Below are 105,069 nucleotides of genomic sequence, written 5' to 3' on the forward strand. Positions count from 1 at the left end.
TCTTATCATCTATCATGTTTTGCTGTGTTGTAGGGTTGATGTGTAGGGGTGCTGTGGGTTGTGATGGGTGTCTGGCCCGAGGGGTTGTGATGGGTGGCTGGCCCGAGGGGTTGTGATGGGTGCTTGTTTCATGTTGTCGCGGGTGTGTGTGTGTGTGTGGTGGGGGGGAGGGGGGGGGGGGGTCGTTGGGAGGGAGTGTGTGTATGCGGCGGTAGATTGTTACTTTGTTGGTGTCTTTGTGCGTGGTTGGTGCTTCTTTTTTGTGGAGACGGGGAGGGATGTGGATGCGAGTGATGACGTGGTTGATGGGTGCGGATGAGGGAGTTGGTGTGGATGCGGGAACGGATACAGGTGAGGGTGTGTTTAAGAAATAGGGTGTGTGTGAGAGTGATGTGTGACGGTGAGGGTTCGAGCGAGGGTTCGGATGTGATTGAAGTGATGTCAATGAGGGTTTGGGTGTGTCTGAATGTGCAGGTGTGTTTGCGTGGTTTGCGTAAGCTGCTGTGAGTGAAGACCTGGATGTGGGAATGAATGTGGTTGTGTGTATATAGGATGTTTGTATGGGGGATAATATTATGAATGTTATTTTCATAACTGCTATTAAATGTGGTGTGTACATATATAAAATAGTGTTTTTATGAGTCTTTTAGTGTCTCGTAGGCCATTTTGGCCGGCCGCTGAATTTTTACATTCTTGCCTTGTCATTTTATATGTACAGCGGGTGACACTATAATAAAATATTCTTCTTCTTCTTCTTCCTAATCGGTTCCGTCTATCGAGCAGATAAGAGTGCGGCATACTGGGATCTGATTGAGGAATCTATCGGTAATGCAGTCGATCTGAACATGTACACTGTCGTTGTCGGTGACTTTAATATTGACGTCATTCGGGAAAATCGAACAAAAATAGATTACCTTCAATTAATGTATGATCTTAAACAGATAATATCAGAACCAACTAGAATTACACCACATTCAAGTACCTTGATAGATTTGATTTTTGTTTCTAATGTTAACGTAGTAAACGAATCTGGAGTTCTTGACCCTATCTGCAGTGACCACTGTCCGATATATGTGACCATCAAAGAACCGATTTCTCTCCCTACAAACTATAAGAGGAAGGTTTATAACTATCCCTTAGCTGATACAGAAAGTATGAACAGGTGTGTCAATGATATCGACGTTGAAGGTTTATTTTCTTCTAAAAATATAGAGAAAATTGTAACCAATTTAACATCCGCAATTACGAGGATCTGTGATGAACACATACCAAATAAGACTGTCACCATCAGACCTACAGATCCACTTTGGATGACGAATCATATACGATCCTTGATTCGGAAACGTAATCGTTTACATAAAATTGCCAAAAAAAGTAACCATCCAACTAAGTGGGCTAATTTCAGATCAGCAAGAAATAAAGTTACTTCCGCTATCCGAACTGCTAAACAAATATTCGTCTCTAAAATTGAAGATACTGTTAATAACTCGCCTTGTACCAAAACGCGGTGGCGCCTGATTAAAGCGTTTATAAAATCACGCAACGATAACAGCCAATTCCCAACAATTATTTTCAATGATGCAGTCTACAATGGCCCCGAAGAAATCGCAAATGTCTTAAATAACTACTTTACCGCTCAGTCGACAATTGAAGATCAAAATCGAGATGTGCCCGGCCCCCCGGTTCCCAGTAACTCAACATTATCTAACATCACTCTAACCCGCGATGACGTCAGAGATATTCTATTGTCATTGGATACATCAAAGGCGACCGGTCCGGACGGAATAGGAAATAAAGTACTTAGATATACCGCAAATAGTCTAACATCCATACTTACGAAATTGTTTAATTTAACACTTAGCCAGTCAATTTTTCCCTGTTTATGGAAAGAAGCATCAGTAATACCTATCCACAAAAAAGACAGCGTACATGAATGTTCAAACTACCGTCCTGTCGCACTCACATCTTGTTTATCGAAAGTCTTTGAGAAATGTGTATTTAAATATGTATTCAACTTCCTAAGAGATAACGACCTACTAACAAATTTACAATCAGGATTTATGCCAGGAGATTCCACATCAAATCAATTAACCTATTTGTATAATTTCATAGCTAAAGCTCTTGACGAAGGAAAAGAAGTTAGAGCAGTCTTCTGCGATATAAGTAAAGCCTTTGATAAGGTATGGCAAAGAGGAATTATTAATAAACTGAAAACTCATGGTATCCAAGGCGAACTATTAAAATGGTTTGAAATTTATTTAGAAAATAGAGTACAACGGGTAGCAATTAACGGGTACAAATCTGACAAGAAAGCTGTACTAGCTGGAGTACCTCAGGGCTCAGTTCTTGGACCACTTCTTTTTCTGATATACATTAACGATATTGTATGTGATATTGACAGTAACATTCGTCTCTTTGCATAACTTCATTATATGTTATCATAGAAGATCCATCAGTTGCTGCTACCTGTCTTAACAATGATCTAGATACAATTTCACAATGGGCCCGTAAGTGGCAGGTTACATTTAACCCAAATAAGACCGAAACCATCCAATTCTCACGTAAAGCTAAACCGTCTCTAAAGCCGAACCTACTTATGGACGGAACAATCATAAAAGAAGTCAAAAGTCATAAACAATTAGGAGTGACACTCCAAAGCGACTGTACATGGACTGATTACATTAATGATATTGTACAAAAAGTTCGCCCTATGATCAGTTGTCTGAGGAGTTTTAAATACCGGTTATCACGTAAAACGTTGGATACTATGTATAAGTCCTATATCTTGCCAACATTTGACTATTGTTCGCATATTTGGGATAACTGTACGTTCGAGCAATCACGTATATTAGAAAGCCTACATCTTGATGCCCTGAGAACTATATGTGGTGCCGTTCGTGGCACAAGTCATAAGAAACTTTATAACGAAACTAAATCTCAATCCTTGCAAGAAAGAAGATACTGCCAAAAATTATTTTTTTTCTTTAAAATGTATAAGAACCAATTCCCAAACTATCTTTGTGATTTGATCCCAAACTTTGTCTCCGAAACTACAAAGTATAATTTAAGAAACAGTTCTGAAATACAAGGAATTTATAGCCGTACTTCCTCTTACGCAAAATCCTTTTTACCAGACACAATACACTTATGGAATGCTCTACCAAAGTCCAAAGAGTCAAGTAGTCTGTCAGAATTTAAAAACCTAATTACGAAAACCGAAAAGAAGACTTATTTTGACCTTAGCTATGGCACTCGATTCTGTCAAATCGTTCACTGCCGCCTCAGACTCGGTTGTAGCGACCTAAACGCCGATAAGTATGATAACAGACATTTAGTTGACAGTCCGTGTTGCTCCTGTGGATATCAGAGTGAAAACGCCCTACATTATTTTTTTATTTGCTGTAACTTTACTCAGAGAAGACTTAATATGCACTTTTACACTACCGGCTATAACCTGGATACTATTATGAACGGAAACAATGAACTTGCTCACTCTGAAAACCAGAAATTAGTTGAATCCGTCCACGATTTCATCATCAAGACAAAACGTTTCAGCTCCTCACAATTTAATAATTAAATAAACCGGACAATAACCTCATGATTGACTATTACCTTGTTACAAACGACTTGTTAGACACACACAAGCTGTAACTTTCTATTTATGTTTTTGTATCTGATGTAATATGTACAGACATATTATTTAAATAATGTCTATATCGATGACGTCACATCCTTCATTTCAATATGTAATATATGTTGTATGGGAGCGGTGTTAACATAAGCTGTAAAGCTTGTTCACCAATCTCAACTCATTTCAATGAATAAAAATATGTTTAAACCATATAAAAAAATGGCAGATTTTCAATTAAATGAATTGTGTGACATAAACTGCAGATATATCTATTATATATACACATCTGCGCTATTGCATAATCTTGGATTCAGGAGATCTATGACAGATAGCGGATCTAACTGCAGTTCTTGTTTTAAGGCATGTACAATTCATTTGTTACATCTAACCTTCATTGATGTATTTTTTGTAATATGTCCTATGTGTAATGGAGCGGTATTAACATAAGCGCTTCGCTTGTTTACCAATCCATTTTCACATTTTTGTGAAAATAATATGTTTAGACAAAATTAAGGGTGGAATTTGAGAACAAGGTGTCAGTACGTAAGAGTAAATCAATTGCCTTCAATTGGTTATTGCCTCTTTGAACAGCCGCGCTTGGCCACGGATGTTTTGATAGGCAGATTGGTGACACAGATTGGTGACACATTGAGGAGCTCAGCTCAGGGACTAGCAGTTTGTTATACACTTAAACATTGTGGTTGACAGAGTACACATGGGGCCACAAGGTGAATTCGCTATATCCGTTAGTGTGTTCGCTATATCCATCTACCACACAACCAACTAAATCCACACAATCCTTCCGACTCCCAAACAACCAATCAATATTCACAGCAGAACTAATGGGCATGGCCTCAGCCCTCCATAATCAAGAATCCAAAAAACAAAACAAAAATCCTAATACTTACCGACTCCCTAAGTGGACTGCAAGCCCTCCAAAACAAAAATACCAAAAACCGACCTAAATTAATAAATCAAATACTTAAAAGCTCCAACGACCTAACTAAGTGAATAACTGTCGAAGACAAGACAATACCAATGTAAATAAATCACTCTACAACATCTCAAAGTGAAGCATGTAAATAAAGTATATATACTACTACATAAATCGTTCTTATCGTCATAAAAATAGAGGTGCCGTTTTCGCCCAACAAATAGTAGCAGTTTTCGCCAAATGAGAAATCGGTGGCGTTTTAGCCTGCACCCCAGTAAACAGCGTTTCTAACGAACACGCTTATAACGAACTGTTCGTAGGTCGCGACCATTTGCTGTATATTTTATCACATAAAATTGATGGATATACTTACTTACTTACTTACTTTGGAGATTTGACGTGCGCTTTCCGACTGATGCGTATTTCGCACACGGGCCCGGCCAGGCCATTGAATGTGTTTCCGAAAGGGGCGAAAGTTGTGTGTGCAACCCAAGAGGGGGCTTTAGGGGTTGCTTACAGTCGTGCCTCGTTTATACGGACACTTGCGTCATTTCACAATTCGTCCGTATAAACGAATTTCCGTATAACTGAAACCAGCTTCTTACTGGAAGAGTTACTTCCCTTCAATTATGCAACTCATGACAGATGACAGAACAAACAGATATGTACATCCACTCAATCTTTATTCATACACGTTTCAAAAAAGTCTGTCATGGACGTTTGAACTTGTATAGAATTTGGGAATTTTGAGATTTGGAATAGATGCCGATGGGTTTGGGGTTGGGGAGTAGAACTAAGGGAGCTGTGTATGGTGGATGTTTGTTTGTTTATGTGATTTTGATTTGGTAGATTATAGTGTTTTTAGATGCGTTTTATTAGTTCCGTTTTGATTAAGAATACGCCTAAGACCTTGAAGTTTTCTAGTTTATTTTGTGGGTTTAGTATTGCTTCTAGAGTGAGAGCCTTGTTTAGATTGAGGATGGTTTGTAATGCGGCTCGATGTGTTAGGTAGTGTGTGCAGTGGATGAGTGCGTGTTCTGGGGTTTCTAGTCGTTTGCAGTGCGGGCAGTTACCTGTAGTGTGTTTTTTAATTTTTTTTTAGGTGGTTATTTAGGTTGGTGTGTCCTGTTTGGAGTTTAGTGATTACTCTGTCGATTCTTTTTGATGGATGGAAAATTTTTGGTTTGGTTAGTGGTTTGCTGAGTACTTTTTTGATTTGGCTATTTGAGTTTAGATATAGGTTGTGCCATTTTTTTGTGATTTTTTGTTTGTTTACACTTTTAATTTCTGATTTTGAGATGAGTAAGTTTAAGCTTATTTCTGGGATTTTGAGGGATAGTTTAGCTGCTTTATCGGCGTTTTCATTACCGTATATTCCTACGTGGGCGGGTATCCACAAGAAGGTTATTTGTTTGCCTGCCTTAGTTAGGTCGTTGGAGCTTTTAAGTATTTGATTTATTAATTTAGGTCGGTTTTTGATATTTTTGTTTTGGAGGGCTTGCAGTCCACTTAGGGAGTCGGTAAGTATTAGGATTTTTGTTTTGTTTTTTGGATTCTTGATTATGGAGGGCTGAGGCCATGTCCATTAGTTCTGCCGTGAATATTGATTGGTTGATTGGGAGTCGGAAGGATTGTGTGGTTTTAGTTGGTTGTGTGGTATGGACTCCGAAACCTGTGTGTTTGGAGGTCGGATCTGAAGATTTTAGCTATGTTTGGGTCGGTTTGTTTATTTATTTTGCTAGCTAGTGTTGTGTCTATTTTTGGTATTTTAAGTTTAGGGGTGAAGATATTTGATTGTTTGCAGTTTTGTTTAAGATTTTTAATTTGGTGTCCATTTAGGTAGTTTGTTATTCTTTGGGATATTGGGGTAAGTAAGGGGTGTTTACGAGCTAGAGCGTGGTTTTTGGGGCTGATATTTTGGTTTATTAAGTTTTGGATGAGAGGGTTTGATTGGGACGCGGCCCAGAAATTTCGTTATTCACTTACTTACTTACTTACTTTGGAGATTTAACGTGCGCTTTCCGACTGACGCGTATTTCGCACACGGGCCCGGCCAGGCCATTTAATGTGTTTCCGAAAGGGGCGAGGGTGGTCTGTGCAACCCAAGAGGGGGCTTTAGGGGTTGCTTATATAGAATTTGGGAATTTTGAGATTTGGAATAGATGCCGATGTGGTTGGGGAGGAGAACTAAGGGAGCTGGGTATGGTGGATGATTGTTTGTTTTTGTGATTTTGATTTGGTAGGTTATTATGGTTTTAGATGCGTTTTATTAGTTCCGTTTTGATTAAGAATACGCCTAAGGCCTTGAAGTTTTCTAGTTTATTTTGTGGGTTTAGTATTGCTTCTAGAGTGAGAGCCTTGTTTAGATTGAGGGTGGTTTGTAATGCGGTTCGATGTGTTAGGTAGTGTGTGCAGTGGATGAGTGCGTGTTCTGGGGTTTCTGGTTGTTTGCAATGTGGGCAGTTACCTGTAGTGTGTTTTTTAATTTTTTTTAGGTGGTTATTTAGGTTGGTGTGTCCTGTTTGGAGTTTAGTGATTACTCTGTCGATTTTTTTGGATGGATGGAGAATTTTTGGTTTGGTTAGTGGTTTGCTGAGCACTCTTTTGATTTGGCTGTTTGAGTTTAGATATAGGTTATGCCATTTTTTTGTGATTTTTTGTTTGTTTACACTTTTAATTTCTGATTTTGAGATGGGTAAGTTTAAGCTTATTTCTGGGATTTTGAGGGATAGTTTAGCTGCTTTATCGGCGTTTTCATTACCGTATATTCCTACGTGGGCGGGTATCCACAAGAAGGTTATTTGTTTGCCTGCTTTTGTTAGGTCGTTGGAGCTTTTAAGTATTTGATTTATTAATTTAGGTCGGTTTTTGGTATTTTTGTTTTGGAGGGCTTGTAGTCCACTTAGGGAGTCAGTAAGTATTAGGATTTTTTGGTTGTTTTTGGATTCTTGATTGTGGAGGGCTGAGGCCATGCCCATTAGTTCGGCCGTGAATATTGATTGGTTATTTGGGAGTCGGAAGGATTGTGTGGTTTTAGTTGGTTGTGTGGTATGGACTCCGAAACCCGTGTGTTTGGAGGTCGGATCTGAGGATCCGTCCGTGTAAATGTGACACCAATTTGGCCAATTTTTGTGTATGTATGCTAGTGTGGTAGTTTTAGCTATGTTTGGGTCGGTTTGTTTATTTATTTGGCTAGCTAGTGTTGTGTCTATTTTGGGTATTTTAAGTTTAGGGGTGAAGATATTTGATTGTTTGCAGTTTTGTTTAAGATTTTTAATTTGGTGTTCATTTAGGTAGTTTGTTATTCTTTGGGATATTGGGGTAAGTAAGGGGTGTTTACGAGCTAGAGCTTGGTTTTTAGGGCTGATGTTTTGGTTTATTAAGTTTTGGATGAGAGGGTTTGATTGGGACGCGGCCCAGAAATTTAAGCTTAGCTGTTCCCTGCGTAGACTTAGTGGCATTTCTCCTGTTAAGGCCTGAAGTGAGGTGTAGGAGGTGCCATGTTGGGTGCGTGTAATGAGTTTGAGAGCCTGATATTGTATTGAGTCAAGTTTTTTAGATAGAGAGTTGTTTAGGGTGTTGTATATGGCGCAGCCGTAGTCTAGTTTTGATCTAATTAGGGATATGTAGAGAGAGAGGAGAGTATCTTTGGAGGCTCCCCAGTTAGAGCCAGTTAGGCATCTTAGGGTGTTTAGGTCTTTACTGCATTTAGTTGTTAGGTTTTGGATGTGAGCATCCCAGGTGAGATGTTCATCGAAAATAAGTCCTAAGAATTTGGTTTGTTTTTGAAATTTGATTGTTTGATTGTTTAGCTGGAGGATTGGGGAGGCGGGTTTCATGTTTTTATGTTTGAATACTATTCCTGTTGTTTTTTCTGAGTTAAGGGAGAAGCTGAATATTGTCTTAAATAAAGTTTCAGCTTGACATTGAATTAATTTGAGTAAAGGTACTTAAAACTTCAAAGTATGTGATGTTTTCATAAACAGTTTTGTTGTCCCTCCCAACCAAGAGTTGGTGAGTAAATTGGAGTAGAGGCTAATTTGTAATGTAAATTTGTTTTAATTGGATTCACATTTCACAATCATTTGTGTTTGTAAGTGACCATGTGAGTTTAATTTCATTATTTTTACTTTAAAGCATGTGATGATTTCACAATAAGTTTAGTTGCGTCTCCCAATCAGAGTCGGCATGTGAATTAGAGTAGAGATTTACTTCGAATATAAACTTATGAAAAATAAGGTGCCGTTTTCGTTTTAGGCAAGGTGACGTTTTCGCTCGTTACGTTTTGCTGAGGTGCCGTTTTAGCTATGTCTTACTTTAGCCAGTACATATAACGATTATAACACGAGACCCAATTTCAAACTATTCAAATAGAATGCCATTATGGAACTGAAAGTACCACCTGAAATCAATAGAGAGTTGCGCACAAATTATAACGCAAACAAATCAATATTTTGTGCATTGGTAATTATTGCGCGCATCTCAAAGTACATGGTATGATGTGATTGCAGGTAGGATTAGGACTACACGTGGTTCTCTGTTTGCTGAACGCCTTCCATACCCACTGGAAGGTAGGGTTAGGTTACTGTTTTACGATATTCTAACTACAACCAATACCGTTACCGTACAGTTGAACATACAGCCTATGGACGCCTACATGTCTAGGCGAATGTGATCGCCCGAGCCCTCCGGCAACTGACACATCACATCTTTCATAGTCTACAGTTACTTGTGTAGACGAGCGTTGTATCTGACATTGCCTGTTTAATAATAATGTTGACAACTGGACGAATGGTCTTTAGAATATACTTTTAAGCTTTTGTTTTGGGAAATTTTGATTAAGCACAATTCCACAAACATCTCTTGCCTGTTTTTAAGTAGTGTATATTGGATCAAGCAGTTTAACAAGATCCCGGATATTATCGTCAGCAAAATATTCTTTTGTGTAAATACCCCTTTCACTCTCATGTTTTGCAATTTTATTTACGAAAAGCACTTTTCTCAGAGCATACTCATAAAGAAACGGGTGGATACAAGGGTTGCCATGTTTGCTCAGACGTTGACGATCAGTTTCATTTCACACTAAAGATTTCCTTTATAACTTGAATTTACAAACACAAAATTAAGACCATAATATCGGAAGAGTTACTGAAGTTACACAATGTAAACAGGGATATTATGTATACAATGAAAATTGTATTGATTTAAATAAGTAATTGTGTATTCTCTAATTGTATTTTGAAATCTATGATTATATTACACTATTTCCGACAAAACTTGCATCAAGGACCAATATTACCTTTTCTCCTGTATGGCATATACACTGATAAGCTTAACTTCAGCTTGATAAAAATTGAACTGAACGTGCACAGACGAGCGTTTGGTTCGTCATAGCCTACATGCATTCGGCCGGCTTGTATATCAAGAATGACATTTAGTGTGCGTCATAAATTCGCTCTGCTTGTAAATGTGGTTCTCGTACCGGTGTTAAAAATTTACAATGTCAATATTATGGGATGGATAGGTGTTTACATTGTTAAACGGATGTGCAGCTTCGAGTGATCTGATTCGTCCTCGTGGGAGAATTTAAAGGCGTGGCACGGTACGAGCAACCTGTGTGATTCACCCAAGTCTTGGTGAGGCACGTGACAAAACAACTGACGGGCACACAGTCCCAGCAAGTATATTGTCGACCATATGGTTGTAGGTGACCCGCATACACGTAGCTAAACTGTCCGTGGTCACGAAGGTGTCCCAGTTACCACTGAGTATAGGACGTGAGTAGACAGGATATAGTGTCTGGTGATTCTGACGATTTGAAAGACGCCATCATGACCTGCTCACTGAGTCGCCTTTCCCTCTACGTAATCTCCCTGCCTGCCTTGGTCGTCGGCTTCAGCCTCACCATCCTCCACACCAACGACATCCACGCCAGATTCGAACAGACCAACAAATACAGTGGCCAGTGCCAAGCCGATGATGTGACAGAGGGGAAATGTTTTGGTGGGACAGCGCGACTTGTGACCGAAGTCCGTGAACAGCGCTCCCTCCATCCCAACACCATCCTCCTGTCGGCAGGGGACGAGTATTCGGGGACGCTGTGGTTCTACAAGTACCAAGGTGCCGTTGTGGCCAAATTCATGAACCTGTTGCAGTATGACGTCATGGTGAGTAGATGAACATGTATTGTGACGTCATGGTGAGTAGATGAACATGTATTGTGACGTCATGGTTAGTAGATGAACATGTTACAACGTGACGTCATAATAAAACCATAATCATTTTGTAACACACTCCGGCGCAGTGGTGGCTTTAGCATAGCACCACTGCCATAGGCTAATTTGCATGTCACTTCTCTCTTGTTTGTAAACAAACGCGCTTTCTCATGGAATAGAACGGACTTATGAAAGTATGTGGGGGTGCTTAAACTATTGTTTCGCGTAATTATATATATATGCTACTACAACTGCGACAGTGAGTTGCATGACAATACATATTTACACATCAAAATGACCGTATCGCTGTAGCTCTCCGTAGGTTTCGATGACGTGGAGCCGTACACCCACTGTAAACATAAGATAACTACGCAAAAGGAAATAACATGAAATAGTTTTGCACGATTTAGGATATTTTCTCAAGGAAAGTTAACCATTTTATGACATAAGTTTATCTAGATATGTAGACTTATCAAAGCAGAAACAGATGAAAAACATATGCAATGTCTTGAATGGACTGAATAAGATGTGACGAATGGTCACATGGCGCTGGCCTGTGGCAGAGGTACGAAGCTGGTCGCATGGAACTCTGGGTAGGAGAGTGATTTTGCTATATGTCATTATGATGCAAACTCTCGCAGTATGACGTCACGGCGAGCACAGTGTCCCGTGTACACACCTCCCCATACTAGTTTCTACACTGAATGCCACTCGCCCGAAAAGCCTTGGTGTTTTAATGAAAGGTAAATGATGTATACCATGTAGGGTATCTATACAATGACGACAGCCCACTGCATGCAATGACGACAACCCACTGCATACAGCGACGACAACCCATTGAATACAATGACGACTACCCACTACATACGATGACGACAACCCACTGCATACAATTACGACTACCAACTGCATAGAATGACGACAACCCACTGCATACAATGACGACAGCCCACTGCGTACAATGACGACAACCCACTGCATACAATGACGACAACCCACTGCGTACAATGACGACAACCCACTGCGTACAATGACGACAACCCACTGCATACAATGACGAAAACCCACTGCATACAATGACGACTACCCACTGCGTGCAATGACAAAAACCCACTGCATACAATGAAGACAACCCACTGCATACAAGAACGACTACCCACTGCATGCAATGACAAAAACCCACTGCATACAATGAAGACAACCCACTGCATACAATAACGACAACCCACTGCATACAACGACGACGACTACCCACTGCATACAACGACGACTACCCACAACCAGCTGGATACAATGACAGGAACATGCAAAATAAAATGACAGGAATATACTAACATAATAGAAACTGAATCATTCTTTTTTCATAAACATACTCGAGGGCGGTCGGGTAGCCTAGTGGTTAAAGCGTTCGCTCGTCACGCCGAAGACCCGGGTTCGATTCCCGACATGGGTACAATGTGTGAAGCCCATTTGTGGTGTCCCCTGCCGTGATATTGCTGGAATATTGCTAAAAGCGGCGTAAAACCATACTCACTCACTACGGTATGACTGACTGTGATCTGTCTAGCAAGAGCTACATACCTTAGCCGACCCTTCCTTGACTGCTGGTTTGTCTTTCAAGCAAAGACGTGCTCCGATCATTGACCCATCTGAGCCTCATGATGGTTGGCTTCATTCCTGGAAATAAACCGTCAGTTTGAGTTGTCATCTCAGAGGAAGCTGACACGCACTGACATGGCTTAACTACTGTGTAACTCGCTTAACCCAAGCCCACGTGTAATCTCTCGACTGTGGGACAAGTACAGTTGGGTTTGCAATGACTCCTGAAAAACGGCACCTTTACAAGATCGTCTCATTACATTTATTGCACTACGCTATAGATTCACGTCTGTCCCTGTTACCAATAGAGAATTCCCTACAATAACAGGAAGGATGTGATCCTAATAGTCAACCATCGGCGGCAAATATTGGACTGGGCTAGGCAACCCAAGGGACGGACTGTGTCCAATGGCGTTGTGCACCACGTTTACAGACGAATCAAGGTTTTGCCTCCGATAACAACAAATGGCAGAAAACGCTTTTAGCGACGTAGCGGCGATTGGTATGCCAGGGTAACAATTCTACACAATGATCGTATGGGGGTGGTAGTGTCATGGTGTGGTGGCGGTATCACACATAGCAGACGAACTGATTTGGTTTATTATGAATGGATGTTTGACTAGCCAGCGAAATGTTGCATCCTGTCGGTGTTCCATTCGCTAGACGTATAGGAAGACATTTTGAACTGCAAGATGAATATGTCAGACCACATCGTGCTCAGGTCGTCACCGATTATCTCCGATGAGAAGGCGGACGGACATTGGACTGGTCCGCTAAGTACCCTAACATGTCCCCAATATAGTATTTGTGTGATGTTTTCGGTCAGGGACAGTACGCCAGAGACCAAGAACCAACGTGGTCCAGCTTGGGGTAGCTCTTCAGGCGGAACAGCGAGCAATGCCAAAGGCAACCATCCCCAAGATTATCAGCAGTATGCCACAAAAGGGTCGTGTATTATCGCCCAATATAGCGGACACACCACGAATTCATCTACACGCCTAGAATTAATTTTACATACGTTTATCGTCGTTATACATTCACTATCATTTCATCAGTGCCCTTATTTTTTGTCGGTAGTGTAATTCTTTTGCGTTACGGGAAATATTACCCTTGCGAGCAACAGTTCTTAAAAAGCACATTCATTGTTTTTTTTATCAATCTCCTAGGCCCTGGGAAATCACGAGTTTGACCTCGGCATCGAAGGGTTGATACCCTTCCTCAACGACGTCAACTTCACCGTAGCCAGCGCCAACATCGATGCTACAGGCGAGCCGTTGGTGGAAGACAAGCTGATCAAACATACAGTGTTGACGGTCGGGGGTGAACGTATCGGGGTCATCGGGTACACTACAACAGAGACGCCGTTAATCTCGTCACCAGGTAAAACCAGGCCCCGAAACCAGGAAGTACAAGTGACACGACCAGCATACTTATTGTACAGCAGAAGCACTCCCAATGCAGCGTGGTTGCACGGAGTGTGGTATTTGGTTTAATGATAAGTTTCATTTGATCATCTTTTTAAGGTTCTGTCTTAGAATCGTCAAATAACTAACACAAATGTGTCGTTTCCAGGGCCAAGTCTAAGATTTGAAGATGAGGTTGCTGCAATCCAGAGAGAGGTTAACATCCTGACGTCACAGGGCATCAACAAGATCATTGCCGTTGGTCACTCGGGATTTAATGTTGACAAACGAATAGCAGCAGAGGTCAATAACCTGGATGTAGTGGTCGGGGGTCACACCAATACCTTCCTTTATACAGGTAGGATAACATGCACACGCACACGCACACGCACACGCACACGCACACGCACACACACACATACACGCACACCCACATCCAGACCCACATCCACATCCTCACACCCACATCCACACCCACACCCACATCCACATCCACATCCACATCCACACCCACATCCATATCCATATCCATATCCACACGCACACCCACACCCACATCCACACCCACATCCACACCGACACCCACATCCACATCCACACCCACACCCACACCCACATCCACACCCACTCCCACACCCACACGCACACCCACACCCACACCCACACCCACACCCACATCCACATCCACACACCCACACCCACACCCTCATCAATATCCACACCCACACCCACACCCACACACCCACACACCCACACCCACACCCACATCCACAGCTAGATCAACACCCACAGGAGCACGCAATCAGCATCTTCATCCAGCATAACTACACCCACGCCAACATTAACGTCCACGTCCACATCACCGCCCACATACAAACACTTATACACTTATACAGCAATTTCTACATGGCGTAGAGGCTGCCATAGCTGAAGGAACATTAAAACCATTAATGGGTCTTCTTCTCACGTGGGTTTGGGACCCGTGGAGATCCGGGCGAGGCTTGGTCTTCAGGAATCCATACTTGTCATAAGAGGCAACTAATGGGTTCGGGTGGTCAGGCTCGCTGACACGTCATCGTATCAACTTTGTGTAGATCGATGCTCATGATGTCAACCACTGGATTGTCTGGTGTGGCGTTAAACAACAAATTTTAAGTTGTGTCAGTGATTGTGGACATCTCTAGATTTAGAAAATAGGCAAAATGGCTGGTATAATATAATATCGATTATTTACAGACCGCAGTCAAATAGCTGGAATATTGCTGTGTGCGGCGTTAAAAGACAAACACACAAAACAAACACACACTTGGGTTTGGAGTACGCACATATAATATATAATAAACGTCCCTTATATGAACGGATTAGAAGTACTATTTTGCTTGCATTTAATTAAGTCATGAACATTGTCTATCTGATCTCTTAAACCAAGCTGTTATTGCTCCTACATTTTGCACGTCAAGTCAAACAAGTCATGGACTGCCTTATTTCAGGCGACCACCCGTCCAATGAGGAACCGGAAGGAGAATATCCCCACGTGGTGACGCAGTCGGGAGGGGCCAAGGTGCTCGTGGTGCAGGACTATGCTTACGGGAAGTATCTTGGAGCTCTGGAAGTGACCTTTGACCTGGAAGGTGTCATCACGTCATGGGGAGGCAACCCAATCCTACTAGACAACAACACAGCGCAAGGTGGGTAACTTGGTTGGTATCATAACGTGCTTGGCCATACAACACAGGGTTGGTATCATAACGTGCTTGGCCATGCAACACAGGGTTGGTATCATAACGTGATTGGCCATACAATACAGGGTTGATATCATAACGTGCTTGGCCATACAACACAGGGTTGGTATCATAACGTGCTTGGCCATACAACACAGGGTTGGTATCATAACGTGCTTGGCCATACAACACAGGGTTGGTATCATAACGTGCTTGGCTATACAATACAGGGTTGATATCATAACGTGATTGGCCATACAACACAGGGTTGGTATCATAACGTGCTTGGCCATACAACACAGGGTTGGTATCATAACGTGCTTGGCTATACAACACAGGGTTGGTATCATAACGTGCTTGGCCATACAACACAGGGTTGGTATCATAACGTGCTTGGCCATACAACACAGGGTTGGTATCATAACGTGCTTGGCCATACAACACAGGGTTGGTATCATAACGTGCTTGGCTATACAACACAGGGTTGGTATCATAACGTGCTTGGCCATACAAACAAGGTTGGTTTTGTCCTACTGTGTCAATGGTCAAAGTTTATGCAAGCCGTTTCCACTACCAGAGACGATGACATGGTCAACTTTGGGGAGAAATCAGATTCGCAGGTGATATTGAGTATTCGACCAACTTGACCGACTGCTTTAATTGAACGAAATTATATTGTGTATTCGGTGGCCTTTCTTTCCAAACAGAACCACTTCGTTTGCGTTATGCGTTCAGATTCGCAGGTGATATAGAGTATCCGAAGCCTGGCCATAGCCGATTAGACTGACAGCGATGGGTTCATCAGAGAATTCATTACTTTGATTTCATGACTACAAATCCGCTTGGTTCGCAGAAATTGGAGCAAAGGTTTTTCTCTCAAATACTAATCAAACTAAATAAACACCTAAAGCATAATTGAGCACCTAATACAATATATTCACTTATAAAATAACATTTGTTTTAAATCGTATCCTATACTTGTTTTTATTTACAAAAGTGACATACTCATTTTGAAATAGGGAAACCGAAGTTAATTATGCAATAATGTATTTTGTAACCGTGACCATATGGAGTGAGTGAGTGAGTGAGTTTTGTTTTACGCCGCTTTTAGCAATATTCCAGCAATATCACGACTGGGAACGCCAGAAATGGTCTTCACACATTGTACCCATGTCGGAATACGAACCCGGATCTTCGGCTTAAAGAGAGAACGCTTTAACCACTGTGCTACCCCACCCACCCCGTGACCATCGGGAGGAACACATCAGTTATCGGTAGCTTCCAAGATATTTTTCAAAATGAGATCAGTGCCATATGGAGATGGTTCCAAAAGATACATGGTTATTAGATTTCATGTCCTCGGGTGTTCTTGTAGGCGTATTTTCAATAAATCCGAGATGCGACACACATCCCTTTACATATGTCCGAGGAGACCAACAAAATACGACCAACGCCCCTGTGTTTGTCTTCTAGATGAGATGACCGTAGAGCTGATGCAGCCATACAAGGAGGGCGTGGCTAACGAGTCAGGCACGGTGGTGGCCAGAAGCCAAGTGATGCTTGACGGGGACAGGTTATCCTGTAGGGTCAAAGAGTGTAATATGGGTAAGTTAAAAACTCGATTTATTCACGTATTGGCCCCAGTTATAACTGCACCTCTGTAAGACTCTTCACGCATAGATCGACATATGAAACAGATGAGGCGATCTCACTGTTCTCATTTATTCATTAATTTATTTATTTCATCTGCTACCTACTCCGGGTAGGTAAGTAATATGGGTTAGATATAAACAACATGAATTTATGTGATGGCCCGAGTTTTTATATTTTGCCGCCGTGAGACTTCACACCTGTCATCCAAGCTCCTGAGCGAGGAGTCTTGGGTAGTTCCAGGTCATGTGTCCAAATTGAGGAAAAAGGGACAAAAATTCTTTCCCTACTCAAAAGAAACCTCTGCTAAAAGCAGGCATTCTGAGTGATTTACAGAATGGCTGCAGGAAAGGGCGGTCAACATTAGACCACCTGTCTACCATTACTACCATTACTACCATTATCGAAACCAGAAGATTGATGAAAATGTCCACCTTTATGGCATTCATAGATTTTAAAAAGGCTTGTGATTGGATCGACAGAGAAAACCTTTATAACAAACTAAATGAAGCCGATGTGGGAGGGAGGATGTTTTCGGCTAGCAGGTCGTTGTGTACGAGTCAACCAAAAGCGTACCAATTGGTTTACTGTAAATAGAGGCTTGAAACAGGGTTGCCTTTTATCGCCTCTTCTATTCAATATGTACATTAATGATCGGATTGAACCTGTCAGTGAGTTAGGGAAACGAATTGATGTAAAAGGTGAAGTTATCAGTGTATTAACATACGCGGACGATATTGTACTTGAAGTTGAAGAGGATGTTGGATGCTGTCAGCACTACACACCTGGTGGTTCGAGAATAAGATGTCCATTCAGCAAGGGAAGTCAAATGTAGTCCACTTTAGAGTACCTTCCCCGCCAAGAATGGAAGTAAATGTTTGGTGTGGTGATATGAGTTTGGAAGAGAAGGACCAATGCTCCGACCTGGGGCGGATCCTAACTGAGGACCGGAAGTACAATATCATGGCTAAATGCGCGGTTAAGTCTGCAAGTAGAGCTTTGGGTCTGCTGATTGCGAAATGCAAAAGCCTTGGTGGTTTGCCTTTCAACGTTTTCACGAAACTTTATGATTCAATGGTTTGGTCTATCCTCGATTATTGAGCTGGCATCTGGGGAACTTATGAACGTTAACATTCAGCAGCTAACGCCCTTCAACACAGAGCTATCCGTTTTTTCATGGGATTGGGAAAGTAAGCAGCCAATGCGAGTGTTATTGGAGACGTCGTTTGGACCCCGCCAACTGTGGCCAGATCATACGCGCGCCTGGTCAACATGTGCAACAGAAGAGTGAATAAAAGGATTTTTCTGTGGTCAGTTAGCTGTTACAGAAAGAACTGGTCGCACAGTAAAGATTTACCTACAAGCACACGGACTGGAGTACCGAGCGTCTGCTAATGGGCCAATTGAGAAACGTTTATTTGCTGAGTTAGTTCATAATGTTGCTTACGGCAAAAACTCGTAGAAAACCCTAGGTTCTAGTACTAGTTTTAATAAGTTGCGAAATTATAGAAATTAAAACAGTTTTATCAGACGAAGGCACACCTGGCTCAGCATTTACCCAGGGCACACAGAAGCGCCTTGCAAAATTCCGATGTGGTGCAGCGCAATTACGTATGGAAACAGGGCGTTATGAAAATGTTTCTTTTAATGATAGATTGTGTTTAAATTGTAAAAACTGTGTGGAAGATGAAAAACACGTTTTATTGGATTGTCATGTATACAGTTATATACGTCATGACTTGTTTGCTGTTCGTAACAGTACAATCCTCAGTATTTTAGGCTTACAAAGTGACAAGTTCCATACTATATGATCTTCGGCACTTCCAAAGCCTGCCACAGTATTTTAACTTTAAGCCATTTTTTTTATATAAATGATGTCTCCGATAAATCACTAAGCGATTGGTTGTTAATTTGTGTTTCCCGTGAGACTTAATAAACACATCTAATTTTAAACCTAGACAAATTTAAGCAATGGCCCCAGTTGTAACTCTCTTAAATTTGACTCCACACCAGTCATCAAAGCTGTCGAGCGGGAATCGGAGTCTTGGATAGTTCCAGGTCACGTATCCAACGAGAAAACAACCCCATCTGCAACCTATTGAGGGTCACATAACTTATATATTCACTCCTCACCCTCTCACCCCCACCCCCACCCTCCCTCTCCCTCTCAGCCCCACCCTCACTCTCACCCTCACTCTCACCCTCACCCTCACCCTCCCTCACCCGCACCCCCGCCCTCACTCTCACCCTCACTCTCACTCTCACCCTCACCCTCACCCTCACCCCCACTCTCACCCTCACCCTCACCACGGCCACTTCACCAAGCCCCTAAGGCCCCGTCTACATATAGTTTTGGATGGAGCCCTCGGACATGCATCCCTGATAGTGTCTAACTGACGTGTATACATGTATTCATGTATTCTTGTTTCCTAGGTAACATGATTGCGGACGGTATGGTGCACCAGAACCTGAAGCACAGCGACTCCCTGGAATGGAACCACGTGGCCATCGCTTTTATGAATGGGGGCGGCATTCGAACGTCAATAGAGAGAGGTACTTCTGACCAACACATTTCTCATATAGCGAGATTATTGTCTTCTGAAAATTACGATGACATACAGAGAGCTCTCTCTCTCTGACAAACGTTTTAATAAAGTCACCGTTCATTACGAAATGTTTTTCATACATTTGGTAAATATTTTCTTCAATTGTTTGTTATTCTGCCTATCACAATCCCAATGTTCCGTCCTAATAATAAACTGGTTTCGTCTCTTTCTGTCTGGCCTCTCCAAACCAGGCTTTCTGAGGACTCTTTTCTCAACATAGTTATCATTCTGTTGATGGTATTTTCAGGTGACTTCACTATCGGCGACATCCTGACAGTTCTACCATTCCGGAACACCGTGGACATCGTTGAGCTGCGGGGAAAACATGTCAGGGAGACTCTGGAGTTCACGGCGTCCAAGTGGGTGGAGAACACGAGTAACTTATTCGGAGGCTTCCTCCAGGTGTCTGGTACGTGTTTCCACATGACAACCGTAAAGGCCATTATAAGCAACGTACATTTGTCAGTCTTATCAAGGATCCAGATGCACGAACAACTGACCTTCCTAACGTCATTTAACGACAGTATCAAGGCATTTGTCCTGTAGCTGTGGATATTTGTTTGTTGTTCAACGCCGCAGTGAGTAATATTCCAGGTATATGACGGCGGTCAGTAAATAATCGAATCTGGGCCCGACAATCCAGTTATTGATATCATGAACATCAATCTACGCAGTTAGGATGTGATGACGTGCATGTACCAAGTAAGCGACCCTGACCACCTGATCCTGGTAGTCGCCTCTTACGGCAAGCATAGTCTCCTTTAGCGGCAAGCATAGTCTCCTTTAGCGGCAAGCATAGTCTCCTCTAGCGGCAAGCATAGTCTACTTTAGCGGCAAGCATAGTCTCCTTTAGCGACAAGCATAGTCTCCTTTAGCGGCAAGCACAGTCTCCTTTAGCGGCAAGCATAGTCTCCTTTAGCGGCAAGCATAGTCTCCTTTAGCGGCAAGCATAGTCTCCTTTAGCGGCAAGCATAGTCTCCTTTAGCGGCAAGCATGGGTTGCTGAAGACGTACTCGAACCTGGAATCTTCACGGATAGCTAGTTACGGTTACAAAATGCAGAGTAATTTAAAGAAATTGATGAAATAACTCTCCATAGAAATACATTGAATTCGATCGAAAATTGCACCAACAAATATCATGACAAGATGTATTAATGAAATATTTTCCCAACAGTAATAAATAGACAACACTAGCAAGCAGCTATGATTAACAGGCAGCTCCGAAGCTGCCTTTATAAGGTGTTGAATAACAAAAGGGAGCTGTTGGGAACCTGCCTTTATTTATAAGGTATAAGACAACATAAGCAAGCAGCTACGAAGTTGCCTTTAGGAGGTGTTAAAAACCATTAGCAAACAGCTACGAAACTGGCTTTATGAATTGCTAGACAACATAAGCAGGCTGGTAGTAAACTGCCTTTATATGATGTAAGACAACATCAGCAAGCGGCTGGGAAACTATCTTTATGAGGTGATAGGCAACATTAGCAAGCGGCTGGGAAACTGTCTTTATGAGGTGATAGGCAACATTAGCAAGCGGCTGGGAAACTGTCTTTATGAGGTGTTAGACAACATTAGCAAGCGGCTGGGAAACTGTCTTTATGAGGTGTTAGACAACATTAGCAAGCGGCTGGGAAACTGTCTTTATGAGGTGTTAGACAACATTAGCAAGCGGCTGGGATACTGTCTTTATGAGGTGTTAGACAACATTAGCAAGCGGCTGGGAAACTGTCTTTATGAGGTGTTAGACAACATTAGCAAGCGGCTGGGATACTGTCTTTATGAGGTGTTAGACAACATTAGCAAGCGGCTGGGAAACTGTCTTTATGAGGTGTTAGACAACATTAGCAAGCGGCTGGGAAACTGTCTTCATGAGGTGTTAGACAACATTAGCAAGCGGCTGGGAAACTGTCTTTATGAGGTGTTAGACATCATTAGCAAGCGGCTGGGAAACTGTCTTTATGAGGTGTTAGACATCATTAGCAAGCGGCTGGGAAACTGTCTTTATGAGGTGTTAGACATCATTAGCAAGCGGCTGGGAAACTGTCTTTATGAGGTGTTAGACATCATTAGCAAGCGGCTGGGAAACTGTCTTTATGAGGTGTTAGACATCATTAGCAAGCGGCTGGGAAACTGTCTTTATGAGGTGTTAGACATCATTAGCAAGCGGCTGGGAAACTGTCTTTATGAGGTGTTAGACATCATTAGCAAGCGGCTGGGAAACTGTCTTTATGAGGTGTTAGACATCATTAGCAAGCGGCTGGGAAACTGTCTTTATGAGGTGTTAGACATCATTAGCAGGTATCAACAAAGCAACCTCTAAAACGTTACTCAACAGTATTGTTCTATTATCTGTTCATACAATATTAACAAGATTCTAAAAAACCCGTTGATATCCCAATTTTGACACACAAATCCACACATGGTGAAGCAAGCCCTAATCGTGTTTTCAGAGCATATGTGAACTATCCTGGTGTTTAGACAGGCTGAGATAATCACCTTTCAAGTAACATTGCAAGAGACTGTAAGGCATCGTTAACATTTGAAGGAAGTTTATAAGTTTTTTCAATTATCGTCACCAGGTATGAAAATTGTGTACGACATGGCGATGCCTGTGGGTCAAAGGGTAATAGAGGTCAAGGTCAGATGCACCAACTGCTCCGTGCCCCATTACGTGGATCTCGAGGACACCGAGGTATACAAGATAATCATGCCGTCCTTCATTGCCAATGGTGGCGACGGATATGACGTCATCAACAAGAACAAGATCCAACATCATCTGTTTGGTAAGATAGTTAGGTGTTGTCAAACTATGACGCGTAAGAATGCGTTATCGCTGTGGTTTGCAAAATATGCATGATAGGCTTGACGCAGCACTTAAAGGAAATAGGGGCGCTAAGCAATATCCAACATCACCGGATATAAATTAGTCCTCCCTTCTGTCCAGTCGCAATTCTGTCAGTGAGTCTGTCATTATTCCTTTGCCAGTGGGCTGGTTTGTCTCTGGTAGGTGATCACCTGCCTGTTACATGTTTGAGATTTTAAGAACGCTTTCAGCATTGTTGACCACGCACTCCATATTTCACGATTAGGTAGCTTTCAGTGACCATATGTGTGGATATTGTTGCAGGGGATGTGGACGCCGACGTCTTAATTGAGTACGCCAAGAGCTTTTCGCCCCTCACTACAGGCCTGGAGGGTCGCATAACATTGCGGAAGGTGGCCACGTGCCCTTGTCGCGAGACCAGTGACGTCACCCGCCCAACACCACAGCTCCTCACATCGACAGTTGGCGTCATTATGATGATTGTTCTGCTTATATAAGTGACATTTCGTCGTAAAGAGACTTGTATCGAGATCACAGGAGCGACAGGACTGATCTTTATTTTTCTTATGTGATGTAATTCCTATATATATTCCTCGGGATATTGATGGACAGTGTAATGTGCATGAATGTGACCATCTCGAGTTGTGACTTGGTAGTGTGTTGTGACTGGGTGTAACCTTCTTGATATGTGTCTTGACAGTACGTCATGAATGCATGTGACAATCTTGACATGTGTCTTGACAGTACGTCATGAATGGATGTGACAATCTTGACATGTGTCTTGACAGTACGTTGTGAATGGATGTGACAATCTTGACATGTGTCTTGACAGTACGTCATGAATGGATATGACAATCTTGACATGTGTCTTGACAGTACGTTGTGAATGGATGTGACAATCTTGACATGTGTCTTGACAGTACGTCATGAATGGATGTGACAATCTTGACATGTATCTTCCCAGTACGCTGTGAATGGATGTGACAATCTTGACATGTATCTTGACAGTATGTCATTAAATGGATGTGACAATCTTGAGATGTATCTTCACAGTACGCTGTGAATGGATGTTACAATCTTGAGATGTATCTTGACAGTATGTCATTAAATGGATGTGACAATCTTGAGATGTTTCTTGAAAGTACGTTGTGAATGGATGTGACAATCTTGACATGTGTCTTAACAGTATGTCATTAATGGATGTGACAATCTTGAGATGTGTCTTGAAAGTACGTTGTGAATGGATGTGACAATCTTGAGATGTGTCTTGGCAGTACGTTGTGAATGGATGTGACAATCTTGACATGTATCTTGACAGTATGTCATTAATGGATGTGACAATCTTGAAATGTATCTTGACAGTACGCTGTGAATGGATGTGACAATCTTGACATGTTTCTTGACAGTATGTCATTAAATGGATGTGACAATCTTGAGATGTATCTTCACAGTACGCTGTGAATAGATGTGACAATCTTGAGATGTGACTTGGCAAGGCAGGACATGCTTCAGTGATTCATTCATATCAATTTCAGTGTGATTTTGCCTTTTATACCCAATGGAATCTGTTTCGGCGAATGTTACGATGAATGTTCTCTGTCACTATGTGTGCCTTTTTAGAATACAATTCTGTTCTGTTTTGTGACCCGGGTGGAGATATCAGGGTTGTGTTGGGCTGGGGTAGCCGGGTGGAGATATCAGGGTTGTGTTGGGCTGGGGTAGCCGGGTGGAGATATCAGGGTTGTGTTGGGCTGGGGTAGCTGGGTGGAGATATCAGGGTTGTGTTGGGCTCGGGTAGCCGGGTGCAGATATCAGGGTTGTTTTGGGTTGGGGTACCCGGGTGGAGATATCAGGGTTGTGTTGGGCAGGAGTACCCGGGTGGAGATATCGGGTTTGTGCTGAGGTATCCGGATTTAGATTGTGCTGAGCTTGGGTATTAAGTTATGTGACACAGTCTAAAATAAAGAGTTGCCTCCCCCTAATTGCTACGATTGCATGGGTGGGCTTTGTTTACCTTTTGTACTCACTAATCACTGTCTTTTTGCGCAATTGCGATGCGATCTCTGTGATATTCTCTTCATGCAATAAGCATTACAAGTTTAACATTTTGGTGCAGATACTTAATGCATTACCTATTCGAATGTCAAATAGTCCATGAACACATCACTCATCATTAAGTCAGTTATAACTGACGATAACAATCGCCTAGGTCACTATCCAGATAGATACTGAAGGTACCAAAAGACTAGATCACTATCCAGAAACATATTGACGATAACAATCACCTTGGGCACTATCCAGATAGTTAGAGACGGCATAAGAAGTCTATGTCACTACCCCGATGTATACTGACGGTAACAGAAGCCTATGTCACTATCCAGATATGTACTGACGGTAACACAAATCTAGGTCACTTTCCAGAACTATGGAGGCGATAACACTATGGAGGCGAATGGTCACTCTAAAGCTTAGGTCACAACCAGATAGATAGATATTGACGGTAACAAAGGCCTAGGTCACTTTCCTGATATATATTGACGGTACAAAGGCCTAGGTCACTGTCATCATATATATTGAGGTAACAAAGGCCTAGGTCACTATCGTGATATATATTGACGGTAACAAAGTCCTAGGTCACTATCCTGATATATATTGACGGTATCAAAGGCCTAGGCCACTATCCTGATATATATTGACGGTAACAAAGTCCTAGGTCACTATCCTGATATATATTGACGGTAAAAAAGGCCTAGGTCACTATCCTGATATATATTAACGGTAACAAAGGCCTAGGCCACTATTCTGATATATATTGACAGTAACAAAGGCCTAGGTCACTATCCTGATATATATTGACGGTAACAAAGGCCTAGGCCACTATTCTGATATATATTGACGGTAACAAAGACCTAGGCCACTATCCTGATATATATTGACGGTAACAAAGGCCTAGGCCACTATCCTGATATATATTGACAGTAACAAAGGCTTAGGCCACTATCCTGATATATATTAACGGTAACAAAGGTCTAGGCCACTATCCTGATATATATTGACGGTAAATAAAGCGACAAAAATATCTGTTAAAAGCAGAGTCGATTGTACGACCCCGATTATGTCATCAGCATGTGTTTATGAATCACTTTCAAAGCAAATGTGAGCGCAAAGATGAGCTCAAAGGTGAGCGTATCCTGCCCCATCGGTGACACCCGTCACAAAGACATGCAAAGGCAAGTCAATTGTTTACCCGAAAAAAAACCACGGGAACATATGGTACAAATCAAGATATGGAAATGCATCGGACATAATTTTTCTCACTGACGCGTCAATTACTGGAAATTAATGTCCTCCTCAAAACCTTTTGAAAACTTCACTAAGGTCTTGACTGTTGTAACCTTGATCAAACAGCTTCAGAGCAGGAGTCGTGTGATGCTCTTTGAAATCTTGGCTCGACTGTATCGCAAAATATGTAAAATGTAAACACCAAAGGCTGGGGGTGCTGGAATATTGGCTACTGGGAAAGTTGACTTTTCCGATTCATATGCATAAAGAAACAGATCCTCAAGAAGGGGAGCACAATTGGTACCCATGGGGATGCCTCATCCTTGCCCCCAAATTTAACGTAGATGTTATCCATGAGGAAGTCCAGCATTTCACATATTGTTTTCTCAGTAAACCTCAGATGGCATTTGCTTTCATTTTTCACAAAATGTCCTGAACATCTGAATATAGATATGTAACCTTATCTGTGTTCACCAGGTTTTGTAACGAAAGCCCCATGGATCAAGAAATGAATTTTTCCTTAAGTTTGTCATGTGGGAAAGTGGTGTACAAAGTTGAAAAATCAAATGGTTTGACAAAATGGAACTTGGTTCTTTTCTGAGATTGCAAAAAGTCTAGCAAATCCTTTTTTTGTGAATCCACAAGGTATTATTTCCACTTGTCTCAGGCACTTTCTGTGAATATAAAGAAAGTCCTTCCTTGATTGAATTAAGGATTGTGGTTAGTCCTTGAGACAGGGGTTTGGCGCTACATTTGCCTGACCCAGCAATATATCTCTCTCTTTGTATGGACTTTTATGGAGCTTTTGAATCCTGTTCAAAAGAGGAATGGACATGTCTTCAGGTTGACAAAGTTGACAGAACTGATTTATGGTTGGGCAGATTTCGTCCTCAGTTATCATACTGTCCTTATATGTGACATTATTTGATGTGTCACTTATACCAAGTTCTTTGGTAAAACAGTTAATGTAGTGATGCTTACATACAGTGGTAATGTTATCTGAGGCCTTGTCAGTGGGACAACTACAAACCCTTCATGCAGGGCGGCCAGACTTTGGATGACAGCTGGCTGGAACAGAATGGTTTTATTACAAATCCGTATCCTCTATTTAAGTTTATGTCTGCTACCAATGACAAGATCACGCATTGATTTAGACCACTCTGAAAGACATTCAACATGTTCCTATTTGGCATATTCTTCCACAGCATCCACAATGATTTTAAAGTCGTGATCCAAATTGGTCGGAGGTTGCTCACGGTATCTTGGTCCATATTTGAATAACCGACGAAGGTTGTCATTGTCAACAATAGAGAAGTCAAACAACAACCGCACTTATATACCGATAGATAATGACGGTAACAAAGGCCTAGGTCACTATCCTGATACCAGATATATACTGACAGTAACTTACAAATATCCCATGTTGGCAACTATTTTGCAGCTCTGTAGCAAGTTCATTTATGAAAAATATAAACAACAACGGACTTAAAACACAACCTTGTACACCGGAATATGATGTAAAGCAGTGTGTACGTTCATTATTAACCTTTATACATGCGCTGACTGATGCATACATGTTTTTTTAAAAGTACAGACATTTTACCATGACATCCTTTAGTAATAAGTAAAAATACATTAACATGTACAATTCCGACTATACCATGAGCATGTGTTTATGAATCACCATGATAGTGATGATACCAGGTATCCTCCCCTACCGGTGGTACCAGTCACAAACACATGCAAAGGGAAGTCAAAACGCCTTCATTACAACAGTGATGTATTTTGATCGAACCACATTTCTTTCCATTTTCTTCATACATCATATTATAACATTAGGTAATCCATTACGTTAGAAGTCGTAAACGCTCAAATATATTAATTGTACTCGTCCACATACGCCGTAAACCATGACATTTGTATTTGTTTGTGGTTTTTTGTTTGTTGTTAACACCGCACTCAGAAATATGCCAGACCAGACAATCCAATGATTGACCTCACGAGCATCGATCTACGCAGTTGGGATACGATGACATGCTTCAAACCAAGTCAGCGAGCCTGACCACCCGATCCCATTAGTCGCCTTTCACGACAAGCATGGTCGCCTTTTAAGGCAAACTTGGGTTGCTGAAGACCCAGTCTAACCCGGATCTTCGCGGATCCTATGACATTTGACGTACATTGTTTGACAAAAAGAAATATTAAGGTGCATATAAGTGAACCATTTCAGAATACCCTGTTCTCGGGTCAGCAGGTTACACAATAAATCCTCAAATAGCGCACACCGTTCAGATAGCTCTGAACGTTTCTGCCAAGACTAAGATTATGATTTTAATAAAAATGATGACCTATTGCTTTGAGATAAAAGTAGACATTTATAGGTGATTATTCGAATGTTGTTCGGGAATATAAATACTGACAAGTACATTAAATATGAGTAAATCGGTAACATTTATCAACAAGAGCAAAGAAAGCTTCCTTTCAATTGCAGTCTAATTAATAAACGTGTTTCAATAAACTTGGCGTTGTTACACCTTACCTCACCACAACTGTATGGTTAGCAAATACAGCCGATCTCATTGTATGATGCAGCAATATGGGTGTCTAAAGTTTTATTCTATATAACAAGTTTAACTGTTCGCCTGTTAAAGATTGTTTAGTGTTGGCAAATCCCAGTAATATGGTAAATGGTGAATATGGAAGGTGGCAACTCTATATAACATCTTATACTCGATGCCTTCGCTATTGGCTGAGGTTATTAATTAATTATTATCTATTATTAATCATTATCTATTATTAATTAATATCTACTAATGACTTCGTATGTCTGCTGTCAAACAAAAATCATAACTGACATCAGTTGATATTGTCTTGATATACCACAATATTGGTACGTCTATTTGGTTGAGTGAGTTGGGTTTAACGCTGCTTTGAACGGTATTCCAGTCATATCACGGCGAGTCAGCTTAATGCGGAAGGAAAGCCCGAAGTGATACAGGTCTCACTTTGGTGAAAATCATAAGCCCGGATGTGGTGCTGATATGCCTAGGAACATAATCAGGGGGAACCGGGATTTGAACCTACAATCATAGGTTCCTGGAGTGCGTAAGGGACGCAATTCTGCACAGCGAATTACGGCGCGTCAGACTGGGCAACTAGTGCTCCCCTGAATGTTTTCGTAACCCCGCTTAAAACTGGTCCGAAAATTGAATTGAATAGAAGTGGACTGGATATTTATTCGTCAGCTTTCAAACAGGATTACAAACACACGCCCTAATGTTAAACACCTAGAAAATCACCGACCGTATCCACTTATACAATGGTGAGGTGACATCTGGGTCTGTGACACTAACAGCTCGACCAGCAACAAGGAGGGTGTCGCCGCATAACCCAGACCAGAAGACTTGTTTATAACGTGTTTTCCCCATCCTCTGTACCATTGGATTATAACAGGAACACTGTTAACTGCTGACACAACTCCACCTTACGGCTAAGCCTTATAGCGCCTACAGCATCCTAACAGCTTCACGTCACAGACTTGAGATAAGACGTAAGATATTCGACATGCTCCATGTACCTCTGCTGGGGATCTTTCTGCCTGCTGTGGTCGTCGGCTTCAACCTCACCATCCTCCACACCAACGACATCCACGCCAGATTCGAACAGACCAACAAATACAGTGGCCAGTGCCAAGCCGATGATGTGACAGAGGGGAAATGTTTTGGTGGGACGGCGCGACTTGTGACCGAAGTCCGTGAACAGCGCTCCCTCCATCCCAACAACATCCTCCTGTCGGCAGGGGACGAGTATTCGGGGACGCTGTGGTTCTACAAGTACGGCAGTGCCGTTGTGGCTAGATTCATGAACCTGTTGAAGTATGACGTCATGGTGAGTATATCAGTCTACGCCATAGCGAGTATATGAACATGTTGTAATGTGACCACACTGCGAGTATATGAACATGTTGTAATGTGACGTCACTGCGAGTATATGAACTTGTTGTATGTGAATGTATGACGAGTATATAAACATGTTGCAGTTTGACGCCATAATGAGTACAATTATGTGTTTCCGTTTAACAATCCTCATATTCGGAACAAGACTAATCCCTTACGATGGAATCATTATTGAATATAATGTAATAAAACTTTAGGGTTATGTTTGTATTCATAATGCAGTTTTACGCTGGGGTCTGGAGTCAGTATTAACTCTACTCTCATCACATTCCATCAACGAGGTCACAAGAGCGTTAAGTTCTCCTCCACTCATGGTATAACGGACAGGCAGTGACAGGAAGTGATGGCCCCACCTTCCCAACACTAAGCTGTAGTCAAGCATGACAGGCATTTAAGAACCAAATGCAATCTTTGTCCCCTCGCAATACCGGCAACACACTTGTACTTGTATTGTTCACGACAAGAGAGGTTTAGTACACGTCCGGGTGCATGACAAAACTCACGAACGTCCTACTTAAATAACAAAAGGGACATTGTTATGTTAACTTGCACAGAAAATACAGCATATGTGGTTGTACCTACTGTGAGATACTGTCAGAACAGAGCTTGTATCCATTTCAGACCTCGTACAACGGTAGATGAAGTACAGCATCATTTAATAGAACATTACGGAATGTCAACACAGAGGTAGAGTTTAGGTTTCCACAGAGTATTTATAGCTTTTCATTATAAGTCATCCGAAAACGCTAAGCTTTCTAAAAACGCTGGCTTTTCTACTATTAAAAACATTACTAAATTTACAAATATTTGGCTTGTTGCGAAACTGATTTGATGTATAATAGCATGTTGTTATTAAATTGGTTCAGTGAGATACAGCACGATGGTCATTTCCTATTTCATCGAGGTGACATGGGTGCAGTTTCTTTCTTTCTTTGGGGCACATGTGTCAAATACTGCCCGTGTGAGTACTAATATTGTGAAATGTACGGTGTGTGAGATACTGCCATTGTGAGTAAAATATTGTATAATGTACGGTGTGTGTGAGATACTGCCAGTGTGAGTACAATATTGTATAATATAGGGTGTGTGAGATACTGCCAGTGTGAGTACAATATTGTATAATATAGGGTGTGTGAGATACTGCCAGTGTGAGTACAAATATTGTATAATGTAGGGTGAGTGATATACTGCCAGTGTGAGTACAATATTGTATAATGTAGGGTGTGTGAGATACTGCCAGTGTGAGTACAATATTGTATAATGTAGGGTGAGTGATATACTGCCAATGTGAGTACAATATTGTATAATGTAGGGTGTGTGAGATACTGCCAGTGTGAGTACAATATTGTATAATGTGGGGTGTGTGAGATACTGCCAGTGTGAGTACAATATTGTATAATGTAGGGTGTGTGAGATACTGCCAGTGTGAGTACAATATTGTATAATGTAGGGTGTGTGATATACTGCCAGTGTGAGTACAATATTGTATAATGTAGGGTGTGTGAGATACTGCCAGTGTGAGTACAATATTGTATAATGTAGGGTGTGTGATATACTGCCAGTGTGAGTACAATATTGTATAATGTAGGGTGTGTGATATACTGCCAGTGTGAGTACAATATTGTATAATGTAGGGTGTGTGAGATACTGCCAGTGTGAGTACAATATTGTATAATGTAGGGTGTGTGATATACTGCCAGTGTGAGTACAATATTGTATAATGTAGGGTGTGTGATATACTGCCAGTGTGAGTACAATATTGTATAATGTAGGGTGTGTGATATACTGCCAGTGTGAGTACAATATTGTATAATGTAGGGTGTGTGATATACTGCCAGTGTGAGTACAATATTGTATAATGTAGGGTGTGTGAGATACTGCCAGTGTGAGTACAGTATTGTATAATGTACGGTGTGTGAGATACTGCCAGTGTGAGTACAAATATTGTGTAATCTAATGTGTGTGTTACTGCCCATGTGAGGGCAGATATTGTGTAAGTTATTGCTTATGTGAAGTACTGCTTGTTTGCGAAGATCTGTGTGGTGTTCTGCCTGATTAAGAGAAAATGTTGTGTGTTGAATAGCGTGTGTAATGCACATATCATGCGATTAACTGCTTAATGCCCAATGTACTGCTTGGGCGAGGGCAGATGTTGCGTGATGCATTGCCTGTCCGCGGGGGAATATTAGGTGATGTGCGATATTTAGGGCAAATATTGTGTAACGCACTGCTTTTTTGTGGCAAATGTTGTATGACGCATCGCTTGATTGAGGGGAACATTGTGTTAGATTTCCACTCATCTATATAACTCAATATTATATAGCACCACCATTTGTGCCTATTTTCTAAATCTAGACATTTCCACAATTACTGACACAACATACTTTTCTCAGAAAACTTCAGATGGCATTTACTTTCATTTTTGACAAATTGTCCTGAACCTTCGAAGAGTGAGTGAGTGAGTTGGGTTTAACGCCGCTTTTAACATTATTCCAGTTATATCACGGCGTGTCAGCTTAATGTGGGAGGAAAGCCCGAAGTGATGCAGGTCTCAGACGTTTACCACTTCAGTGAAACCCACGAGCACGGGTATGGTGCTGACAAACCTAGAAACATAATCGGGGCGAACCGGGATTCGAACCCACAATCATAGGTTTCTGGCGTGCCCAAGGGACGCAACTCTGCACAGCGAATCGCGGCGCCTTAGACGACTGGGCCACCCTTGCCCCCGAACCTTCGAAGATAGAGATGTAACTATACCTATGGTCACAACGTTTTGTTACAAATACCCCATGGACTAAGGAATGGAGTCTTGCCTTAAGTTTGTCCCGTGGGATGGTTGTGTCACTAAGGTGAAACATCTTGGTTCTTTTCTGAAATGGAATCAGATCCTTTGCGTTTTTGAGAAACCGCATGGTTCTCATTCCACTTGTATCATATACCTTCTGTTGATATAAAGAAAGACCTTCCTTGATTGTATGAAGGATTATAGTTTATCTTTTAATACAGGATTTGGTTATGCATTTACTGGAGCCAGCAATATCTCTCTCTTTGAACGGATGTTTATTTAGCTTTGGAATCCCTTACAAAAGAGGACTGGCCATGTCTTCAGGTTATAAGTCAAACGTTAATCGTACTTATGCGTGGTTTACATATTGGCTAGATTAACATATACATTAACATATGTGGGATTATTTGATGTGACACTTAAAAAGTATACTTTGTTCTGTAACCAAACAATTAACTGAGTGATGATTACATATGATGGCTCTGTGTTTTGAGGCCTTGTAAGTGGAACAAACTACTTACTGTTCATGTAGGCCTGGCAGACTTTGGATGGCAGGTGGCTGGGACAGAATGGTTTTTAAAAAAATCTGTTTCCTCTTATTTAGTGTGCGCATTCTACTAATGACAACTTCACGCACTGATTTAACCCACTCCGAAAGACATTCAGCAGTTTCATCTTATTTAGTGTGTGCATTCTACCAATGACAACATCACGCACTGATTTAACCCACTCTGAAAGACATTCAGCAGTTTCCTCTTATTTAGTGTGCGCATTCTACTAATGACAACTTCACGCACTGATTTAACCCACTCCGAAAGACATTCAGCAGTTTCATCTTATTTAGTGTGTGCATTCTACCAATGACAACATCACGCACTGATTTAACCCACTCTGAAAGACATTCAACAGTTTCATCTTATTTAGTGTCTGCTTTCTACCAATGACAACATCACGCACTGATTTAACCCACTCTGAAAGACATTCAACAGTTTCATCTTATTTAGTGTGTGTATTCTACCAATGACAACATCACGCACTGATTTAACCCACTCTGAAAGACATTCAACAGTTTCCTCTTATTTAGTGTGTGCATTCTACCAATGACAACATCACGCACTGATTTAACCCACTCTGAAAGACATTCAACAGTTTCATCTTATTTAGTGTGTGTATTCTACCAATGACAACATCACGCACTGATTTAACCCACTCTGAAAGACATTCAGCAGTTTCCTCTTATTTAGTGTCTGCTTTCTACCAATGACAACATCACGCACTGATTTAACCCACTCTGAAAGACATTCAACAGTTTCATCTTATTTAGTGTGTGTATTCTACCAATGACAACATCACGCACTGATTTAACCCACTCTGAAAGACATTCAACAGTTTCCTCTTATTTAGTGTGTGCATTCTACCAATGACAACATCACGCACTGATTTAACCCAATCTGAAAGACATTCAGCAGTTTCATCTTATTTAGTGTCTGCTTTCTACCAATGACAACATCACGCACTGATTTAACCCACTCTGAAAGACATTCAGCAGTTTCATCTTATTTAGTGTCTGCTTTCTACCAATGACAACATCACGCACTGATTTAACCCACTCTGAAAGACATTCAGCAGTTTCATCTTATTTAGTGTGTGCATTCTGCCAATGACAACATCACGCACTGATTTAACCCACTCTGAAAGACATTCAACAGTTTCCTCTTATTTAGTGTCTGCATTCTACCAATGACAACATCACGCACTGATTTAACCCACTCTGAAAGACATTCAGCAGTTTCCTCTTATTTAGTGTGTGCATTCTACCAATGACAACATCACGCACTGATTTAACCCAATCTGAAAGACATTCAGCAGTTTCCTCTTATTTAGTGTGTGTATTCTACCAATGACAACATCACGCACTGATTTAACCCACTCCGAAAGACATTCAGCAGTTTCATCTTATTTAGTGTCTGCTTTCTACCAATGACAACATCACGCACTGATTTAACCCACTCCGAAAGACATTCAGTAGTTTCCTCTTATTTAGTGTCTGCTTTCTACCAATGACAACATCACGCACTGATTTAACCCAATCTGAAAGACATTCAGCAGTTTCCTCTTATTTAGTGTGTGCATTCTACCAATGACAACATCACGCACTGATTTAACCCACTCTGAAAGACATTCAGCAGTTTCATCTTATTTAGTGTGTGCATTCTGCCAATGACAACATCACGCACTGATTTAACCCACTCTGAAAGACATTCAACAGTTTCCTCTTATTTAGTGTCTGCATTCTACCAATGACAACATCACGCACTGATTTAACCCACTCTGAAAGACATTCAGCAGTTTCCTCTTATTTAGTGTGTGCATTCTACCAATGACAACATCACGCACTGATTTAACCCAATCTGAAAGACATTCAGCAGTTTCCTCTTATTTAGTGTGTGTATTCTACCAATGACAACATCACGCACTGATTTAACCCACTCCGAAAGACATTCAGCAGTTTCCTCTTATTTAGTGTCTGCTTTCTACCAATGACAACATCACGCACTGATTTAACCCACTCCGAAAGACATTCAGTAGTTTCCTCTTATTTAGTGTCTGCTTTCTACCAATGACAACATCACGCACTGATTTAACCCAATCTGAAAGACATTCAGCAGTTTCCTCATATTTAGTGTGTGCATTCTACCAATGACAACATCACGCACTGATTTAACCCACTCTGAAAGACATTCAGCAGTTTCCTCTTATTTAGTGTCTGCTTTCTACCAATGACAACATCACGCACTGATTTAACCCACTCTGAAAGACATTCAGCAGTTTCCTCTTATTTAGTGTCTGCTTTCTACCAATGACAACATCACGCACTGATTTAACCCACTCTGAAAGACATTCAGCAGTTTCCTCATATTTAGTGTGTGCATTCTACCAATGACAACATCACGCACTGATTTAACCCACTCTGAAAGACATTCAGCAGTTTCCTCTTATTTAGTGTCTGCTTTCTACCAATGACAACATCACGCACTGATTTAACCCACTCTGAAAGACATTCAGCAGTTTCCTCATATTTAGTGTGTGTATTCTACCAATGACAACATCACGCATTGATTTAACCCACTCTGAAAGACATTCAACAGTTTCCTCTTATTTAGTGTGTGCATTCTGCCAATGACAACATCACGCACTGATTTAACCCACTCTGAAAGACATTCAGCAGTTTCCTCTTATTTAGTGTCTGCTTTCTACCAATGACAACATCACGCACTGATTTAACCCACTCTGAAAGACATTCAGCAGTTTCCTCATATTTAGTGTGTGCATTCTACCAATGACAACATCACGCACTGATTTAACCCACTCTGAAAGACATTCAGCAGTTTCCTCTTATTTATTGTGTGCATTCTACCAATGACAACATCACGCACTGATTTAACCCACTCTGAAAGACATTCAGCAGTTTCCTCTTATTTAGTGTCTGCTTTCTACCAATGACAACATCACGCACTGATTTAACCCACTCTGAAAGACATTCAGCAGTTTCCTCTTATTTAGTGTCTGCTTTCTACCAATGACAACACCACGCACTGATTTAACCCACTCTGAAAGACATCCAGCAGTTTCCTCTTATTTAGTGTCTGCTTTCTACCAATGACAACATCACGCACTGATTTAACCCACTCTGAAAGACATTCAGCAGTTTCCTCTTATTTAGTGTCTGCTTTCTACCAATGACAACATCACGCACTGATTTAACCCACTCTGAAAGACATTCAGCAGTTTCATCTTCTCTTTTGGCCCATTTCTTGCTATATGCTTCGGCGGCATCATGACGATTTTAAAGTTGTGATCTCGATTGGAAGGAGGCTGCTAGCGCTATTATGGTCCACGTTTCAATAATAAAGCGACAAAACCTGTCCATATGCAATAGTAATATCTGCATAAAGCAGAGGTGAATGCACAATTCCGATTATATCATGAGCATGTGTTTATGAATCATTATCAAATAGTAATGATACCAGGTGTTCGCGATAAGGTGACGAAGGTTTTTATTATCAACAATTGAGTAATCACCTGTGATTATATGACCAACATGTTTGAAACAATATCAGCCATTATTGGTAACATGAAGGGGTGAAATGTACATCATGAGCTGGCAAGTCCGCGTTCTGCAACACGTCCTTATAACGGAACAACTTGGATGAAATGGTGTTCGTGTAGGTAAATGTATCTGTTGGTTGACCCTGAAATTTGAAATATTGAGGGACATTTAGGGAAACTGAGAATGTTTACGTATTTTAAAGGATCAATTCTCTTGTTTGCAGTCTTCTTCAAATTTTGTTTCGGGTTTGGCCAATGTTTCAAAGCAGTATAGATAGTATACTCTCTAGTCGAGACTTACTCTTTGTAGAGCCATCCATCAGGAAACATTGCTGAATATGTAGATTTCTTTCAACTACACACAGTATAGTCTTTCTTGTTACTTTGTGCAATCCCAATGGTTTCCGAAAGTGAGGCATTAACTCCTCCAAATCAATTGTATCATTTGGTCTTTTTCATTCCGTGTGACCATCTCTAAAGACGATGCACCATTAGATGTAGAAGATAATTTAAGATATGGATACGCTTCTACTGCTCTACTGCTCTACTGCTCTTTCCAGGCGCTGGGTAATCACGAGTTTGACCTCGGCATCGAGGGGTTGATACCCTTCCTCAACGACGTCAACTTCACCATGGCCAGCGCCAACATCGACGCTACTGCCGAGCCACGGGTCAATAACAAGCTGGTGAAACACACGGTGTTGACTGTCGATGGTGAAAGTATCGGGATCATCGGGTACACCACCAGAAATACACCGTTAATCTCGTCACCAGGTAAACACACAATTTACGTCCTTTACTTTCGTTAGAACAATAGTACCGAAAAGTAACCGGAAGACCCTTTACTTTTCTCTACTTTACTATTTTATCATTTATATTATATTCACTTCAGGTCAAAATCTCAAATTTGAAGATGAGGTTGTAGCAGTCCGGAGAGAGGTGGACTCCCTGACATCACAGGGCATCAACAAGATCATCGCTCTCGGTCACTCGGGATTTGATGTTGACCAACGAATAGCAGCAGAGGTCAATAACCTGGATGTGGTGGTCGGGGGTCACACCAATACCTTCCTCTACACAGGTGAGAACGCACATGCCTACGCGCATGCACACGTAAACGCACACTCACATACATACTTCAGCATATGCATACCGGTTCAACACTCACTCCATATGAACATATTTGCAGCTGTGTATGCTATGTCATGTTTTGGTCGGAAGGTTCAAACTACTTACTGCCTTTCAATGCAATTAGCGCTTTAAGTCAATCCAGTAATATATTGCCATTTTTACAGGCGACCACCCGTCTAATGAGGAACCGGAAGGGAAGTATCCCCACGTGGTGACCCAGTCGGGAGGGGCCAAGGTGCTCGTGGTGCAGGACTATGCTTACGGAAAGTATCTTGGAGCTCTGGAAGTGACCTTTGACCTGGAAGGTGTCATCACGTCATGGGGAGGCAACCCAATCCTTCTAGACAACAAAACAACACAAGGTTGGTTTTGTCGTACTGTGTTAATGGTCAAAGTTTATATGCAAGGACTCCGTGCAAGCACATTTTACTTTTGACATCGGGCACTTGGAGGAGAAACCGTAGTTGCAGGTGATAGCGTGGCCACATACTACTGGACCGACGGCATCCATAAATTCAACGAATATTGAGCATTCGGATGACTTTATCTCCAAGGAAACAGAACCACGTCGTCCGCAGTATGGACAGGAAAGTTTTTCTCTCAAATACTGATAAAAAAGATGTACACCTGGAAAATGATCAAGCACCGCTAACAATACATGCCCTCATAAAAGAGCATATATTTTATTTGTATTCTATATATATATTTTCTGACTAAACACATTTGTTATGTTTACAAAGTGACATACCCATTTAGAAATAGAGAAACCGAAATCGATTATGTGATGATATATTTTTTAACTATCCCATTGGTTATAATTCTACCCTCTCAATTGCTATATATGCTACTTCTTATCATATGCTATGACACATGCGATCGTGACCATCGGGAGGAACACATCAGGTATCGGTGGCTTCCTAGATATTTTTCAAAATGAGACCATGGAGAAGGTTCCAAAAGATACGTCATTAGATTTCATGTCCTCGGGTATTCTTTTAGGCTTTTGTTCAACCAATCAGAGATGCGACACACACTTGAATTTACCTCTGTATATATACTGAACTACAAAAGTTCCTGTGACATTGAATAAGATTTAATGCAAAGTTATGTTTTTTACTAAATCTGAAACAATTTCGGTTTGCAACAGATAAAAGACTCATGTAAGTGTTCAAATTGTTTAATTTGCCATACTGACTTCAGAAAATGCGTGATTTAAAAAAAAGACTTGAACATGCCAAAATGTCAATTTACAAATCAATTGCGTGTGTGTCCACCTCTGGTTGCGATGCAAGCAACACATCTTTGTCTCATGGAATGGACCAGGCGTCGCACAAAGTCCTGTGGGATATCTGTCCATATCTGCTAGAGCATGTTTCGAAGTTCCTGGAGTGTCTGTGGAACACGTTGTTGACGTCGAAGGCGCCGATCCATCTCATCCCACATGTGCTCGATTGGTGAGAGATCAGGGGAGCGAGCCATCCAGGGGATGACATTCACGTTGTTTTGTTGAAGAGAACACTGAACAAGTCGAGCAATATGAGGCCGGGCGTTGTCATGTTGAAAGGTAATGCCTGGGCCATGACGACGCAAAAACGGTAGAACAACAGGGCCGATGATCTCGTCGCGGGACCGCTGTCCATTAAGATTTCCCTCTACCACTATCAAACGGGTCCTCTGTCCTGCTGTTATCCCACCCCATACCATAACGCTGCCGTCCCCCGAACCGATCTTCTTCTACGACACAATGATTGACGTAACGTTTACCTCGACGTCTGTACACTCGAATCCGTCCATCGCTGTGGCTGAGGTGAAAACGAGACTCGTCAGTGAATGGAACTTGTCCCCACTGCATAGCCGCCCAGCGTAGACGTTGTCTGCACCACTGTAGACGTGCTTGACGATGGTTTCCTGTCAAAATGGGACGTCTGGCGGGTCTTCTGGCGATAATCCCTGCACATCTGAGGCGGCGACGTACGGTTTTTGAAGATATTCGTCGTAGGCCAGGGATGCTTCTTGCAGTCACTGTTGCTGGCTGGAATCGATGTCGTAGGTATGTTGTTCGAATTCAGTTGTCTTGTCGATTATTGGTTGTGGCCTGCCAACCTGAGGATGGTCTCTGACTGCATTCGTCTGTTGCCAACGTTGCCATAAACACCAAATGGTGTTTCTGTGGACGTTAAATTGTCTTGCAACATCACGTTGACTCGACCCTGCTTCAAGCATACCAATGGCTCGCAGTCGCTCATATTCGGACAGGCGTGGCATTTCGTAATGTTGAATAATTGCGTAATTTTGTTGATTTCTGACTAGTTGTTGTCAACACGATGCTAAACAATGCATATGGAATCCCGTTAACGCACATGATTTCATACCAATTCTTGGGTAGTGAAATGCATGGGGCTTGCATGAAAGTCAACTTTTGCATGGAATGCATGCTTTTCTGTAGCAGTTGCTTTTTGTGACTTGATTCCATACATGTACTGCAATATTGAAAACCAAACTTTACTTGTTTGAAAAATACACTAAAATAGTGGTGTCACGGGAACATTTGTTGTTAAGTATATGTCGTCGGAGACCAACAAATGCAACCAACGCCCCTGTGTTTGTCTTCTAGATGCGACGACCCTAGAGCTGATGCAGCCATACAAGGAGGGCGTGGCTAACGAGTCAGGCACGGTGGTGGCCAGAAGCCAAGTGATGCTTGACGGGGACAGGTTCTCTTGTAGGGTCAAAGAGTGTAATTTTGGTAAGTTAAAAACTCAATTTATTCACGTAATGGCCCCAGTTATAACTGTACCTCTGTCAGACTCTTCACGCATCGATCGACATATGAAACAGATGAGGCGATCTCACTGTTCTCCTTTATTCATTAATTTATTTATTTCATCTGCTACCTACTCCAAATAACCTATTTCTTAACTCCTCCGCCAGCACCACTTCATCCAGCCCCGAAGGCCCCGTCTTCACATATTTTTGGGATATTGACTCCTCGGACATGCATTCCTTATAGTGTCTAACTAACGTGTATGTATATTCATGTATTCTTGGGGACATTTGGGTAGCCTGGTGGTTAAAGCTTTCGCTCGTCACGCAGAAGACACGGGTTCGATTCCCGACATGGGTACAATGTTTGAAGCCAATTTGTGGTGTCCCCCGTCGTGAATATTGCTGGAATATTGCTAAAAGCGGTGTGAAACCTCACTCATTCACTCATGTATTCTTGTGCCCCAGGTAACCTGATTGCGGATGGTATGGTACACCAGAACCTGAAGCGCAGCGACTCCCTGGAATGGAACCACGTGGCCATCGCTTTCATGAACGCGGGCGGCATCCGGGCGTCAGTAGAGAGGGGTATTTCTGACTAACACAGTTCTCATACGTTAGATCTCAAACAGGAGGTAACGTTAGATTTCATACAGTGAGGTAACGTTAGATCTCATACAGGAGGTAATGTTAGATTTCATACAGTGAGGTAACGTTAGATCTCAAACAGGAGGGAATGTTAGATTTCATACAGTGAGGGAACGTTAGATCTCATACAGGAGGGAACGTTAGATCTCATACAGGAGGGAACGTTAGATCTCATACAGGAGTGAACGTTAGATCTCATACAGGAGGGAACGTTAGATTTCATACAGTGAGGTAACGTTAGATCTCATACAGTGAGGTAACGTTAGATCTCATACAGTGAGGTAATGTTAGATTTCATACAGTGAGGTAACGTTAAATCTCAAACAGGGGGTAATGTTAGATTTCATACAGTGAGGTAACGTTAGATATCATACAGTTAGGTAACGTTAGATCTCAAACAGGAGGTAACGTTAGGACTCATACAGCGAGGTAACGTTAGATCTCAAACAGGAGGTAACGTTAGATCTCAAACAGGAGGTAACAGTAGATCTCATACAGAAGGTCACGTCATATTCTTCTGAATAACCAAGACCCAATACAGAGATGTAACTTCACTGTTTTGACAACACTTCTTACAAAGGTCCCAAAACATTACAAAATGTTTTTATATCATTTGGCAATCATTTCCGTCAATTTTTTTCCTGTTATTCTGCTTTACACAGTCCAAATGTTCCTAGTGATGAATTGTTTTCGTCTCCTTTTTGTTTGGCCTCTCTAAACAGACTTTCTGAGGACTCTTTTCTCAACACAGTTATCCTTCTATTGATGTTATGTTCAGGTGACGTTTCTATCGGCGACATCCTGACCGTGCTGCCATTCCGGAACTCTGTAGACATCGTTGAGCTGCTTGGGAAACATGTCCGGGAGACACTGGAGTTCACGGCGTCCAAGTGGGTGGAGAACACCAGTAACTTATTCGGAGGGTTCTTCCAGGTGTCTGGTACGTGTTTCCACATGAAGACTGTAAAAGACCAAATGAGCAACGTACATTTTCAGCCTTATCAAGGATCAGGACGCAATAGCAATTGTCCTTCTTAAAGTTTCTGAACAGCTACAGAGCTTCCTTTGACAGCGTTAGGAATTAGCTGCAAAGCAACATCTTCAACGTTACACAACAGTATTATTCTATTATCTGTTCATACAATATTAACAAGATTCTGAAAATCACTGTTCGTAAGCACTCCACGTGTTTACACGGCAGAAATAAATCTCGTTATGTTCAGACACCATTAGAAAGCAACAGATAATCGCAGGTAGCATTACAAGACACTGTAAAGCATCGTTATAATGTTTAAACAACGTTTAAACCATACATTATCCTTTATTCAATTCTCCTCTCCAGGAATGAAAATTGTGTACGACATGGCGATGCCTGTGGGTCAAAGGGTAATAGAGGTCAAGGTCAGGTGCACCAACTGTTCCGTGCCCCATTACGTGGATCTGAATGACTCGGAGGTATACAAGATCATTATGCCCAACTTCATTGCCAATGGTGGGGACGGATATGACGTCATCAACAAGAACAAGATGAAACATCATCTGCTTGGTAAGCTTTTCATGGTTCACCGCGTCACGTGTCAAACTATAAATGTGTAAGAATGTTACAGCTGTGGTTTGCAAAATATGCAAGATAGGCTTAATGCAGCACTTCAAGGAAATAGTGTCGCTACGTTTTGTGTAATATCCAACATCTGTCCAGTCGCCGTTCTGGCAGTGCGGCTGGTTAGTCTCTGGTAGGTTATAACCTACCACCACACGTTGAAGATTTCAAGAGCGCTTTCAGCATTGTTGACTACGCTCTCCATATTTCACGATTTGGTTGCTTTCAGTGACAATATGTGTGGATATTGTTGCAGGGGATGTGGACGCCGACGTCTTAATTGAGTACGCCAAGAGCTTTTCGCCCCTCACTACAGGCCTGGAGGGTCGCATAACATTGCGGAAGGTGGCCACGTGCCCTTGTCGCGAGACCAGTGACGTCACCCACCCAATACCACAGCTCCTCACATCGACAATTGCAATCATAATAATGAGTGTTCTGCTTATATAAGTGACATTTCATGTAATGAATGTATGGTGATCACAGGAACGACGGGCATATTCTTCTCTTTGTGTGTGTGATATGATGTGTGGCTCGACATATTGATGGACAGTGTGTTGTGAATGTGTGTGTCCATCTTGACATTCGGTTTGATACCATGTGCACGTGTTTATGAATCATATCATATAGTGATGGCACCAGGTTTTCGTGAACTGTTGAGCCTATCCTGCCTCACCGATGGCACCCGTCACAAAGAAGGGGATGTTTATGATACAAATAATGACCGTGGTAGAATGTAATCGGTAAAATATTAAAATACGGATTTGGCTCCAGCTGTATGATCTATTACATGAACGTCAGGCACTATTCTACACTTGATACAAATGTATTTATCCTTAAATTGCTATGGCAAACGTATTTCAGAAAACCAAAACATTGATTCTTTGCAGCTTTCATAAACTTTCGAAAAGGTATGTATTTGACTTGGCAGAAATAAACTATTGTGTGCACTTTTTATGAAGGTGAACATTGAAAATATATTTCGAAGTTTGAAAGATATTATATAACAAGATGTCAGCTTGTGTTAGAATCGGAAGTTGGAAAAGTCAAATGTTCACAATATAATGTGGAGTACGCCAAACATGTATGTTGAGTGCTGTTTTGGTCGATGAAATGAAGCAGTGTGCACTGTGGGGTGTTTATGTCAGGGTGGACTAAACGGTATCATGCTGCTCTTGTTTGCAGATGACGAAAAATTGATTGAAGGCCTATAAAGAAAACTTTATATATTAACATGTTATTGCGTTATATCCCTAGAAGTTAACTTAAAGAAGTCATATTTTGATGTGTTCAGAAATTGTGCATAGCTAAGAAATAGAGAAACATGGATTTATTACGGTTGTTATAGTGCGCAAACGTGCTTAATAATTCATATCAAAATATAAAAATAATAACATAAAATAAACTAACTGATCTTTACAGTCAAACCTCGGACATCTCACATCTATTGTCTAAATTATGTCTTGCGGCATGTTTTTACAACCTAAGTGAGTTACTGCCATTTATGTGAGATGTCCGAGGTTTGACTGTAAAGATCAGTTAGTTTATTTTATAAATTTTGAATATTATTTTTATATTTTGATATGAATTATTAAGCAAGTTTGCGCACACGGTAAACATAAGAAAGTAGTATCTCATTATACATATCTGGGTATTGTCTTTGCATCCAAGTTCATTTGGTCAAAAGGTGTGAAACATTTGCACTACAAGCTAGAAAGGCTCCATTCTTACGTTTTTAAATGAGTATCCAAGCATTTCTCTGACAGTAGCACCTGTAATATCTGATAGTAAAATAGTTCCATATTTTACCATGGTTCGGAAGAATGGGGTGACACTTGTGTGAGTTTTGAGGTTGGTCCGTAAACGATATAAATTTGTTAATAAAATAAAAGATAGATCCTACCTATGTGTTAATTATTTCCTTCGGTGTATAACGTTTTGGTGCAGACTGGCATACTCTTCAAAAGAAGGTAGGGGATCATGAAATATAACTGTGACCGGTCGCCAGAAAAAGGATCAGCTATGAAAAAAGACTGCCAGAGATTCGCCCAACAGACCCAAGATATTTAGCTGAGACAATGGAATTCCACCGTACACGTGGGTAGGGGGTAATTCTTGATTTTGATACTTCAGTACAAGGTCGCCAAATCGCTTTTGGACATTGTTGATTTTTATTATCCCTAATAACACGTAACCTCTGTACTCTTGTTCAGGCTGGTGAACACCTAAATGCTATTGGCATGCTTTAACGCAGTGGTACAACGCAGTGACAGATATGGTCAATCTGTTTCAGTTTGTGATTTGCAGACTTTGGAACAGGTGTCCGCAGACACAAAATACCAATGGAGGACCATGCACAGGACACCCTATGTCAACAACACAAGGTCCAGGTTCAATTGCACCAGGCCACCGGAGTTCAAGTTACTGACCAGATGCCTAGAAATCCTCTGCATGCAGCTATGTACATGCTCCACGACCACGTGTTTTATAACCGTTCACCAATCAATACATTCTAGCCAGGTGGTGTTTAGAACGTGGTGTTTAGACACTGGGAGAATCGCCTATGTTCTTATGTAATACTTTCAGATGCGTTCAGATTCACTCTGGATCTTCTGAATAGGTGTGTAAATGACATGTCTGTAGGCGTTTCTAAATATTTTGTCTTCTTATAGGTCTGTACTCGAACCGGTGAAATAATTTTGTGTCAAAATAAAAGTCTTATCGACATATTATATAAATTCCGATGTCTGGGCCACACGCCGAGTCGTCAACAGTTTCGTTATAATGAAACAGTCGATATTGTATTCATACGCCACTTTTTTACAAACAACGTTAATAAGTTTAAGAGAGAAATTTATAAGAGATATTGGGGTTATGTTGGACAGGGGTACCCGGTCGGATATATCGGGGTTGTGTTGGGCAGGGGTTCCGGGTCGGATATATCGGTGTTATGTTGGACAGGGGTACCCAGGTGGATATATCAGGGTTGTGATCGACAGGGGTACCCGGTCGGATATATCGGGGTTGTGTTGGACAGGGGTACCCGGTCAGATATATCAGGGTTGTGTTGGACAGGGGTACCCGGTCAGATATATCGGCGTTATGTTGGGCAGGGGTACATGGTCGGATATATCGGGGTTGTGTTGGACAGGGGTACCCGGTCGGATATATCGGCGTTATGTTCGACAGGGGTACATGGTCGGATATATCGGGGTTATGTTGGACAGGGGTACCCGGTCGGATATATCGGCGTTATGTTGGACAGGGGTACCCGGTCGGATATATCGGCGTTGTGTTGGACAGGGGTACCCGGTCGGATATATCAGGGTTGTGTTGGACAGGGGTACCCAGTCGGATATATCGGGGTTGTGTTGGACAGGGGTACCCGGTCGGATATATCGGGGTTGTGTTGGGCAGGGGTACCCGGTCGGATATATCGGGGTTGTGTTGGGCAGGGGTACCCGGTCGGATATATCGGCGTTATGTTGGACAGGGGTACCCGGTCGGATATATCGGGGTTGTGTTGGACAGGGGTACCCAGTCGGATATATCGGGGTTGTGTTGGACAGGGGTACCCGGTCGGATATATCGGGGTTGTGTTGGGCAGGGGTACCCGGTCGGATATATCGGGGTTGTGTTGGGCAGGGGTACCCGGTCGGATATATCGGCGTTATGTTGGACAGGGGTACCCGGTCGGATATATCGGGGTTGTGTTGGACAGGGGTACCCGGTCGGATATATCGGGGTTGTGTTGGACAGGGGTACCCGGTCGGATATATCGGGGTTGTGTTTGTCAGGGGTACCCGGTCAGATATATCAGGGTTGTGTTCGGCAGGGGTACATGGTCGGATATATCGGGGTTGTGTTGGACAGGGGTACCCGGTCGGATATATCGGGGTTGTGTTGGGCAGGGGTACCCGGTCGGATATATCGGCGTTATGTTGGACAGGGGTACCCGGTCGGATATATCGGGGTTGTGTTGGACAGGGGTACCCGGTCGGATATATCGGGGTTGTGTTGGACAGGGGTACCCGGTCGGATATATCGGGGTTGTGTTTGGCAGGGGTACCCGGTCAGATATATCGGGGTTGTGTTCGGCAGGGGTACATGGTCGGATATATCGGGGTTGTGTTGGGCAGGGGTACATGGTCGGATATATCGGGGTGTTGTTGGGCAGGGGTTCCGGGTCGGATATATCGGGGTTGTGTTGGGCAGGGGTACCTGGTCAGATATATCGGGGTTGTGTTGGGCAGGGGTACCCAGGCGGATATATCGGGGTTGTGTTGGACAGGGGTACCCGGTCGGATATATCGGGGTTGTGTTGGACAGGGGTTCTGGGTCGGATATATCGGGGTTGTGTTGGGAAGGGGTACCCGGGGGGAGATATCGGGGCTATGTTGGACAGTGGTATCCAGGTGGATATGTCGGGGTTTTGTTGGACACGGGTATCCGGTCGGATATGTCGGAGTTTTGCTGGACAGGGGTACCCGGGTGGAGATATCGGGGTTGTGTTGCGCAGGGGTACCCAGGTGGGTATGTCGGGGTTTTGTTGGACAGGGGTCAACGCCAGCGAATAACAAGTCTCGATTATCTGCCGAAACAAGGCGTACAAGGCAAAATAGTGGTTAAATAATATATGAATGCTTTTATTACCTGAGTTACTTATGTTGATAGTAACACATTTCTATCACAATTTAGAAGTGGTGTGGTCTTCACAAACTCATTTGTAAGATGATTTCAACAAAAGCCTTGCATCAAAAACCGGGTTAGCAGGTTCCATAATAAATCCTTCTAATGTGCTTGCCGTTCTAGCACTTCATCTGAATTGACAGCTGTGAACGCAACTGCCCAGACTGGATTAAACAAAGACATTCAAACACCACAAACTCACGCCTAAATGATCTGAGCCGCGAAAATCACCGACCGTGTCCATTGATTCAATGGAGAGATGACAACATAGTCTGTGAGAGTAGGAGCACGGCCAGCAACAAGGAGGGTGTCGCCGCATAACCCAGGCCAGAAGACTTGTTTATGACGTGTTTCCCCCATCCTCTGTACCATTGGATTATAACAGGAACACTGTTAACTGCTGACATCACAACTTCACCTTACAGCTAAGCCTTGTAGCGCCTACAGCATCCTAACAGCTTCACGTCACAGACTTGAGATAAGACGTAAGATATTCGACATGCTCCTTGTACCTCTGCTGGGGATCTTTCTGCCTGCTGTGGTCGTCGGCTTCAACCTCACCATCCTCCACACCAACGACATCCACGCCAGATTCGAGCAGACCAACAAATACAGTGGCCAGTGCCAAGCCGATGATGTGACAGAGGGGAAATGTTTTGGTGGGACAGCGCGACTTGTGACCAAAGTCCGTGAACAGCGCTCCCTCCATCCCAACACCATCCTCCTGTCGGCAGGGGACGAGTATTCGGGGACGCTGTGGTTCTACAAGTACCGGGGTGCCGTTGTGGCCAGATTCATGAACCTGTTGCAGTATGACGTCATGGCGAGTATTTTTATTTGTTTTATTTTGACATCCTTAGAATCAGAACACAGCTAACCCCTTACGATTTAATCATTATTGAATATATTTATACATTAGGGTTATGCTTGTATTCACAATGCAGTTTTATGCTGGATTCTGTAGTTACTGTTAACTCTACTCTCATCACACTCCAAGCCCGAGGTCTCTAAAGGTTCCTGTCCTGTCTCTGAAGAGTGTTACGTTCTCACCCACTCAAGTCATGACGGACAGTCAGTGACAGTTAGGAATGGCCGTCATTCTTCACTACCCCGCAACAGTAAACATGAGATTGTAGACGCGGCCTTGGCCTTTCATCATGCAAAGAAACCAGTCAAGCGAAGCCGAATTCGCGGTCGTAAAAGTCGCCCGGGGTGGGGGATGGATGGCGAGGGGGGTTGTGTTGTGTGTGTGTGTGTGTGTGTGTGTTGGGGGGGTGGGGGGGGGGGGGGGTGGGGGGGGGGGGTTGAGGGGTGGTTGAGGGCACCGATCTTTGACTTCTTACAACAACACAGTATGTCTCACCCGAACATCGACCCGGTTCAAGTAAATATAAAACGTCAACGCCAGCGAATAACAAGTCTCGATTATCTGCCGAAACAAGGCGTACAATGCAAAACAGTGCTTAAAATAATATATGAATGCTTTTATTACCCCAGTTACTTATGTTGATCGTAACACAATTTAGAAGTGGTGTGGTCTTTACAAACTCATTTTAAGATGATTTCAACAAAACAAAAATTGGGGGGGGGGGGGGGGGGGGGGGGGGGATGGGGGGGGGGGGGGGGGTGAGGGGGGGTTGAGGGCTCACGAGACCCACCTTTGCTTAGTTTGGGTCCAAAATAGAAAATAAACAAACTAAAAGGTCGCACTAGTGTGACGGGGGCACCGTCCTTTGACTTCTTAAAACAACACAGCATGTCTCACCCGAACGAACTGCGGATTCCTTTGAAGACAACATATGGTTGGATAACTTGAGGGGTCTTCTCATGAACAGAAATCAGTAGGGGAGTGAAAACTTATCCCAGGTGGGAATAGAGTAATGTTAATCGGGCTGGTCAGGTCTTGATGACCCACTGCCAAAACTTCAATGCATGTTTGGTGATGTTTCGCCTGTACATGGAACAGTCGCACAATATTCTATCTCCGCGATGGGAAGCAATATACTGCAAGTCTGTATGTGCATTAGCCAGGTACAAGTGATGAAACATCTTTATTTTTATACAGGGAAATAAGCTCACCGATAAATGTCATATCTGTCTGTCATCGCTTGGTCACTGTTCCCACTAACGGTGAGTTATTGCTCATATTTTGTTCTCGAGGCAAAACATATATAATTCTCAAAGGATGTCGCTGTTCGCTTTGGTGAGACCTGCCGTGTTCTGAAATCGAACTAGTGCCCTAGTTACGACTGTACTCGTTACGATATATTTATGATACAACTATAAAGAATCCCCCTCGGTAATATCATGTCGCGTGCCTTCATTAGCCGTTCACTGCACTGGTACTGGTACAATTACATAGAGAGTTACCTCCCCTAAGTATAGAGACATGGTGTTGAAGCATCAAAATGAAACGCACAGGTAGTACATAGTTCACTGAACCTGACTACACGAAAAATCCGGGATATCAATTGGATATATGTTGTTGGAAAATGTTGGTGGCCTAATGTTCGACAAACGGTGCGTCAAAACGCAGCCATTGTCGATTTGCAATGTCTTAAACGGCATAGTTTTCACAAAAGTTTAAACACGTCATGGCGGAAAACAGTAAAGCAAAATGCACGTGCAAGTTATGGCATTCGTAACTCGTCCTAGTGGCTATAAAAAGGCAAGCATAAGCCAATAATGTGTCAACATTTTTCAAGTTTTTTTTGCACCAGCTGACATGTTCTTATTGACCTCGTTTTCTCTCTGCCCTTTCCAGACGCTGGGTAATCACGAGTTTGATCTCGGCATCGACGGGTTGATTCCCTTACTCAACGACGTCAACTTCACCGTGGCCAGCGCCAACATCGACGCTACTGCCGAGCCACGGGTCAATAACAAGCTGGTGAAACACACGGTGTTGACTGTCGATGGTGAACGTATCGGGATCATCGGGTACACCTCCAGAGAGACACCGTCAATTTCTGTTCCAGGTCAGTGCCACTATACCGTCGTCAAACAAACGGCACCGTGGGGTAGCCTAGTGGTTAGAGCGTCACGCAGAAGGCCCCGGTTCGATTCTCCAAATGGGTATAATGAGTGAACCCCTTTTCTTGTGTTTCCCTGCTGATATTGCTGGAATATTGCTAAAAGCGGCGTAAAACCATACCCACTCGCTCACTCACTCAATGAAACAGCACCGAGTGGTAAACGGCTGATCCTTGCATATTTTCAACACCCTAATGGAGATACTTCAGCATTTACCTTCTATTGATGACATATTCTTCCAGGTCAGAACCTCAAATTTGAAGATGAGGTTGTAGCAGTCCGGAGAGAGGTGGACTCCCTGACGTCACAGGGCATCAACAAGATCATCGCTCTCGGTCACTCGGGATTTGATGTTGACCAACGAATAGCAGCAGAGGTCAATAACCTGGATGTGGTGGTCGGGGGTCACACCAATACCTTCCTCTACACAGGTGAGAAACGCACATACCTACGTCAACGCATATGTCATACTCGCATATACATGCATACTGTTCGCACACCCACCCAACAAAACATACGGACAGTTGTGTATGACGTTTTCGTATATTGTGCAAAGTTCCGACTGCTTTCTACACTTCAAGACAAACCTGTAATAGACTGATATTTTTGCAGGCGACCAACCGTCCAATGAGGAACCGGAAGGAGAGTATCCCCACGTGGTGACCCAGTCGGGAGGGGCCAGGGTGCTCGTGGTGCAGGACTATGCTTACGGAAAGTATCTTGGATCTTTGGAAGTGACCTTTGACCCGGAAGGTGTCATCACGTCATGGGGAGGTAATCCAATTCTTCTGGACAACAACACGGCGCAAGGTGGGTAACTTGGTTGATACCATAACGTGCTTGGCCATACAACACAGGGTTGGTATCATAACGTGCTTGGCAACACAATACAGGGTTGGTATCATGACGTGCTTGGCCATACAACACAGGGTTGGTACCATAACGTGCTTGGCCATACAACACAGGGTTGGTATCATAACGTGCTTGGCAACACACTACAGGGTTGATATCATAACGTGCTTGGCCATACAACACAGGGTTGGTATCATAACGTGCTTGGCCATACAACACAGGGTTGGTATCATAACGTGCTTGGCAACACAGCACAGGTTGGTATCATAACGTGCTTGGCAACACAATACAGGGTTGGTATCATAACGTGCTTGGCCATACAACACAGGGTTGGTATCATAACGTGCTTGGCCATACAACACAGGGTTGGTATCATAACGTGCTTGGCAACACAGCACAGGTTGGTATCATAACGTGCTTGGCCATACAACACAGGGTTGGTATCATAACGTGCTTGGCCATACAACACAGGTTGGTACCACAACGTGCTTGGCAACACAGCACAGGTTGGTATCATAACGTGCTTGGCAACACAGCACAGGTTGGTATCATAACGTGCTTGGCCATACAACACAGGTTGGTACCATAACGTGCTTGGCAACACAGCACAGGTTGGTATCATAACGTGCTTGGCCATACAACACAGGGTTGGTATCATAACGTGCTTGGCCATACAACACAGGTTGGTACCATAACGTGCTTGGCAACACAGCACAGGTTGGTATCATAACGTGCTTGGCCATACAACACAGGGTTGGTATCATAACGTGCTTGGCCATACAACACAGGGTTGGTATCATAACGTGCTTGGCTATACAACACAGGGTTGGTATCATAACGTGCTTGGCCATACAACACAGGGTTGGTATCATAACGTGCTTGGCCATACAACACAGGTTGGTACCATAACGTGCTTGGCAACACAGCACAGGTTGGTATCATAACGTGCTTGGCCATACAACACAGGGTTGGTTTCATAACGTGCTTGGCCATACAATACAGGGTTGGTATCATAACGTGCTTGGCTATACAACACAGGGTTGGTATCATAACGTGCTTGGCCATACAACACAGGGTTGGTATCATAACGTGATTGGCTATACAACACAGGGTTGGTATCATAACGTGCTTGGCTATACAACACAGGGTTGGTATCGTAACGTGCTTGGCTATACAACACAGGGTTGGTATCATAACGTGCTTGGCCATACAACGCATGTTTGGTATCATAACGTGCTTGGCGATACAACAAGATGCATTTAGAAGTTTGAGTACTAAGTCAGGATAAGATATATGGATGAACAACTTCTTTATTACAATTAGGAGCGAGGTTTCGGTGTTTTCATACCCGAATCTTAAGACCAGTAAGTCAGATTATTGACTGCTACATCACTGTCTACAGACCAACACGTCCAGTTATAAGACCACTATTTCACTGTCTACAGACCAACATGTCCAGTTATAAGACCACTATTTCACTGTCTACAGACCAACACGTACCTTTACAAGACCACTATTTCACAGTCTACAGACCAACACGTCCAGTTATAAGACCACTATTTCACTGTCTACAGACCAACACGTCCAGTTATAAGACCACTATTTCACTGTCTACAGACCAACACGTCCAGTTATACATGTAAGACCACTATTTCACTGTCTACAGACCAACACGCTGTCTACAGACCAACACGGCCCTTTACAAGACCACTATTTCACTGTATAGGACACGTCACAGTAACAGCCAACTGATCATTCCATCTCTGGGACTATCAATATGTTTATCATCCCCCGCCACGAAGTGGAAGAGGGATATGGGAATGGATGCTGTGCGTCCGTCCTACCGTCCATCCGTCCTTCACATTTCATTTCCGGAGCAGAACTAAAAAACAAATGGGATTGTCTTAACCAAACATGGCACATAGATAGGTCTAGTGGTAGACTGGTGCCTTTTGATACTTTGGGATTTTTTGAAAAAAATATTTTTCGAGTTTTTATAGCAACGACTTTGACTTGGCGGTAGTGCTCGGTGTGAAAACCGTATATATTTCTTGCCTTGTACATAACCCGGCATATCATATTGGCGGGGGATATGAGTATTTCATGCTTGTTCGCAATAGTAAGAGGCCACAGGCCCACAGTATTACAGTGTACATCTGGAGAGGCTGTTCACACAAACTACTTTCTGATTGACAGAGCATAATAAATATACATTGAAAAGTTACGAACAATATTTGTATTGACTGATTGCATCAAAGAAACGAATTCATCTACATCTGGATGAACAAAATGGTACCGTTTAAGGTATATTGTTTTCTGTCTAGATGAGGCGACCTTGGAGGTGATGCGCCCCTATAGGGAAGGTGTAGCCGACGAGATGAGCCAGGTGGTCGCGAGAAGTCAGGTGCTGCTGGACGGAGAACGGTCTTCTTGTAGGGTCAGCGAGTGCAACTTAGGTAAGATGTGACCGATGCCCCAGACAAATTGTTCCACCTACTATTCCGTAGTGCTTCTCCCGACAGAGATACGGTACGGCACCCAAGTAAAGGGATGGATACGTGCGGGTCATTCTAAACCTAGCGGATTAAAGATGTTGTCCGGGTTCCGAATTCAACCATTCCAATTTCCCCGCATTTTAGACGTTTCCATGGCGCCTTCGGTCTACAAGGCTGAACGGTCCGGGTAACACTTGACAATTTATCTCCCAAAATATATGTTTGGAAAGATGGAAAGTTCAAAGCTCTACGCCGATCCCTTATTCTCACTTAGAACTTTCTCAAAACAACGGAGTTCAAGTGGTTGTGGATGCAAGTGTACACTGAACTTTATACAAAATATCCAAATATTATAAGCATAATCATTAAACTACTTAATCAACAAAGGCCGTACAAGAAGTTTGCGAATAAAAAAGTATTTGAGAAAACTTTAATTTTAGCGGCCCATATGAACATATTTAATGAACGGATAATGATGTATAGATTTGAAACTGACAAGTATAGTGAGAATGATTAATGCTTCAAAATGGGGCAAATGGTTGCAACAGGGTTATAACAACCAAAGTACTGACAAACAAAATAGTCTTTGGTCACTGCAAAATATAAATTATTTAAAAGGTGCCTTTTATAAAAATTATAGTGAGAGATTTCCAGGTAATATGTATTGAGAACAAAATAAAACTCGTGTACTGTTTCATATATAAGCATGAAACCCGTCTATTATTGCTCGCCATGTGTGAATTACGTGTGCATATATTAACTGATTTACATAGATATTCATCTGCCGTCATATATAACACATCAGTTATTACAGAACTGCGTGCAAAGAAACCTGTTTATTTTAATATATAGTATTTTGCCAGATAGACGGTTTTTATCAGTATTTAAAGGTCACCAGCCCAAAATAAAAACCGAAAAAAGATTGATGAGCACTTAACATATTTGACCCAATAACATTCACAAAAATACATATTCAATGTGTTTTTTTACACATTTAAGACATAGATTTGTTCGGAAAGTACATAAGGGGTAATAAATTGGATACCAATTACTTACTTACTTATATTGGGGATTTAACGTGCGCTTTCCGACTGCAAGCGTATGTCGCACACGGAGGATACCAATTACTTACTTACTTACTTACTTACTTTGGAGATTTAACGTGCGCTTTCCGACTGATGCGTATTTCGCACACGGGGATACCAATACTACAAGTGCATTTTTATATGAAAGCACATCACCAAGTGTCGTAAACGAGAATGTATGTCGTAAAATGTCATCGTTCTCATTTTTGACTTAAGGTACTTAATTAACGAAAAGAGTTAATGACATATATCACGTGACTGAAATACTGCTGCTGCGTGTGAAGGGATGGAGAGACAAACTTGGTCCAAGACAGAAGATGAAGTCGAGCTTACACTATTCTTTACTAGTTTGTCTGGCAGACTTGATGACTTCGCGGGCTGACAGCAGTAAGATAACCGACTGCGGCTAGTCAGTATCTAATCTCTCACTGGTGTGCAAAGTGTTGCCATGTACTAATAACTGCAGAAAGTAATAGACTTTGGTTAATTCCCAGGGAACCTGATTGCTGATGCCATGGTGCACCAGAACCTGCAGCACAGCGACTCCCTGGAATGGAACCACGTGGCCCTCGCTTTTATGAACGGGGGCGGCATTCGGACGTCAATACAGAAAGGTAACACATTAGCACTACTAATAACAATTTCGTTCCAAACATTATAAGGGGCGGTCGGGTAGCCTAGTGGTTAAACACATGATTTGGGGTTGAAGATATGACAAGCATGATGAATACGTAATATGATACATATACTTTTACGTAGGTGACGTCACTTTCGGCGACATCACCACCGTGCTGCCGTTCCGGAACACCTTTGACATCGTCGAGCTGCTGGGGAAACATGTGCGGGAATCTCTGGAGTTCGCGGTGTCCAAGTGGGCAAAGACCGGGAGATTGTCTGGGGCGTTCCTCCAGGTGTCGGGTACGTCAAAAGAATACAGCTTCCAGTTAACTGTTGTACTTGTGTCCTGGGAAATCTACAGCGAATTGTTCTAGTGAATGTACAGCTTTGTTTGTTTGTTGTTTAACGCCGCATTCAGCAATATTCCAGCTCTATGACGGCGGTCTGTAAACAATAGAGTCAAGACCATCCAGTGACTATCATGAGCATCGGTCTACGCAATTGGGATACGCTTGTTACGCAGAGGCCAGGGTTCTATTCTCCTCATGGGTTTGTTTGTTTGTTTGTTTGTGCTTAACGCCGCAATCCTGTATTCCAGCTGTATGACTGCGGTCTGTGAATAATACACAGTTGGGATACGATGACATGCAACAGCTAAGTCGGCGAGTCTGACCACCTGATCCTCTTACGACAAGCATAGTCACCTTTTAAGGACCTATTCTACCCCGGATCTTTACGGGTATGAATGAACAGCGAATTGTCCTTGTAATGAGTGAGTGGGTTCTATATGTTGGGGTGTCAGCTTCATGTGGAAGGAAATTCCGAAGTGAAGCAGCCATTGTCCCGGTGACAACGTCTAGTTTCCACCATTGCCAAACAAGGCTAGAATTATGGAGTTACATTATGGCTGGACGAACGAGTCTATGCATAGTCCATTCTAAAATTCGTGACGAAATCGACATCCGGTTCAGTATGGCAGCTGCCGTGCCGAATTCATTCGATTGCAGGATTTGCAGAACATGCGCACCGTCAACTGGGCGTCGACAGATATTTTAAAAATCTTTTAAAAATCAAGGTGGTCAGGCGATTTCATGCATTTCGTGAAAACCAGTTTTATTACAATAAAGATCTTTATTATTGATGAGATCGTCTTGACTGGGTGCCACCATTTTGTTTGAAGCTAATGCAAGTGATATCAGAGGTGGAATCTGATTGGTCAGTAGGGAGATCCCCCGAACATAGAAGGAACATGACTCGCAATAGCCACTGGTGGCGCAACGATCGAACCCAGAAATTAGAGCAAAGGTGGAAACTTGACTTTTAAAGCAGTTGATTCCCTTGCCTAGGGAAGACGTAACATGAACCACTTTGGTGAACCCACAAATACCGGTATGGTGCTGACAAACCAAGAAACATAACCCGGGCGAATCTGAAATTTGAATCTACGGTTTCTGGTACGCTTAAGGGACGCAACTCTACACAGCCAATTGCGGGGTCTCAAACAACTAAGCCCCCAGGCCTTAGGCATATTCCTGGTAAATTTCAGGCTCGCTGACTTGGTTGATGCATGTCATCGATCCCAATTGCGTGGATCGATGCTCATGATGTCAATCACTGGATTGTTTGGTCCAGACTCGATTATTTACATACCGCCGTCATATAGCTGGAATATTGCTGAGTGTTGCGTTAAGCAACAAACCAACCAACCAACCTTGTAAATGTATAACGTTTGACAAAGGTTCAGTGCATATCTATATACTGAGTCTTAGTGATTGTAAGGGTTCCACAAATTTGATTTGAACTCCAGACAGGTCCCGATTAGTATTGCCTCCCTTACTTGTCAGTTCAACAGTATAAAGGCACTGTAAAGAGTTTTTCTTTTCATAAGGTTTGAAAGTCGTGTACGACGTGACGATGCCTGTAGGTCAAAGGGTAATAGAGGTCAAGGTCAGATGCACCAACTGCTCCGTGCCCCATTACGTGGATCTCGAGGACACCGAGGTCTACAAGATCATCATGCCTTCCTTCACTGCCAATGGTGGCGACGGATATGACGTCATCAACAAGAACAAGATCAAACATCATCTACTTGGTAAGCTTGCTACTGACATGCGCGTTACTAGGTTAACCTACGCGTGGGATGTATTCTCGCTGTGGTCCGCAAGTCTGCATGCCAGGCTTAACACAGCACTCCAAGGTTTCAGCAGCGCTACGATCGCTTTGTGCAAGATGTGTCCTGTTTGCCTACCTGGAATGTCTATACCATAGGGGTCTGACATTTTGATTCAAATTATGAAAGCCTTTGTATACTATGAAAAGATGAGATGGTGAGTGAGTTAGTTTTAACGCCGCTTTGATCAGTATCCTAGTTATATCACGGCGTGTCAGCTTAATGTCGGAGAAAAGCCCGAAGTGATGAAGGTCTCAGACGTTTACAATTTGGTGAAACCCACGAGCACGGGTATGGTAATGACAAACCTAGCAACATAATCGGGGCGAACTGGGATTCGAACCCACCACCATAGGTTTCTGGCAAGCTCTGCATAGCGAAATGCGGCGCCTAAGACGGCTGGGCGCCCCGTACCCCCAGAAAAATGTATCGTCTTGTTCGACAAAACGAATTTTGTTCATTGTTTTACAAAAAAAGGCGTCCTGTGTGTTGCTTTGTGAACCTGATCCAAGAATCGCACGAGAGTCCAGGGACTTTTTGCACAAAGCGATCCTAGAGCTACGTAGGTGTGCGATAGTTAAAGCGCTAATGTCTTGTGCAAGGTGGCTCTGCTCGAGAGTGCCTGTACAGGAGCAATCCTCGTGCCCTGACTCTTTGGGACTAATTGACAGGACGGACAGGCAGCAGTGATTTGAGTTATACTGAGCTATCATTTCTTGCGTATGTGTTGTTTATGTGTGAGCAGCATCTATTATCCCATCTGTAGTTTCATCAGATGACGTTGTTGTTGTTGCAGGCGATGTGGATTCATACGTGCTCCTCGAGTACGTAAAAACTGTTTCCCCTCTCACCCACGGGCTGGAAGGGCGTATCAGTTTCCGGCAGACACCTTTGTGTAACTGCCCCGTCAGTAGTGACGTCACCCGCCCAACGACACAACTAGCGACTGCGACGGCGACAGCGACGGTGCTGTTCCTTGTCGTATCAACGTGTATACGTGGCTCTGGTTTCTGAGTTTCTCCGGAGAATCAGTTTAGTGGTACTAAAATACAATGAAGCTGGTCTTTACTATACTCTATGTCACTATATTCAAATAAAATATTTTTCTGAAATTTCTAAACACGTCTTCACCTGATCATTTGGCCAGGAAGGTATTATTAATGTATTGTTCGTGTATTATCAATATATTGTATTTAATCGCACGTTTCGGGGTTTGCACAATGGGATCTCTGATCCTCTACATCCATTTTGTAAACTCTCATGCGGGCTGTTTAACATGCTGATTGTATGAGATGCTGCCTTATTTCATATTCTGAATAATATGTATGATATATTTCACACTTTGTCACAACCGGATCGTTGACATTTTTGTCATATTGAGAAGCATAGAAGCACTCCACTCCTCTCTTGAAGATTCTAGGTGTACATGTGTTTCATTTGATAAAGATGAATAATTTTGAATTATTCTAAATTAATACAAGAAGAAAGCATTATTTGAATTTTGAATTCTTAACCCGTTATAGCACGTTCCCACAACGCACTGTTATAGCACAGAACCCAGAATTCCCTGTTATAATACTAGTACCACAATGCAGGCCCCAATGCCCTGTTATAGCACCGTCCCACACTGCCCTGTTATAGCACTGAACACAGAAGTCACTGTTATTGCACCGGTCCCACAATGCCCCGGTATAGCATCGAACCCACAATTCTCCGTTATAGCACCAGTCTCACAATGCCCTGTTATAGCACCGGCCCCACAATGCCTTGTTTTAGCACCAAAGCCAGAATTCCCTGTTATTGCACCGGTCCCACACTGACCCGTTATAGCACCGATCCCGGAATGCCCTGTTATACGTCCGGTCCCACAATGCCTTGCTGCAGCACCGGTTCAACAGATAAAATTTAAAGTCACATCAGTAGTATTTCAGCCATATCGTGACTACAACGAATTATGTTTAAATAACAATTCAATTTAGAATACATAAAACAACAAAGGACAGTGAAGTAAACAGACTGTCACAAATTTATATTTAAAACCGGTTGGGAAACATAAAAAGGAATCACAATACCTAACAATACATTATACAAATGGGCTACAGATCACCAGCAACAAAGTGAGGCCACCTAACTATGGACCATGGGGACTTACAGTACTTCAGCTACCTGCACGGTACCCCAGCAGGATTTACACCATCCCTCTTGCTGCTGGAGATTGCCATCAAGTTTCGTCGAAACTTAAAACGATTACAATAGTAGCAGGAATAAACGGAATGAAGTGGCCTCACATGTCCTCTCAGTGTGACAATCATTTCACTAACAATCTCAGTTACAACTTAGACACTAGCTACTAATATTGTAAAATGTAAACTATGCACACAAATTGAAATTCTCAATCATATCAATTTCTTTCAAAAGGCCAAATATTAAATGAGACGGAACATTATTAGAAAAGTCCATAGTTGATGTTGCGCTGAAATATTTATCCGTTGTGATGGGAAACTCTAAACAGTCAAGCAGGATACGACTGACTGTGATTCTCTCGTCACAACGATACAGAACGAACGGTACTCACCTTTCAATAAATACTCATGTTCATATCTGGAGTGGCCAATATGACATCGTCGCACAAAGACCTCTTCAAATCTGGACTGACAACCCAAGTAGGTGTCACCGATAGTTGGTTTTATTGCATGTTATATACTTATACCTAATTGGGTGTCCCACTTCTTTTGCATTAGATCTCTGATGTAACATCTAGTCACAGGTTTATAATCAATGTATGGGAATCATACGTCACAGATTTGTTGAGCGCTGCTTTTGCTGCAGCGTCAGACATTGTGTTAGCAATGATTCCAACATGACTGGGTAACCAACAGTAGCAAGATCATTATGTAGTTCTATCATTTCAAGACAAAGTGGAACATACTTTGATTGACCTGAAGACAGAAAAGCGAATCAAATACGGCAGGATATATTTTTATTCCAAGTGGTGGAATAAGTGATGCCTATTCAGTATTTATCGTACAAGTCTTCATAAGGAGGACTATAACATAGGCGGGATTAAATTTATTTGAATATAGTTTTGCGATATATTTCACGGCCAATTTTATGCGACGTTGTTTCAGGAAGGGCTCATCAGTTCATCAGACTATTAATGAGAGTTATGTGATTAAGTTATGAAGGCACCAAGGAAAGCCTCAGGCCTTTGTTTCAATGGCGTTATTTTAGTTTTATTTAGTTAATATTTTTATTATGGATCATAGCATGCTCAACTGTTTCCCTCGCCTTCCTGGCTTGTTTGCAGTCCTCGTTAAAGCATGGTTTGCGTATATAGGGAACTGCAGATTACTTTGGATACATTCATCAGCTATTTCGTTTCGTTCATCAGAGAAACAGAGTTTAGGGTCAGGAAAATCCATAAAGAGACTTAAGTTTGTTTGTACAGAGAAGTTCATGTAAAGGTCAGATAGCCTTATTAAACATCCATCATGATGATTTAGGAACATAAGATGGAATCACAGCTATAAGCATGGAAGGAAAATGGTCACTTCCATAGAGGTCGTGGTGCTTTGTTTGTTTGTTTGTTTGTTTGTTGTTTAACGCCGCACTCAGCAATATTCCAGCTATATGGCGGCGGTCTGTAAATAATCGAGTCTGGACCCGACAATCCAGTATTTGACATTGTGAGCATCGATCCACGCAATTGGGAAGATCGTGGTGCTATCAAAGAACGTTGCAGCGCTGCTTGCCGGAAGCAATACGCGATCTGTCGTAAGATGGGAACAGTTATGTTTGATATGCTACGCTTTTTGAGACCATTTGTCTATGATTCTCGCCTGCATCGTTTTGTATGGTGATAATTGACTTATAGGTCGTCATAGGATCGCGATTTACGATAGTTCGTGTTGAGCAGTGAACAAAAAATCAAACCGGTATTCATCCTTATAATCTTTTTACACTAAATAACATGGTAAGGTATATTTCAGTGACGAACGTTTTGTACCCATCATTATGTGTTGGATAAGGGCATAACGTGCATGCGCGTGCGTGTGTGCGTGCTTGCGTACGTGCGTCCGTGCGTACGTAGAATTAGACGGGTTAGTACGGGTTAAAATAGGTCATGCTCGTCGTAAGAGGCGACTAATTGGATCAGGTGGTCAGGCTCGCTGACTTGGTTGATGTATGTCATTGCATGGATCGATGCTCATGATGTCAATCATTGGATTATCTGGTCCAGACTCGATTATTTACAGACCGCAGTCAATTTGCTCGAATATTGCTGAATGCGGCGTTAAACAACAAACAAACAAACAATGCGGGTATATACAGATATATTCGTGTTAAGTATTGGTAAAATATGACTCATATACGGGTACAAAGTGTATGTTAGACACCTAGAAACATAATTGGGGCGACCCGGGATTCGAACCCACAATCATAGGTTTCTGGCGTGCATAAGGGACGCAACTCTGCACAGCGAATTACGGCGTCTGAGACGACCTAACCACTCTTGCCCCCCCAAAATTTGGACGATATATGGGTGATATGGTAATTGTGGGTAAAAGAATGGGCAATATCTGCATTGTCCACTTGTTCACAGTGTGCTGTGATCTATTCGGTTAGCATGACTTGTGTGCATACACGGACGAAACGCGATATTGTTGATGAAATATCGCATGCAATAGTACAGTCAATGGTCATCTAAAGGTCAAAGTGACCTTTGCATATTCAAAGTTAGGTTGTATTTTTGGCCAGTGGATTAACGTGAGAAATATGAGCAGGTTATGGGTCTTATCTGTGTGAAAAAATCTTTACCGGGCGTGACTTACATATATAGTATATATTGGTCACACACATGTTTACATATATGTCAAATGTTATGTATAAGACTCACAAAAGCAAAATAAATAAATGTGGGAGTCAAGCAGTTGAGAGCCAAAAATAAAAATTGACGCTTGGTAACTGATGATTATGACGTCTACTGTCCTAGAAAGACTAGTGTATGAAACTGAGAGACATAAATGAACGATTTGATCGGCACTTGTGGATCAATATTCACTTATGGACATGGGATGGATACAGGCCGGGTTCCGTCTCTTGACAGGTAGGTATCTCTTCCAAGTGCCGTCGACACAGGTAACCCTATACATAGTACATGTACGATGTAATATTGTCCCCTCCATTGTCAAGTGGTGTTATTTAGAGAGGCGGGTAGGATACGTGGGCGTGCATTAACTGGACTCTGTCACGCAACTTCATTTACGACTGTCAATAAATAATTATAGCAGGAGAGTCCTGAATAAGTGCCACAATCTGTCTAGACAAGATTGAAAGACGCCATCATGACCCGTTCACTATGTCGCCTTTCCCTGTACGTCACCCTTCTGCCAGCTCTAGTCGTCAGCTTCAACCTCACCATCCTCCACACCAACGACATCCACGCCAGATTCGAACAGACCAACAAGTATGGTGGTACTTGTCCAGCTGATGATGTGACAGAGGGGAAATGTTTTGGTGGGACAGCGCGACTTGTGACCAAAGTCCATGAACAGCGCTCCCTCCATCCCAACAGCATCCTCCTGTCGGCAGGGGACGAGTTCTCGGGCACGCTGTGGTTCTACAAGTACGGCAGTGCCGTTGTGGCCAGATTCATGAATCTGTTGCAGTATGACGTCATGGTGAGTATATAGAGGATATTAGATGAGTGAAGGAAATATCGGAATTTAGCCACGAGTTAGGTAAACATGGTATGACATGAACACGAATATAACGAATATAGTATATATCTATTTATTACGGAAGAAGATGTCTACAAACAGAAACGAATTTAAGTGTTTACCTGTAAGGACAACAAGTCGCAACATCAGCGGAACGACAATTTGTCGAATGACGTCAATAGATCTTCAGTTATGACGTCGTTTCTAGGGTGACGTTATTCCGACCTCACGTAACAATAAGATTCGAATGACTTCAACAATGTCGCCCGGATGACGCAACCAATACCCTGCTGTCTCGTGACGTGATATGACCCTAGGGCACATATGCTTTTTATGAACCCCGATATGTTTGTCCTCGTAGGGAATAAATGAAACTATTGCAATATGACGTCATGGTGACTATATGAACATGCTGCAATGTGACGTCATGGTGAATATATGATGGGCATGTTGAATTGTTGCGGTATGGTGACTACATGAACATGTTGCACTGTGAAGTCATGGTGAGTATACGAGCCTATTGCAATGTGACGTCATGATGAGTATATGAACATGTTGCAATGTGATGTCATGGCGATTATATGAACATGTTACAATGTGACGTCATGGTTAATATACGAGCCTATTGCAATGTGACGGCATGGTGAGGATATGACCATCTTTTAATGTGACGTTCACATATCTATTTCAGTATATTATCATGGTGATTATTTGTACCTTTTGCAATATGACGTCATGGTGAGTAAATGTACCTTTTGTAGTGTGACGTCATGGTGACGACATTAACCTGTTGCCATGTGACGTTATGGTAAGTAAACGTATCTATGCATCACGCCATCGTACCGGGTCGTGTACAATTTATGCTATGTTTTATATCTGTAAGACTCTGGGAAACCACGAGTTTGACCTCGGCATCGAGGGGTTGATACCCTTCCTCAACGTCGTCAACTTCACTGTGACCAGCGCCAACATCGATGCTACAGACGAGCCTTTGGTGAAAAACAAGCTGATGAAACATACAGTGTTGACGGTCGGGGGTGAACGTATCGGGGTCATCGGGTACACTACCACAGAGACGCCGTTAGTCACGTCAACAGGTAAGACAGTATCTGTAAACAAACATGGCTGCGTTTGTGAGGGTCGCTCTAAACGATCCATAAACTCATTGCAGGATTGGAAGGTGCCATCCGGAGATGCGCCCCTGATTCGATCCGATTATGAACCTTGCCTCCACAGTTAAGTTGACACACCGTAATCTCTCTGAAATACAGCTCTACGCTAAAACCAGCCCACTTACTCATTCACATTTACTGCATTAAGAGTGAGTGGGTGAGTTCGGTTAACGCTGCTTTGAACAATAGTTGAGTTCAGCGAGTGAGAAAGGTTAAACCCCGCTCAAACTCATAGGATTTGCTTCATTTTTTGCAATCTCAGAAAAGAACCAAGTTCCATTCTGTAAGAAACATTTTTTTTCATTTTTTTTCAACTTTGTACACCGCTATCCCACATATTTTGCTCCCCTTCTTGCGGATCTGTTTCTTTATGCATATGAATCGGTAAATACTGTTCGGACTGGCAAAGGCAAAACAAGGTAATTTGGCCAAGAAAGCATCAATTCTGTTGATTCCTTCCTCATGCGTATGGATAGGAATTTCAACTAAAGCTTCAGGTATATCGATGATCTGATATGGTTCAATAACAATCAAATAGCCAATTCCCTTCCACTGATTTAGCCACCTGAACTAGAAATAAAGGAGGCCTGTCAGACCCCTCATCTGTTTCATATTTAGATCTATTCATAAAGATCCAGAGTGACAAAACACTCTCCACAAGACTGTATGACAAGAGGGATGACTTCAACTTTCCAATAGTCAACTTTCCCTTCATGTCGAGCAATATCGCAGCGGCTCCAGCCTTTGGTGTTTACATTTCACAACTTTTGAGATCCAATCGTGCAAGCTCTTTCTTCCAAGATTTCAAAGAGCATCATAATACTCCTGCTCAGTTGTTTGATCAAGGTTACGACATTCAAGGCCTCAGTAAAGCTTTTAAAAAGTTTTATGGTAGACATGTGAAGGACATATCGAAATTTGACGCATCAGTGACAAAAATGTACCATATGTTGCCGGGGTTTTTTAAGTGAACAATTGACTTGTCTTTGCATGTGTTTGTGACGGGTGCCACCGGTGGGTCAGGATACTGTCCCCTTCTCGCGAACACCTGGTATCATTACATGATAGTGATGCATAAACACATGTTCATGATACAGTCGGAATCGTACACTCGACTCTACTTAATGCAGAGATTTCTATTGGATATGAAAAGGGTTTTGTGACTTTATGTAACAATATTCTGGCGGAGGACACCAGAGATTGGCTTCATTAAATGTACCCATGTTTGGAATCGAACCTAACCTTTCGACGTGATGAGTAACCACAAGGCTACCCCCATCTCCATTGACTGAATTTATTTTTATATTATATAAGGGTTTTGATTCAAGATATTTACTAAATGCAGATATCATAGAGGTTATTTTCTGCTCGTAGATAGGGGAATGAATATTTTCCCCCAACTCAGAATTAGGGCATAAAGTATTTTTATTCCAGGATCTTTTCAGTTGTGTACTCTGGATGAGAACTGACTGATGACACTCATTTTGGGGCATTTCAAAATATTGCCACCGAAACATTGTACGTGTACAATTATACAATCTGATGCTTCACTTGCACACTTTAAATTAATCTTTGTGGAGTCAGACAGTATTGCATGTACCTTAAATAAAATAAGATAGAAAATAAACAACAACAATAAATAGAACTACAAAACTGGTGCCAGTGCTTGGATGTCAAGTTCTTTCTTTGAAACAGTCATATTAAATTCCTTTCTTTTTGCCCAATTACATTTCGCGCATGAATTCTTAAAAGTATTTAACACATTTAAGCACGACCATGTATTTGTATAACATGCATGCAGGGTTTTAATTTACTTGTACCATCAATTTTACCTCTTATCATTATGAGAATACATATATAAACAGAGGGCATTTACTGGGGCACTGTCTGAGGCACAGTGTTGACAGATGGCGTAGGCTGTGAAACAAGAACAGCAAGAGTACCTAACTCTCTCACTTCACTTTGTAAAATGACTTCCCAGACAAATAAATTATGTTGTAGGTAGAAACCTCAAATTTGAAGATGAGGTTGTAGCAGTCCAGAGAGAGGTGGACTCCCTGACGTCACAGGGCATCAACAAGATCATCGCTCTCGGTCACTCGGGATTTGATGTTGACCAGAGAATAGCAGCAGAAGTCAATAACCTGGATGTAGTGGTTGGGGGTCACACCAATACCTTCCTCTACACAGGTAAAACAAAACTATAGATATGTATAGCAACGTGCACATCCTCATCAAGCACACCTGTCGTCCTCTATATCTCCCTCTATATCTCCAGCGCTCGCATTATTAAGCCTTCACTAATTCCTGGATCCATTCGGAACCTGGTTCTCGCGGTTTCAAATTACCCGCTCTAGACGTTCTTTACATTTTACCGACCAATGTAAACGTCGAGATAAGGAAAAGTGAAATGGGAAAGGGAGGTAGACATCAAGACATCCTTACCATCAAAAGGATTGTTGAGGGCTTTCCATTGCGTGTCAGTCAGTGTTTATGGATCCCGTGGTTAGTGCACGAAATGTGACCCGGTCACAACAGTGTGCACTCGACTGCATTCTCAGATCTCTGTTGAGTCAACAACCTAACCTGTCTGTGACGCGCAAGAAGGTTAACATTCACATTACCGTCTCATCCTACCGGGTACCCATTCCCAACTGGATGAAAAGAGGCATATTTTACACAGTAAAATGCCTAAAGAGATACCACATGTTACATGTGCTTCAATCATGTTGGGACTCCAGTTTAAATTAGGCCCTCAGCAACCTATGCTTGTCGTACAACGCGACCTTATGGATGAGGTGGTCTGGGTATCTGTGACACGAGGACGTGGATAGCTAGCCATAATACAGTAAACTACGTTTAACGAACACGCTTATAACGAACTGGGGGATATAACGAAGTTATTTTTTTTGTCCTGACCATGTGCTGTATATATACTGCAAATATGCTAATAACGAACTACTGTTACTACTGTAACTATCCATGGTTTGTCTGGTACAGATTCGATTATTTACAGGCCCCAGTCATTTAGCTGGAGTACTGTGTAAAACACAAACAACACAACAATTCTCGTTAGCGTGCCCATGAGGGGAATCGAACCCAGGCCTACGCGTAACAAGCGATCGCCTACACCACCGTCCCTTTGCTATATTCCTATTCCGGAACTGATTGCTGAAATAAACCCTGAACGTTTGCAAAGAAATCTCGCCTAATTAACTCGAAGGAAATGCCCTCACAAATATAGTCCTTCCCAAGATACTTTGACTCGAGTCTGCAACTATTTTCTTTATCCAGCCAACTTTCCAATGAGATTTCCATACTGTCTTAGGCCAGCCACCGTCCAGTGAGAAGCCGAAGGGAGAGTATCCCCACGTGGTGACCCAGTCGGGAGGGGCCAAGGTGCTCGTGGTGCAGGACTATGCTTACGGGAAATATCTTGGTGCTTTGGAAGTGACCTTTGACCCGGAAGGTGTCATCACTTCATGGGGAGGTAACCCAGTCCTACTAGACAACAACACGGCGCAAGGTTGGTTTTGGCGTAGGACTACAGTTCCAAACTGTGGAACTTTATCTGTACTTAAGTTATTTTTAACAAATGAGATTTAGTCTTGGAAGAGTTTTGTCCCTTTTATTTACACCTGTCGGAAGAGACCAACAAATGAGATTATTGTCTCCCTGTTTGTCTTCTAGATGAGATGACCCTAGAGCTGATGCAGCCATACAAGGAGGGCGTGGCTAACGAGTCAGGCACGGTGGTGGCCAGAAGCCAAGTGCTGCTTGACGGAGGGAAATCGTCATGTAGGCTCAAAGAGTGCAGTCTTGGTAGGACGTTATGGAAGAGCGCATTTGAATCCTCACGTAATGATTATCTTAGAGTGAGTGAGTTGGGTTTAACACCGTTTTTAACAGTATTCCAGTAATATCACGGCGTGTCAGCTTAATGTGGGAGGAAAGGCCGAAGTGATGCAGGTCTCAGACATTTACCACTTCAGTGAAACCCACGAACACGGGTATGGTGCTGACAAACCTAGAAACATAATTTGGGCGAACCGGGATTTCGAACCCACAATCATAGGTTTCTGGTATGCCCAAGGGGCGCAACTCTGCACAGCGAATCGCGGCGCCTTAGACGACTGGGCCACCCATGCCCTCGATTATCTTAGATGTGTAAATGTATCCTAGTTGCGCAGTATTGTTTGATGTTCTTTTCCGCTCCGTGACCTTCTTCTATTTAACTTTCTTCACCAAGTTCCACCCTTTATTCAATCCCTCACCATTACAACCAGTCAATTCGTCAATCTTTAATCCAGCTCTCACCGCCTGACGTCGGCTTCTCAACTATTACGGTCATTCAGTTCAAAGTTTAACACCTTCGCACACACCCACAGCTGCCTCGCTCTCCGACTCTCGAGTCATCCGATCCCCACCAATGTCAATACCCCAACCCTTTCGCTACGTCTTTAGCGTCATCCACTTAACACCAGTATCTAATCCACCCATAGCCACGACTGTGGTCTTACGATTCCTCCGCCCTTACCTCACCACCACTCATCTTCCCAGCCCATACAGATCCTACAACAGTTTCAAAACCTGCTTCGTTGTTTCCTAGGTAACCTGATTACGGATGCAATGGTGCACCAGAACCTGAAGCACAGCGACTCCTTGGAATGGAGCCACGTGGCCATTGCCTTCATGCACGGAGGCGGCATCCGAGCGTCCATCCCTCCAGGTACTGCTGTAGCCAGGTGAACTTCGACGCTACTCCACCTACCCAGCCAGACCTGTATCACTTTTTTATGAAATTAATAGACAAGTATAGCAATAACAAAGCAAACAGAACAATAGTGAGTCTACATAGACTTTAATCAAAATAAAAAAAACATGTTCAGCGACAGCAATTCGTCACAATTTAGCCAAATTGAATATAAAATAATGTCAATGGAAGAGAGTAACCAGTCTTGATTATCCACCGAAACAGATTTCATCTGGCGCAACAGGCAAAATGACTGTGAATGAACCATATGAATGGACCACTGAAAATCAGTAATGACACGCTCCAGAAGAGCTTAAGACACGTTAAAGAAAAATGCTGATACTTTGGTTTGAAGCGCAGTTATTCAACGTGCAGGTGACGTCACAATGGGAGACTTGCAAACCGTGCTGCCATACCGGAACACCGTGGACATCGTGGAACTGCGGGGAAAACATGTCCGGGAGACTCTGGAGTTCACGGCGTCCAAGTGGGTCAACACCGGGAGATTGTTCTGGGGTTTCCTCCAGGTGTCAGGTACGTCCAGGTGTGTGTTGATGGAGGTAATACGGTAACCGCATGCCAGACTGAGCATTAGACATACGGCAATAGCCGCGATACATCAGATATTCCGGTAGTTCCTTCAGCTGCGGTGGCCCAGTCGTCTAAGGCGCCGCGATTCGCTGTGCAGAGTTGCGTCACTTGGGCACGCCAGAAATCTATGATTGTGGGTTCGAATCCCGGTTCGCCCCGATTATGTTTCTAGGTTTGTCAGCACCATACCCGTGCTCGTGGGTTTCACCGAAGTGGTAAACGTCTAAGACATGCGTCACTTCGGGCTTTCCTCCCACATTAGTGAGTGAGTGAGTGAGTTTGGTTTTACGCCGCTTTTAGCACTATTCCAGCAATATCACGGCGGGGGACACCAGAAATGGGCTTCACACATTGTACCCATGTCGGGATTCGAACCCGGGTCTTCGGCGTGACGAGCGAACGCTTTAACCACTAGGCTACCCGACCGCCCCCTCCTCCCACATTAAGCTGACACGCCGCGATATAACTGGAATACTATTAAAAGCGGCGTTAAACCCAACTGACTCACTCACTCCTTCAGCTGCAGACGCTTCAACGCTGTGAGAGGTGAGAGTGTGGTAACACCCTATGTCATACACATCAGATAGTCTGGAGGTTCCTGCGTCATTAATGCACATCAACAATGTACGTCAACAATGCACATCAGTAATGTACGGTGGATGACATGTTCTTATGGCGGTGTAAAGGAATTCTCTCTGACTTGAGACATTTAATCGTACCGTAAATCAAATTCTTCTCACCAGGAATGAAAATCGTGTACGATATGCAGATGCCTGTCGGTCAAAGAGTGATAGAGGTCAAGGTCAGATGCACTAACTGTTCCGTGCCCAATTACGTGGATCTCGAAGATACCGAGGTATACAAGATCCTCATGCCCTCCTTCTTGTCAAACGGCGGAAGCGGATATGACGTCATCAATGACAACAAGGTTCGCCAACAACAGATAGGTAAGATTTGTCGCCCGTTAAATAAGATTCATTGGTGAATCAGATGACTTTATTAGTGACCATCTTTGTTGCCAGTGGTGTCTCTCTGGCGCATGTTGGTATTATGTAGTCTAAAGTTGCTGTCGTTAATGTTGCTGATATTGTTGTTGATGTTGCTGATGCTGCTGATGTTACAGGAGATCTGGACGCTGACGTCTTGATTGAGTACGCAAGGCGGGTCTTGCTCCTGACCCACGAGGCAGAGGGAAGGATCATATTTCAGGAGCCTCCGTTGTGCCCTTATTGCGTCAGTAGTGACGTCACCCGTCCCGCACTACAACTCTTCACATCGATGACGTCTGTCCTACTCGTATTGTTTTATTCCCGCAGTCTGTGTGTTGGCATCGGTGAAAGCAGTGTTTGAAGCTCGTGATGGATCTTGCATCATAGAAATGTGTACTGTCACACCTTGATCACACCATTAAAGAAACATGTCAGTTTACTTTTGTTGTTATGCTTACTACATATTTGTAGTTTGTATAGTGAATGAGTGAGTGGGTGGTTTTGTGGGACGGTCAGAGGATGGGTCAGTGGGTGGTTTGATTGGGTGAGTGGGTTGGTGGGTAAGTAATTGTGTGTGTGGTTTGAGGGAGTTAGTGAGTTAGTCAGTCATGGAGTGAGTGACTGAATATCGTTTTACGCCGCTTTTAGCAATATTCCTGCAATATCTCGGTGGGGACACCAGAAATGGGCTTCACACATTGTACCCATTTCGGGAATCGAACCCGGATCTTCAGCGTGACGAGCGAACGCTTTCCCCACAAGGCAACCCGACCGCCCCAGTCAGTCATAGAGCCTGGTCCCCTAATCCAATTCAGTCGGTACTTACGACCGGCAATAGAGTGATGGAGGCCTATACTATTGCCAGTAAGTTTGTTAATGTTAGTAATCGTCACAACAAGCAACATGCAATTGGGATACGATGACATGCATCAACCAAGTCAGCGAGCCTGACCACCCGATCCTGTGAGTCGACTCTTACGACAAGCATAGTCGCCATTTACGGTTGCTGAAGACCTTTTCTACCCCGGATCTTTACGGGAGCCGATAACTGTAAAATGAGGGGTTGAGGCGTCTAGGCAAGAAGTGGGCATCCCCATGGGCACCAATTCTGTTGATTCCTCCCTTAAGCTTCAGGTATATCGATGATCTGATATCGTTCAATAACGGCCAAACAGCCACTTCCCTTCCACTGATTTACACACCTAAACTAGAAATACAGGAGACATGGGAGCCTCATCTGTTTCTTATTTAGATCTATGCATAAAGTTTCAGACGGACAAAACGCTCTCCACATAACTGTGAGAAGAGGGACGACTTAAACCTTCCAATAGTCAACTTTCCCTTTATGTCGAGCAATAGTCTAACAGCTCCAACCTTTGGTGTCTACATTTCACAACTTTTGACGTACAATAGAGCATGCTCTATTTACGAAGGTTTTAAAGAGTGTCACACAACAGAAGTTGTTCGATCAAGGTTACAACATTCAAGGCCTCAGTGAAGCTTTCAAACACTTGTATAGTAAACATGTGGACGACATTTCCAAATTTGACGCATCAGTGACAAAAATTGTAGCCAGTCGACCTGCAACGCAAAAGCCGACTGCTGCAACGTTTTGGGTTGTGGTTGACATCGGCGTCGCCGTCTATCAATTTCATCCCGGGGATCTGGAGGGCCAGGGGAGAACATCAACGTTGTTGTTGTGTAGACAGACTCTTGTGATCTGTGCTGTATGTGGTCGAGCGTTTTCCTGCTGGGATACACCGTTGGCTGCAATTGGGAGGACGTGTGGTAGGAGAATTTCGCTGATGTATGGTTCTCAAGTGAGAACCTTTATTGATGTCCGTGGTAGGCACAATTTGTGACAATCATACCAGCAGGACTAAATAGTTAAACCTAACTATTGTGCCCCTTTTCCCGTTATTTTATCAACATATCCTGCCTTTGTCTGTTCATGTAAAAGTGTGTATTTTGGCAATTCACACTTTCATTTCTCAACTGTCTTGTCTCCTTTTTCATTGATCGTCATATCTTGCTTCGCATGGTTTCTTTTGCCCGTGAGTGTATATCTGGATAGTGATCAAAGTGTTCTTGATTAATCACAATTGTTTAGGCCAATAATACATACAGCCACATCTTGAACTTGTGTTGATTGCAAGAAATGACATATCACAGAGTTACCATTGCAATTACTAAGGACATAATCAACTAGTGAGTGAGTACAGACCATGAACACCACCCACATCATGCCAAGTTGACAATACAGGGGAAACAACTCTGTAGCTCAGTCACAAATCGCCCTGATGTCTCCTGCTACTGCAACAGATATGATTTCATTTCGGGAAATGATAAATTAGATAATTATCATATTTGACACATACCCGTGAAGATGAGTTACGTCCCTTTGGAGAAGACACCAACATTCCTGTAGTCTCCGAGTATTTGCTTTAAATATCAAAATCAAGGCAACCTGGCAACCTAAAAAGGACATTTGGTAATGTGTGAACACTCTGTGGATACGTTATGAACAAAACATGGAGGATCTAGCAACATACAGAGCTAGAATCGGAACCTTTTGTCATCCACCCGGGACCCGCCAAGTCAGCCACGTTGACAGGTGCACGCCATACACAACATGTCATGATAACTCAGATATGCCGTATCGCATTATGATATGCACTTTGCTGCTGACTGCGCACCTTTCGTTGTCCGCATTACTGATCAGTAATCAATATGTATTTTTGAATCTGATATTTGATCACTTCACGGCGACAGAAACTACATTCTTTTGTGTCTCATGTGACGTCACCAACCCGAGTTGTGACCTAGTTTTGTCACCGAATCTTGCCTCACCTGCACGTGAAAAGTGTTTCCTTGGGGGTGACGCGATTCCCGTGGGAGTCATAACACAGCTCCTACTGTGCTCTAACGATATAGAGACAAATCCAGGCCCAATAACTCTCCAAGAAGTACAGGAGAAAATACTGGCAGAAATAGGGAGCATGAAATCGGAGTTACGAAACGTCAAAGCAGATTTAAGCACACAAATTTTAGAACTCCACACTATCAGTTCTAAATGTGAAAAACTGGAGGAATCTGTTACAGAATTACATCGTGATCTAAACACTATGAAACAGAACCATGATATAATGTATGATGACAATGATGCACTTTCAGGCAAGGTGGATACTGTGTTTGATCAGATGTCAAAAATTGATCACGAACTAGATAGACTTGAGTCCTATAGCAGACGTGATAATATCCTCATCCACGGAATACCGGAAGCTGCAGGCGATGAAAAATCAATGGCATGTAAAGATACTGTGTTATCCGTCCTCAATGAACATGCTAAATTCAAAACGTGGCAACCATTGGACATAATACGTGCGCACAGACTTGGCGTTAAACGTGTAAATGCAAATCGCCCTCGCCCAATGATTGCTAAGCTACACTCGTCTGACGACAAAGTTCGTACATTGAAAGCGAGACCCACATTCAAGGAAGGGGGACTCGGAATTTCTAGTGACCTAACGTCACGTCAACGTCAACAGCTTCAGGCACTTAAGGGAACAAACACTTTCGGGTATTTCAAAGATGGTCGTTTGGTAACAAAACCCCGCACCATGGAAACAACATCAACAACGTTTAGCACTTCAAACACGACACGAGGAAGCCGATCTTTTCATAGAAGAACGGATGGAACAACAGTGTCACATGCTTCTATCAGCTAGGATATCGGCCGAGGCCCGGATAGTTTTTCACAAGATCCTAACACTATCAACACCGGTGTTACGTTAAACGCTGATTGTCCAAGCGAAACATTCACCTTTCTAAGTTGGAATATTAATGGACTTCGAAACAAAATTGATGATGCTGATTTTATATCATACTTACAACAATTTAAAATAGCATGTCTTGTGAAAACTTTTGTCGACTGTAGTTTTGATAATAGCTGGTTAGTTGGTTATGATATCTATTATAGTCCAGCAATAAAATTATCTGACTACGGAAGGCTGTCAGGTGGTATTTGTGTATGTGTCCATCAATCCGTCAGTAAATTTTGTAAGTTAATTAAATCAGATGTAGATAATCTCCTGTGCTTGAACATATCAAAAGTGTTACTTACAATTGACAAGAACGTAAACTTGCTATGTACATACATACCACCAGCTGGTTCGCCGTATTATAACCATGCGGTCTCAAATTGTTGTATTGATCATCTTGAAGAGTTTATGTTAGATAATCAGTCGCAGCTTAAAGATTCTATCAATGTAGTCTGTGGAGATATGAATGCTCGTACTGGTCAACAAAACAATCCTCTAGTCGATATACAAAACGATTTTGTTCATAGTAACTGTTCATACCCAGAAGATGAAAACGTATGTGTTGGAGATCGGAAATCCCATGACACCGTTATAAATAAATTTGGTCAGATACTGCTAGATATGTTGTATACATTTCAGTTGTTCATTGTCAATGGGAGAGTGTATGGGGATACCCTTGGAGAATTTACCTATTGTGGAAACCAAGGTGCGAGCGTTAATGATTATTTTATATGTTCCCCCGATTTCTTCGATTATATTAAGATGTTGAATATTGGCGATCGTCTAGAATCTGATCATTTACCTTTGGAATTGACCTGTAAGTTCCCTCATATGAATCAAACACATACCAAATTAATATATGAGGGTGTCACTAAGAAGAAACTAATATGGAATGAAGAACTTTCGAACAACTTTCTAAGCAAACTACAAGAAAGTATAACATATTTTAAACAGTTACTTCTAGATAAACTTGATAACAATATTGAGGGGGCAATTGATGACTTTGTTGAAATTATGCTAACTTCAGCAGCTTGTATGAGAAAAGAATTAAAACTGAACATGGATAAAACTAAAACTTTTAATACTGGATGTAGAATCGCAAGGCGTAACGCCCGCAAAGCGCTGCGAAGATTTAGAACAACCCGTACTAGTCTTGACAGAAAAAAATATTGCGAAAGCAGGAATAAATATAAAGGTTGCTGTCGGAAATACAAATTCGATATGCGTAGACATAGACAAGACAAACTGAAAAAGTCTATTAACGACCCTTCAGCGTTCTGGAAACAAGTACGATCTCTTAAGAATAGATCTTCTGCTACAGATGACATAACAAAGTCGCAGTGGCTTAGTCATTTTAAGAAGGTTTTTTCAAATGATGCAATATTCACTATGGCAACTGATGATATGCAAAATGATTTTAGTGAAAGCTACACGGATGTTGATGAAGTTCTGCTAGATTCACCCATTGTTGAAAACGAAATATTAGATGCGATAAATCACCTCAAGAAGGGAAAAGCAGCTGGTCCTGATGATGTAGTTATCGAAATGTTGAAGTGTTCTAAGTTTGAAGTTATGCCTTTTCTTTGCAAATGTTTTAATAAGCTATTTGAAAAGGGTGTTTTCCCAAGCAATTGGTCATGTTCTATAATAATCCCCCTGCATAAAAAAGGAGACAGGAGTGACCCAGATAACTATAGAGGCATTTCATTAATGAGCATTTTAGGAAAAGTATTTACTACAATATTAAACAATAGAATTTCAAAATGGGCGACCATGCCTGATAAGATTCCTGAATTTCAAGCTGGCTTCAGAAAAAGTTATTCCACCGTAGATCATGTATTTACACTATATGCACTTATTCAAAAAACCTTGTCACGGCGTAAGCATAAACTGTATGTAGCATTTGTAGATTTTAAAAAGGCTTTTGATTCTGTCAATCGCTTTAAGCTATGGACATGTCTACGAAAAACTGGTTTACGTGGGAAAATGTTTACTATTCTAAAATCAATGTATTCTAATGTGAGATCATGTGTTCGTTGTGGGGATAGTTTAACAGATTTCTTTGATTGTCCTTTGGGCCTAAGACAAGGCTGTATTTTGAGTCCGATCTTATTTTCATTTTTCATTAATGAATTATATTACGAAATAGCTGCCAGTGGTAAACATGGTATCCAAATGTTCCCAGATTGGATAGAAATACTAATGCTACTTTTCGCAGATGATGTCATTTTAGTGTCAGATACTGTTGTCGGTCTTCAAAGGCAATTAAATATTTTAAGTACGTACACCAAAGAATGGAAATTATCCGTAAACTTGGAAAAAACTAAAATTGTGATCTTCAGAAAAGGTGGTCCAATAGCGTCGAAAGAGAGATGGTCATTCGATGGTCAGTTAGTCAATATAGTAGATCACTACACTTATTTAGGAATCTGGTTCTCACACACAATGAATTGGAAAAAATGTGCCCTTGACTTGTCCTTGCGTGCAAAGAAAGCTTTAATAAGTGTAATGTCTATTTCTCATAAAGTGGGATCGATGTCACCTAATATCTTCTTTAAGCTTTTCGATACCCAGATACAACCAATTTTATTGTATGGTTCTGAAGTATGGGGATTTCAACGTTATGACTGTTTAGAGAAGGTTCATTTATTAGCATGTAAAAAGTTTCTTTGTGTCGGATCTTCTACACCAAATTGCATGGTTTATGGTGAATGTGGTAGATACCCATTATATATTAATTCTCAGATCAGATGTTTAAAATACTGGTTTAAAATTCTTCATATGCATGAACAACGTCTCCCCAAATTAGCCTATAACATGCTTCTACATTTAGATAACATGGGAAAGAATACTTGGACATCGCATATAAGAAATCTTTTATTTTCGCATGGTTTTGGTTTTATATGGCTATGTCAGTCAGTTGGAAATGTAAATATGTTTCTTAATGAATTTCGGAATCGGTCTATAAATATGTTCTACCAAGAATGGCACTCCACTTTAGAGGATAGTTCGCGTTATGAATATTACAAAACTTTCAAGACTTTACTTCAACCAGAAATATATTTATCAGTACTCACTACGGAAAACTTAAGAAAACAGTTAATTAAATATCGACTTGGTTTGCTAGACCTATTTGTAAATGAAGGAAGAAAACTGTCCATTGAAAAAGTGAAAAGAATTTGTCCATTGTGTAAGCTAGAGATAGAAAATGAAATTCATTTTGTGTTTGTCTGTCCATTTTACAATGATCTCCGAAAGAAATATATAAAAGATTATTTAATAGCAATGTCACCGATAAACGCCTTTGTAGTTATGCTGACGACAAAGAACGAATCAAATATATTAAATCTTTCTCTTTATATTAAGCATGCATTAGCCAAAAGAAATGAATTAATCAAACAACGTGTATATCCCAATGTGTAACAAATGTAATTGTATCTACATGCGTAACTCTTTCTTGTATATGGGCCGGTGGCCTTTTGTACAATAAACTTCTTTGACTTTGATCCGGACTAGAATTGGTCTTCAGCAACTAATGCTTGCAGTAAGAAGCGACTAATGGCATCTGGTGGTCCTACTCGCTGACCGGGCATTGCATCACAGCCCATGGTTTTGACTGTACCATCCACATGCACATCCTCTCTACACAACCCAGTCACATCTGGTGATTGTGACACACATCCACTCCACACAACCTAGTCACATCTGGTGATGGTGACACACATCCACTCCACACAACTCGGTCACACCTTGTGATGGTGACACACATCCACTCCACACACCCCAGTCACATCTGGTGATGGTGACGCACATCCTCTCTACACAACCCAGTCACATCTCGAGATGGTGACACACATCCACTCTACACAACCCAGTCACATCTGGTGATGGTGACACACATCCACTCTACACAACCCAGTCACATCTGGTGATGGTGACACACATTCACTCTACACAACCCAGTCACATCTGGTGATGGTGACACACATCCACTCTACACAACCCAGTCACACCTTGTGATGGTGACACACATCCACTCTACACAACCCAGTCACATCTGGTGATGGTGACACACATCCACTCTACACAACCCAGTCACATCTGGTGATGGTGACACACATCCACTCTACACAACCCAGTCAGATCTGGTAATGGTGACACACATTCACGTTTTACTTTTACCTGACGGGTCTTACACCCTGTAGAGTCTGGACAGACACAGACACATGTACTTTATTCATATTCAGATATTTCTGCACTTGAACCCAACATACGTATATTCAATCAACATGTTTTTAGTTTTTTTTAAACATGTAAATGCGCTAAAACTGGGCCGTGAGTTGATTGTCTGGTCAAGATTCGGTTGTGTACTGGCCGCCGTCGTATATCAGGAGTCCTATTGTGCAGCGTCAGGCAACAAATACCGCATTCGACGTAATAAGCGCCCTGGCCGCTCTCAAAATTAGAAATAGGGGGCTCTTGTTAGAATAAAATTTTGGTGAAAAAAAAACAGTTGAAAGATCGTAAACTTTGTGGTGTATGCTTACAGTCTGAAATGATACAAAAGAAAAGTCTGTGCGTATTATACACGACAGATATATTATTCCAGAATTTAATTGCTGATAATTAAGGGTGCATATAACACGCGAGTGCGTATGAAACACGAATAAATAAGTCTTGTGTACATTAAGGGTTGCTAATTGGGATTGTTCACTTGCCAATATATTAGCAAATATCAATTATCAGCGAAATCTGGAGCTGGCGTGAACACAATCCATCACATATCTTAAATCCGTGTTTCAGTTCAGTCCCTGGCCTAACAGGTATGCAAGTCTATGCGTCATTATGTACACCGATACCTGTCGACACGTCTTGTTCTCGCCATTTGTTTCAATTTGTGATCATGGGAATGAATACGATAAAATGAAACGAACACGAAAAAATGCATGGGAGAACACTACAGAAGGGCGATAACTCTATTTGCTTTGTTACGTTAACAGAACGGCCCGAGTGGATCTTGGGAAGTGGCATTTACTCCACATGTCGCCTCTTACGGCAAGCACGAGTTGAAGACTGAAGGCCTTGTCTCTACCCGAATCTTCGCGGGTCAAAACAGGAAGGCCTGATGAACAATCACTCGAGCCTGACGACCCGATCCCCTTTTGCCAGGGTTTTCTACATGCATATAGGTGACATGTTCTACCGGGGAATTCCCACGGGGTAGCTAGATAGAAGAATACATACATTAAAGTCCATGATTTGGCCCTTTTTCAACATAGGCATGTGTTTTGAAAAGGGTTATTTCATAGCTGGGTTTCAGGCATACAATGGGTACAATGTGTGAAGCCCATTTCTGGTGTCCCCCGCCGTGATATTGCTGGAATATTGCTAAAAGCGGCATAAAACCATACTCACTCACTCAGGCATACAATTTTGCCCATAATAACATATTCAAGTGTTTTCAAAACCCACTAAAAGAACAATATGACAAAAACAAAAACACTCATTAGGGTGAGTTGGTCTGGACAAATAAATGACTTTCACGCCATCAAGACGAATTATTGCTTTCGGATTTATATCCAGTTTGCATTTCATCAGTACGATTTGGGATGACACAGCCACTTGGTGTCCTTCAGTCGGGGGTGCTCCTATTTCTAAAGGCCTTTTGACCCGTCAAGATCTCGGGTAGAATAGTTCTTCAGTAACCCATGCTTGCCGTAAAAGGCGACCATGCTTGTCGTAAGAGGCGACTAACGGGATCGGGTGGTCAGGCTCGCTGACTTGTTTGATGCATATCATCGTATCCCAAATGCGTGGATCGATGCTCATTATGTTAATGACTGGATTGTATGGTCCAGACTCGATTATTTACAGATATCCGTCATATCGCGGGAATATTGCCACTGAGATACAATGCTGCAGTTTAACATGAATACCCCACTCAGACACAGTATACTGACTCCGAGCTGACCAGTCCTTGTTTTAGCCCCTAAATGCCGAGCGCCAGACAGGGTAACAACAAGTACCATCTTTAAAGTCTTTCGGTATGACGCGGCCGGGGATCGAATCCCGGACCCTCCGCTCTCTCTGTGTCAAGTCGTGTATACAATGAAAATTGGGGACTGTTAATGACTAATGGAGAAAGTGCATATTCTCGTTTGTTTACATTTGGAGGGAGGAAAATGAAATCAGCAGCGAACGATTGTAAACAAAACAACTGCCATATTGAAAGAGACGAATTCGAGTACTTATGTTCATCGACTGTATATATTCTGAAGAAATTTTGTTTATATTTTAAACACAATCCTAAACACGTTTAAAATGTAAACATGCTTAAGCCCTTAAACGCCATTAAATGATGGGACAAGGTACTTGTTTAGAATCTAAACAAATCTTTACAGTGCACAGAGGCCCTTCGACTTTAGGATTTTCTTGATAAGGATATGAAGTACAAGATAATAATTGTTACATACCAGTTTAAAAAGTAATATACGCTCAGTGATTTAATACAAAACATTAAGATGTGTGTAGGCACATTGTTTTTTCTGTATTTATGTTGAATGCTGCAAGATACATCTGCAGTTAAACCAATCATTAACGATGGTCCATCTTAGCAGAACACTAAGTCGCATTTGTTTGTGTCGTTTCTAGAGAGTCGGCCAGAAATTAATCTGAAAAAAGGAAAATAGACGACGGCCCGCGCTATCTCTGTTTCACGTGTCCCCCCGAGTGTTCGTTTTCATGTTATTGTTATTATGAAAACCTCACAGTCTAACTTCCACCACTTAAGCCTTTCATATTCATGGCGGCCTTTAAGGCCCATAAAAAACGGCATACACAGCGACTCAGTGAATTGCTTGATTGCACTGTGCGAACTTGATCTACCCGCAAAGGTATGTACTGCTTCGACGCATTGGGTACCTAAATACTTGCGACGCTCAAGACAGGTGACAGTTCTCGCTCCCGCCTCGTCTCAACATGTTCATCCTCCCGCTCCTCTTCATCATCCTGCCTTCTGTAGTCGTCAGCTTCAACCTCACCATCCTCCACACCAACGACATCCACGCCCGTATCGAGCAGACCAACAAGTATAGTGGTCAGTGCACCCCCGCCCATGTAGCGGAGGGGAAATGCTATGGGGGCTTCGCCCGTCTCAAGACGAAGATCGAGGAGATTAGGAGCGCCCAACCCAACACTCTTCTACTCGATGGAGGGGACCAGTTCAGTGGGACGCTGTGGTTCTACAAGTTCATGGGACCCGGGACTGCAGCTTTCATGAACCATCTTGGCTATGATGCCATGGTGAGTACCAGTTTACCACAGTTGTATTCCTCGAAGTAAGAGACTGTCACCTTGATCTAGTTGATAAAGCGTCTGTCCGGAGAGCGGAACGTCGACGGTTCGAGCCCCGGCCAAAATACGTTAAAAAACTGTACTTGTTTTTAATCCTGCTTGGCGCTCTGCATTAAGGGGATAAAACAAGGACTGGTCGGCTCGGAGTGAGTATATTGCGTCTGAGTGGGGTATTCATGGTATCTCAGTGGGCTAGCGCTATGGAACTGGCATTAGTACAACACACACTTACATACACACGTGTTGCACGTATCTATATAAGTGTAATAATCTTGAACGCGACCTTAAATCCAATTTCACCTCACTACACTCATATAATGAATTCGAAGGACTATTTGTTGACAGACTAACTAAACAAGTTCCCATATAGTTCCCAAGTTCCCTATACATGGTCCTACTGGCATCGAAACACGACCATATACGCTGACAGAAAATAGGCCCATTATGATACCACGCTAAATAGTTTAACAAACCTTAAGAAAACCATTAATTTATCATCATTTTTATGTACATAATTAAAATAAAAAATGCAGCAAAGAGGGTTTGGGTGATCCTGGCACATTCAAGCTGGTTAGGCTCATCATCAGCTCAGGGCCCTTGCCCCCTCCACACGCAGCCCAGACAGCGAATGGGATTTCTCCCAGGAAGCGCTGCCAAGCCAAACCCATCAAGAACTTTTCGGAGAATGTGAAGACTTCCCAATAATGCAGCCTTCTGAATTACCATTCATGGTATTATCATTATTATTATTATTATTATTATTATTATAATTATTATCATTATTATTATTATTATTATTATCATTGTTGTTGTTGCGTATAGTCAAAGCTCGTTATAGACGGACGCCCGCCTGTTCGTTTAATCCGGGTCAATGTTAAATCCGAACGAACCAATGTGAACGGTGTCGTCTTGATTAACGGGGTTTTACAGTACTATGTATTCCAGGACCATCCGGTACAGATATTACACCTGATGGTTCAGTCCTGTACCAGGCTTGTCTCCATAACATAACTGCAAAATAGTTGAAAACTTAGAAAAACGTAATTCATAGATTTAGTGTTTTGACTACGATCGGTCAAAACGGACATGTTACGAAACACAGGTGAGTGGCCTCGTCTCGTCGCCACAGGACAGTACGTGACAGTAAGTGTGGCTGGGAAATGAGTGCGACAATATAAGCACTTGGTAGGGACACTGTGTGTGTTGAGTGTGTAAGGAGATGACGGCCGGCACGCCATGTGTACACACTATGTACAAAGGCACGGGTCGGTTCGTTTACGTACTAACATCAGAACGCAGCAAATGGCTCTGGTTTTGTTACCGACAGCTCTCACTTACTTTGTGTCGGAGTCCCAGGCAGCACGTCTTGTGATTTTCAGAGTTGACACGTCGCATGATTTTCACCCTGACTAACCCGACGCTGAATTAGCTTAGTAACCCCTTTTACACCTCGTTACACACCTGATATACCAGGCCCTCTAAGACCACTGCTACCACTTCAACACTGCTGCTACCACCTCGTTACACACCTGATATACCAGACCCCTCTGAGACCACTGCTTCCTTGCTACCACTTCAACACTGCTGCTACCACCTCGTTACACACACTATATACCAGACCCTCTAAGACCACTGCTTCCATGCTACCACTTCAACACTGCTGCTACCACCTCGTTAAACACCTGATATACCAGGCTCCTCAAAGACCACTGCTTCCGTGCTACCACTTCAACACTGCTGCTACCACCTCGTTAAACACCTGATATACCAGACCCTCTAAGAACACGGCTTCCTTGCTACCACTTCAACACTGCTGCTACCACCTCGTTACACACCTGATATACCAGACCCTCTAAGAACACTGCTTCCTTGCTACCACTTCAACACTGCTGCTACCACCTCATTAATCACCCTATATACCAGACCCCTCTGAGACCACTGCTTCCATGCTACCACTTCAACACTGCTGCTACCACCTCGTTAAACACCCTATATACCAGGCTCCTCAAAGTCCACTGCTTCCGTGCTACCACTTCAACACTGCTGCTACCACCTCGTTAAACACCTGATATACCAGACCCTCTAAGAACACGGCTTCCTTGCTACCACTTCAACACTGCTTCTACCACCTCGTTACACACACTATATACCAGGCCCCTCTGGGACCACTGCTTCCGTGCTACCACTTCAACACTGCTGCTACCACCTCGTTACACACCCTATATACTAGACCCTCTAAGACCACTGCTTCCTTGCCCACAGATACCCATTGCTCACAGATACCCATCACTATAGTCACTGCTGCTACCACCTCGTTACACACCCTATATACTAGACCCTCAAAGAGTACAGCTTCCATGCCTACCGATACCCATTGCCCACAGATACCCATCACTATAGTCACTGCTGCTACCACCTCGTTACACACCCTATATACTAGACCCTCTAAGACCACTGCTTCCATGCCTACAGATACCCACTTCAACACTGCTGCTACCACCTCGTTACACACCTGATATACCAGGCCCCTCTATGACCACTGCTTCCTTGCCTACAGATACCCATCACTATAATCACTGCTGCTACCACCTCGTTAAACACCCTATAAACTAGACCCTCTAAGACCACTGCTTCCTTGCCCACAGATACCAATTACTTCAACACAGCTGCTACCACCTCTTTAAATATAAAACATAAACGCTAGCGAGTAACCGATTATCCGCTAACACCGATTCTATTTAGCGCAAAAGGCAAAATGGCAGTGAAAATTATATGAATGGATCACTGAAAATCAGTGATGACACCAGGTGTTCGCGAAAATGGTAATCATGTCCCATTCTATGGGTAGCGCCCACCACACACTATTTGTACAATAAGTAAGTGATTGTTTATTGCTTGACCTGCACAACAGTACTCCCACCTCGCGACGACGACCCAGACAATCCAGTGGCACGATAGTGCATTTCCTGATTTTGTTGAACCTAAAAGTTAATTTTGAATTACGTCGGCTGTGTACAAGTGCAGAAATTCTGCTCTTTTTAAGTAAAAAGAAACATTTAGAAATGTGTTTGTTTTGCTACACTGTGGGGGCAGTTTTAATGCCTCGGCCCGGTTTAACCTCACTGTGACCTCGGGAACACCTTACTGTGCCCTCACCTATTTCTCTGTGTAAAAGGGCAGTCATCCATAGTAAATGGGGGCACTAAAGGCTGACTAACTATAGTCTGTTGCAGAGTATTAGGTATACGATAAGAACACACAATGCCATTTAGAAAGTGTTATATTTGCGATAACACTTTCTAAGTAAAGTACATATTCTAGAACCAGTTTTGGTTGAGACCCATTCGGGATTCGAACCCACACTGCCAGAGTGAGGAACCTATAATGGCTAACACACAAAGTCAGCGTTCTAACCCACTCAGCCACCGGGGCTTCCACACAAATATGTAAGGCCGACAACTGGTGGTCTTCATGTAGATCCTGTACTTTGTGTGTTGGACTCGAATGGGACACAACCCCAAACAAAACTAGAATCTGTCGGGTAGCCCAGTGCTTAAAACGTTCGCTCGTCACGCCGAAGACCCGGGTTCGATTCCAGACATGGGTACAATGTGTGCAGCCCATTTCTTGTATCCCCAGCCATGATATTGCTGAAACATTGCTTTAAACAGCGAAAAACCATACTCACTCACTAGAATCTGTCACATTTGTTTCAGGTATTAGTTTATTCATAAATTCACACTACACATATACAGATAAAATACACGATAAGATACAGCGCAAGAAACATATGAAGATACACATGCTAATAAATTTTGCTTGTTTAATCTTGATATAATCAACACATTTATTTGTTAAGGTCTACACACATCTTCAAACATTGTCTGATACATATTCTGAAAGATACATTCGTATCGTGTATTAGATCTGCATGTTTGCAACGTGTATATGTATAAATGAATAAATGTATGCCCGATATTTTGATAATGAGATAGATAATCACCCTATGGTCTTCCCATTTACCATGGCTGACTGACCTTTTACCCAGAGCCATAGGTCAGGGCACAGTGAGGTGTCCCCCCCATTCTGCCCAAACATTTCTTGATTGTCTGGTGTACCGCTGTCACAAGTCAGGTGTATTGCTGAGTTGTGTCAGACAACTAACACTGTGAAAATTGTGTTTTGCGGCGGGTGCTACCGGTGGGACAGGTTATACTTAGCCTTTTCGCGAACACCACCCTGTCATCACTGACTTTTAGGCATTTGCAATAAGCACGTTTGATTTTAATATTTTGGTTTGATTACCGGTCTTTTTCTTTTTGAATCGACCACATCTGTTTCTGTCAGTCGCCATGTTTGTTTACAATAAGGGCATAACTCTTACTCGGTATTTCGTCACCCGAACATTGCCGATGTTTTCAACATCGGCATAAGTCGTAGTTTTCGCCGGAAGTGTCCCATTATACAGGGAATACCTTAAACTGCACATATCTTGCTTCCTTAAAACTCACAGATACTTTGTCCCTTAAACATCACTTCTACATTGCCCCTTTTGACATCACGTATACTTTGTCCCTTAAACATCACTTCTACATTGCCCCTTTTGACATCACGTATACTTTGTCCCTTAAACATCACTTCTACATTGCCCCTTTTGACATCACATATACTTTGTCCCTCAAACATCACTTCTACATTGCCCCTTTTGACATCACATATACTTTGTCCTTCAAACATCACTTCTACATTGACCCTTTTGACATCACATATACTTTGTCCCTCAAACATCCCTTCTACATTGCCCCTTTTGACATCACATATACTTTGTCCCTTAAACACCACTTCTACCCTTATCCTTAGTCCTTCAAACACCACTGCGACCAGACCTGGTCGTAACGCCCTATTGGTACAAGCTCGGCAGCGGTTACTATATATAGACAACGCCGAAGCGATTACCGTCTCAGTGTATACAGTGTCATAACCTTTAAGAAAATACATTTATTCCAATCGAAATATTTGCTTGCTTAACACAGAGACCACGTACCGAGGTACGGCCTGAATGGAGACCGATCACTGCGACGCGAGACCAAGGGGCACTTTCACGCGAGACTGTGCGAGATTTCATGATTTACATGCGAGGTTTTCTTGAATTCTCTAATCAGTTGTCCAAGCCCCTTACATATTGATAAACGTTGAGTTGTGTCAGTTTTCTTGTTTTGTTAAAGAACATTTATAACACATAGGTAACTATATGTATTCGCTGACATTCCTGCTACTCGCACCACATCCCACTGTTCTATCGTACAAAGTGCTACTTAACGCACGGAAATATCGCACTACACCCCATTGTTCTATCGTACAAAGAGAGAACGGCGGCCTGCGAGAAATTCACTATTTATCCGTTTTCCAGTACAAATTAGTCCATTAAAATACAAAACAAAGTCCTTTGTTACTGTAGTCAATCGGAAGATGTATTACATACTTGTTTTTGTTATTTGTTTGGGTGTTTTGTAAAGGACGTCCATCTGAAAGTAACACTTTATTATGACCTCATAATTTTTTGTCGACTACACTTCATTACGCAACATCTTACGGTACATGTATCTCGGGTTAAACATCGTTATAATTAACTAAAAGGAGATTTTAACATTTGACAATTATTCTGTGCATGCAGCCATCTAACAAAATATTTTTAAAGGTTTCTTTCTGATTTTTGTTGAATTTTAGAAAAGAAAAATCAAATATTTTCAGGTGATAATCGTCTTGTGTTGTTTTCTGTAATTTACATCTTAAAGGCGAAACGTTTGGACCACTTTCTCTGCTAAACGACAGATAAATTTGATCAAATGATTTATTTATGATTTGATATTTAGGATATCATTGAACAAATTTGTTTGGGTTTAAATACAAAATTTAAAATAATGTCTTATCAACATTTTTCTTCCCCGTTCTATTATTTTTTGTTGTCGTACACGAGGCCATAATAAATATGTTATCAGATTCTCATCCAACTTTTGAAATGAATTGATGTATATGGTCTCTGCTTTACGATAAGTGACTTTGGAACTCTGGCATATAAACAATTCCACGGAATTCTTCAACTAGCATCACCGTGGAGATTCTGGGTTAGAACTGACCCCTAGCAACTTATGACAGTCGTCAGAGGCGACTTAATGGATCGGGTGGTCAGGCTCGGTGACTTGGTTGATAGCATGCCACCGTGCCCAGACGTCGTGGGGGCATATCAACATTCTTTAGGCATGTATCTTTTGGGAAAGAACATGAAAACATGTCAAATGCAACGGTACAAAATTTGACACGGCACTAAAACCAGTCTTACACATCCCCACGCCTCGCACACCCCATATAATCTATGTGCAGAACAGTCTCTAAAGCAAGAGGCGTGAAATTATACTCTATTCAGCATAAAAACCCGAGAAGGGTGAGCGTCTGTATCTGTGTTATTCTGGTTTGTGTTTCTGTAAAGTATTTCGTGTCTTTCGCAGGCTTTGGGTAACCATGAATTTGACAAAGGGCAGTCTGGTCTCATCCCCTTTCTGGACGGAGCTAACTTCTCTGTGTTGAGTTCAAACATTCGACTCCTCAACCAGGACTCTCCACTCACAACAAAGTTCAAAAAGAGCCACATATTTACAGTCGGAGGAGAGAGGATAGGAGTTGTTGGATACACCACACGGGAGACGCCGTCTATATCTTCACCAGGTACCCGTATACCCCACATACCGTCTATATCTTTACAATGTACCCGTGTACCCTACATACACTCTGTATCTTCACCATGTACGTGTTCAGTCCACATACCCGCTATATCTTCACTAGGTACTCGTATACACCACATACCCTCGATATCTTCACCATGTACCCTTATATCCTACATACCCTCTATATCTTCACCAGGTACCCGTATACACCACATACCTTCTATATCTTCACCAGATACCCTCATACCCCACATACCCTCTATATCTTCACCATGTACCAGTATACACCACATACCTTCTATATCTTCACCAGATACCCTCATATCCCACATACCCTCTGTATCTTCACCAGGTACCCGTATACCCCAAATACCCCCTATACCTTCACCAGCGTATACCCTACATACCCTCTATATCTTCACCATGTACATGTACAGTCCACATATCCTCTATATCTTCACCATGTACCAGTATACCCCACATACCCTCTGTATCTTCACCATGTACATGTACAGTCCACATACCCTCTATATCTTCACCAGATACCCTCATACCCCACATACCCTCTGTATCTTCACCAGGTACTAGTATACCCCAAATACCCCCTATACCTTCACCAGCGTATACCCTACATACCCTCTATATCTTCACCATGTACCCGTATGCCCCATATACCCTCTATATCTTCACCAGGTACCCGTATACCCCACATACCCTCTATATCTTCCTCATGTACCCTTATACACCACATATCCTCGATACCTTCACCAGGTACCCGTATACACCACATGCCCTCTGTATCTTCTCCATGTACTCGTATACCCCACATACCCTCTATATCTTCACCAGGTACTAGAATACCCTACATACCCTCTATATCCTCACCAGGTACTAGAATACCCCAACACAACCTATCAGTTACAGGATACAAATCTATATCTTCACCAGGTAACCATGTTCACCCTAACAAATCATCTCCACATACCTTCACTAGGTACCGGGATACCATAGCATACCTTCAAAGGTACAGCATACCACTCCTTATTTTCACCAGGCACACGTACACTGCAAATAATGAAATTAATGCGAGCATGAAATTAATGCGAAATTGTCCACTGCTCACATTATGTTTTTGTTTGTTTGTTGCCGCACTCAGCAATGATCGAACTGTATGTCCGGAGTCTGTAAATAATCGAGTCTGGGCCAGAAAATCCATTGATTGATATCATGAGCATCGATCCATGCATCAATCAAGTCAGCAAGCCTGACCACCCGATCCTGTTAGTCGCCTTTTACGACAAGCATGGGTTGCTGAAGATCTATTGTAACACGGATGTTCACGGAATCCACTGCTTACATTAATGAAGTGATGTTATCTGGACATATTGGAGTATATTGTCATGTCAGGTTCACTGCCCATTGGCGGAAACAATGACCTACATTACAAAGCTCACAATAAGTAACGTAACTGACACACGATTTAGACCTAGTTCCGGGTCGAGTGGTCAGTTTGTTCCTGAGTTCCTAACGGACCGCTCATTGACAAGTCTCTGTGTGGGGTGTAGAGGCTGGCATTGTGTATGGAGACTAGATATGTTTCAGCTACACCTGCAAAACCAGATATGTCTTTAATTAAAACTAAAGGGGTTAACATTTTTAAAAGCATCTTGCAACAATGTATGTTTTAGCGGCAGACAATTTCTAGTTTTTCAAACTTTTCAAGCATATTTATTTTCAAGCATGTTCTGGATCAATTTATTGTTTTCGATAAAATCCAAAATTGGTATTGAATCTAACTCAAGACAGTGATTTGGAAAGTTTAGATTGCCTCAGGTTGATTATCTATTTTGTAGATTTATATTTTAAGCATGCTAACTTTATTTCTGGGACTAAATTAGTTGACTTTCTAACTACAAGTGACCCCCTCTAACTATTCACTAGGTACACGTATAGCCTAACATACTCTCTTGGCTGAAGGGGACGTTTTTTTATATCTTATAAAGGAGGTACTTTCTAAAAATTTCAAGCAATTACACCACATGTCTTCGCATCGCTGACATATTGTATATCGCTAAGCGATTTCATATATGAATAAAGTAAACACGATTTGCGTCAAAACACAGCCCCATGTGCGTATCGCCTAAGTAACATGTACACAAACGTCACAAGTAATGTAAACTCGCTTTGGTAGACAGTACACTGATCTAAGTGGGTGTAACCCTGTAGGTCGTATTTCCTTGATAATCAGAGTACAGAGTTTAGTGCGTTCCCTAAATTGTATTCAGTCTGTGCACTGACGACTGATCTCAGTTTGAGTATGTCAACTATTATTTTCCATTTAAAATAACAAACCAGACAAAATATTTGTTCAGATTTTATCCATCAATAAACTCTAATATGAAGATTCGGCAATCTCATTAAAATCAGATCTTAGTTCTCGCTATCGCTAAACAAAGATCTGAGGACATCCCATTACGGGTCACGTCAGAACGACCTCTCGCGAACTTTGAGCGATCAATGAAATGACTGACAAGAAATCCACATTAACCAATCAGAAGGCAGCTTTATCGAGCTTTACGACACTAGTTTCAAACTGGCTACTACGCTTCGAAACATATTTTGACGTATTCTCGGTTAAAAAAATTAAAACTGATAAAAAGAATTTTCGGGAATGGCTTATAGATGGCCTAGATTTCTATGGCTATCATCATAAAACCCGTAACTGTTGTTCGGAATACCCCGTGTTAAATATTTCGAGGTTGCATGATCAGAAAACACATTCCGCCCGTCACTTTCATGATCTGGTAAGCGACGCTCTGATTGGTTGAATGAAAGGTCGTTCAGCCTGTGCTCGTCGTAAGCGGCGACCATTGGATCGGGTTGTGGTTAAAGCATTATCTCGTGACACTGAATACCCGAACCCGGGGTAGAATGTGTCCCCAGCACCCCATTGCTGTCGCCGTAAGAGGCGATAATTAGATAGCCTGGGATTTTTTAACTTCTGGTAAGAATGTTTGCTCGGCATTGTAGAAGTTGGTGAATAAATACGAAAACGTGCATATCAAGTTCTGGTCATTGCATATCGACGTTTCGATTCTTTGACCGTTATCAAGCTCGAGTGATAATGGGGCTTGATAATACTGCTGAAAGTGGCGTTAAACAACAAATAAACTACATTTCCTTCACTGTGACATGCAGACACTGAATAGCACTGGACTCAGAACATAACTTTGTCATGTACCAGAATGACAGTCAAATAACTGTGTTAGGCCTTGATTTGTAATGGCCCCTGCCTATAATTCAAAATAATGTATGACATAAAAGGCAACACCTCTGTATATACAAGTGACAATGTACGTTTACCGACGAGACATTTGTATGGACTACTGGTATATCGCAGCCATTCAAATTATTATTATTCAAGAATATCACAGAATATCCGTATTAAGAGTGGTTTATAGGTTGTAAGGCCTTGGTGTTTAAGGGCACCTGATTTCAATGTTATTCGTGATGTACACGGTCATCAAAATATTTCAGATGGACCACAGCCTCGAGTCGCCATAGTAACTAAAACGTTTCTGTTGAAATTTCTTCGACTGCGTAACAGATCTCGTATTACCTCTAGTAGTCTTGTCGCCTTCCAATATAACCTCAAACAATATTACCCATATCCACTGCTAATCTGTGAGTCAGGCGGTATTTATGCCTTTATTAATAGTATCTGCTTCCAAACTGTTATTTTATTGATTAAGTTGTCTGTAATATCAATTCGATAAGTGAGTAATATTTGATCGAGTAAATGTAAGGAATTTCTTATCATCCCTTTAAAGTGACTTTGTCGCAGAAAGGTACCTTTGACGACGTAATCTTATTTTAGTGGTACGAAAAGCCTCACTATCGCAGGGGGATACCTTTTTAAGATATTATGTCATTTTAGGCCTTTATTATATTATTTATGCTGACATGTAATAATATAAAAAGGAACTACTACCCCCGCCACAACCCACACACTCGCACGCACACACGCACGTGAGCACACACATACGTACGCACTCACACATATACATGCATCAAAACCCCATGATAATAGAAAGAAATGCATAGATGATAATATTTTCTCCCCCGAACAAGATGATAAGCATTGCAGTTAGCTGAAGCAACGTACTTTGGAAACGCATGTGGTTAAAGCGTTAGCTCGTCACACTGAAGATCCAGGTTCTGTCCTGGTGTCGCCAGTCTTCACAATGTTAGAGTCATTGCTTATTCTACCATGAGTGTGTCAGTCAGAGGTATCATTTAGGAGACAAACATACTGTGTTATCAATGCAGAGCTAGGTTACTTGTAGATTTAATCACGCTAAATTGAATTTAAAACTCTAAATATTTGCTGACACCAAAGAGTTCGTGTTTTATATTGTCTTGGTCGAATGGAGACAAACATACTGATTTAACTGCGCTGAATTCAACATCTGAAACCTCATTCAATTTAGTGCGGTTAAATCTACAGGTAACCTAGCTCTACATTGAATACACAATAAGTTTATCCCCTAAATCCCCTAAATAAATCCACTCACTCCCTCACTTGATGCGGTCTCCACTAAATATACACTCACTCCCTCACTTGATGCGGTCTCCACTAAATATACACTCACTCCCTCACTTGATGCGGTCTCCACTAAATATACACTCACACCCTCACTTGATGCGGTCTCCACTAAATATACACTCACTCCCTCACTTGATGCGGTCTCCACTAAATATACACTCACTCCCTCACTTGATGCGGTCTCCACGAAATATACACTCACTCCCTCACTTGATGCGATCTCCACTAAATATACACTCACACCCTCACTTGATGCGGTCTGCACTAAATATACACTCACTCCCTCACTTGATGCGGTCTCCACGAAATATACACTCACTCCCTCACTTGATGCGGTCTCCACGAAATATACACTCACTCCCTCACTTAATGCGGTCTCCACGAAATATACACTCACTCCCTCACTTAATGCGGTCTCCACGAAATATACACTCACTCCCTCACTTAATGCGGTCTCCACGAAATATACACTCATTCCCTCACGTGATGCGGTCTACAGGTGCTGACCTCGTGTTCGAGGACGAAGTATCGACCATACAGAGCGAGGTGTCGTTGCTGACGCAGCAAGGGATCAACAAGATCATTGCCGTCGGTCACTCAGGGTTCCACGTGGACAAGCGGATAGCTGAGTTCGTGGCGGGAGTTGACGTGGTTGTAGGGGGCCACGACAACACTTTTCTATATACAGGTGAGTGGCTTACCTTTTTCGCGAACACCTGGTGTCATCATGGATTTAGGTATCCAGTCATATAATGTTCACAGATATATTGTTTTTTTAGCCCAATGGAACGTTTCGTTGGAAATCGAGACTGGTTTTTCTCTAGAATTGACGTTTTATATACTCAATGTACGCCCGTAAGTACACAGACGAGACATTTATATATCAAAGTCTTCTTGGGTCGGCCATATTCAAATTGTCATTACTCAGTTTCGTGTATCATAGAATCATATGAATATCCTTGTAAAATATGAGTGGTATATAAACAAGTGAAACCCACTCGGGTACACGTGTAACAAGACGCTTGGGTGGCGTATTTCTCATACATTCTCGCGAACACCCGGTGTCCTCACTGATTTTCAGTGATCCATTTATAAAATTTTCACCGCTTTTTTTTTGCCTTTTTACGCCTTATGGAATCTGTTTCGTCCGTTAATCGAGACTGGTTACTCTCTGGCGTTGACGTTTCCTATCTCCGGGTGCAGTTCGCCAGTCGTTTAAAGGCGCCGCAGTTAGCGGTGCAGAGGTGCGTTCTTGGTGGAGAAGGAACCTCTGATTGTGGGTGCTGCCTTACCATGATTCTTGCTTTGTCAGCACCATACCGTGCACCTATACTTTTCGTTTTCTTGTCACATTAAGTTGTCGTTGATGTATCTGATGGACTTATCAAAGCGTGTCACAACCTTTCACATACTCACTATTCTAAGTACTATCTGGTCGAGTTTTCATCTAGCTTTCTGTTTTAGGACCGGGGGCATGGGTGGCTAAGTCGCCCAAGGCGCCGCAATTCGCTGTTCAGAGTTGCGTCCCTTGGGCACGCCAGAAACCTATGATTGTGGGTTCGAATCCCGGTTCACCCCGATTATGTTTCTAGGTTTGTCAGCACCGTACCCGTGCTCGTGGGTTTCACCGAAGTAGTAAACGTCTGAGACATGAATCACTTCGGGTGAAGCTCCCACACGCCGCGATATAACTTTATTAATGTTAAAAGCGGAGTTAAACCCAACTCACACACTCACTGTTTTAGGACCACATCCGTCAAATGAGGAACCGGAAGGAGAGTATCCCCACGTGGTGACCCAGTCGGGAGGGGCCAAGGTGCTCGTGGTGCAGGACTATGCTTACGGAAAGTATCTTGGAGATCTGGAAGTGACCTTTGACCCGGAAGGTGTCATCACGTCATGGGGAGGTAACCCAATTCTTCTGGACAACAACACGGCGCAAGGTGGGTAAATTGGTTGATACCATAACACAACACAGGGTTGGTATCATAACGTGCTGGGCAACACAACACAGGGTTGGTATCATAACGTGCTTGGCCATACAACACAGGGTTGGTATCATAACGTGCTTGGCAACACAATACAGGGTTGGTATCATAACGTGCTTGGCAACACAATACAGGGTTGGTATCATAACGTGCTTGCCCATACAACACAGGGTTGGTATCATAACGTGCTTGGTCATACAACACAGGGTTGGTATCATAACGTGCTTGACCGTACAACACAGGGTTGGTATCATAACGTGCTTGGCAACACAATACAGGGTTGATATCATAACGTGCTGGGCCATACAACACAGTGTTGGTATCATAACGTGCTGGGCCATTCAACACAGGGTTGATATCATAACGTGCTTGGCCATACAACACAGGGTTGATATCATAACGTGCTTGGTCATACAACACAGGGTTGGTAGCATAACGTACTTGGTCATACAACACAGGGTTGTGGCACACCATCAACGGTTGATATTATTCGTGATTGACGTTGTGCGGCGTCATGGTTCGTCTGAGTACGTTGTAACCTTTGTGTTGTAGACGTGTCGACCTTGACCTTCTTGGCGCCATACATCCAGCAGATAGACGAGACTGCCTATGAAATCGTCGGCAAGTCCCACGTACCTTTACAGGGAGAGAAGGCAATCTGCAGACGGCGGGAATGCAATCTTGGTAAGGATTTGGATCGACAGAACTTTCCATTGCTGGCAATGATATCTCCAAATATGGTTTCGTACTGTCAGATAAATATTTGTGTTGTTATTGCCGGCTCATAATTTGCAATAATATTTCCGGCAGATACTGTACCATGCGTTGTCAGAAAGTATTAGGTTTATAGTGACCTCCTTGAGAGGGATGTGGGAAACTCAAAGCCCAAGGTTTCACAAGCAATGATAATCCTACAACTTGACACCCCTATTACACTTGGACCCGCTCTGAGAGCATTTGCAGCCCGAGTGCATTTAATTGTACGTTAGTAATACTGAATCGTGTGATAACATCATCCATGGATATATTACATGATAAACTCAAAACACACACTGCAAATACCGGGTATAATCCCCCTTTAGAAATAATACACTGATCACGACCGCCATCTTAGAAAACTACAATAATTTATTGTCGAATTACGTCAATTTTTTTAGCTATGACGTCGTTCCTAGTGTGACGACATTCCGACCTTACGTCGCAATAAGATTCGAGTGACGTCAACAATGCCGTCCGGATGACGTAACCAATACACTGGTGCGCGTGAAGTAATATTTGTCCCTAGTGCACACTTGATATTTATGAACTCGATGGGTAATGCAATATTTTATTACCTGTTTCCGTGCTGTGTATTGTTGTTACTGACAGATGAAGTAAAACACATTGTCGTTACCGTCACATAATGTCTGTTGTCAACTCGATAGGCAATGTGATCACAGACAGCATGGTGAAACAAAACATCAAGCACACCGACTCCCTCTACTGGAACAACGTCAGCATCGCCATCACCAACTCAGGGGGCATCAGATCCTCTATCCCCAAAGGTAAGACAATCTCCTATCCTCAAATGTGGGCTAATCTCGTAGCCTCAAAGGTGAGCTATTCTACCATCCCCAAAGGTGAAATAATCTCCTATCCCCAAAGATGAGACAATCTCCTATCCCAAGGGTGAAATAAATTCCTATCACCAAAGGTGAGACATCCCCCCTATCCCCAAAGGTGAAATAATTTCCTATCCCCAAAGGTGAAATAATGTCCTATCCCCAAAGGTGAGACAATCTCCTATCCCAAAGGTGAAATAAATTCCTATCACCAAAGGTGAGACATCCTCCTATCCCAAAAGGTGATATAATTTCCTCTCCCCAAAGGTGAAATAATCTATTGTCCCCAAAGGTGAAATAATGTCCTATCCCCAAAGGTGAGACAGTCTCCTATCCCCAAAGGTGAAATTATTTCCTATCCCCAAGGTGAGACAACCTTCTACCCCCAAAGGTGAGACAACCTCCTATCCCTAAAAGTGAGGCTCTCTCTAAAGCCAACTCGCCCCCACCATGTGCTTTGAACTCCAAACCTACTGTTGTCTCAATGGTTCTCATCGCCAGTGTCACTGGATTTACATTATTTGATTCTGGAATACATTAGCTCCCCACTAACAAATGCACATTGTATGATGATCTGTCATCGTGACCCGATGGCGTGGATCGCTAGTCAACTATGCCAATACATAGCAACCACGTAGAAACTCGGCGTAAGAGGAGGTCTGGGTAAGAGCCGACTAAAACAGGGCTGGAGTGGTCAAGTTCTGTTGAGATGATTGTTTTCCACAGTAACTGTTTGCCTCGCCGTTATCAATAATTTCAGCCATTGGTCTCTCTGGTCCACTCAACTTTTACAAGGGTGTTAATAAAACTGATATTTCTGGTTAACTAACATTCGCTCACTCACAATTTGCCATCTGTAGGTGACATCACCATCGGGCAGGTGGCCACTGTTCTTCCCTTCAGTAACACTATCGACATCGTAGAACTGTATGGACGCCACATTAAGGCTGCTTTCGAGCACTCGGTGTCGTATCACAACACGGATGAAAGATCCGGGGCCTTTCTACAAGTATCAGGTATGTTCATTCCCCCATTTGTCTTGTCATTGTGGGGCGGTCGGGTAGCTTAGTGGTTAAAGCGTTCGCTCCTCATGCCGGAGACCGGGTTCGATTCCCGACATATTCTGGAAGATTGCCAAATGCGGCGTAAAACCATACTCACTCACTCTTGTCATGATAAGTCTGCACAGACACTGGAGCTGGGGTCGACCATGGATCATCTGGTGATTTCCTGAGTATAAGGTTAACAGTAGTGTCAGTTATACAGGGGCGCAACTAGGCTAATCTTAAGTGTAAGCAAAACCAATTTTACGATCTCACTAGCGGTCTTTGTGTCCACCCTCCCCAGCAGAATTGTTTTCACTTTCGTTGCTCTTAACCGCTTTTTCCTGCATTTTGGGGCCGTTTTTGTTAGATTTTATTTGCAACAAACATTGGTAATTTATTTATTATATTATGTTTATAAGTAATTATTATATATGTACGTGCTTCACCAACACATATTCAACTTTCATTCAAGAAACATCTGTGATGACAATTAAAACGGTAGCATGTGATGGTTGTTTATTTTTGTCATATTTTAACGCGGGCCGACCTATCATTGTAATGAAAATAATTTAGACAATAAATATGTTCGACCGTGTAGTTTGAATTTATAATTTACTGAATAGATGGTACATTGAGGTTTACTTATTTTGAAAAAAACATTGTGCTTTTTTAAGGTGTAAGCAGTTGCCTTTCCGCTTCAATTGTAGTTTTGCCCCTGCTATCATTTCCTCCTTTCACGGAACTCAAACCACTTGATAGGCTAAGACATATGGGGAATCTTGATGATGATGATGGAGATTAACGAGCGCTTCCGGAGGACCTGATTTCGTACTCTGTGGGAAAAGCTTACCGTATCTTCTGTTGATAGGAATTACAGTTGGTTAGTGATGCTTTTTGTTCTGTTTATTTTATAAGCTTAACCTGTTGCCAAGCGACTGATTACCTTTGGCATACTGCTTGCCCGTCTCGTGTCCTCAGGGTTGAAGATTGAGTTTGACATCTCCCGTCCCGTGGGTTCTCGGGTGACCCGACTGCGGGCATTGTGTACCAGATGCGAGGTGCCGTCATACGAGGACGTGCAGCCAGGTCAGATCTACCAGGTCATAATGCCGTCATTTATTGCTGATGGAGGGGACTTTTACGACGTCATCAACGACAACAAAGTCAAGCATCATCTCATAGGTGAGACCCCCTGTGACGGGAGATTATGTACCAGGTGCAGCAAGTGTGACGCGTGTGACAAATGAGACGTCCGTGACGTGCGTGGTGATTGTGACATGCGTGGGAGTGAGACGTACGTAGTGAATGAGTCGTACGTGTTGAATGACACGTTTTGAAAGTGAAGTGCGTGGCGAATGAGACGTGAGTGGCGAATGTGACATACGCGGGAATGAGACGTACGTTGTGAAATTAGACGTGCGTGGTAAATGACACGTTTTGAATGTGAAGTGCGTGACGAATGTGAGGTACGAAGTGAATGTGACGTGTGTGACCGATGAAGCCATTGCGACGTGTGTGAATGTGTCACAGCTTTTCTGGGTGTGGCCGGTGTGGGGAATGTGGCGAGGGTGTGACATTGTGACGTGTGTGGCTAATGTAACTTGTGTGACGGGTCTGGCGAAAGTAACGTGCGTGACAGTGTATGTGCGTGACGAATGTAATACGTGTGTGACGGGTGTGTGACGGGTCTGGCGAAAGTAACGTGCGTGACAGTGTATGTGCGTGACGAATGTAAAACGTGTGTGACGGGTGTGTGACGGGTCTGGCGAAAGTAACGTGCGTGGCAGTGTATGTGCGTGACGAATGTAAAACGTGTGTGACGGGTCTGGCGAAGGTAACGTGCGTGAAGGGTGAGGCGGGCGTGACGAGCGTGACATGTGTGGTGAATGTAACGTGTATGGTGGATGTGATGTGCGTGGTGAATGTAACGTGTGTGGTGAATGTAACGTGTGTGGTGGATGTGACGTGTGTGGTGAATGTGACGTGTATGGTAAATGTAACGGATGTGGTGAATATGACGTGTGTGGTAAATGTAACGGATGTGGTGAATGTGACGTGTGTGGTGAATTTGACGTGTATGGCGAATGTGACGTGTGTGGTGAATGTGACGTGTATGGTGAATGTTACGTGTGTGGTGAATGTGACGTGTATGGTGAATGTTACGTGTGTGGTGAATGTGACGTGTATGGTGAATGTTACGTGTGTGGTGAATGTGACGTTTTGGTGAGTGTAACGAGAGGTAATACTCAAACACATGATACTTATGTGTGCAGTGACACACACCTATAACATCAAGTGTTTGGGGTCAATTACATGCGTTGTTAAAGTTGTATTGTTTGTTACAAATGTTGATCACAATGTGAAGAGACATACTTTCATTTAATCAACTAATGTTTTCTCCTGTGCTATTGGGGAGATCGGGTAGCCTAGTGGTTAAAGCGTTCGCTCGTCACGCCAAAGACCCGGGTTCGATTCCCGACTCGGGTACATTGTGCGAAGCCCATTCCTGGTGTCCCCTGCCGTGATATTGCTGGAATACTGGTAAAAGGGGCGTAAAACCAAACTCAGTTACTCACTCCTGTTTTCTTTTATTTGGTGTCTTGTTTACTTCTGTCGATGTACATGTGAGTAAACCTATGGTTGGAACAAGGACAAACAGCGACACGGTGGTTTTTCAGCGGCGTATGACAATGAACATGAGAAACGTTAACGAGGGGAAAAAATAATCATCGCATTCAAAAAAATCCTAAGATGAACGAATGTTCTATATCTCAAAGATCTTTTTGAGAAATATATATGTTTGGGGTAACTGTGGAGTTAAAGGGGTTTAGGTAGGCGGGGCTAATAACAGGGTCGGGTGTGGACGGTGTTAAAAGAAGGGGTATGGGTTGGCGGGTTAAAATTGACGCTATGCATGGACGGGTAGAGACGACGTTAATGGTGAGGCAGTGTGGGCGGGGTTAAATGATGGGTGTTGTTAGGTGGCTGGCGATGATGACGGATGTAGACGGGTTAAATGACAGGGTCGGATAAAGGATGGATATGTGATAATAGGGCGGAGGTGGTAAGTTTAGCTGACGGAAGGAGAGTACTTGATCTGAAAAGATACGGTCAGACGTCTTATAGAACTTGTCTTGACTCCGGTTACCTAGGTTTTCAACAAAAAGCAAGGAGAAGTATTTTACCTGTCATATAGAGCGACAACAACACCAAAATTATTATTATTATAATTATTTTTATGATGATGATGATGATGATGATGATGATGTACAGATTAAAAGTAACTCAACCCAGAACCTATCCGAGAAAGTGAAGACTCCCCAACACTGTAGCCTTCTGCATTACCCAGATTGTCAGAAGGGCTGTATTTCTGGTAGCAAACCCGGGTGTCTCCCGATGTCAATCAACAGATTTGGAGGTACCAAACCTAAGGCACCGAGAACAATGGGGTGTCGAACAACTTGGTACTTGGGATGCAAGCGTGACATTTCGAAAGCGAGGTCTACATATTTGCCATGTTTTTCCCGATTCTTGTCAATCACTTTAATTAGTGTCAAAAGGCTCAGAGAATTCAATGAAATAAATGATTTCATTGGATTTATCAAAAAGGACAAGAACAGGTTTATTGGTCTGATACGTCTGAGGCTGTATACGGGCCTATTCCAAAGAATTTTGTTTATATCTTTTTTTCCATGCCGCCCTCTACATATTCCGGGTCGTACTATGGATGGACCGCTGTGTCAAAACCACAAGCATAGCGAAAACGGTAACAAAATGATCGAGCTACTCCATCATGTCGCTTAAGAAACTGTGTTTGTGCCAAAGCTGGGCATCCACTGACAATGTGTTGGACAGTCTCATTATGAATTCGAGTGGGAAGAGACTGGCCCTGAGTAGAAAACAGAAAGCCTTCTGAGCAAGGATAAGAATTTATGGATGAACAACTTCTTTATTACAATAAATCCATAAATTCATCCATAAATTCTTATCCTTACTTAGTACTCCAACTTCTAAATGCCTATCAAAGAAAGCCTACTGCTTCACTTTTTATGCCAGCATACTTCATCCAAAAACTCGATGCAGTGGTCGTTCAGATAGCCTCTCCTTAAAAAACTGAGTCTTGGCCGATTTGAAATGGCACTTCGCTTGGTTGACACTCATTTCTGTATTATTAATATCATTATTATTATTTTTGAAATAATAGACGTTTGAAGTTGTCTTGGCCGGGGACATTGACTCATTTGTACAGTGAAAGTTCGTTATAGACGAACGCCCGCCTGTTCATTAAATACGGGTCAATGTTAAATCTGAACGAACCAATGTGAACGGTGTCGTCTTGATTAACGGGGTTTTACAGTACTATGTATTCCAGGACCACCCGGTACAGATATTACACCTGATGGTTCAGTCCTGTACCAGGCTTGTCTCGATAACATAACTGCAAAATAGTTGAAAACTTAGAAAAACGTAATTGATAGATGTAGTGTTTTGACTACGATCGGTCAAAACGGACATGTTACGAAACACAGGTGAGTGGCCTCGTGTACTCGCCACAGTACAGTACGTGACAGTAAGTGTGGCTGGGAAATGAGGACGACAATATAAGCACTTGGTAGGGACACTGTGTGTGTTGAGTGTGTCAACACACTATCTACAAAGGCGCGGGTCGGTTTGTTTACTTATTAACATCAGAACGCAGCAAATGGCTCCGGTTTAGTTACAGACAACTCTCACTTACTTTGTGTCGGAGTCCCAGGCAGCACGTCTTGTGATTTTCAGAGTTGACACGTCGCATGATTTCCTTATTTTGTGTCGGAGTCCCAGGCAGCATGTCTCGCGATTTTCAGAGTTGCCGCTGAATTAGCTTAGTAACCCTTTTTACTCCCCGCTACACACCTGATATACCAGACCCTCTAGGACCACTGCTTCCATGCCACCACTTCAACACTGTTGCTACCACCTCGTTACACACCCTATATATCAGGTCCCTCTGAGACCACTGCTTCCATGCTACCACTTCAACACTGCTGCTACCACCTCGTTACACACCTGATATACCAGGCCCTCTAAGACCACTGCTTCCTTGCTACCACTTCAACACTGCTGCTACCACCGCGTTATACACCTGATATACCAGGCCCCTCTAAGACCACTGCTTCCTTGCTACCACTTCAACACTGCTGCTACCAACTCGTTACACACCTGATATACCAGGCCCCTCTAAGACCACTGCTTCCATGCTACCACTTCAACACTGCTGCTACCACCTCGTTACACACCTGATATACCAGGCCCTCTAAGACCACTGCTTCCATGCTACCACTTCAACACTGCTGCTACCACCTCGTTATACACGTGATATACCAGACCCTCTAAGACCACTGCTTCCATGCTACCACTTCAACACTGCTGCTACCACCGCGTTATACACCTGATATACCAGACCCTCTAAGACCACTGCTTCCATGCTACCACTTCAACACTGCTGCTACCAACTCGTTACACACCTGATATACCAGGCCCTCTAAGACCACTGCTTCCTTGCTACCACTTCAACACTGCTGCTACCACCGCGTTATACACCTGATATACCAGACCCTCTAAGACCACTGCTTCCATGCTACCACTTCAACACTGCTGCTACCACCGCGTTATACACGTGATATACCAGACCCTCTAAGACCACTGCTTCCATGCTACCACTTCAACACTGCTGCTACCACCGCGTTATACACCTGATATACCAGACCCTCTAAGACCACTGCTTCCATGCTACCACTTCAACACTGCTGCTACCAACTCGTTACACACCTGATATACCAGGCCCTCTAAGACCACTGCTTCCTTGCTACCACTTCAACACTGCTGCTACCACCTCGTTATACACCTGATATACCAGACCCTCTAAGACCACTGCTTCCATGCTACCACTTCAACACTGCTGCTACCACCTCTTTACATAAAAAAAACCCACCATAAACGCTAGATAATAACCAGCCGCTAACACAGATTCTATTTGGTATAATAGGCAAAATAGCAGTGAGAATTATATCAATGGATCTCTGAAAATCAGTGATGACACCAGGTGTTCGCGAAAATGGTAATCATGTCCCATCCTATGGGTAGCGCCCGCCACACACTATTTGCACAATAAGTAAGTGATTGTTTGTTGCCTGACCTGCACAACAGTACTCTCGACCGGTTGCATCCCTTTGGCACACCAGAAACCTATGATTGTGGGTTCGAATCCCGGTTCCCCCCGATTATGTTTCTAAGTTTGTCAGCACCATACCCGTGCTCGTGGGGTTCACCGAAGTGGTAAACGTCTGAGACCTGCATCACTTCGGGCTTTCCTCCCACTTTAAGCTGACGCGCCGTGATAGAACTGGAATACTATTAAAAGCGGAGTTAAACCCAACTCACTCACTCACTCTGATGCATCAAAACGATCTCCATGTTACAGGTGACCTTGACCTTGACGTGTTCGTGGAGTACGTGAAGCAGCAGACTCCGATAGTCCAGGGGGAGGAGGAACGCATGATGTTCGTCAACTCCCACCCCACTTGTCCCCCTACCGCAGCTGGGACATCTCTCCATACGGTCACCAGAGCCCTCGGTTTACCTTTGAGTTTATGCTTGTTTATGATGTCACGCGTGTGATGATGTGTTGTACATTTTTACTGATTGTTTTTCATTTGTTACAATGTACAAGAATAAGAATAAATGGAAAATACTCTGATTGTATTAATTGCCAAACAACAGCTTTAAAGCACTTTGTGTTTCCATATACATGTTTACATCCCATAGTACGGGTTGGGTGGCTCAGTCATGCTGTGTTGAGTTGCGTCCCTTAGGTGTACCAGCAACCTATGACCATGGTTTCGAACTCCAGATTCACCCTGA

General features: G+C 42.5%; 5 protein-coding genes and 1 pseudogene across 5 annotated transcripts; all 6 read left to right on the forward strand.

Annotated features, from left to right (window-relative positions):
- Window positions 1–10,177: 10,177 nt before the first annotated feature.
- Window positions 10,178–26,216, forward strand: LOC139473617 (snake venom 5'-nucleotidase-like). The gene is made up of 9 exons (XM_071256287.1): window positions 10,178–10,732; window positions 13,546–13,759; window positions 13,952–14,140; window positions 15,273–15,470; window positions 16,977–17,108; window positions 19,587–19,706; window positions 20,007–20,168; window positions 22,340–22,543; window positions 22,888–26,216. The coding sequence occupies exons 1-9, from the start codon at window positions 10,397–10,399 to the stop codon at window positions 23,079–23,081; spliced, it is 1,749 nt and encodes a 582-aa protein (XP_071112388.1). The 5' UTR covers window positions 10,178–10,396; the 3' UTR covers window positions 23,082–26,216.
- LOC139474044 (uncharacterized) lies at window positions 21,181–22,238 on the forward strand (annotated as a pseudogene).
- Window positions 26,217–29,112: 2,896 nt separating the features above from the next.
- LOC139473615 (snake venom 5'-nucleotidase-like) lies at window positions 29,113–44,225 on the forward strand. Its single transcript, XM_071256285.1, has 9 exons — window positions 29,113–29,754; window positions 37,281–37,494; window positions 37,613–37,801; window positions 38,016–38,213; window positions 40,466–40,597; window positions 41,083–41,202; window positions 42,041–42,202; window positions 42,605–42,808; window positions 43,119–44,225. Exons 1-9 carry the CDS (start codon window positions 29,431–29,433, stop codon window positions 43,310–43,312), a joined length of 1,737 nt encoding a protein of 578 aa, XP_071112386.1. The 5' UTR covers window positions 29,113–29,430; the 3' UTR covers window positions 43,313–44,225.
- Window positions 44,226–47,781: 3,556 nt separating this feature from the next.
- LOC139473613 (snake venom 5'-nucleotidase-like) lies at window positions 47,782–58,882 on the forward strand. The gene is made up of 9 exons (XM_071256284.1): window positions 47,782–48,374; window positions 50,316–50,529; window positions 50,827–51,015; window positions 51,197–51,394; window positions 53,761–53,892; window positions 55,511–55,630; window positions 55,776–55,934; window positions 57,523–57,726; window positions 58,601–58,882. The coding sequence occupies exons 1-9, from the start codon at window positions 48,051–48,053 to the stop codon at window positions 58,816–58,818; spliced, it is 1,758 nt and encodes a 585-aa protein (XP_071112385.1). The 5' UTR covers window positions 47,782–48,050; the 3' UTR covers window positions 58,819–58,882.
- Window positions 58,883–63,149: 4,267 nt separating this feature from the next.
- On the forward strand, window positions 63,150–71,390 carry LOC139473616 (snake venom 5'-nucleotidase-like). The gene is made up of 9 exons (XM_071256286.1): window positions 63,150–63,485; window positions 64,408–64,621; window positions 66,698–66,886; window positions 68,025–68,222; window positions 68,387–68,518; window positions 69,306–69,425; window positions 69,825–69,983; window positions 70,784–70,987; window positions 71,164–71,390. The coding sequence occupies exons 1-9, from the start codon at window positions 63,150–63,152 to the stop codon at window positions 71,388–71,390; spliced, it is 1,779 nt and encodes a 592-aa protein (XP_071112387.1).
- Window positions 71,391–81,777: 10,387 nt separating this feature from the next.
- On the forward strand, window positions 81,778–104,826 carry LOC139474845 (snake venom 5'-nucleotidase-like). The gene is made up of 9 exons (XM_071257993.1): window positions 81,778–82,152; window positions 88,710–88,926; window positions 94,031–94,219; window positions 95,277–95,474; window positions 96,072–96,203; window positions 96,944–97,063; window positions 97,981–98,136; window positions 99,145–99,348; window positions 104,630–104,826. Exons 1-9 carry the CDS (start codon window positions 81,829–81,831, stop codon window positions 104,824–104,826), a joined length of 1,737 nt encoding a protein of 578 aa, XP_071114094.1. The 5' UTR covers window positions 81,778–81,828.
- The last annotated feature ends 243 nt before the right edge of the window (window positions 104,827–105,069 follow it).

Source organism: Haliotis cracherodii, unplaced genomic scaffold (genome assembly GCF_022045235.1).
Source record: "Haliotis cracherodii isolate W230 unplaced genomic scaffold, xgHalCrac1.p SCAF_3, whole genome shotgun sequence".
Taxonomy (NCBI): Eukaryota; Metazoa; Mollusca; class Gastropoda; order Lepetellida; family Haliotidae; genus Haliotis; species Haliotis cracherodii.

Excerpts from the sequence above, each read along its gene's own strand:
- LOC139473617 (XM_071256287.1), top strand. The coding sequence starts at position 10,397 with ATGACCTGCTCACTGAGTCGCCTTTCCCTCTACGTAATCTCCCTGCCT. Across the intron at positions 13,760-13,951 it reads GCCGTTAATCTCGTCACCAG|GGCCAAGTCTAAGATTTGAA; the intron begins GTAAAACCAGGC and ends TGTCGTTTCCAG. Across the intron at positions 15,471-16,976 it reads AGACAACAACACAGCGCAAG|ATGAGATGACCGTAGAGCTG; the intron begins GTGGGTAACTTG and ends TTTGTCTTCTAG.
- LOC139473615 (XM_071256285.1), top strand. The coding sequence starts at position 29,431 with ATGCTCCATGTACCTCTGCTGGGGATCTTTCTGCCTGCTGTGGTCGTC. Across the intron at positions 38,214-40,465 it reads AGACAACAAAACAACACAAG|ATGCGACGACCCTAGAGCTG; the intron begins GTTGGTTTTGTC and ends TTTGTCTTCTAG. Across the intron at positions 42,809-43,118 it reads GATGAAACATCATCTGCTTG|GGGATGTGGACGCCGACGTC; the intron begins GTAAGCTTTTCA and ends ATATTGTTGCAG.
- LOC139473613 (XM_071256284.1), top strand. The coding sequence starts at position 48,051 with ATGCTCCTTGTACCTCTGCTGGGGATCTTTCTGCCTGCTGTGGTCGTC. Across the intron at positions 51,395-53,760 it reads GGACAACAACACGGCGCAAG|ATGAGGCGACCTTGGAGGTG; the intron begins GTGGGTAACTTG and ends TTTTCTGTCTAG. Across the intron at positions 57,727-58,600 it reads GATCAAACATCATCTACTTG|GCGATGTGGATTCATACGTG; the intron begins GTAAGCTTGCTA and ends TTGTTGTTGCAG.
- LOC139473616 (XM_071256286.1), top strand. The coding sequence starts at position 63,150 with ATGACCCGTTCACTATGTCGCCTTTCCCTGTACGTCACCCTTCTGCCA. Across the intron at positions 68,519-69,305 it reads GCTCAAAGAGTGCAGTCTTG|GTAACCTGATTACGGATGCA; the intron begins GTAGGACGTTAT and ends GTTGTTTCCTAG. Across the intron at positions 70,988-71,163 it reads GGTTCGCCAACAACAGATAG|GAGATCTGGACGCTGACGTC; the intron begins GTAAGATTTGTC and ends CTGATGTTACAG.
- LOC139474845 (XM_071257993.1), top strand. The coding sequence starts at position 81,829 with ATGTTCATCCTCCCGCTCCTCTTCATCATCCTGCCTTCTGTAGTCGTC. Across the intron at positions 88,927-94,030 it reads GCCGTCTATATCTTCACCAG|GTGCTGACCTCGTGTTCGAG; the intron begins GTACCCGTATAC and ends TGCGGTCTACAG. Across the intron at positions 97,064-97,980 it reads CAGATCCTCTATCCCCAAAG|GTGACATCACCATCGGGCAG; the intron begins GTAAGACAATCT and ends TGCCATCTGTAG.